The 144,179-nt window shown below is 44.1% G+C and overlaps 1 protein-coding gene across 2 annotated transcripts; it reads right to left on the reverse strand.

Moving 5' to 3' along the window:
• Window positions 1-35,721: 35,721 nt before the first annotated feature.
• Window positions 35,722-94,159, reverse strand: LMCD1 (LIM and cysteine rich domains 1). Of its 2 annotated transcripts, XM_077763715.1 has the most exons (6): window positions 94,023-94,159; window positions 64,388-64,476; window positions 57,925-58,180; window positions 50,578-50,907; window positions 37,097-37,312; window positions 35,722-36,390 (listed from the first exon to the last, which is right to left on the reverse strand). In XM_077763715.1, exons 1-6 carry the CDS (start codon window positions 94,062-94,064, stop codon window positions 36,232-36,234), a joined length of 1,092 nt encoding a protein of 363 aa, XP_077619841.1. In that variant the 5' UTR covers window positions 94,065-94,159; the 3' UTR covers window positions 35,722-36,231. The 2 variants fall into 2 exon arrangements, with proteins under 2 accessions (XP_077619841.1, XP_077619842.1); XM_077763716.1 differs by lacking the exon at window positions 64,388-64,476.
• Window positions 94,160-144,179: the final 50,020 nt, after the last annotated feature.

A 144,179-nucleotide genomic window follows, 5' to 3' on the forward strand; every position in this document is an offset into this window, starting at 1 on the left:
CCTGTGGTGCGCTGTCCATTGAGGATTGCTCTGCCTCAAAGAGGAGAGGTGGTTTGACAGGAAGCCAATTGCTTCTAAGGAACATGCATTGTCTTCTGGTGGCAGAATGCAGCCCCTTAGAATAACAGCATGAATGCAGACCCAGTGGGCTGTGGGAGCCTGTGAGTTCCGTCCCTGGGCAGTGACGGGCAGATTGGGCAGGTGGCTCTGGGTCCTTGGCGGTTGGTAGAAACGAGGGGATCTAGAGACTTGCAAGGGAACAGACCAGATTCCATTGTGCAAACGTGAAATCCTCCTGGCATCTGCTTATTTCTCTCATCCTTGGCTCTGAGAGAGCTTTCTCAAAGGAAGACCTGCTTGGTGGCTGCCCTGTATGGCTGCAGAAAAGCCTTCTTAGCTTTGGCCTGGAACATAGAACTGGAGATGCAGCAAATGAACCGTGAAGGAATGGGATTTGTATTGACAGACTCATGTTTATCCAGATCAATTAGGGAGGATTATTTTTTTTTTTTTTTGCAACACTCTCCAAACAAGGCTTTGCAGCTGATAATGAGTTGGAGCTGTGCAACACGAATGACAAAAACGTGAAGTGAGATGAGAAAATGATTTGCCAAACTGCCTCTGGGGGAGGGGGCTGTATGGCCCAGAAGAAATGCTGTGATGACCCCTTGGAACAGAGAGCAGGATGCCTTCTAAGTGGCTCTACATAATTAAGGAGGGAGCGGTTTGACATTGGAGAGGTTTTAAAAGCTGACCTCTGGGGAATCCTGGGTAGCTCAGTCCATGGACTCTTGATTTCCACTTAGGTCATGATCCTGGGATGATGGGATGGAGCCCTCCGTCAGGCTCCGGGCTGAGCGTGGAGGCTGCTTAAGATTCTCTCTCTCTCTCTCTCTCTCTCTCTCTCTCCCTCCCTCCCTCCTTCTACCCCTCCCCCTTGCATTTTTTCTCTCTTCAAAACAAAACAAAACAAAACAAAAATGAAAAAACCCATCCACTGTGTGGAGGAAGGACAACAGACAGGAAGAATAGCAGAGAAGGGCCCGAGGAATGTTGAAGTGTCAGGTGGGGGATTTTTCAAGAGAAATTCAGGGTGCTGGGTGATGTGGGCCTTCCCTGGCAACATACACAGTGTCAGTAGAAATTATTAAGAAATCCCCAAGTATTTGGTGGCCTGAATCTCTTCTCTTTGCTCCTCTAGCTCTGGGAGGCCATCTGGCAGAGGCTTTCTTGCCCTCTGGCTTCCTTTGGGTTTGGCCAACAGAGGGCTTTGGGATTGGCCAATGAGGAGCTTCTATTTATGTCTGGTCAGAGCATCAGAGGGAATGAGGAGAGTGATGTGTGGGGCTGCTTGTCCCCTACTTCCTGCTTCCATGTTGCCTTGAGTTGGCTGTTGCCAGCCCCAGGGAATGAACTACACCCTGCCCACACCTTTGTAAAGTTTTCCTCTATTAGACACTCCCTAAATTATCCTAATTTGAGTGTGCCTGTTTCCTGCCAAGACACTGACCGACTCACGTAGGATGAGCACATTCTCCTAGAATCCTGAGTGGAATGGATTCTGCATCCTGGGCGAGAGGCCCAAACAGCGGTTCACTCAGGCGAGGGGATCGATGACTTCCGCTTGTAGCCAACAGGTGCTCTTATGGGATCTCCATAGCCTAGCAGCTATGGTCGCTTGGAAGTAAAAACTGTGAGTTTCAAAATAATCAGAGTGGGCCTGGGAACTTTCCCAGGCTGGGGGCCCTTGCAGCATCATGGTGTGGTCCTCTTTTGACTGAGGCTGGGGACAACAAGCATCTGGAGACTCAGAGAGTGGGGAATTGGAGAGCGGCTGGGTGTGATCACTTCACAGATGTGAAAACTGTAAGTGGCTCAAGGTTACGTGTCAGGTAGATGGCAGCGTTGAAAGAGCTGTAGGATTGTGAACACAGGGCTTGGTTTCAGATCAGTTATGGTGTCAACCAGAGGAGACGTCAGACAAGTAAATACAGAGCGGAGTTGGCCAGATTGGAGGGTGCGGAGCTGAGGCCCTTACAAAACAGTTCAGGCAAGTGAGCTAGGAGATTGAAAAGATGCTTCTCCGTTTTTTCTGGTTATAAAAGCCATTCAGGTTCATTACAGGGCATTTGAAAACCATGGAGTAAAATAGAAGTACCCAGGATCTTATCACCTCAAACTCAGTTGCTATTTTAGTATATTTTCTTCTGGACTTTTAATTTTTTCAATATAGCAGTCATTCTGTTCCTACAATTTGTTTTTGTTTTTGTTTTTGTTTTTGTTTTTTTTTAATGTTTTATTTATTTTTAGGAGAGAGAGAGAGAGACAGCGTGAGCAGAGGAGGGGCAGAGAGAGTGGGAGTCACAGACTGAAACACGCTCCAGGCTCTGAGCTGGCAGTCAGCACAGAGCCCGACGCGGGGCTCGAACCCACAAACCGCGAGATCATGACCTAAGCGAAAGTCGGACGCTTAACCGACTAAGCCACCCAGGCGCCCCTGTTCCTACAATTTGTATTCTACTCTCTTCTCTTAGCATTATGAGTAAACGTCATGGATAAACATGATTTTTAAAACTCTTTTTTATATCATGCAGATTGCCATAGTTTGTTTTTGTAACTATTCCTATGATATTTAATTATTTTCTCTTCTAAATTTTTTGCTATTATAGTTAAACACACACATATGTAATGATATATATATATATATATACCTAATGTATAGTGTTCAATATACCATATATATACTTCATATATACATAGATGCATATGTATATATGTTTTTGTCCTTTCAGGCCATGATCCCACTTTAAAAATTCTGAATGAAGGAGATAATCAGAGATGCACATAAAAATGTGAGTACAAAGTGTGTGTGTGACATTATCTATCTACTTTAACAGCTCCTGTTATGTGCAGATAAATTGCATTCCAGAGAAGCTGCGTTCATCCCATTTCTCCTTCAGGTTAGGTGTCACTGTAGCTCTGCCTGTATGGAGTTGGGAAGGGACTCATTTCAAGGCCCCGCCCTGCCCCCAGGTGCCACCTCCACCACCCTGTCTTAAGGGTGAGCCCACGGAGAGGGAGCACATGCAGTAAGTAGGTGAGAGTTTCTCTGGTTCAAAGAGTAATACCTATCGATTTTCTACTTTCCAGATGTTTCTTCCCTCTGGGACCAATTCCATAGCTCCCTGGAAAGTGATACGATGACCTTGGGCTTGAACCCAAAGAGGACAGGAAATTTTTGGCAGGTTGCTGATGGAGTGGTGCCAACCCACTTAGAATAAATACACTGTGTGTTGGGTTTACATGGAGGGATGCGTCTGCATCTGCCTCCCACGGGCTCAGAGCCACCACAGGATCCTCCAGGAGACCGCCTGAGTATCTGGACCCTCTGCGGGGAAGCAGGCAGGATGGCTTTTAGAGAGGATTTATCTATAGGGATTGATGGAGGAGTGGGCATATGCTAGGTGTGGAATCAGGGGACGTGGGCCTCAAGAGACCATTGAGACAAGATCAATGGTGCTACAAGAAGCAGGTGTTTAGCCTCCCTGGGTCTCAGTTGCTTTGCTATGTGGGTTAGTGTTGCAAAGACTTCTAGGGCCTTCCCAATAAGCTCACACACACTCATGTGTGTGCATGCACACACACACATACACGCCCAAAATATACATTTTACTGCATAATCCACTTGCTGGATGGTGAAATTGCAAATCATCCATCTTAAATGTTTGGCTTCCTCCAGCTTACCCTAATGCTGGGAATTCACTTAGTAGATTAATAGTAGCAGCTATGAAAACCTAGAGTGGCCTCGCCCCTGACAAGGCTGTCTTCCTGTCACTATACTTGTGGCTGGGTAGAGTTCATTTTACTCTTAACTCAGAAAAATATGATTAAGAAAGTTGATCCACAGAGCTTGTGTTTGGTCTTATCCAGTGTGTGTGCAATCATGCTGGATCACTTTCTCCCTGGGTTGCTGGATGGAACCATCTTATAGATGTAGAAACTGAGGCTGAGAGAGGGGACACGTTTAGCAAGAATGCCCATGCAGTGAATAGTGGAGCCAGGATTAGAATGTAAATCTCCAGATTCCAGGCCAGTGCTTTACTTATTTAACCTGTGCTTTTGTAAAAGTAGAACCTCTTAAAGATTATCTTGAGTTCTTTCAACTCATAAACAGATGGAAGTAGTGGAGAGGGGGTTCTCTGTGGCCCAGGGCCTCATCCCCCCCGGCACTTTTGAAGCAATTCCATGGATCTTTACAGTTCCACTTAAAAACCAAGCAACCTGCCCCATTTATTACTGTCTCATTCATTTGTCCATTCAACAAGCTCGTGATGAGTACTTGTTATATCTTAGGCTCCGCACTTAAGTGAGCTATCTCCTGTCTTTGCAGTGAATTCTATGCTCTTACCTTTTTTTCTTTATTAAATTACTCAGTTGTTTCTGTTGCTTTTCATCAATGAGCCCTACTAGGTCCAAGGAGTTGATACTATCTAGATGGTAGAGCTCCTTTGGAAAATCTTAGGCAGGAGAGTCTCTGGGACAGGTTTGAATATATAGACCATGCCGGTGACTGGACATTGAATGGCTTAGTTCTTGTGAGGGTAGGAGGTAGATAGGAAAGGAGGCAAGAAGATTAGTTAAGTAGCATGAAGACCAGAAAAGAAATATCAAAGGTGCAAACTAGGTCAGTGCTTGCACCAAAGGCAGGAAAGTGTAATGATTAAGAGATTGGTCTCTGATGATTAGTCTGGGTTTGAATCCTAACTATGCCACTTACTTGTAAGTGTAAACATGGGCTAGTCACTTAACCTCTCCAAGTTTGTTCCATAATCCAGATAGGCTAGATAAGAGTTTTTCTGCTTGTGGCGAATTGGGATGATTCACTGAAATAATGCAAGGGAAGTCTGCACATTGTCTGGCTCATAGAAAGAATTCAGTAAAGGCTGTTAACCGTTCATGATGAGGATGGTGTGAAGAGGAAGATGGTGACGAAGCTGGTGATGGTGATGATAGTGAGGATGAGGGTGAGGATGACAGTAATGAGAGTGATGATGGTGATTGTGATGAGGAGGATGGTGATGATGGTGATGATGACGATAATGATGATGGTGGTGGTGGTGGCGGTGGTGATAACGGTGACAGTGAAGATAATGACGGTGATAATAATTATGGTGACAACTACCAGGGAGGGAGATAACAAGTGGGATTTGAATAAAAAGTTAGGAGTTCTAGGCCAGGTGACTGAGGGACCACCTTTTAAGAAAAGAAAAAAAAAATACCACTCAGAATATATTCATATAGTTATATTCTGTTGTAGAATTTGAAAAGTTGGATATTGGCTATCTTACCCCTAGGCAGCTATGACTGCCTTTTCTGTCGTCTCTGACTTCCCATCCTGCATGCTATGTCCCGTGCCAGGTGTGCTGGGCAGCCTCAGGAGGCCTGTGCAAGCTTCATTAAATCTCTGGGTCATCGCAATTTGCACAACACCCAAATTCCATTTGCCCAACATTTTTTTACATTGCCTTTTGGTTGTATATCAAAGCAGCATCAGTTCCATAAATAGAAAGTGGCTACAAGAATTCAATGTGATGAAAATCTAAGTTAGTTAATCTTGGCTAGAGACTGTTGCTGGCAAGTGCTCCAAACCCAAGGCTCGCTCTCGGTCTGTTAAAAAGGGTCAGCTAGCATTAGAAAGGTGTTAAAGACACTGGCACCAAAAGTGAGCCTTTCTCCTTGTAGCCACCAGAAAGATGTGAAGAGAACTGATGGCAGAACATGGCCAATTTCTCAGTGTGTGAGTCAGTGTTATTAAGCGTGGGCTGTGGACCACCCGAGCCATTCCTCAGCTGCCAGTGGAACTCACCCTCCACCCTGGACAGTCCTGCCCCAAAGACAGGCTGTCATATCCCCATGTCACGTGGTTACATTATCTAGGACCTTTAGAAACTGACACTGACAAGTGGTCACAGGTACAAATTAGCTCAGGATTAATCGGCTTGGCCTTTGAGGTTGCCTTCCTCAAGCAGCAAAAGACAGGCATCCTCACACAAGGCTTCTATTTAGAGAAGGCATCTGAGCAACTGGGTTCGGGATGGGCCAGGCTCTGCAGAGACGTTGGTCACATCTCCAGAGCAAGCTTGCTGGTGGCATCACTGGAGCCAGGACACAACAGTCCAGCTTGGAGACTACCATGAATCAACTGAAGGGACAAGGAATCTAGGGGGTTCCCTGGAGGTACCCCCTTCCCATGAAGGAGGCTGAAGTTAGCAAATTGGTCTCCCAGAAAAGAGAAATAAGGATGAACAACTTTTCTGCCTTGTTTTTGTTTGTTTGTTTAGAGTATGAGTGGGGGAGGGACAGAGATAGAAGGAGAGAGAGGATCTCAAGCAGGCTCTGCACTGTCAGCACAGAGCCCGACGTGGGGCTTAATCTCATGAACTGTGAGATCATGACCTGAGCTGAAATCAGGAGTCAGACACTCAACTGGCTGAGCCACCTAGGCTCCCCACTGTCATGTTTTTAATGAGTGTGCTTTTCACAGTCCCTGTGCTGCTCGATCACATTTTGTTCAAATGACTTTTGGAAAGATTAATAAGCACTAACATAATCACAGACACCAAAATTGACCTTTGCCAACTATTTGCATCCTTTTAAAATTCTCTTTTGAGGCTATAACATTAGCAGTGATGCTCAAAATATTGGCTCCATCTTCTTTTAAAATCTTTAATTGTAGAACATTTCAAACATATACAAGGGTAGAGAGAATAGTATATACAATGAGCCCCCTTGTACCCAGCACCTAGTTAGAGCAGTATTAACTCACACCCAGTCTCATCTATTACCATCTCCCTCTCTTCCATTACCCCACTAGAGTATTTGGACGGAAGTCCTAGAATTATGTAATTTCATCCACAAGTACTTAAGGACTTGTTAGGTTGGGCATGCCTGGGTGGCTCAGTTGAGCATCTGACTTTTGATTTTGGCTCAGGTCATGATCCCAGGGTCATGGGATTGAGCCTTGCATTGTGTTCCATGCTCAGCACATGAGCTTAAGATTCTCTCTCTCTCTCTCTCTTTCAGTCTGTGCCTCTTCTGATCATGCATGTGATCTCTCTCTAATAAAAAAAAGTATGTTAGAAAAAAAGAATGTGTTAGGTTGAACCCTATGCAGTTGCTAATAGACAAACATTTATTTGAAGTTGGGTTTTGGAGAGAAGATTCAAACGTGGCCCACCTGTTTTGGCAGCTTCTCCATGTTGTGGCTTCTCTTACATCCACAAGCCTCCATCCTTGTTCTGTCCCTCAGGTGTATAGCCATCCCTAAAGGGGGAAGGCAAGCAAATTTGTCTGTGGAGCCCCCAAGCTCTTCTGGAGCTTGTCTGCTCTGTAGGGTTCCCACCCACCTCCTTTAGGTACTCAGAGATTGTATATTTTCTACTTCTTTATGAGTTTTGATTCTCAACAACTTCTGATTCCGTGAAAAAAGAGGTTCTAGAGATGAGAAGAACCAGTGAATTGGATGGTAGAAAGGCCTCCTTGGTGCTTCTGGGCCCCATGGGGCTGGCATATCTGTGTAAGAATTGACAGAGTCCTTGCCACTGCTCTGTGACTCTGGCTGGGTCCCTCAACCTCTCTGGGTTTCAGTTTTTTCATACGCCACAAGAGAGAACTTTGGTTCAGTTATTATTACTTTCATTTCCCACCGTTAGACTGAAGCCTGCCTTGTTTGTTGGTATAGCAAAATACCTAGTGTGTTGTGAGCACTCACTCATCTCCTGGGCAAGTGGATGACGTGCTTTCAGAAGCCCTTGCACTCTGAAGGGCTGTTCCATGACACCCAGACTGGCCAGTTGTGCCCACGTCAGGATGTCTCCCGTCCACCTCCCATCTCTGACTTTGCTTGGCTGAGAAGTGGCTGCAGAAAGTACTGGCGGAGAAACGGTCTGGGATCCTGGAGGCCGTTTTCCGAGTGTCCTTGACTGAATGTCTCCCTCCTGGGTGACAGCCTGGGTCCCAGCACTCTGCTCTATTTCCGTCGCCATTTGGCATGTGTCACCTTACAGAGGCCTGGGCCCTTAGGGACAAAAGGCTGCAATCTGCTACAAGAATGGTAATTTGAGGAAACTTGGCCCCGTGCCCCTGGGGCTTCGGTGTTCTTTGGGACCAGTTGAGTGATGATATCACGGACTTAATTACTTTCTGGGCTATGAAGGGCCCTTGTCTCTGGGCTCCAGCCGGTGAGAGGCCCCAGGGAGACTAATTTAGGAAAAGGAATCAGTGGGATGGCAGCTGTTGAAAGTGCTTGGCTCATGCCTTCAGCCAGAGAATTTAAGGAAAAGGCCCTTTGAGACACCCACCTCTAGGCAGGTCTTCCTCCTGAGCTCTCTCAGGATGGTCCTTAGAGATGAACGAGCCTACAGAGGTGGTCTGCACCTGCTAACACCCCTCCTGACAGCCCTGAGAGGGGCTTGTTCTGGCTGGGCTTCACAACTTTCAATGATGGGGAGCCCAGGCTCTTTGGAGACAACCTGTTTTGTTAGTGGACAACTCTATCTGCGGGACAGTGCCAACCTGACTTCTCCTTGGCTCAGTATGCCTTGATGCCACTTCCATTGCCCTGGTGTCACCTGTGGAGCCACATAAAACACATTTAAGTTCCTCCTTCTTGCGGCAACCCTTCAGATATTTGAAAGCAGCTCTCATACCCTCCCTGAATTTCTTCTCCAGGCTAAACATAGCTCTTTCAGCCATTGCTCATATGACATGGCTTCAGCCCACAACACTGTCCTCATCATTTTCCACTGGATGAGTCCCAGCCTTTCACTGTCCTTTAGCAGGCAGGAGTCAGACATCACTTTATTCCGACCCTCACACATCCACCATCACGGCTCGGCTTGGCAGACACCCACACTCTTTCCATGCAACAGAAACCCCTACGTCTTTCCCACACGTGCTGCTGGTAAGCCCCGCCACCCACTCTGGGATCGGGGCAGCTGTGTTTCAGGGCCCAGGCACAGAGCTTCCAACCATCTGTCCCCATTAAAGTTTCACCTTGTTGAGCTCATGCTGTTGTTCCAGGCTGTCTGGGTATTTTTGGGTCCCAATTCTCCCATTCACCCTCCCGGCTGTGTGGTGTCCACACTGCTCACTAGGGTGCTGCCTCTGCTCGCAGGGTCATCGGAAACACGACCTGTGGGAATGGCCATGTGTGTCCCTTTTCAGGCTCCCATGAAGCCACTATTCAGTGTTTTTTCAGAGCGGTCACTCAGCACGTTCCAGGCTGTGCGGTCATATAGTTCCTGTTTCTTCCCCAACTCAGAGATGGTTAGGGAGGCCAGGCTGCAATCCACATGCATCGTGTCCAGGCATAGCCCCTGCTGACTTGTAAGGTTGAAGGCACTGAGGTTGGTCTGCGGTGTCTCGTGCACAGTTAACCCGGGATGCTCCTAGTGACCTCTGCTATCTGGGGGACCCTGGAAGAACCCTCCATGTTGCCCCAGAAGCCAGAGGGAGGCGAGCATGGAGGTGGCAGTCACCTCTGTGGGGTCCTGGGGTGCAGGCTCTGGGCTTCTGGCTGAGGTCCTCAGGGAGGGCTGCGTCCCGGGTGAGGGAGCAGGGAAAGGGGAGTCTTCTACCTCGTACAGGCCCGCTCGCCTCTAGAACCTTTCCCAGCAGCTCGACTCAGTGGCTTCCTAAGTAGAGTGACTGTAGGTCTCAACGTTTCTCTAGTTTATTTTTCTTCCTCCTTCCCTCCCTTTCCTCCTTTCTCACTTTCCCTGCCTTCTTTCCCTTTTCCTCCTCCTTTTCAGCAGTGCCTCCGCATCTCAGCAAAGTCTGTGCTCACCATGGCTGTCAGGTTGCAGGCCATTGGACAAGACACATGTCAATCACCAACATCAATCCCAGGGTAGGAGGCGGGCCGAAGCGCACACGGGGTGCTATGGGAATGTGGGTTTCTCTGCAGTCCCAAGGCTTGAGGATCTACTCAGGGGTCTTCATGAGACCTTGAACTCCCCCTGAAATCATCACACTTCGGCGTCCAAATGACAATGTCCAGATTAACTTTCAGACTTGAAGGAGAGTAAAATTTCTCAGCCTCCGGGCTTACTTTTGGCTTGGAAAATTGTATCCCTGTAAAAGGTGACCTTAAAGTCAGCTCAAGTCATTTTGGGATTCAGGACGCTTCTGAATTTGGAGACAAAGCCTGAAAGGAAGCAACTAACCATAGGTGTTGTGTACTGGAACCAGGGGCACCTGTAGGCTGGGAGCCTAGGAGAACCAGGAGCTCTTTAGGACCTTCTGGAAAGAGTGTAGATGCTCACATCACTCTTGGGTTGGTAAGGTGGCTCTTCCTCTCACTGTGTGTGTGACATTGAGCCTCTTAACCTCTCTGAGCCTCAGTTTTCCATATCTGTAAAATGGGGCTAGTCCTTTGCAGTGTCAGTTGTGAGGATTCATTGAATTCATGCAGCACCTGGTATATAGTAGACATTGCATTTATACTTCCACTGTGATGCCTCTAACAGCACCATGAGCTCTTGAAAAAAATCTGTCACTCTTCTGAAAAGGGGAAAAAAAAAGGAAAAACAGTTTCTAAAAGTAAAATGGTGGAGAATATGAAAAATACAGATTTCCACAGAGGGCTTGAATTATGGTTTCAAACTGATTTCTAATGTACGTCTCTCGTGCATGTAACTTTGTGCGAGTTTGCCGTTCTTCACCGTTTTCACTAGAAAGTCTTTCGAGAGGAAAGAGTGCAGCTGCATTTCAAAAGAAGGACGCAGGCCTTGCCTTCATTTGGGACACCGGGGCCCCACAGAGAAAGGGTCTGGCCTGCTGAACCATGACAGGTGGGCCCTGGCCTGCCCTGATCTGTGGAGTGAGGTGGGTTGTAAATCAGGGAGCTCCCTGGGTGCTGAGTTAGAAGCGCTTTTGCGTGGCTGGGACAACAGGACAGCACAGTGGCATGGAGTGTCATGCAGGAGGAATGTGAGGCTGAGCCACTCATGTCTCCTGGGCTCCAGGCTAGGGCATGGCATACAGGAGCATCAAGGTGGGGAAGATTGCTCCTGCTCTGCTGACCTTCACTTCTCCTCCCTCATCTTCAAGGGCAAGGTCTGAATTCCATGTTCTGCATCCTGCCCACTGTCCTCAGTAAACTACTCACAGGGCTCCGCCCAGTCCGGCTGCTAGTTCACTGCAGCTCAAACTGAACCTTGTCTGACCATCATTTCTCTCTTGGATTTGTCTCCCTTTCCCCTTCCTCCCAAGTCCTAACATTGCACGGCGTCACCAGGATTTCCTAACTCCAAATTCCATGACACGGCCAGCCCATGCCATTCCTTACTCAGTTAAGTCAGCAGATTTCATACTATTTATAGGCTGATGCAGCAATTCAGACCTGGCGCCTCGTAGGCTGGCCTGGCAGTCACAATACACTTTGTTTCCTTTTCTCTTTTTTCTTTATTCTCTACACTTTAAAGATGATTATTCCTTCAAATAATATGCAAATATATTCTCATTGGGAAAGATTTTAAAAATAGAGAAATATAGGAAGAATACTTAGAGTAAAATATTTTAGGTTCCATTTCATTCAATTCTGACTGTTAACAGCTTAGTATATTTCCTTCCAGTCTTTCTTCTATGCATTTATATACATATCTGTATAAATACAAATGCAAATATATGCGTGTCTCTGTGTTAAAGAGTTTAGCCTTGCTCCAAAGGAAGTCTGGCCTTGACCCTCAACTCCTGGGAGGTGACCTTCATTTGCCAGGGGTCCTTGGGCCAGCCAGATAGTAACAGTGCTGGCCATGACAGAAAGACCAACAATGGGATTTAGGGTGTTGGCTTTGGGTCATGCTCAGTTGTTGACCTGCAGACTAGACCAACCAAAGAATCAATCATGCCTGTGTAATGAGCCCTGGTAAACACTCTGAACACTAAGCCTTGGGTGAGCTTCCTTGTTGGTGATGCTCTGTGCATATAGTCACACATTGATGCCAGGAGAGTAGCACATCCATGACTCAATAGGGAGAGGACAATGGAATGTCCACGTCTGTCCCCTCTCCTGGACTCTACCCTATGTGCCTCTTCTCTTGACTGGTTTTAATCTGTATCTTTCCCCTGTAACAGACCACATCTGTGAGTATAAGCGTTTTCATGAGTTCTCTGAGTTTTTCTAGCAAATTATTGACCCTGAGGGGTTTTGGGCAGCCCCCTGAATTCTCAATTGGTGTAAGAAGTGAAGGTCGGTCTTAGGGACAATGCCCTCTAACTTTTAGTTGGCCTGAACTTATTGCTGTGTGAATTTACATGCGTGTGTGTGTGTGTGTGTGTGTGTGTGTATTTAAAATTACATAATTGAGGATTTTATTCATGGTTCTGGAACTAGAGTTATTTCACCTTTATGTACTTGGAGACCATTTTTTAAATTTTTTAATGTTTATTTATTATTGAGACAGAGAAACTGAGCATGAGTGGGGGAGGGGCAGAGAGAGAGGGAGACACAGAATCCAAAGCAGACCCCAGGCTCTGAGCTAGCTGTCAGCACAGAGCCCGACACGAGGCTCAAACCTACAAACTGTGAGATAATGACCTGAGCTGAAGTCGGACACTTAACCAACTGGGCCACCCAGGCACCTCACTGGAGACCAGTTTTTAAGGCTTCTGTGCCTTAGTTTCCTTAGTTGTAACATGGGATAGTGCCACAACCTGTATCCATAGTGTTGTAACGAGGGGTAAATGAATGAACATTTTAACAGAGCTCTTAGACAGTGACTGGCATGGAGTTAGGGTTATCTAGGTGATGATGATGATGATGGTGGTGGTGGTGGTGGTGGTGGTAGTGGTGGTAATGATTTCCACACCAGACCATTGAAGTCTAGCTTATTGCTTTTAATAGCTGATTAATGGTTATCATTTCTGTGAGTTCCCTTTGGGTGTTCCCACAGAGAGAGTAATCAGTGTGCTTTATGGGAAACGACTCTTTTGCTGCACTGCAAGTTCAGATAAATTAGCCAGATGATCTAGAACAAGTATGCATTGAGTGCCAGTTATTTATCAAGCAAATATTAATTTGGCACGCACTATGTGCAGAAGCCCTGTTCTGAAAACTGTGGAATTATAAAAGCAAATTTCTTGGGGGAAAGAAAAAGGGGAAGAGAATAATAACCATCAGAACAGCCACTAAGTGTCACACACTGTGAATCTGTTATTTCATTTTATCCTACCCACACCCCTAGGAGGAAAATATTAGGACCTCCATGTTCCAGAAGGGAAAACTGAGTCTCAGATTAAAAACCTTGCCCATGTTGACCCAGCCAGAATGTGGTGGGGGTAGAACTGAAGCCCAGAGATAATGGTTTTCAAAGCACCTCATTCTGAGCTGTGTTTTGTCCTTATGCAAGACATGGACCTCGTCCTGGAAGAGCTCATGGTTTCTTTGGAGGAGGTGAGGTAGAGGTGGGAAGGACCTTTGGAGGAGGTGAGGTAGAGGTGGGAAAGACCTTTGGAGGAGGTGAGGTAGAGGTGGGAAGGACCTTTGGAGGAGGTGAGGTAGAGGTGGGAAGGAGGAGCTACAACACAATAAAAGAATGCTCCCACTCTGAGAAGCACATCTCCATTTGCAAAGTTGCTTTGTCAACCAACATAGCATCTAAATTTTCAGAACAACTCTGATGTAGGCAAGCGTCCTTATCCCTCTTAATAGATAAAAAACCCGAGGCTCAAAAGGGCTAAGCCTCTTGTCCAGCTTAAACATCTAATAAGGGGCAGAATTGGGAGCTGCATCTGTGCACTGCAATGATTGGGCATAATACTGGTACAGGGAGTGAGCATCTCAGTGACCGGGAGAGCTGGGCGGCTGCAGGCAGGAAGCTCCTGCTCCCCCCTCAGGACCTTGTCGCCTGTCTCTGGAGGGTGTCTGTGGCTCCCCTGATTCCCAGCTCCTTTCTCTCCTGGGTTGGCTGCTCCAGCCATCAGGATACTGGAAGCACATTCCTTTGGGCTCTCAGTAATGGAGCATTTCAAAATTGAACTAAATTAAAAATAAAAGCCTTAATTAGTTTCCTTTGCAGTTTTATCTGCAGACAAATAAATGGCTGCCTCTGGAGAGTTTTCTTCATTTTTCCAGGCATGATTCATCACCAGATACATGCTTCCTCCAAGACACAGTAGAGAACTAATGAGAATCTAATCTCTGCTGAGCAGAGTAGGAAGAACGCAAGTTGAATACAGGGACAGTCACAGGGCAGTCAGCGAGTGACTTAGAACGCTCAGTCTGACCTAACGTGGCCTTCAAAAGGGGCGCTGAGCTCCGAACCACCAAAATAAGGATGTGAATGCAACTGATATTCAGTTTATGAGACACTCCCGGGACTTTTCGCTCCTGCTGAGCAGGCCCAACCACCTCAGCCTTTGCAAAAATACCAACTATTCCTCCCTCTGGCACAGTCAGGCTGGCATTAAGGTGTCCTAATCCCTCCTGGAAACTGGGATCTGGTTTTTTCACTTTGGAATCACAGATATACCCGGGACAAATACTGGGACCATTCTCTCAGGTTCTGAGGACCACAGGATTGCTGGGGTTTGGGGAATTACTCAGGAAACTTCTGCCCTGAGAAACCATGGAAGCAAAAACAATTAATTGGCCCATTCATCTAGCTACTTTTGATTGAGCACCTACCATGACCCATTCAAAGTGTGAGGAACTGGGGGCACAGCCAGGAAGACAACAAATGTGGACCCCCCCAGGAAGCTGGAATACTCTTTGGTCATCACAAAGTCAGCTGGTATCCACAGCAAGTATGCAGAAAAGGCAGAGATTAGTTATTCCTATTTTCCAGATGAGCAAAACTGAGGTTGGAGAAGGGAAAATAACTTGGTGACAATCACAAACCAGTGTTGGAACCAGGTCTTCAGAGCCACAGCTCCTTCTACCCCCCTCCACTTCTAAACCAATACACCCTGTGACTTTGGGTAAGTTACTTAATGTATCAGGCCTCAGTTTCCCCTCCTATATGGTGGAGATAACTCTACTCAGCAGAGTTGCTGAGGTGGCTGAGTTAGATGGTATAGATGGATATTAATAGATAGATGTCAATCTGTAGAAATACATCAAGTAGATAATAATATGCTTAAAGCACTTGGTATTCTACTGAGAGCATGAGACTAATCACCATTGTGATACTAATACCAGCTCATCTTTATTGAGTGCTGACTGTGTTTCAGGCAAGTTCTATTATCACTCCATCTTGCACTTGAGAAAACCTGAGCGTGCAGAAGTGAGGTGATTTGCTTGAAGTCACTCAGTATACTGATGATGGTTGGAAGGCAAGTACTCAAGGGTACAATATAGGCATATATTCCATGTAACTCCATCAGCTATATCCTCTTTTCTTTCACCAGTGGAAATAAAAGGCAGTTATTTTGAACTCCACAGAGGAGAGGCTGAAAAGCTTTTCTCAGATAACTTACATGTAGACTTTCCAGATACTAAGCTATGTGTAGACTCCTGGAAGAGGGCTGGGGCCTTAGTGTTCTCACCTGTTCAATGGGGATGGTTGTAATTCTCTCAAGCTTCTTGTAAATATAATAAAAAATTTTTTTGGCAATGTTTACTTATTTTTGAGAGAGGGAGAGAGAGAGAGCATGAGCAGGGGAGGGAGAAAGGAAGACAGAGGATCAGAAACGGGCTCTGTTAAACCCACAAACTGTGAGATCATGACCTGAGCCAAAGTCGGACGCTTAACTGACTGAGCCACCCAGTCGCCCCAAGCATATTAAATGAAGAGTCTGAAATGCTTCGCCCGTGAAGTGCTGCCCACAATGAGAATGGCTTGTCCTCTTAAGTGAAACTCGTAGGTCCACGGCATTTTGTGCTGGGTGTAATGATGTCATTTGACACAGAGATAAAGCATTTTTCTAGGTCTCCAACCCAGAAGATGGTATTTTACTGGGGCAAAGGGACACCCAGCTGACCACCTTGGAAACTGCTAGTAAACTATTTAAATTAAGTGCCTGGGTTATTGATGACCCACTGTCTCAACCGACGCCCTGACTTTAATCTCATTTTTAACAGACTTGTCCAGAAGCTGTTTCCTTGTTCTCATTTTGCCTTTAAGAACCTGCCTCTTGTCTTAAAATAATGCTTGGTATCACTGTATTGAGGTGCATAATTCAAAGAGGGAAAAGACAACAGAAAATTGAAATCTCTTTTATCAGTAAGCAAAAAACTAGAAATACCCTCTAGTATTCCACCTGTTTTCAGAGGTGGTGAAGAAACCTAAGGTAATAATTTCTTTTTGTAGATTTTTAAAAATAAAATTATACTTTCTTATTGTGGTTATATATATAAAACATAATGTACTCTTTTGACCATTTTTAGGCTAATAACTCAGTGACATTAAGTACATTTACAATGTTGCTGTGAATAAAATTGACCACCATCAATTTCCAGTACTTTTTCCTCATCCCAAACAGAAACTCTATAATCAGTCAGCACTAACTCCCCATTTCCATCTCCTCCCAGCCTGTAAACCTCTATTCTACTTTCTGTCTCCATGAATTTGACTACGTTGACCACCTCATATAAGCGGAATCACATAATATTTGTCTTTTTGGGTTTGGCTTACTTGCTTAGCTTAATATTTTCCAAGTTCATCCATGTTGTAGCATATTATAAGCTGAATGGTGTCCCCTGCTAGAATTCATATGTTAAAGTCCTGACCCACAGCACCTCAGAATATTTGGAGAGAGGGTCTTTACAGAGGTGGTTCAATTAAGAGGAGGCTGTTGGAGTATGACTCATGTCCTTACACGAAGAGAACATTTGGACCCAGACACATACAGAAGGAAGTCCATGTAAAGACACAGGGAGAATGTGACCATCTGGAACCCAAGGAGAGAGGCCTGCAACAGATCTTTCCTTCATGGTCCTCAGAAAGAACCAATCCTACCAACACCTTGACCTTGGACTTTTAGCCTCCAAAACTGAAGAAAATAAATTTCTGTTGTTTAAGCCTCTCAGTCTGTGGTACTTTGTTGTGATAGCCCTAGAAAACAGCATGTACCAGAAATTCCTTCCTTTTTATGGCTGAAAAACATTCCACTGAATGTATAGACTACATTTTTTTAAACACATGCACCTATCAGTGGACACAGGTTTTTTCCATCTCTTGACTATTGTGAATTATGCTGTTTTGAATAGTGGTGTACAAGTGTTTGCTTGAGTGTCTACTTTCAGTTCTCTTGGGTATACGTCCAGCAACACAATTCCTGGATCCTGTGGTAATGCTGTTTAACATTTTGAGGAATTGCCAGACTGCTTTCCAAAATGGTTGTACCATTTTAATTCTTACCAGTAAAGCACAAGAGTTCTAATTTCTCCACATCATTGACAACACTTGTTATTATACTTTTTTGAGGATATGTTTGTTTTTTAATATTTGTTTAGCCAGAGCCATTAAGATCAACAACGAGTTACACTTCCAGGATGGCAGAGTAGGCTCCTGATAGCTGGTCCTCCCTCAGAGAACACCTGTAAACTCTGGATAAAATACAAAAACCAGTATGTGAAGCCTCTGGAAGGTGCATTAAAGTGGACAGATTTTGAAGAGAGTCAAAACTTGAAAGAAGAGACCATCATTGAGTAGTTTTCAGTTTTTGTGGTTTTAGCTTGAAGGTGAGGTACAGTCATGGTGAAATGAACAGTAGCTAAAACTCCAAAGTTTTGGGAACATTGTTTTACGCCTGGGAACCAGAGGTAATTTCTGTGGGGCTACAGTGACCACTGAATAGCAACAGTGGAGTCCTGGATAGAAGAGAACTAGAGAAGGGGAAACCCCCCAATTCTTCTTATTCTCCTTAATGCCTCTGGCTGAACATGGAAAACACATGTGCAGGGCAGATGTAAGTAGCTTCCAGCTAACGTTAAACAAAATCATGTGTTCATATATATTAGCAGAACAAATTGGAAAATGAAATTTTTAGACATTACAGTATCACCAACAATTTAGAAAACATTTAACCAAAGATATCCAAGACTTTTGCAATGAAAGACATTTGCATTAAGAGAAATTAGACTTACATAAATGGAATGATATACTATATTCATGGATTGGATGACTCAATATTGTTGAGATGACAATGTTCCCCAAACTGCTGTACAGATTCAACGCAATCCCAGCCAAAATTCCACCAGACGCTTTGGTGGAAATTCATAAGCTGGCTCTAAAGTTTATGTGGAAAAGCAAGTAATCTAGAGTTAACCAAAACAATTTTGGAGAAGAATAAAATTGGAAGATGTACACTATCTGGTTGCAAGACTTACTATAAAATCATAGCAATTAAGAGAGAGTAGTATTGGTGAAGGATAGACATACAGATCAGTGGGACAGAGAGAGTCCAAAATAGATCTACATACATATGATTAATTAATTTCAACAAAGGTGCCAAAGCAATTTGATAGGGAAATACCCAGGAACCCCCTAAACTCTACCTCTTGATGGAAGGGGCAGCAAAGTCACATTGCAAGGGCTGTGAAGATGATAGGAAGACATGAAGGACTGGATTTGTTTTGGAATCTACCACCCCAAGCAACCTGAATGAGCCTTTGGGACCACACATCAGACAACTCTACTTATCTTCCCAGGTTTCAGCTCAAAGGCCACCTCCTCTGAAAGGCCTTCCCAGATGGCTCTACCTTAAGCTGACCCACCCATGATCATTTATGACACTACCCTGGGCAGCAATTTCATAGCTCTTCTATAATCCTGTTTCTTCATTTGTTGGTTGGTCTGCATTCCCCATTAGGATATGATTATCATTTAAGATGGCTTTGAAGTAGGTGGAAAGAACTGAGGGCTGGATGGGTAGCTGGAGGCCAGGCTGGGGCCCCAGTGTTCCAGTAGAGAATTCAGACATTAAGTTGTACAAAGGGTCAGGAGTTTAGAGCAAGGATGTAACCTGATAAAATGGATATTTTCTAACAAGGCTCCTGTGGCAAGGGCACCAGAATAGAATTCCTTGGGAGGTGGGGTGAGGGGAGAAAGGGAAAGTGTGAGAGCAGTCCATCTCAAAATGGCTGTGTCAGTTCAAGTGACAGTAGACACCCTGGGCAAAGGGTCAGTGGGATGGGAGGCAGGTCCCTGAAGGTAGATATGGCTGGAACTTCTGATTTTTTCAACAGAGTATAAGCATTTAGATGCTCTATGTGGAGACTCAATATTTCTCATTGTTGGCAAGTAATAAAAATGTTTAAACCATGTTGGATGGTGGGATGTGGCCTGAGCCCCACTCACAGCGTCTCTGCCAAGTGTTATAAATTATGATCACATGGGTATAATTTTAACTTAACTTGAATGCCTGGAATTCAGGTTATTGCTCTGAATGGCTTGTGTGTGCAACCCATGATGCAGCATGTAGGAGACAAGATCAGAAGATGGGAGAGCAAGGGGCAAGGGAAAATGATGAGGCCCCTTGGGAGATGGAGAGCCAGCTCCCTGCCATCACTGGCAGAAACCTTGGATTCTAATACATGATGAGTAGTCATGGAACAGCTCTGCCATTTCTCCGTTTCAGTTTCTTCTTCTACAAAGTAGGAATACTAATATGTCCATCTCAGAGTTGGTTGCTGGACAAAACAAGATCATGTATTTACTTATGTGATGCTAGCTATACACCACACTCAGTTCTGTACTCTTTGCCCAAAAATTCACTTAACGTTAACAGCAACTCTGTGAGGTTGTTATTATGGATACATACTTGGTACTTTTAGGCCCACCTGCCGTTCTATAGAGAGGGAGAGGGGCTGGAAATTGGGTTTATATTGGAGCATATTTACATGATAGAGCCTCCATAAAAATTCCCAATATACAGGGTTCAGACAGCTTCCAGGTCAATGGGAAGGTAGCACACCCCTAATCCACAAGGACAGAAACTCCTACACTTGGGACCCTCCCGGACCTTGCCCTATGTATCTCTTCATCATATCCTTCCTAATAAACCTGTAAAAGTAAATGTTTCCATGAGTTCTGTGAACCATTTTAGGAAATAATCAAACCCAAGTTGAAGATTGTGGGAACACTGATTTATATCCAGTTGGTTGGGAATACAGGTGACAACCTGGGATGTGTGATTGATGTCTGGGTTGGGGTTAGTCTTGTGGGACTGATTACCTTGTGAGATCTGCACTAACTCCCGTTAGTGTCAGAATTGAGTTAAATTATAGGACATCTAGCTGGCGTGAGAGAATTGGTCAATATGGGGAAAAAAAGCCACCCTTCTGGTCACAGAAGTGGGTGGTGTGTATACTGACCTGGGAAAATAGTTTTCCTTTAGCTGGTGTAGAGGAATTTTTCCCTTATAGGGATATAACATAGAATGACTGGGGATGAGACTTTCGGATAAATTGGGCTTCTATGAAGAGGTGATACCTGAGTGATGCCGGAGCCAGCCATGTGACAACCTGCGGACGGAAGGAGAGCAAGAGCAGCGTTCCTGAGGCTGTGATAGGCTTTGTGTGTTACATCTCAGGCAAACATGGAAAGGCATGAATGGTTGGTTGGAGCATGGTGAGCAAGGAAGGGAGTGGTAGGAGAAGAAGTCACAGAGGTTGACATATACCAGGTCTTACAGGCTGAGTGTTATTCTATAGGGAGATATCATCAGGCCCTAAGTAGAGAGTGACTTGAGCTAATGCATATGGAGCATCACCTTGAGGGGAGTGTGTCATGGTGGGGGCAGGAATGGACACCATTTGGGATGGAACTGAAGTGGACCAGGTGAGTGATGATCAAGCGCCATTCACCATGCTGGGCCATGAATAGGCCACAGTCCTCAGGACCTCAGAGTAGAGAGAAGACCACCAGGGAATAGACCCTTACATACCTGGGACAAAGACAAGCAGCCCATCACCCATCACCCCCATGCCAGTTTCATGAGCCTCATCTTCCTAACTGGGCCAGAGAGTTCACAAAGTGTCCAAGTTCCTCTCCCAAATTACTTTCCTGCTGAGAGACATAAGCAAAACCTCTTAAGTAGCTGCTCCCTGGAAGACAACATGACAGAATGTTCTAGGCCCTTAACTTGCCTCTACACTTTGGTTTGGGTGAACTATGTTCAGGGTTATGGGACCCTCAGCGTGTGCCTTGAATGTGGCCAGGTCTGCCAGGGTCGCTGGCTGTTTTTTCTGCCTTTGTTACATGTTCTAGTTGAGGTGTATGACTTAGATGTGCTTAGAAGTACTTCCTTGGGCCAGTCAGTTTTTTGGTGTGGATTCTGTGCCCATCGTGATGTTTTCACAGCACTCAAACTCTGGCTAACACAGGGATTCGATCCATCAGCAGGGACCAGGCTCAATGTCGATTAAACTACTTGTGGTGGTGTGATTTTTGTTTAAAAAACAAACTGAGAGTGGAGCACCACACGGCATCACAGGGAGAGTCTAGTGACGAATTACAATAAAACGAGAAAAACAAGTGTTTCATTTTAAGGATTAATTCTTCCTTTGCCAATCTACCTCAATTAAATTCTCCGAACTTTGTTCAAAAAATGATGAAATAACAAAACTAGTGATGACATCATCCTTAGTAATTGCTACTTATTGCAGGAGTCGCTACCACCATTCTTTTTTTTTTTTTTAAATGTTTTATTTATTTCTAGGAGAGAGGGAGACAGCGTGAACAGGGGAGGGTCAGAGAGAGAGGGAGACACAGACTGAAACAGGCTCCAGGCTCCGAGCTGGCAGTCAGCACAGAGCCCGACGCGGGGCTCGAACCAACGAACCGCGAGATCATGACCTAAGCGAAAGTCGGACGCTTAACCGACTAAGCCACCCAGGCGCCCGCTACCACCATTCTTAAAGAGGAAGGTCTTGCGGTGCCTGGGTGGCACAGTCAGTTAAGCATCCAACTTCAGCTCAGGCCATGATCTCATGGCTCTTGAGTTTGAGCCCCATGTCGGGCTCTGTGCTGACAGCTCGGAGCCTGGAGCCTGCTTCGGATTCTGTGTCTCCCTCTCTTTCTCTCCCCTTCCTCCTCTTTCAAAAATAAATAAACATTTTAAAAAATTTTTAAAGAAAGAGGAATGTCTCGTGACCAGAAGCCAGGAAAATATGTTCTAGTCCCATTTCTGCTACCTCCTAGCCGTGGGTTTTGAGCAAATCACATTTCTCTCAGGGCCTCAGTCTCCTCGTGTAAAATCCCTATGGCACATCATCTATGAAATGCAGAGACACATTTGCACAAAGGAGTTAATAACACCTACTCCAGTGTAGGCAAAACCCAAGGCCGTGGTAGGGACCCTGGACACGCTATTTCTAGGCTGTATTGCTGACAATAATGTCTTTCTCCTGAACCACCCTGACATTTTCCCTGTTAAAATTTTCCTTTGCTCCACACTTAGTATCTAATGATCTGCAATGACACAGACAAGGAAAAATGAACACAATTGTTTTGAGCTTGTTTTTCCAGGTGTGGGGGTTGAGGGAGGGAGTCTGTCAGTTTTGGGGATGAGCGGGGACTGAGCAAGTCCCTGCCAGTTACCTGAGGCCAGGACCTGCGATTGTGTGTCATGTGTAGAATCTTGTTGTCTACTGTTCAGGCATGAAGGTTGGTCACCCGCAGGTTTTCTCCAGGCCATTTTCATTGTTGGTTTCCTTCCTGACACTGTCATCTTGAGTGGGATAGAGGCCCTGATCCACTACCTGAAAGACCGCGAAACTGGTCTGGCAGCCGGCAGCTCCAGGGCCAATATACTGTCCCAGCTTGCCACTTGGTTAGGAAGAACAAATGTAGGAAAATTTCCCTTCGTTCTGCTATTCATCACCCCATGGATTGTTTGGTCAGATTGCCTGCTGTGCCTTCCCACTCCTGTCCATGTCCTTCCTCAAGGGGTTTCCAGAGCCAGCCTGGACACAGAGGGCTTCAGCTCCTGCCTGTTTGTGAAGTGGCCACTAGCTGGGGATGAGCCTGATGGTGAGGTCTGGTCTGGAGCTTCCCCCTGGCTGCCTGGGAGCCCTGGGGTCTGTGGGGAGATGTCTGATGTTGCATCAGTTTGAGGCATAAGATGAACAGAAGGGGGGGGTCTCTAGCTCCCCTCCTCCTGCTAATCTTTTATTTCATTTCATGTATACGGAGACTGTATAAATTTCATCAATATTAATGGTTCAAACATGTTTGAACATGCCTGAGCTAGCCCATTGGGTGCTCCTGAAAGAGTGTTCATCTCAAACTGCATTAGGAGAGAGCTGATAGTTCTGGGAATATCAAACAAGCAGACCCTCCATGAATAGGGCTCTTTATCATTTTCACAAGTCTTTCCTATCTGCTATCCCATGTGATCCAAAGCAGTCCTGGGGGGGTGGGGGCAGGGAGAGGATGGGTGGGATCACCACCATTTCACAGGGGGCTGTTGAGGTTTAGACGGATCTCGTGACTTGCCAGGGAGTAGGAAAGCTCAGATCCAAGTGCAGACTCTGCCTCATAGGCCAGTGTTCCCTCTGTTTCATATCTAGAACCCCCAAGGAGAACTGGGAGCCCTAGCTTCTGAAAGGGAGCCCTGGCTCAAAAAAAGCCCTTACCTAATGAAATATACCAGAATAGGTGCCACCCAAAACGAGCTACAGGCCAGTGAGGACAAACAGATGACCGAATAGCTGTTAAAGCAGGGCACAAAAGGAAATCCACACTTATAAAGTAAATTTGTATTTGTAAAGATGTCTTCCTCACCTGTAATAGTAAGAGAAGGACCCATTAACTCTTATCAGTGGAGAAAGTGTGGACTAAATTCTGCATAACAAACCTCACTAAACAATCCTTCTTTACATTTCTGCTCACCTTCCCAACTTGCCTCTCCCTTCCAGGAGCCCCAAACCCCTTTTCCTTTGTTTAGACCAAGATGATCTATAAGCCTCATTCATCTAGCCACCTCCCTGGGCCACATTTTTCTTTGCAAACTGCTGTGCAGTTTCTTCTTCTTCTTTTTTTTTTTTTTTAAATTATGTTTCTTTCTTATTGGGACAGAGAGAAACAGAGCATGAGTGGGGGAGGGGAAGAGAAAGAAGGAGACACACAGAATCCGAAGGAGGCTCCAGGCTCTGAGCCATCAGCACAGAGCCGGACACAGGACTCAAACCTGCGTTTGAGATCATGATCTGAGCCAAAGTCGGATGCTTAACCGACTGAGCCACCCAGGTGCCCCTTTTCTTTACTCTTCGTAATCCATCCTTTTTCAGTTTGATTCATTGGCCCCAGCCAATGAACCTAAGATGTATAGAGGGACAAGGAATTTTTTCCTTCCCTATACTAGTCTGCCAGTGGTGCCAAGATACCAGGGCAGCAGAGGCATGGGTACCGTGAGCAGAGTGTCTGAATGGTGTCCTAGTGTTTAGGATCCTCAGAAAGATCCTCTCTCTAAGTAACAGTAGGACTGACACCTTTGATGCTGAGTTACAATGTTGGCCATTTTTCCTCTTCTCTAACCTTTCCCCGCAGCCCTGCGGTTAGTGTTCACAGAAGGGGAGAACGCAGGTGTCTGGCCTTGAGGTAAGGTAGACATGCTCACCCCTCTTCATCCCCCATAGAAAGGAAGCCTGATACGGTAGGCGTCTCTAATTTATTTGTTAGAATAACCATCTGGACTGCTCCTGCCCAGTTGCCAGCAGATGATTTAACCTTTTAGAAAAAAAAAAAAAAGCTATCTAATTCTAAAGAATTAGAGAAAATAGCTCTCATTATGCATTATAAATGAAACCGACAAGATCCAGATTAGCTCTGTTTCTTATTATCCCATTCCTTGCCAAGAGTTTCCTAGCACGAAGGATGCCACCTTTGACATGAAACCTCTGTTCAAAGCTGGGATTGCCTTAAAACTTTGGGGTGGAAAGAAGTTTCTTAGAGAGAATAATGTCCTGACTCCAGAGTGAAATTGGTCCCCAGGGCACCCTTGATCTGATAGGGATGGATGGCTAATGAATAGAGCCCTGTGCTTTCCGAGGCAGGGGATCCTTTGCAAGACAATAGAAAGCAGTCACAGTTTGGGCAAAATCTGGAGGATCTCACTTTAACTGGCAGGTTGACCGGCTAACAACAACCTGACCGAAGCACATATGTGTCCCCATCAGAAGGCACTTTGGACTCTGAACACAGAAGAAAAAAATCAAAGGAGGTCAGCAGCAGGCTGCCAGGTATTTCCCAACTCGGTGACCGGGCTTCTCATTAGTTCATAGGAAAGGTCTCTGGAGCCTGTAAACTGCTGTTTCGTTGTCCCAAACAAGGTGTTTTCGTTTGAAGTAGTGGGCATTTCATCTAGATTATTTGGCATTTTCTTCCAGGCTTCTATTTTGAAAACCCTTTCACTTAAAAGAAAAATGCTTTCTTAAAAAATGTGAATGTAGTCGAGGTTCAGTCATGGCTCATTCTCTCTCAGACCATGTGCTATTTCAGGATTTGTGATAATTTACTGAATTGATTTTCTTTAATGAAATTACACTGGTCGTGTATGGTGTGAAAACCCCCTGCGGGAGAGTGGGGTGGGGGTGAGAATTTAACTTCTGAAAATAAATGACAACTTTTACTTTTTGAGAGAAAGATAGAGAGGGAGGGAAGGAGGGAGGCAGGCGTGAGTGGGGGAGGGGCAGAGAAGAGAGGGGGACAGAATCTGAAGCAGGGTCCAGGCTCTGAGCTGTCAGCACAGAGCCTGTTGCGGGACTTGAACTCATGAACCGTGAGATCATGACCCGAGCAGAAGTTGGATGCTGAACCGGCTGAGCCACCAAGGCGCCCCGGAAATGATAACTTTTAACTTCTGGTTCCAACAGACTCCATGCCATTCATGGATGCAAGCCATGACAGTGTTCCTAGGTGGAAATGCATGGGTCGCCCTGATTTAGAAATTCACCTTGCATACCCCATCCCATTGTAAACTGAGAAGCCAAGAACACCATGTCTTAGACGAGCTCCTTCTCTGAGGTGGATTTCTTTGTATGAGTTGTTTCCACATGTGGATTTTACCTCCCTGTGCATACCATCCACTTAGGTAACAACTTTGCAGGGGGCTCGGGAGAGAATCTATCAAATTGAAGGTATACTGTAACTCTAAGATGAATCCCTGTTGTAGGAATGTAGTGTTTTCATTTCATGTGTACTTTGGAAGTGAGGATACAAGACACTCGGCTTCTCTTCTCCATTTCTGCAAACTCAGAGGACAGCACTTTCCTGATTTTGAAGACCACGGATTGCATTTTAAACTGTTTTATAAGTCATACTGTCTATAAATAGAGACTCCCCCCCTCCCCCGCCAATGTCTAATCAGCTTAGGCTGGGGCCCACTGGCCAAATTAGGCCCACCTCCTGATTTTGTAAGTAAGGTTTTATTGGAACCAGCCATGCTAATTTGTTTACATACTGTCTGTGGCTCCTTTTCCACTACAACAGCAGAATTGAGTAGTAGCCGAGGCCATATGGCTTGCAAAGTCTAAACTATTTACTATCTGGTTCTTTACAGAAAAAGGTAGCTGACCCCGGTCTAAGGTTATGCAAACTGCCCACCCACAGACCAGACGCAGCTTACAGGTATGTTTTGCTGGTGTTTTTAAAAAGTAAAGCCAGAAGCAGGTGTACATGGCCCCTTCTGTGGATACTGGGCCTGCTTCGTGCATTGCCCTCACTGCCTGGCACTGTAGGCACTAGATCCCCATCCATGGTTGGCGCACTCAGGAGGGGCCTGACTCGGAACCTGGAGACCCGGCTTACAGTCTTGCTGCACTTTGAGCTCACCGTGTGACTCTGATAAAGCTACTTCTACTCCCTGGCCTCAGTTTCCCCACATCTCACCTGGCTTCTAACCAGGTCTTTCAACCTTAACAGCCTCCAGTCTTGCTCTTCCAAGTGTGGTCCTCAGGCCAGCAGCAGTGACATCACCCAGCGCTTGCTAGAAATGCATAGTCTCAGGCCTCAGCCCAGACCTGCTGAACCAGAACCCACCTTTTAACAAGCCTCCAGGTGATTCTCATCAACACTAGGCACGAGAAGCACTTCTCTAGAATATCACCAGATATTGCCAGAAGATTCTCTGGAATGATATGTTATTAGCAGCAAAGTGCAATAGAGGTGGCTAGAGCTTTCAATTTCTGATTTGCTTTTGGTTCTCAGGTGAGTTAGGTGAGACATAAAATCTGTAATCTTATTAATGTAACATTTCCCTAGGCACTTGCTTATGACTTTAGGGGACCCACTGTGAGGCTGAGGGTCAACGGAACCACTCACCATTCTTAAAATATACATGGCGCAAATGAAGGACAGGTACCACCTGGCTGGTTGGCTTTACCAGTAAAGAAAGAGTATCTGTATTCACGTGTGTTTGTGTGTGTGTGTGTGTGTGTGTATGTGTAGCAAAATGCTGAAATGTTCCTCTTAGTGGGGAGGTCATACATGGGCATTTGCCAGAATGTCTCAGAGATTAGAAATAAGAAAACTAACGATGATGTTTCTAATGAACTTTAGGAAACATGCACAGAATTTCTATTTTTAATTTTTTTAAGTTTATTTAATTATCTTGAGAGAGAGAGAGAGCATGAGTGGGGGAAGTACAGAGAGAGAGAGGGAGAGAAAGAGAGAGATTGAATCCCAAACAGACTCTGCACTGTCAGCACAGAGCCCAATGTGGGGCCCGAACTCACAAACCGTGAGATCATGACCTGAGCCAAAGTCAGATGCTTAACTGACTGAGCTACCTGGGTGCCCCTATGCATAGAATTTTTTTAAAATAGCTGTTTTCAAGAGTAGAGTAGGTTGCATTTGACTCATCATCCAGGGTCCACTGGCTGGTAATACAAATAACGGCAATAATTCTAACAGCCAATACTTACTGAGCACTTATTATGTGCTAGGAGCTGTTCTAAATCCTTTAACATGCATGAACCCACGTACTCCTCAGAGCAACCCTATAAAGGTAAATACTGTTACGATCTTCATTTTACAGTGGAGAGACTTGGGAACAAGTGAAACCGTTTATCTAAGGCGACAGAGTCAGGATTAGAATGGACACATCTAGCTCCAGACTGTCAGTGACAATGCAGTGCTGAGTCTATCTGGTGGGTGACTGGGAAAGACCAGGCCTGCCTGTGGCCTATGGACAAGGAGCTCTGGGGTATCTTGGGAAGGGACATAGGCTGGATTTCCCTATGCCCTCATATCTGAGTAGATGATTATCTGTTATTTGTTACTCTCCTCTGATAGAGTTTAAGTCCTTTAAAGCAGAAGCCATGTCTCCTTTGTCTACTGTTGTATTTCTGATGCCTTAGCACACTGCTGGGGGCATAACAAGTGCTTAGTAAATGCCTGGGGAATGAATGAAGACTGAACGAGTGAGGGAGGGAGGGAGGGAGAGAGCTGCCCATTGCTTGGAAGACAAATCACAGAGTCTGACATCAGTGCAGTTTGTCTGGTCAAGGGCTGAATCATTAACACCGTAGGTGGAGACTCTGAACACCTGAAGGAATCACCGAGGGCTTCCTGGAAGAGGGAGCGCTTATGCTGAGTGTGGAAGTAGAGGTGGCAGAGGGGTGACCTATCGGGCAGGAACAAGTATTAAAAACACGGTGTTCGCAAGCCCTGGTACAAGACGTCACAAACACCTCTCCTGCAGAGAGGGACCACACAGGCAGAGTATTGAACAGACACCTTCCTGCTTGGCGTGGGGCTTTGGCTGGAGCACGATCTTCTGTCCAGCTTTGGCACCAGATGGTCCCCTTGCATCGGCCAAGGATACTTGCCTGCCTGCTCCTTCTCCCTCTTCCCTTATCAGCTGAAGATGAACTCTGCAGAGCTCTCCTGTCAACTGAAGCACAAACCATTCCCTTGTAGGGCAAAGGCTTGCGATCCTTTGCAACGATATTTCATAATTTATATATTTGATTAAAAACTGGAACCCCGTGCCAGCAGCCTGCATAATCTAACATATTGGGATCATTAGCTGCTTGTGTCACTCTTCTATTTTAAAACTTTCCATATTTGAACTCCTGGAAGTACATCCTTCACATTTATTAAACTTTTCCCATAAAAACTGTTTAGTAGGACTCCATCATCTTTCATAGAATTAAGGGGAAAAAAAGCCACAATAAAACCCTTCAGACACTTCCTTTAGGGAATACCATTTTATGTCAGCCTTTAAAAACATTTGTCTTTTCTTGCCAGTAATTAAAAAAAAATGTCAAGACAAATGAGATTTTTAGTGGCCTGATAATTAGTTCAAGATGAGCTTTGTGACTTGGCTTCTTTCCTTGCTCTTTGGGTTGCTCTTCCCGGGCCCCTCAGGAACCTGCATTCCCCAATCCTCAGACAGTCTTAGTCCCTTAGGTTCCCTGGGTTGGTTCTTTTCCAGCTTCTCAGACTGTTCCTTTTCTGTGCTCTGCTCCTGTTGTTTTATCCACCCTCCCTTTCTGTAGAGAACCAAGCCAGCTCTACTTTGCCCTGCAGGCTTTTTTTTTCCCCTCCTGGCTCCAGCTCTAACAGCCGCTGCCATCTTTCTTTCTCTCTCTTTTTTAACAAGGGGCCTGTTGCAGGTGATTTGCTAGGGGCTGTCTTTGTGAATCCCTTGCCGTTGGCTGGTTGGCATGTGACTGAGGCACTGCCAATCCCAGTAACCCACTCCTCTGACTCCTCTGGCACAGCAGCTGAGGGGTAGGCACATGACCCACCCTGGGCCAGTCAGAATCATTCCCCAGAAACCCCAGAAAGAGACAGTCCCTTTTCACTGGGCTCACTAGCTCTAAGGCAAAAGTGACCGCGGCTGATACCATCTAGGGGAGCCTACCTGAGGATGAAGCCAATATGGAGAGAAAGGGAGGTGAGAGAAAGGAAGAAGATCCTTAACTGCATAATTAGAACTACTAGATCCAGTTTTTCCTGAAGCTGGATCTTCTTGAACTTTCTGACTAGAAAATAGATTCTGGAATGTGAATTTGCTCTAATTTTTGGGTGTGTTTGTTTAAACTGGTTTGAATTGGAGTTCCCTCACTTGTAACAACAGCATTTCATTTGGCATTTATTCTGTCTCCAAGTCCAAATTCTTTCTGTTTTTTTTTTTTTAAGAACCAATGCTGTCCTGGGGCGCCTGGGTGGCTCAGTCAGTTAAGCCTCTGACTTGAGCTCAGGTCGTTATCTCGCAGTCAGTGAGTTCGAGCCCCTTGTTGGGCTCTATGCTGACAGCTCAGTGCCCGGAACTGGCCTCAGGTTTTGTCTCCCTCTCTCTGCTCCTCTCTTGCTCACACTCTGTCCCTCTCTCTCAAAAATAAATAAACATTAAAAAAAAAGAACCAATTTTGTTCCAAACTCAGACCAAAGAAACACTTCATGCTGATGCCTATAGTTTCTGTTATCAAAGAACAAAGGGAATCAGACCAAGAGATAATTTTGCTTCAAATTAGTAGAATCTGACTGAATGTTAGTAGCAGTTGAGAAAAAGGAACCAACACACTTCTTTCTTCAACAGCATCACCTCCAATGTTGGCCATTGCACAGTTTTGTCTTTTACGTAACTTTCTTGTATTTGAGTGCAAACATGTAGAGCCAAACTGTGATAACCCAGCAAGTCAGCCACTCATGTCACTTTTGCTTGCATCACATGGGACAGACTTGATTAAAACTCCAAATGAACTAAGGGGTGTCATGGCTTCAGAAGTGTAGAAGGCGCCCAAGCATCTTGGGTATCAGTTACAGTTTTGGCTCCAATCAACAAGACCCCATTCATGAAAAACTGTATGATGAGGAAATATGTCACATATGGAGGAAATATCTCACCCTGCATAAAGAACAAGGAAATGTATTGTCTCATAAAACAAGAAACCCAGAGGTGAGTTCACCAGCTTGATGACATAACCAAGTCCCTAGGCTCTGTTTGACTCTCAGGTCTATCATCCTCGGCATACTGGCTTGGTTCATGGTCTCCTCAAGGTTCTAAGATGGCACCAGGAGTTCCAAGCTAGCAGCACCCCTCTTAAGAAGAGAGAACTCCTTGAGAAACTGCTGATTCCGAAGCTGTGGTGAAGAAAATACAAGCCGAGAACTCCTGATTGTACCAGAACATTATAGCTGTGTTTGGAAAATGATGGTGATATGTCAAAAGGGCATAGCCAGTTTGAAGAAAATTCCTTTGGCCAAATTTTGGACAATTTGAACATCCAAATAAATAATGATGGTACTAGATTATAAACGATTGAGCATCAAAATGAATAATGATAGTGTTAGATTACAAGGATTTAATAAAACAGAAATCTATTAACTCCAAACTGATACAAGTAAAGGAATAAATAAATAGAAGAGAGTTTTTCCTTATAGTAGAATGCTAAACATTGACGGGCTGCCTGAATTACAAAAATCAACATTTGCCAGCTATCATAATAATAATAATTAATTGAGTCAAGAAACATCAATAGATACTCATAGCCAGTGGGTGGCATTTTGATGAGGAACAGAATATTAACATAGTAACAAATACAGGCATATCTCATTTCATCACACTTTGCTTTATTGCATTTCACAGATATTATGAATTTTTTTACAGATTGAAGGTTTGTGGCAATCCTCTATTGAGCAAATCCACTGGTGCCATTTCTCAAATTGCATTTGTTCACTTCATGCCTCTGGGTCACCTTTTGGTAATTTCCTTAATATATCAAAAATTTTCATTATTATTATATTTGTTATGGTGATCTGTGATCAATGATTGTCACTCCCTGAAAGCTCAGATGATAGTTACCATTTTTTTTTAGCAATGAAGTGTTTTTAATTAAGTTATGTACATTGGTTTTTAGACATACTGCTATTGCATGCTTACTAGACTACAGTAGAGTATAAACATAATTAAAAAAATTTTTTTTAATGTTTATTTATTTTTGAGAAAGAGACTGAGAGAGTGAGTGCAAGTGAGGAGGGGCAGAGAGAGAGGGAGACACAGAATCCGAAGCAGGCTCCAGGCTCTGAGCTGTCAGCACAGAGCCCAATGCGGGGCTCAAACCCACAAACCATGAGATCATGACCTGAGCCGAAGTTAGACGCTTAACTGACTGAGCCACTCAGGCACCCCTAAACATAATTTTTACATGCACTGGGAAACCAAAAAAATTCCTTTACCTCACTTTATTTGTGATATTCACTTTATTGAGTGGTCTGGAACTGAACCCACGGCATCTCCAAGTTAGGCCCACATCTTCCCACAAGATACTCATGTAACACAAAGGGGAAAAGAGTAATGTTACAAAGGAAAAATCTAGCTTAATCAAGTGTTGAAAATTAACAGCAACACCTAATAGAATAAATAAAAATCTTGTATTGTCCGATAGGGCACAATGAAAACATCGCTTTCATGGCATTCCCACCAAAAATGCATAGCCTGAATCTGATTATGAGAGAATATCAGACAAAACCAGTTTGATGGACCTTCTACTCAGTAAGCAGCCTTCTTAGATGTCAAGGTCATAAATGTCAAAGAAAGAACAAGAAACACTTCCAAATTACGGAGCACTAAAGAGACAAGATAACTAAATTGGAATGCATAATCCGGGACTGGATCTTTTTGTAGTAAAAGATATTATTGGTAAAATCAGTGAAACTTGTATCTGAGGATCAGATGATAGAGTGTTCATTTCTGATTTAGATGGTTGTTTTGTGGTAGGGGTATCTTTCTGTTCATGAGAATTAGACACTAGAATACTCAGGGGTGATGGAGCATTGTGTCAGCCACACCCTCACGTGGTTCAAGGGAAAAAAAAATTCTTTGTTCTCTTCTTGAAACTTTTTTTGTAACTTTGAAATTATATCAAAAGAAAAAAAATACAGGGCCTTTTCTTCCAGAGCGTCCCTTTCCATTAAAGAAGAAAACTTTTCTAAGCAGCTTCCCAGTGGAGAATCCCCACTGGCCAGGAATGAGTCACATGCTTTTTCTTTTTGGAGCCCAGAGCCACTGGCAACAGTGAATCCTCCAAGAGCCTGAGGATGTTTGTCCTTGCATTTAGTTGCTAGGTGCTGTAATAAGGATTGGAGAACCAAAGAGAGTGGAAGAAGTTCATAGAGGAAGCCTTTCAGGAACTAGTAATTATAGCACAATAGCATCAATGATTGCAGAAAGCCTAGATACTCAGGGCACACAGATGAACCTAAAACATCCCAGAGGGGAGGGTGAGGCCAGGGAAGGCTTCTAGAGTCGCAGTGATGGGAACAGTGGCTCCTTTTTGCTGAATGGGGAGTTAACTTTGTAGCCTTTTAAAGCCTACCTCCTTCCAGTTCTGCTACAGAATGCCGACCACCTCTGGTGGTCCCATGGAACAGGCAGCGATTAAGCACAGTGTGGGGAACTCCCAGAAGAGGGAATAGCCTGAGCGATGGCACAGAGGTAGGGAAAGCAAGAAGCAAGGACCTGCAAGCTATTCACCTGGCCTCTGAACGGGGAGCAGGAAGCCAAGGTACTTTGGGGCCGGGAAAATAAGAAGCTTGCTTGTAAGGCTAAGTTTTGATTTTCTTCTAGGTATGCAACAGAGAGCCTCTTGATTGTTTTAAAAGAGGCCTGTGTTTCTGGGAAGTTCATGTGGGCAGTGTGTGGAGAGGGTGAGTTCCGGTAGGGAGACTCACTAGGAGACTATTGTCAGTCTGGGCTGCAGTCATTCAAGGAGAAATATGGCTTTGGGGATGGAGGGAAAGCCATGACAGTGACCCATCTGACAGGAAAGGAGTGTCAGAGAGGATTCAGGTGTTCCAATGCCACGCATGAGGTGTCTTTAGTAGACATGGGGAAGGCAAGAGCATGCTCTGGGTGGTATCTGGTGGGGTCTATTGGGTGACATCACTCCTGCCCACAATGATGTGAACAAAGAAATTAGGACAAAGTCAGTCAGGCATCATGCTGGGGTTTCAACAAAGGAGAGAACATGTATCCAATAATCTCTCTATCCAATCATCACTACCCTTGCTTAAAACTCTTCGAAGGTTCCCCATTGCTCTTAGGATAGAGGCGGGTCTTTACTGTTGCCCACAAAATTGGTGCACCTCTTATGTCTCACATCTCTGTATGCACCACACTAGTCTTCTTTAAGTCCCACTCATGGGCCATGGTCACCACTGTATCTCCAACACTAGTATATAGATATTGAATAAACTGATGCTACTTCAGCCATAGGAACTTTGCACATGCCATCCATGTATTTATCCTTAACCATCTTCCTTTCCCTCTTTGGCTGCTCAGAATTTACTTACCCTTTAGATCTCAGTTCAAGTGTCACTTTTCCAGGAGCACCTCTCCTGACTAGGTCCAAACTCTTTTATATTCTTTATAGAGACATGTTCCTCCCCTTTTTATAATTTTACATTGACTTGTGGGACTATTTGCCTAAGGCCATATCCCCCACAGATTACAAAATCCAGGAGGCGGGGGTATTGTTCTTTCTGTGAACACTCTATCTCCTATACTCAGCTTGAATAATGGTACTCTGTAATGCCCAGTGGATATTTGCAGAATGAATGAATGAGTGAGTGAATGAAAGAGTGAATTTTCCAATGGTGCCTTCCAGTGGGAAGGGATTGAGAAGCACGTTATGCTTGAGTAGCACCTTATAGGACCAATAGAATTTCAACAGATGGCGTTGGTTTTCAAGTAACCAGCACAAAACTGGGAGAAGCACAGAAGCGAACTTGATCAAAGGCAGTAGGTGAATGTCTAAGAGAAACAGGGAAATGAAAATCAAGAGAAATGAAGGGTTCCAAGCCCAAAAAGACAATGAAGCCAAGTTTTGGAAGGATTCAAATGTCAGGGTGAGGACTTGGTTCTTAACTTGGAGACACCAGGGAGCCAGGCAGGGCGGATGAGGAAGAAAACACACCCAAAGCTTCTCTCTGGGGAGACAGACACGACAGGGAAGGTGGCTGGAGAGCAGAGCTGGAAACAGAAAACCACCTCCGGAGGCAATTGCAATAGCTTTGGTCAAACTTGCAAGGTCAGGGTATTGTAGGTAAGAGATAAGCAGAGTAAAATTTGGGTGGAGAAATGAAAGAAACTTGGCAACAGATGGGAAATTTGAGAAAGGAGGAAAGCTATGGGCGACCGGGCTGTGAGCTCTTCAGACTCATGTCGTTTTTTGTCTTGGTTTCCCCAGTAGAAAAAGAGATTCCTTTTCTTAGATATTGTGTAAAGGAAACTAATCTGGGAGCTGCAAATGCTCAGAGAGGCCATAAAAAGAGAGAAAAATCTGGCCCAAAGACCTATTCTATTTGGCTCATTCCCTGTTGAGCTGGCAATGTGTAGAAGCAGACAGATTTCTCATAAACATCCTGTATTTCTTCAAGACTGCCCACACTGGTCACCATGTCCCATGGGGCACCCATTGGCTGAGCTCAGGTGGCCCTGTGGGGCTGCTCCCAACACTCCACCTGGTCTTCCTCTGAGGATTTCACTCATTACCTGTGAGGGCAGCTGATCAGCTCCTGGAGACTGCTTTTTGATGTACCATGAACCACGGCAATTCCATCACTGACCTGGGGGTTCCTGGAACTGGGGTACAGGGGTTCTGCCTTGAGAACCTAGGCTCACAAAGAAATCTGACGAGACACAGTTGATGAGGAAGCACACCAGCACTTCCGCGCCTTCTGCCACAACCAGCACTCAGCATCAAGGGGCTAAATGGATGCCGTGAAATCACCACTGGTGTAAATAAATAGAGGAGGGCAAAGATGGACTTCATAAGACTTTTATTGATAAGATCATCATGCCAAAAATGAGTTTTTTATTTAAAACTCAAATTCCATTTGAAAAGAAGGCCACAAATGGTTGTTGGAATATCAGCCAGCTCCTGGAGGAGCCCCCATGTTCATGAGAAAGCACGCACATCCTACAGCTACATGATCTGATCACTCCGAACTGCATTTTGGGAAGCTCCTAGAGATCCCCTTGCAGGATGCCAGTTGTGCCTGTAGTTGGTAGGTGAGAAACAACAACAACAACAACAAAATAACCCCATCTAAGACCTCTCAGAACATGCTGGCTTTGAAACTACTGACCCTCAAGGATCTACCACCCAACCTAGAATATGTGTGTGTGTATATATATATATATTCCCGCTGAAAAAAATCACTGTTTTCGTTGCTTGCTGGCTGTCACATCAGACCCTTAGGATGATGTGAGCACACATGGCTCTCCTCCTTGGTGGGATCCTGTGGATTCTGGCTGCAGACGGGCAGCCCTTCAGGACCGTTTGGACTTGCTACAAGTCGGGCACAGAAGCTGGCCCTTGGTGATGATGTACGCCCGGCCGCTCAGCTGCTGCTCACAGCCCTCACAGACAAAGTGCTTTCGGTGCCAGGCCAGGTCTTCCACACGCTGGTAGTCCTCCGAGAATATGATCTGGGGAGGGGAGCAGAGGACAGGCACAGGTCAGGTTCTGTCCCTCTTAGAGATGGGTGTTGAGGACAAGGTGTAGAATGTGGGTCCCCCTCCTGCATTCTTGTCTTGACTTCAAATGCATCAGTGGGGGAATCTGACATAAACCTCAGGCAGTGAGTACAATATTTGGGACAGGTCATAATTATATCTTGTCTTCTTAGATGGAAAAAAAAAATTCTCTGCTATCGTCAGGTTATACTTATCTAGCAGCTGCAATACTCTGACGCACATCCAAAGCCCAGCTTTTTTCTACGATGGGATTGCATATCCCAGTGAAGGCAGCCCAACAATAGCTAAGTGGCCTATGGCCAGGCTTCACCAGCAAGGTCACACAGAGTCACTTGGGCTTTGAATAAAATGACACTTTTTTTTAAGTTCATTTATTTATTTTGAGACAGACAAAGAGAGTGTCCATGCATGCAAGTGGGGGAGGGGGAGAGAGAGGGAGATAAAGAATCCCAAGCAGATTCTGCACTGTCAGTGCAGAGCCCAGCATGGGGCTCAAACCCACAAACCGTGAGATCATGATCTGAGCTGAAACCAAGAGTTAGGTGCTTAACTGACTGAGCCACCCAGGCACCCTACACACTTTGGAATAGGTATATATATGTTGAGGAATCCCTGAGGCTCAGAAAAAATTCAGAAAGAGCAGAACAGCTCTTCTCACCTCATCGCAGCCAGAGCACCGGGGCCGCACGCTCTCGCAGTAATGGCGGCCACACCAGGGGGCACCGTCCTTCCAGAAGTAGATGAGGTCCACCAGTGGCTCGGAGCACTTGACACACACAAAGCAGGTGGGGTGCCACTGCTTGCTGTAGCCTGCCCTGTCTGAGTAGACCACAGGGCTGTCCGCAGGGGCCACTCCCTTGCAGAGCTCACAGACCTAGAAGAGGAGACAGCAAGGATACAAGATTGTCAGGAGAGCATAGTGACATGGGTTCGAGCTTCAGCTTGTCTTCTTTTTTTTTTTTTTAATGTTTTTAATGTTTATTTTTGAGAGAGAAAGAGAGAGCGAGCAGACAGGGAAGGGGCAGAGAGAGGGAGACACAGAATCCAAAGCAATCTCTAGGCTCTGAGTGGTCAGCACAGAGCCTGATGCAGGGCTCGAACCCACAAACCACGAGATCACAACCTGAGCTCAAGTCGGACACTTAACCAACTGAGCCACCCAGGTGCCCCTTTGCCTGTCTCTTTACTTCCTGGTGACTCTCCAGCAAGTTACCTCTCTGTTCCTCAGTTTTCTCATCCTCAAACCTACCTCATAGGTTGCTGTGGGGACTAAAGAAGATAGTTGTTTAGCTCAGTGAGTTCCAAACTTTTTATCCTCAGGACCCTCTATATTCTTACAAATTATTAAGAACCTCAAAGAATTTTTGTTCATATGGGTAATAGCTGTTGAGATTTACTAGAAGAAAAATTAAAACTGAATAAAAACTTGAGTAACTATTTGTTGATTGATTTAAAAATAATAAACCAACATGTTAATATAAATATTTGTAATTAAAATAACTCCAGGGGTGCTTGGGAAACAAGTGCTAGTTTCTCAAAAGTCAATGTGGAATCTGAACCATATCACTTAACCTTTCATCCTGGTTCCATTAAAACCCACTGGACCACTTTGCACTTTGAATGGATCTCTTACCCATGTGTATTTATTTATTTTGTATTTTAGTTTTTTAAATGTTTATTTTTTGAGAGACCCAGTGCGGGAGGGCAGAGAGAGAAGGAGAGATAGAATCCCAACCAGGCTCCAAGCTGTCAGTGCAGAGCCCAACAGGGGGCTCAATCCCATGAACCATGAAATCATGACCTGAGCTGAAGTGGGATGGTTAACTGACTGAGCTACCCAGGTGCCCTGTATAATTATCTTTCAATGAACTTTACATTTTTAGAACAGTTCTAGATTTACAGAAAATTTATGAAGATAGTACAGAGAGTTCTCATTTACCCCACACCTAATTTCCTCCGTTCTTAACATCTTAGATTAATGTGATATACTTGCCACAATTAACCAATATTGATATGCTATTATTAACTGAAGTCCCAACTTTATTCAGATGTTCTTAGATTTTCCTAATGTCCTTTTTCTATTCTGATCCTACACCATATTTAGTCCTTATGTCTCCTTAGGCTCCTCTTGGCTGTGACTTCTCAGACTTCCTTTGTTTTTGATGATTTTGACAGTTTGGAGGAGTACTCTCAGGTGTACTTCAACTGGGATTTATCTGATGTTATTGTCATGATTACATTGGGAGGAAAACCACAGAGGTTAATTGTCATTCTCCAGACATACTTCCCAGAGTATGTATGTAATCCATCAAATCTTTTGAGTCATTTTGGGGTTATTTCCAGCTTCTCAAAATTCCAATGGTGATGATGATGATAATGATGATGATGATGATGATGGTGGTGGTGATGATGATGACTATAATTCTAAAGACAGGTCTACATCCAGCATTATGCTCAGGACTTTGCACTCCTTACAGAAGCCCTGAGGAGACACTTCCCCTTCTAGATTTGGCTCCCTTTTAAGGAAATCATTATTTCCCTCCAGACCTGGCAAAAATGAGTTTCAGAGAGATTCAGTGGTTGTTCATTAATGTACAGCTGATAGGAGGCAGAGCTGGGCTGTGAACATGGGCCAAGCCTGATTCCAAAGCCAAGGTTCTTTCTACTATACGGTGTCCAGGTATCTGTAAACTGCAGCCATGCCAAACCCCAATGTTACCTGTACTCGTAAGACCCACCAGCTAAGAATGGATTTTACGTTTAAGCTCCAGTCCAGTGAAATGTTTTTCCTTTTTCTCATTAGTAGACCTGCATTAGGGACTGAGTTGTGTGCCCCCCACCAATTCATGTTAAAGTCCTAACTATCAATGTGACTGTATTTGGCTACAAGGCCCTTAAACAGGTAATTAAGGTTAAATGGGGTCATAAGGATGGGGCCCTTGTCAGATAGGACCGGTGTCCTTATAAGACTAGGGCCCAATCAACCTCTCTTCCACCCTGAGTGTGCATAGAGGAAAGGTCCTGTGAAGACACAGTGAGAAGGCAGCTATGTACAAGCCAGAAAGAGGGGCTTCATCAGAAGCCCACCACAGCAGCACTTTGATCTTGGACTTACAGCCTCCAGAATTATGAGATAATACATTTCCCTTTTTTAAGCCACCCAGTCTGTGGTGTTCTGTGGCGGTCTGAGCTGACCAATATTACCAGTATTACAAAAACCTGTGCTTAATTATATTATTAGATTTTGAATTTCAGAAATGGAAAACTTTGTGGAAATTTCGTTTTCCCTCTTGTTACATAAAGTACCTACATGATACCATCAGTTTTGGCTCTTGCCCTACAACACCTAAAATATTTACCACTTGGCCTCCATGGAAAATGTTTGCAGACCCTGGCTTTAGATGAGAACTCTAAGATTACTAAGCACCAATTATGTGTCAGCCAAACCAGAAATTCTGCCGTACAAACATGAGTAGGCATAAATTAAGAGCCTAGACACTAGGCATTCTTAAGGAATATACTTTAATTACATTCTTAATATATATTCTTGTGTATGAAGAAAAAATAAAAGTTATGATGATGAAAAATAGGGAAAGGAAACCAAACCACAAAGAATGCCCATGTACTGACAGGGGCCCCTAAGCACAGTAGTTGTTGAGTGAATGTCTACATAAAATATATGTTTGGCTAATTGATCCGGACAGCTTGACAGTGTTCCTTAGAATGTGCTGGACTTGTTTCAGGTATGCCCACAAGAATGAACGATGCGAGTCCTTCACCACAATGAAAACCCTGTTCCTCTGAACATGACTGAGTCCCAGCTTCCATGGAACTCATCAGAGGTTCTAAACCAAAAACAAGTGATGAATCATCATTCACTTATTTTCACCATCCCTTCAGCACAGCCGGGACATGTAAACTATTTGGCAAGCACTGTGTGAGTACCAAGTGAGTTTTCTGTCTGCCTGGCTTTCTAAATTTCATGGGGCAAAATTTCCAGCCTCTTTCCTTCCGCGAAGAAGGGGCTTTGTGTCAATCCACCCACCACCTTAGTTGGGTCTCACTGTGGTATATTAGTGCGGCTTCCAACTCCAGATTTCCAGCTGTTGCTTAACATGGAAGCCCGGAAAGGGAAAGAGATATAAATGCGCGTGGAAGAGGATGGGGAGCAGGGGAAGGCACCCACAACCCACAAAAGGAAATGGAGGGATGGGAGGTCAGAGGGGCAGTCTGTGTGGCTGTGAGCCTAGGTTATGGTTGAGATCTCTGGAGATAACAGGGAGCCATTACTGGTTCTTGAGGCTGGGAGCGCTGTGTTTGGTTTGCAATGGAAGGAGAGAATTCTAGCGGCAGCACAGAGAGGGAAGGAAGAGAGAGTCATGTCTGCAGAGCTTGGTCCCTACCTTCCCCCACCACACCTGAAAAGTTCTGTCTCAAGCACCTCCCTCAGTGGGGAGTGCCCTTCTCTCATTGTTCCCCCAGCATCCCTGGCTCGTGGCCTCATTACGACCAGTAGCCAGCCTTTGTAAAGCAAACAGTGTCACTGCCATTTTACGAAAACAAGATGTCTGGATAATGAGCCCTGTCAGCATGTGTCAGGAACAGATTTCCTCCTTTGGCCTCTGAGCTATTTTCTGTGTTCCTTTCTCTGTCTGACAGTGTCCTGGATAGTAGATCTGACAGTGTGCTGGCTCTGTCAGCCTGGTGGCCCCTCAGCCACCAGGGGCAGGCTGGCAACCAAGAGCCAGAACGCCTAGCCTGCTTGGCTCCTGTGATCCTTGGCCTGCCTTTCTCTGCACAGACTTAATCTCCTACCATCCTTGGTACTGACATTGGCAATTTCTAAAGTGCAGTGGGTAGTGGAGAGTGGGGCTGGCTGCGTGACCTTGGGCAAGTTACCTAACCTCTCTGTGCCGTAGTGTTTTCACCCATCAAGGAGGATACCAATAATATTAAAAATGTCATAGAGTTGTTGCATGGATTAAATTCAGTACTAGAGTTAATGGACTTTATAAGGGCTCAATAATAATTAGCTAACATCTCCTGTTATCCATACCCCAGCCCTCTTTATAGATGAGAGACTGATGGCTGGGAGGGGTTAAATCCGTTTCCCAAATGACAAAGACATATTGAAGGCAGGATGTGCTTTAGGTTTGGAGGCCTGGGGTTCCTTTTGGTAACTCCATGATCATGTAGATTGGTAGGAAGTGACTCCTTCCACCAATGACCTTTGTATTTTCCCATCTCCATTTTCTCCATCTGTGCACATCCAGAGAGTAGAGTTATGTGAGTTGCATTGTCCATTACTACCTCAGACTCGGCTACAGTCATTCTCCTCTCCCAAACTGCCCACTGTAAGACTGTGGTTCTCAGACTGGAGTTGCCCCAGCACCCCCCAGAGAGCTTCTTAAAACAGACTGTTGTGCCCTACACCCAGACTGTCTGATCCAGACAGGTCTGGGATGCGGTGCAGGAATCTGCAAGCTCTGGGGTCCCCTAACTAGGGGACCCACTTTGAGAACCACTGCCATATGGTGTGTAAAAATGACCTTAAACATAAGCTCAGCAAAAATGATATCATCAGCTCAGTTCGGTTACAGCAAAAGCCAGTTTGAATTCCTGGGGTGCTTAAATTCTAGACAATTTTTAAGAAAGCCTAGGGTGGTCATTGTCAGGCTACTTCCCCTGTGAAGGAGACAGTGTGGCCAAGTACAAGTCCCTTGGGACTATGTTAAAAAGCATAGAGAAGAGCACTTATTATTAGCATATTGGTTGGTTCTTATTCATACTCTCAACCATCTAAAATCAGAACTTGCTCATGAAAAATCTTTCTAACATGTGCCACAGAACTTAGTTTGCAGTTTCACCCTGGGAGGAGGTGGGGTGCCCCAAGTCTTTCATAGGTAGAAAAGATATGAAGCATGTCTTTATGCCCCTGAAGTTTTGCCCTGTCCCTGTTCAAATAGTGAGAGATTCATAATGAAAAGGGTTTAAATGAAAGGGTTTGAAAATTCTATACTTTGGGCTTTTGTAATCTGTAAAAAAAAAAAAAAGCCTGCTTTGAGAAAGGCTGAAGAAACATTTCACATTTGGCTGCCTCAGAAGCTAAGACTCTGCAGGGTTGGGGGTCCTTCAGTTGAGGTCTATGGAAATGATGGTGGTGAATTCTTGGACACTCCTCCAATCAATGGGGTATCTATGTCCCTTCCTTTGATTGTGGTCCCTCCTCAATAACTTGCTTCTACTGAACAGAATGTAGTGGGAGGGGTATTACAGATTCTCGAGGTAGGTCATAAAAGACAACACAGCTTTCAGTGGGATCTCTCTCTCTCAGTACGCACACCTTGGGAGCCCTGGGTGAATGGGAAAGAAATCCTGAGACCTCTATGCTAGGGCGACCTTGTGGAGAAACCGTACAGAGACCAAGCAAGAAGCCCAATCTGGGAGGGCCCAGATGTTGTGTCTTCCCAGTATTGAAGCCAGACCACTGAGCACCTGCAGGCTGCTCCAATGATGCCACATGGGAAGAGACAAGACACCCCCACTGAACCTTGCCCACACTGCTGATTTCTGAGCTAGATAGATGTTCTTTCTTTATGCCTCTCCACCATCGTGTGGTTTGATATGCAACATTAGGTGACAGGAACATCCAATGTGGGCATGCAGAAGTATTAAGACTTCTGAAATGGGACTAACCTAGACACAGAGTGTTTAAGGCAACAGTAGATTAGCAACAATGGCCAAAGGCTACGTGGCCAAAGAACTGTCTCTAAGGACTGAGCTGCGCTGGCCTTCAGAGCGGGAGCAGCAGACACGGAGAACCCTGTGCACCAGCAATAATCTCTCTGCTGGGGTTGCCAGAGGTTCTGTCCCAATAATTCTGTTCTTTTCTGGAAGGCTCTTATCCAAAGGCCTACTCAGTCTAAACCCAGAGTGCCTTGTGAAAATCTCACTATTACAATACAGTAAATATTAACACAAGGGCCTTGAATTCAGGTGCTGGGTTCTTTCCAACACAAATACTCAACAATTTATTTATAAACAGCATCTCCCCATCTCCTCTTATGGTGATTATTCGCCATCTTTGCTTTGCAGCCTCATGAATCCCAGAAGTTTTTTTTTTTTCTTCCCTTTTTCAGCCCAGTATCATTTCTGGTATCTTTAGACTCTTATGTTCTGTCATCTTCCTGAGACTCCTCACAGTACAGACTGGGCAGGCTGTGGTTAGGGTGAGGGGCTTTGGAATGAGATCTGTACCATTGCTTCCTCACTGATAAGCCCTGAAACAAGTCACCCACTTCTCTGAAGCCTCAGTTTCCTCATCTGTTACATATGACAGGCCCTGGCCCATGGGAGATGCCTTACACATGGCGGTCCCTGTTGTGGGCCCATCATTTCACCTCATGCTTTTTCTTGGGGCAGATGACTGAATGTGGGGCTCTCTGCCAAGCAAAGTAACAGGTTAGACTTTTCTCACTGAATCTCTCTCACTGGTTATCTGATGAAGGGGGATCATGGAGCCAGGAAGACTTCATACATGCTATTCTTGGAAGAGAGGCCATCAGCCTGGGGTGTTCTCAAATCCAGCTTTGACAAGTGTGTGGGCAAGGACTGGCTTCCCACCAAGGACACTGCAGAGTAGGAAAAAGCCTTCTATGTGGTCATCTTGTTGCAGCAGCCATGCATTGTGCCTCCAGCTGCAGAGGGGCTATGGAAAAAGGAGCTTCCGTTTCAGTCTGTGACTCCCTCTCTCTCTGACCCTCCCCTGCTCACGCTGTCTCTCTCTCTCTCTCCTAGAAATAAATAAATAAATCATTAAAAAAAAAAAAAGGAGCTTCTGTCATCTGTGGCCTTTGCAGGGTTTGGGGTAAGGCAGGCCTTCGTTACAGGTCTGCCTTAACCACTCACAAGCTGGATGACTAGCAAAAGAGGAAATTATATTTTGTAGGAGAATTCTTAGGATTCAGTAAAAAAGCCTATTGGAAGCCTTTGGCACAAGTGCCAGGCACAATCTAGGTAGTCAAGGAATGGCAGAGGGCATCATTATCATCATTATTCATTAACTTATATTGGCAAAATGAAATTGAATAAAACCAAAGCAATTCATAACAGGCTGAAAAAAAACATGTTTCACAATTGTTCTAGTTCTGGGGTGAGCAAACTACATCTGTGGGCCAAACCCAGCCCACCACTTATTTTTGCAAATAAAGTTTTATTGGCATACAGCCATGGTCGTCTGTTAGATGCTGTCTATGGCTACATTAGTGCTACAAGAATAGAGCAAGTAGTTGTGACAGAGACTGTGTGGCTTGCAAACCCTAAAATATTTAGTATCTGCCTTTTATAGAAAAAAGTTGCCAGCTTCTGTTTTAGTCAATGGAATATTATGCAGCTCAATCCAGGAAAAAAAAAACCACCAAAAAACTTGTGAAGTCTATGTGGCAACATGGAAATGTATTTATAGCCTAAAAAGTGGGATAAAGGGAATTTTCAGTGGAAAAAAATTCCTTTAATGTCATTAAAATATCTCCACTGTAAAGAAGGAGGGAGGCAGACACTGAGAAGCTTGGTAACCATGGTGATTTTTCCTGCTGCTTCCCTGGGCCTTTTACCCTCTGTCTTCCAGCTCAGACAGGGCTCAGGACGTCAGGACGCGGGGGTGGGGCAGTGGTTTCAAATTCTCAGAGAGGGGCTGGCAGGAAAGCCAGCCTGAGGAGCCCACAAGCCAAACATCTGCTGCACAAAGATTTGGAAGTCCCTTGCCCACAAATATGTCCCTTGTTGGGGCAGGAGTCTGGCTGGGCAGCCAGCTGCTGTAAGTTTCCATCGGAAAGGCAGGCCTTGGTGGGCGGGGTGCTGTGGGGAAGGGGCTGGGCGAGGGGCTCTAGGCAGGGATGATAAATTTCTAAAGGGTGGAGCTCACACTGAATGCTACATTCTGGCTTCCTTTCCCCTTTCTTCAGTTACAAGTTTGGGGTGTAGGGAAGGGAGGAAATTCCATGCCCAGGAAATCCGCATATTTCGTTTCTGAGAAAATACCAAGTAAGCATTCTAACTGCGGGGAAATGGTTTGGTGGGGCTGTTAACAATCAGAGCATTGAGGTCATTGACCTCGCAGCCCAGGCGCTCATAGGTTCCAGCCAGGTGGGAGAGGTGGGGAGCGGAGGGCCTGGAAAGTGGATATGGGGTTCTGCCATTCTATAGTGAATGTTCCAGGTTGCTGGAGTTGGCAGATCCCTGGCCATGGGGCTCTCTGAAGCCCCCCCAAACCCATGAGAACCCATGGCGGGTGGGATTGGGGTGCAATGGGCGAGTCCTTCCGTTGTTCTTGGCATGCATATAAGAGGCCCCCAGATTCTCCACTGAACTGGGTTGTGGGCGACTCCAAACTCTGCAGCTGGTCCAACAAATGTAAATACACATCACACCCTTTGTGGTACTACCCTCACCCATCCAGGGCCCCGCCCCAGGACTGCTCAGACTCCTTAGGACTGGTGACCAACGAGGATCCACGATGGAATCCCAGCCCCACCTCTCATCAGCAAGCCTGCTAACCTCTCTGTGCTTCAGGTTTCACAGCCGTGAGGTGGTAACAACTCTAGTCTCTCCTAGTTGTCAGGAGGATTCAAGGACAGGAATGAGCCTGCAGTTCAGTAACTGTCCCTTCCCACCTGCCTCCCTTCCTTGCCAACACACATGGTGGGGCAATTAAAGGAACTAGAGGGAGACATTAAATAGTTTGGGTTTTTAATTGGCCTCACTGATTTAAAGGGCACGCTTGTGGGGTGACAGCGGCTGAGTTAGCATCTAGGATTTTTCGCTGCGGTCTTTCCTCATGAAGACGCGTGCCTCTGATAGCATTTCCCGTGGTGTCCTGCCTCTCCTAAGCTCAGTGTAGTAATGACTCTTTGGGGCAGCTCTGAGGTAGGCAAGGGCAGTCCCAGCTCCTGGGTTCACTTCTCAGATGAGCCTCAGCTGACGTTAGGTTGCCCGTCCCATCAGTGGGTGGGTGTGCAGGTCTGAAAGGTGGTGCACATCTGCGAATTGTACTCAGATCTGAGGACTGCACAGCCCCAGCCACACGGGTGAGTTGAGCTCAGAGGGTGCTGTTCCCACAGGCTGACTAGGCCTCCCATATATACATGGCCTCACCCCTAACTCAGCTCACGGAGCGGGAGGACTTCCATGCAGGCAATGTGGAAAAGGCTTTGGAAGTTAAGCTCCTCTGGTCTGGAGAACCCTTTCCTCTGAGCACATTTTGGTGGACGGGCTTGGCGAGGACTCAATAGCCTGATCCTGCCATGGCTCGGGTCCCCAGGTCTCTCAGAAAGGACAGTAAAGGCCAGCAGCAGCTTGGCAGAGCCGTGCCAGCTCACAGAAGTGCCCTGCAGTGTCTGCTGTTTACGGCTCAGTGAAAAGGAAGCGTGTAGCCTCAGGCTGCTGAATAGTGTGGTTGGGTGCGGTATAATGCGGCGTGTGATGCGATGCCTATTTTTCCGGAACTCCCGGTGGACCTTCCAAGGAAGATACCTGTGTAGCGTCCTCAAAGCCGGACTCCCTAAGCCAGGAGGCCAACTACATCTACAAAATGCTGTGTTGTCATTGCTTCGATCCTCCATACCAATTTAATATTATTTTTCCTGGGCTCATACGTAAAATTACTATTTTTTTTTATTTTTGAGAGACAGAGTGTGATCAGGGGAGGGTCAGAGAGAGAGGGAGATACAGAATCTGAAGACAGGCTCCAGGCTCTGAGCTAGCTGTCAGCACAGAGCCCAACGCGGGGCTCAAACCCACGAACCGTGAGATCATGACCTGAGCCGAAGTCGGACACTTAACCGACTGAGCCACCCAGGTACCCCCCGTAAAATTATTTTAAAACTTTTTAGCAGTGGTTCTCAAAGTGTGGCCGCCAGAGCAGCATCAGCATCAACCACTGGGCATTCATTAAGACTAGCTGATTCTCTGGCCCCACGTGTTTCTACTAACCAGGGAGCTCTGGGATGGGGTCCAGCGTTCTGGATTTTAGCCAGCCTTCCAGGTGATTTTAGTTTGAGAGCCACAGCCACAGGCTGCCAGAGGCTCTGAGAAGTCCTACCACAAAGAAACCCACTTAGATTTGGTTAGTCTAATGTCTCCCAAACTTATATGGCCATGTAACCCCTTTAAGATCTAATATCCATTACATATCCAAGGATCAAGTTTGGGCAACCTGAAAGATGGACTTGGGATCTGATGGGAGGTTGGTTCAAATCCCACAGCTTTTCGTCAAGTCGGTGGATGGTTGGGCGCTTTATATCAGACACTCTGGTTCTTAGCTGCTGCCCTTGGTTCAGAGAAAGCCTGCCAAGTCATAGCTGCTAACAATAGTAATAATAATCACTCTTAGGGTGAAAAACAATACTATGTCACCAAGAGAGTTCTAGGAAAATATGTTTTATGTGTTCTTTCTTTTGTCCATTTTTCCCCCCATAAATCACCGCTTGGATTTGGGGCATCAGTCTGAGTTCCACAATTTCCTCCCCATATCTGGGTTCTCAGAGTGAATGCCCTGACCATTTCTGGCAAAGTTCACTGTCCTCCTCAGGGGAGCAAAAATCAGGCTTCCTGCCTGACGCTTGGCTCTGGTGACTGTCCTCCACTGCCCTTTTATGAGGAACAGAAGGCACACAGCACATAGGATGGCCAGCACCCACGTCTACTTGACTTGGCCGCTGATGGGAGTGAGGCAGAGCAAGTTTGGGATTGCTGGGGACACGCTGGCTATGGCCTGGCAGGCTATCTAACTACCTTTATAGGATTTTCTTCCTGGCTTCTAGGAGATAAACAGGGAGTTAATAAGAGCACCCAGGCTTCTTTCTTCCTGGAACAGATAATAAGCAGGGTTTTATAACTCAGCACCATGTAGTAGGAAAAGTATCTGATACAGGTTCTACTCCTTAGAAACTGTGGAACGCTGGAAAAGTTACCTACCCTCTCTGAATCTCTGATTCCATACCTGTCAAGTGGGGTTGGTGAAATTCACTCTACCAGGTGAATTAAACAAAGACCCTGAGAGAGTGAGGAAGGTATCTGGCACAGAGCAGGTGCTTAATAAATGTGAACTTGGATCTCATCATCCTCCTGGGAAAAATGGTCATCAAAACTGTCCCCATCGTTTGAGGCTCTATTTAGTTTGAACACTCATTTATTCATCCATTTGTTCATTCATTCATGGTTCACATATTTATTGAGCACCTACTATCTATATCAATGGCACCTGCTGAAGATACAGAGATGAAAAAGACAAACCCGCAGCACCTAGAGGAGACATGAACACATGAAATACAGGCAGGGATCCACTAATTGCATAACTAGTTATCCAATCAAGTTTGGGGGTAGGGTAAGGAAGGAGAAGGCCATTTTCCCCAGCCAGCCTAGCCCAACCAACATGGGCTTCCTTCAAATTCCCTGTTTTTGGTCTGGTCTTATTGTTTAAATGCTTCCAAACTGTCAGAACTACTTCCTAAAGTTGATGTAGGCAGGGGCTCAGGATCGCAGGTCACCTTTGCCCCACTTCCATGCTGTACAAATATGTGGGGCTGAGTCAAGGATAAAATAGCATCTCTCTCCAGGGAATGGCAATTGGGAAATGTCGCAACAACTTAAAGAGATCGCCTTCCAACTTGGAATTATGCAGTATTTATGCTTTAAGAACAGACAACTATTTGGATATAGGGCTGGATAGGGAGGACAACTAGTTTATGAAACATTGTAACTGGTTCTAATTTTCTCTTAAGTCGCTAGGACACGGATTCTTCCTCGGAAATGGGTCTTTTCAACATCGTCGCCAAATCTGTGGTAAGGAAAATAAGTTTTGTTCCTTTGTCTTAGAGTTCTCAGATGAACTGTGTGCGGCCATGGTTCACTGGATGGTAATCCCAAATGAATGTGCCAACAAATGGGGGTTGGACAAGCAGGATGAAGGTTTTGGATGGCAAGTTTGAGTCACTACAGGGAAGAATGAACCTGCCCCTTTCTGAATGTAGTGACAGCATCATTGGGGCTGGCATTTCCCCGGGATGTCTGGCTCACATGGGTGACTGCCAGCCTGTTACCAGCAAGGCAGGTAATTTGCTTGAGGGCTTCATGTATTGGGACACTTATCTCCAAATATTAATTAGAGGCAGCTGAATCCACTTGTTTAATTGGGGCAGAGGGCAAAAGGTAGAAGGAAGCCAGAGGCCGTGAAACAGCAAACATCAGCCCTCTTGGCATCTGTCTCAAACTAGTCCTTTGAGCTCCTGTGTGGCAGATTAAGACAAAGCCATCCATGAGGTTTTCACCACTCTGACACTCTGCCTTCTTCTTTTTCTCTCAAATAGCCTCCAGTACCTTACTCCCTTACAGCACAATCCCGCATGCTGCTAGAGGGTGCCTTCCAAAGCACAGCTCAGATCCTGTGACAGCTCCCACTGAAACCTGCCATAGCTTCCTGTGGCCCCCAGAGTGAGGTCCTACATCCATGGTATTCTCCACTGTGGAGACAGTGTCCTCCCCTTGTTTGATTTCCTGGGGCTTGGCGGACAGCACACACTAGTCAATACTTGGGTGATGAATGGATGGAAGGCTTGCCTCTTCAGGAAGTGTGGCCCTGCTGACCTTGCCAGCTTTGTGTCCCCACATCCCCCAGCACACCACGTTCTCAGGCACATGGGACTTTGTTCAATCCTCTGGCTCCACCGTGCTCTCTGGAACTTAGGGTTGCTTTGCCTGTGCTCACCTCTTTAAGACAGCCAGGGTCTTCCTTGCAAAGCCTGAAGACCTGGGTGCATCCTAATCATTCCTCCCAGGCCAGGTTGGGCCTCAGCTCCTCTTCCAAGCCCACTCTCACCTTGAGTGAGGTTAGATGCCCTTTCTCTAAACTGTGACAGTCTGGTAGCCTTCACTGGATGATTAGCCTCTCAAGCACAGTGACCTGTGTTATTTTCCACACGATAGTGCCTGGCACAGAGTGACTGAGCACCAAACAGCCACTGGTGATATGAATGCGTGAATGAATGTAGGAACGAGGGGGGAAAGCCTGGAGGTGGGGCCTTGACTGCGCAAGCCCTGGGCCTGGTGGTTTCAGCCAGACCTGGAGGCATGGGAGACACTTACGTATTCTTTGGATGGGTCACCGATGCTGCCGTTGGTGGTCGGAGCGGTGGTCTCTGTGCCCCCTGGCTTTTCCTGCTGCTTTCCTTCCTCCTTGGGCAGGCCCCCCTGCCCAGGGAGGGCCACCTCTCCCACGCCGAGGGCCTCGCTCTTGTATTGCTTGACGAATTCTTCCATTACTTTCAACTCATTCTCCAGAAGTCCACGGCAGCGAGAGGGGTCCTGGTCGTAGATGGGGAGCTGGTGCATGAGCTGGCGACGGCGGTAATAGGCGCCCTCGGTGCCTGTCACTGGCTGCTTCTCTTTGGGGATGAGCTCCATGTACTGCAGGCCCTAGTGGGGAGGAGATAAACCGACTATGATTCTCAGGCACCCAAGCAAGATCTGGAATTGGTGACCAGTTTCCAGCTTCTCCAGGTGTTTTTGCAGAACCCAAAGATGGTCACGGCAGAAACATTTGAATTTGGCAACACCCAAGAGAGGCCTAAATAAGCTGTCACTCCCATTGGGTCATCACAGAGTCACATTCTGGATGGGAATGGTGTACTAGACAGGTTGGCTTTGTAATGCAGATTTGCTTTCCTTCAAAACTAAATATTTTTACTTCATTTACCTCATGGCAATGCTCCTTAAAAAGAAAAAAAAAGTCAATCTAGTTTAAAATTGCTTTTCTTGGAAAAGTATAATTAAATCATTATAGGTGTAAAGTATTTCATGGTTTATTAATTTAAAAACAGGCAAAGGCACCTTCTAGTAGAACAAATTGACAAGGTCTCATGGTAATAACATTTCCACATCAATATGACTGAAAACCATCTGAATATTAATATGTCCATAGATGACTGTCCAGTTGGCTTTTTTTTTTTAAATGAACAGTAATCTTATACTTGGGTGGGTTCCAGGGATGCGGAGATTGAGAGAAGAAAAAGGTCAAGGCCACACAGCATGAGGAAGTGTGAAAAGCAAATTGTTTATCCTTCACAACTATTCTCCATTTCTTTGCCTGACCCTGAATGTGAGCCTGAGACCCCCACCAGTTTGCCTGACTCCCACTGCCCAGGTGGCTGTTGCCATATTTACCCTCTTGGAACCTGTCTGCCTCCTATCACATCACTTGGTTGGAACTGAATTGTGTTCATCAACATGGAAAGTCATACTGTAATTCATAATGAACAACCCCAGCTGCTGCCTCATGTTAGGGAGGAGGGATGAGGAACCTGATGGAGTGGTGTACTAGTCCAGAGCCTGGTTTGCTAAATTCCATAATAAATGAATTCTGGATCAGAGCAGTTTTAGAGAAGGGAGAGGTAGGGTTCCTGTAGGACTCATGAAGTGAAAAGTGGCTGTAGATGTCCCCCAGGTGGCTCTGCCCTGGATCCTGGAACACCTGTGAGCTCACAGTACATCCTGTTAACCCCCTTCACCTACACAGTCCCCAGGACTTTCCTGATGCTTTCCAAGACATAGGAGATGGACTGGGTGGTGGATAGAGTCTTAGGGTATCAGGGAATTTGGGTTTCTAGCTCCCTCCCTGCTGCTGTTCTCTGTGTAAGACTGAGACATTACCTAGCCTCCTAGGCCTCAGTTTCATCATCTGCAAAGTTTGGGGTAGACTGCATGATCTTCAGGGTCCTAACCTCTGTGAGGGGTCTGTGGTGACCTCACTCAGTCCTTACCACAACTAGCAGAGGGAAGCAGTAGCATTGACCCGAGTCTACAGCACACAAAAGTGACTCAAGGAGCCCATAGATTCTGGTTGGCCAAAGAGGCCAAAACTCTGAACCTCAACACGTGGAAGAACAAGAGTTCCAGGGAACCACATGGCTGACCACACGTCTGGGAAGGGCTTGGTCCTGACCCTGGGGGTATGTCGGGCCGTGCGTTTTTTCTCTGGGTCAGTATGAAACTGCAGGTGGCTTCCAGCACACACAGGCCAGGCAGGTAGGTCTGAAGAACCTAGTCTCAGACTAGGGTGCTCACCTAATGACCTTGTGAAAAAACTTTCTGGGATCACCCTAGACTCTGATTTGGGAGCCTGGAGGAGCCCAGAAGTGAGCACTTTTGCAGGTCCTCCTGGGTTATCTGAAGCAGGACATCTGAGGACTTGGGCCTCTCTGGGGACAGTGGGGGGTGGGGGGAAGGGGTGTGACCATCAGAGGTCAGGGCAAGCAGCAGGCCAGCAGCCCACAGGCTGGGGCGGAGCACAGGGCCCTGGGGAGATGGGTTACAGACAGGTATGGGGGGGGTGTCAAATATCTATCCCAGGCTTTCTTATTTCATGTCTGAGGCCTGTCCTGCCCCCAGGATCTGTGGAAGGGATGGAGAGGTAGAAACAAGAGCATGGCTCACCGTGCCAGAATGGGCACTCACACCTGGTGAACATCTCATTCACTCCCAGTGTGGAAGCAGATCCAGGTGCATGGCTGACTGAGCTCCTGGGAGCATAGCCTCTTCTCTGAAGGCTGCTGACTCCCCCGGGTTGAGTGGTTAAAGGAATGGCAGGAACTTATGTGGTACTTACTATGTTCCAGGCACCCTTTTAAGGGCCTGACCCACACTAGCCCATTTACTTCTCACAGAACCCCAAGGAAGAGGGTACTAATGTTATCACTGGAAAAACTGAGGCACAGAGAAGTAACCTCCCTAAGGTCACACAACTAGTCTGTGGTAGACACAGCTTTGTACTCAGCAGCTCGAATCTCCGCCCCTTTGACACTACCTCTCTAGAAGGCAAATTACTTGCAAAGACAAAAAAAAAAAATTCCCCCAATCTCTAGGGGAGTTTCCTTTTGTCTTCATCTCAGGGTGAGGAGGCTGTGCGGGCATTGCCTAGTGCGATGATCCCCTAGCCCTGGATATGCCTGTGATTCTGGCCTTCAAGAGCAGGCATCTCTCCCTGCATAGCTTTACAAATAAACACTGTGGTAGAAGTCCCGGGCAGTGGCCTTGCTGGCCACCTGTTAGTTGATCCCTGCATTCAGTGTCCTTTCATGGCTCTGTCCTGGCCACAGGTGTTTGTGGCCTGCAGAGCTAATGGACTCCTGGCCACAGCCCAGTAGACCGGGAGTGTTCCCTCCTGGGAACCTCGTGTTCCTATTACAGGTCAAAGCCCCAGCTGAGTACCTGCTTTCTGCCTATGCAGCGTCAAGGTCACAGCATCTGGCTGCCAGTGGTGTGTGTGTGTGTGTGTGTGTGTGAGATGGCTGGCCTGAGAATCCTATTCACACATGTGTGGCAGACATTACTCATCAACCCTGATGAGGGTATCGGAGTCTATCTTTTTTTTTTAATGTTTTATTTATTTCTAGGAGAGAGAGAGAGAGACAGCGTGAGCAGGGGAGGGTCAGAGAGAGAGGGAGTCACAGACTGAAACAGGCTCCAGTCTCTGAGCTGGCAGTCAGCACAGAGCCCGATGCGGGGCTCGAACCCATGAACCGCGAGATCATGACCTAAGCAAAAGTCGGATGCTCAACCGACTAAGCCACCCAGGCGCCTCTCGGAGTCTATCTTAACATGGCCCTGCAGACAATCACTGTTGACTGGCATGGTCTTGGGAAGGGGATGATGGGGAGAGAGCGCTGGGTCAGTTGGCTGCCTGTGCTGCTCCGAGCTTGTAAGAGAATCTCTCAGGAATCCCTCCAGGAAGCTGATTAAGGTCATGTTCCCAAAACCTTTAGCAAGAGGCCTTTTCTCAGAGCAGTTGGAAAGGTTGGTTCAGGTTTCAAGTTTTTCATGAGGACCTTTCTGAGTCATCTGGTGCTTTGCTGTCTGGCTGGGACATCTTGGGTGAAGAGGTTCTCAGAATTGGGCTTTATCAGGAGAGGAATCAAAAGGCAGAGAGAAAAGAAAGGTGCTTGATTCCCAGAGTTGGGCATAGTTGAATGCACATGGACTCTGGAATCGGAACTCCCCCATCCTGCCTGCTCTTTCTGCTTTTCCGATGATCAGGCAGGGACAGTACAGTGTTACATGTTAATCCCTGTCAATAGTGGCTACTTGGAGTGCTGTGTTGAGAAGGATTCTGAGACCCAAAGAGGCCCAAGTTAGTGATCTTAACTCTCCAGCAATATTCACCATGGGTGTGGGCATAGAGGGTGAGGTAGGACTGCCACATCTGCACAGGCTTCTCAAGAGCCTCTGTTTGCTCCCCTGTAAAAATGGGATTATTATGCACGTAGGGAGGGGTGAAGTGTTGATGATAATATATCATATATATAAATATATCATAATGTTTATCATAAATCATAAATATACTGTAGGGATTCCTGAGAGATTCTCTAACAAGCTCTGAGTGGCACAGGCACCTGATTCTGGCTCAACCCTCTCTCCTCATCAACATAAATAGATAAATTTATCTCACACACACACACACACACACACACACACACAACATGCAGAATGCTCAATGCATGCTGGTTCCCTTCATCTTTTCCTTCTTCCCTCCCCCAAATCCTGGCTAGCTTTCAAAGATTTGCCCAAGTCCCTCCCTATTCTTAGAAGCCTTCCCTTAAAGGTGCTATCCAAGATACATGCTGCTTTCTGCCTCTCCTCCTACCTCTCTGGTTCTCCTGGCCTGGCTTGATAGAGGGGAGCCTAAGCTTTGGAGTCAGAGAGGCCTGAATCCAAGACCTGGCTCTGCCATTTAAGCCAGCTATGGGACATCTGACTAGTGCTGTCACTTCTCTGAGCCTCAGTTTCCCCCTCTGTAGATAAAGGTAGTAATAGTATATCCCTAACAGTGTTGGAAAATTAGATGAGACTGTGCATGCATAGCTCTTAGAAGAGTGATTAGCACATGCAAGCACTCAGTAATTAGCTATTAGGTTTATTGTTACTAGTCCTTAAAGGCTTAAGAATTTCTCCATTTTTCATTCTGGTTGGGAAGGATGACAGCAAGATTCAGTTCCATTTCCAAAATATAATCAGTCCTGATCACTTGGTAATTAAAACAAAACAAAAAAAAAAAGTTGGGAGGGTGAACGGGAAGGGAGAGTTATCCAATCTCAGAGAGGCGACTTGCTCAGGCAGGCCAGATGTAGAGCAGACAGAGGGGCCTTTATACCATGTGGTTTTATGAGCGAGCATTAATCACAGCCTCACGATGCCTTCCTCTGATTAGTCTGGAGCCGAAGCATTTGGGGTTTTCACCAGCCAGTTCCTGACGCCCGCAGCCAGCTCTTTTACGAGCTGCTTGCTTTAGTTTCCACTGACATCTTGAGACCTGCTTGATGGCTTACCCAGACCTGGATGCTAGATGCAGACCCACATTTGGAGCCACCCGGCACCACTATAGTTGGATGCCACTCTCTGTGGCCCAGATCTGCCCCTGCCCAGCCCCTCCGGCGGGTCAAGGCCAATTAACCATTCTGTGTTTCCTCACACGTAAAATAGTTCCTACCTCACAGGGTGGCTGAGCTCACATATGTTGACATATTCTTTTAAAATACATTTTCAAGAACTATAGCTTTTTAAAAAAAGCATCTTTGCCTCTCTCCACTTGGTCTAGAAAGGATTTCCCCCTTCTTTCTTCCACGTAAGCTCAGCTTAGAAGGGTGCTACTCAAACTCTCTATGGTGAAGGATCAGGTTTTTTTGTTTGAGCTTTTTCACTGATTGCAGAATGATTTGTGGGCTCACTGCATGAGATAAGAATGTAGCACATGCCACATGAGATTTCCACGTGAGTCTGACCACAGTGGAATTCTGTTCAGTGACAGGAGTTGTCTGATCACATGCGTGGATGTCAGTTGCTATTAAATTTCCCCAACATTTATTTTCAATTTCTGTACTTCTCGTTGTGGACCAGTCACAGGATTTTGTGGTGCACTGTGAGTCCACAAACCACATGTGGAATGCCACTCCAGGAGGGTGATGTAGCACAAAGACTCATCAGGCCTACTACATGCCCTGCATGGTACAAGGTGCCACATAGGATGGTGCACAGGACAGGTGTGGTGTCTGCCCTCATGGGCCTCACTTCACTCCAACGAGAGATGACAACTAAGCAAAGACATGTAAGACAACTGCAGCTTGCAATAAATCTTCTAAAGGATCAGTGGAGAACTGAGGGAGAGAGAAAAAAATGTAGCTGGAGGCTAGGTGGATTGGAGAGTTAGGGAAGGCCTGTCTGAGACCCAACTGTCAGAAAGACCCAGCCATACAAAAAGCAGGGAAAGGCATTTCAAGTAGAGGGAAGAGCAAGTGTAAAGTCCCTGAGAAGGACAAAAGCTTAGAGTTTTCCAGAGCAGGAAAGAAGAAGGTCAGAGCACTATAAAGTAATGAGTGAGGGGTCAGAGCCAGAGCTATGGGAGTAGCCTATGGGGTTATGACCCTGCAGGACACTGGAAGGTTCTCCTTTTCTCCCAGGAGATTTAATTAAATGCCAGGCCTCCAACTTTAAAATTGTAGGAGCTTTTTCAATCTCATTAACTTATGGAAATCATCTGGTCCCTCGCTATTCCAAACATCATCTGGGGGCCAGCATCCCCTGGGAGCATGTCAGGAGTGCAGAGTCTCAGGACCAGCCCCAAGCTTCCTAGATATATTCCTGCAAGTTGTCTAGGTGATGTACATGCTTGCTGAAATTGGAGGGGCACTGGTCAGGTCTGTGGGGTCATGAAGGTGTCTGCACGTGGCATTATCTGAGGAGTGAAATGTCCGTGTCTGGTGATTCTGATCCTGCAATCTGGAGCTTCTGATCTTGGATGAGGCCTGGGCGTGGGGACTTGGTATGGGTTTGTAGTGGGCAGCCAGGGTGTGACCTGGTGCAAGTCACTTGCTCTCTCTGGATGTTGTCCTCTGGGAGACTCATTCCCAGGGTTGTGTATAGCTAGCCTGGTTCTCCCTTCCAAGGCTAAGAGCCTTCAGCTGTTGGTGAGAAGAGAGGACTATTTCTGTGCTCCGCCCCCTAGGCCTGCAAAGGGTACATCCCAGGCCACTCTGAGGGAAGATGAACACCTCACACATGAAGACAAGTACTGGGAGAGTTTGGAATGATAAACCAGCCTTTGTTTAGAAGTGGGGAGCCCTGGGGCACCTGAGTGGCTCAGTCGGTTAAGCATCTGACTTCGGCTCAGGTCATGATGTCACGGTTCGTGNTGAACAACCCTGCACTGGAGTTGGAAGGGCCCTCAGAGTTCATAGAAACACTTCTATCCATTTCATGGAAGAGGAAAAACAGGCTCAGACAGTTTTCAAGATCACATAGTGATGCAGGAGCAGGTCTGGAACCTTAGTTATTCTTATCATTTCTATAATCTTGCCTTCTTCTTACCTTGTCTTTGAAATTCAGGCATGACTAACGTTTACAAGGATAGGAAAAGAACCACTTGGCTGGAGAAAACTGTCTTACCAGTTTCTGGGTGACTCCAGGGGGGGCCCACTCATAGGTGATGGTGTCAAAGGTGGGATCTTTCCCAGTGGCAATGGGATTGGTCATGATCATCCGATTCCTCTTGTAAATCCGGATGCCGTCCCCGCCTTTCACTCGGGCTGTGAGGGTGGAGTACTTGGAGTCCATCAGCAAGCGGCCAATTTTCCGATCGTCTTCCAGCTCAGAGCTCAGGCAGTGGTCCTCATGACTGCATTTGCATGACTTGCATATTTTCCTGGGGTGGAGGGCGGGGGGAGGTTAATTAGGACAAGGGAGATCAACCTCCAGAGAAGAGGAGCAGAGTCTCCTGCTGGTAGCATCTGCCTTTTTGAAAGCAAGTTCAAGATTCAACTTTAGTAACTCGGGATGGCTGGCCTCAGATAAATGGTAACCTGAGACCAAAAGGCCTTTGGGGTTGAGAACTGCTTTGGGGAGGCTATCTGTCTGTCTATGGGGAATGTGGGATATGACTTTAGCTGGTAAAAAGACCAGCACATTTTTACTCATGGTGGCAGCAAGGGCTGGTTCATTCATTAAAGATGCTCAAAAGCAGGAGTCTTTATGACTTGCAGGCTGAACCTGGCCCAAAACTTGCTTTTATAAATAAAGTTTTATTGGAACACAGCCATGCTCATTCATTTCCATATTGTCTGTGGATGCATTTGGTCTACAACAGCAGACTTGAATAACTGCAGCAGAGACCATGTGGCCCACAGAGCCTAAATTGTCCACTCTGTGGTCCTTTAGAAAAAAAGTTTGCTGACCCCTGCTCTAAGGAATTATTGAAACTGTCTCCCAAGATTCATGAGCTTTGGAGCTTCAATAACTGTGAACTCTTTAGCACTCATACTGAAGTTAGAATGCAACTGGAAATTTTCTTCAAGAAACTTGGGGCAAGGACCCAGGGGAAAGAGAATGAGCTAAGAAAACCCCTTGGGCTGGAGAGATTGATGTTCACTGGCAAGGCTATGTTGTGAAGCTGAAAGAAAGAAAAACATCCTGGGGAAGCTTCAAATTCATTTGAAAGCCTGACACTTCTCTCCGACAATTAAAAACAAAAGCATCTGACTGCTTTGTGCCATGCTGTTAGGTTGTGAAATCCAGAGTGTTCATGGTGTACAGGAAAACTGCTTCCCTCCCTTTCTGGCTTGTCACCTGAGGTGTGCTGTGATGCCTGAAGCGTGCTGTATCTCAGTTGCTCCCATGCAGGAGACGTAAGAGCTTGTTAAGTAAAGCGAGCAATGTCAGAACCTGCAGCAAAGATGGAGGGGTAGGCCCAAGCAAAAGTAGCATGGGTGCCCCGCAGCTAGGCATGCTCTAAGGAACCCTCCTTTTTTTTTTTGCTTTTAAACTCTGGAGATTGATATGTTGACTCATATATCACAAATATTGACAGGGCGGTCAGCAGGAGCACACCTTGATATTCTACATCAGTGATTCCAAGCTAAGGTCAATTCTGACCCCCAAGAGGCATTCAGCAATGTCTGAAGACACTTCTTATTGTCATAATGGGGTGATACTGGCTTTAAGAGGGTAGAGGCCAGATGTTTACTGCTAAACATCCTGTAATATATATAAGANAGAAACCTTATCTAAAGTGAGGAGGAGCCAGTGCACATTCCAGGAGCCTATAGTTGGGGTGGGCGAGGGAAAGCAAATCAGATGGGAACTGTAACACAGAGTAAGGTAGGGCCGTATGAGTGCTGCATATGCTCCGGGGTGGTTCTACCGGTCTGGACCAGTTCCCCCAGCACGTAAGAATGTGGCACATGGAAAAGGGCTCAGTGTGGGAAACAGTGGGTAACAGAAGGTTAAACACATTTCTTCAGTGCAAGGCTGATTCTCGTTTTTAATGCACTGATGTACAGTGTGACTTTAAGTCAGGGAAAATGCAATGTTTCCCGTGTCATTCAAGGAGAAGCTTGCAGCCCACATTCATGTTCAGTAGGCTATAATTTGAGGAATGGTAAAACTGTTGATCTCAAGGACAATTCTAGCATTACAAAAGAGAATAGGATCCTAAAGAAGATGCGGGGTAAAACCAAGAAGTCTTGTCTTTTTTTCTCTGTTGCTCACTTTTTTTTTCAGAATTGGAGCATCTCATTCATGATAAATACCCTCCTGCCTCTCCCTTTGGGGGAGACTGCTTCCCTAAGGTAGGCAATAGCACCACTGGTTTACATGTAGGGAGTGACAGCAGCAGAGAAGGAAATGGATGGAGGAAGAGGAAGGAAGTGACAGAAAGCCCAGTGTCCAATTGGACCCTTGAACCCCCAATGCCTTCCATCCGTGGAGCTGGGTGGGGAGGCTGCCATTGCTTATTTGGTTAATGTAGATTCTCAGGATGCTCTTAGGGATGTGGGGAATGCAAAACACTTTGAAGTGGAAAATGTTGACGGACATGAGATAATCGTTGACATTATGTCAATACTGTTTCTTTTATTCATGCTGTCATGTTGCCAGGCATTGTTGCTGGGATTCTATAAATAGGAAGACACCCCTCTGACTCCACTCTACTCTTTCCAGGCACCCAGACTGAAAAAGACACAGATACACAGAAAGATCCTCAATAGTGTTAACGTGGCCATTTCTGCAATCTGTCCAGGGCTACCTGGAATGATGGAAAAGGCAAAATGTTGGAATATAATCCCAGCCTGAATACTAGCCCAATACAGGTCCATGGTCAAGTTTCTTATTTGACAATGAGAGAGTTGGTCTATGTCAGGGTTGGCAAACTACATTGCATTGGCCGAATCTGAGCCATCACCTAATTTTGCACAGCCTGTAAAGAAGAGATTTTTACGTTGTTACATGGCTGAAAAAAATTCAAAAGAAGATTACTATCTTCTGATACAAGAAAATGATATGAAATTTGAATTTCAGTGTCCTGAAATAGAGATTTACAGGAACATAATCACATTCATTCATTTACATGCTAATGGATGCTTTCATACTACAAGGGCCAAGTTGATTGGTTGTGGCAGAGACCATATGGCTTGCCAAATCTAAAATGTTTACTAACGGGCTATTTACTGAAAGTTAGCTGACCCCTGGTCTGTTTGATGAGCTTTCAAACTTTGCTATGCATCCAAATCACTGGGGCAGGTTGGTAAACTTGGAGATGCCCTGCCCTGGCCCCAGCTAGTCAGATGCACCTCTCAGGAGTGGGATCTGAGCATGGGTACTTGTAATTCTGTTCAGAGGTGATTTGGATGCACATCAAAGTGCCAGAGTCACTAATTGGTCCCTTTTGGGAGTTTAAGCAGCTATGGATGACTTTCTCTAGACTGTCCATTGAAAAGCAAAGGAAGCCCAAATCTTAGGACAGAGTCAATCTGTGAAAATCCACTGCCTTGGAGAGAAGAGGCAGAGGTAACAGTGTAACTCCTAGGCAGCCTCTGGAGCTGGCATGGAGCAGGACCTCATCAGAAGGCGTGTCACAATGGGGAGAGAAGGAGAATCCATCAGAGAGTGACCCCTGAGGAATGTAACATTTTGTAATTTGAAGAGCCATTGGTCTGTCTCCCATTTTTCATACTAGGTCCCTTTCCTCAAGTTTTCCTCTGCAGTTTTCCTCTACTAACTGGAGTCAGTATACATTAAAAAAAAAATAAAGCAGGGGCGCCTGGGTGGCTTAGTCGGTTAAGCGTCCGACTTTCGCTTAGGTCATGATCTCGTGGTTCGTGGGTTCGAGCCCCGCATCGGGCTCTGTGCTGACTGCCAGCTCAGAGCCTGGAGCCTGTTCCAGTCTGTGATTCCCTCTCTCTGACCCTCCCCTACTCACACTGTCTCTCTCTCTCTCTCCTAGAAATAAATAAAACATTAAAAAAAAAGTTGTTTAAAAAAAATAAAAAATAAAAAAAATAAAGCTATTATAATAAAGATAATGTAAAAAAGTCTCTGCATACAAGGAAGAGACTTTCTGTTGGGCTCTCTTTGAAAAGCCTGAAGTCCTGGAGGTGTGTTTCCCTCTGCTCTGAAGGGGAGTTCAGCATCCTGAGGTTGGCTCAGGATGCCAACAAACCCAGCATGTCCATCTGGGAAGTGGGAGTCTGCAGGCTGCTGGGCGAGCCTCTCCTTCCATTTTCATGATATGCTCATTCTGAAAGTCTGCTCTTGCTTTCACTCTATACTGTCCTCTCCAAATAATTCTAATATCTGTGCCTCTAATACTAACACCATTCTAATTCTGTTAACCATACCAATCATGAGTTTGATTACAGACAACTTGCCTGAAACTATAGATTGTAAAGCCAGAAGGGTAACCAAGAGCACATTGGCTATAATACTCTCATTTATCAGACGGAAAAGGTGGGGCTTACAGAAGGGAAGTGTTTGTCCAAGCTGAGTAAGCACATGAATTATTGTTTGAGGGACTTGCTCACTAAACCAGGCTGGCTGCCACTTGGTTCATTTAAATATCTTTCCAGCTACTGACAGTATGAAAACTGGAGCATAAAAATGATTTTATGTGGGTTCTCCGCTAAGGTCCTGGACCCTCACTGCTCCAGTATGGCTTGAATTTAGGTTATTCAAACCAAATACCATGGTTGCTATGTGGGGACCCAAAGCTGCAATCTGCGTTTCTTAAGGTTAAATTTACTGGATGTTCAAGTCCTTTGTAGAATGGTGGGGGGATGTAGGGATTAAAATAATGCTAAAACACCTGCTTACAGTCCTGAAGAACAGGGCCCAGAATTGCTCTCCTGCCATAAACAGCTAGAACAACAGACAGAATATGTTAAATGACCCTTTTCAGATGTCAGACAAGAGGCAGCAAAGGGGCTGAACCTTGAGAGGGGGAAAAATTATTGAACCGAGTCAGGGGTGCATTCAGGGAACATTATCCCTTCCCTCTGCCCTAAGAATTCTAAAAGGAGGCATCCCAGCTGTCTTCGGAGAGCTGATGAGGAGTCAGCATTGTTCTGTGACACCCTGATGGCAGGCAGGTTCAGGACTAAGGGGACGGAATGATAGGGAAGCTGACTCTTCAAGGCCAGAAAGAGCTCTAGAGGCCAAGCTAGATGCGTGGGGTGTTCCCCCAGTGGGAAGTGTGGTAGCTGTAGGAGGAATCTGTGCGGGGGATGAAGTGGGGTTTGGATGACTTTGAAAGTCTCTTGCATCCAGAAAACTACATGAGCTCCTGTGAGGTCGAGGACTGTCAGGGAATGGAGTCAAGGAACAATCCCATGCTTCAAATGCTGACGACCCACAGTACTGCTGTAGAATGTTTAAGAGCATGGAGTGGGGTTTCACGAAGACCCAACTTTGAATCCTGGCATTTAGTAGCTATCCCCTCCTCCTCCCCGTTACCCAGCCTCAGTTTCCTGATCTGAAAAATGGAGACACTAAGATACTAACACCTACTGCTCAGGGTTACTTCAACATTCAAACGTACAAGATTTAGTTCAGCTCAACAGATGTTTTTGTAATGGCCATCCCATCATGGAAATAAACAACTCTGAGACAAATACCTCCCAAATTTCACTCCTGCTCTATGTGTCCCAGGAAGCCCTCTGGCAGGCAGATCAAAAGCTCCTACTTTGCTGTTGTGCCCTACGGAGGTTTGCCTCTCTCTCCCAGGGCTGCCCGGACAGTCTCACAGGCTGTGTGCCCTGCACGACTCCACACAGATGCTGATGGGAATAGCGCCTGGAGGCTGTGCAGTGTGGCAGCTCCACCTCTGCTTTTCAGAGTCCTCAATGAAAAAGGAGAAAGAAACATGCTGCAGATCCAAGTCCAGCTGGATCTGATGACCCTCCCTCACAGATATGAATGTAGTGCCTGGTTTTTAAATACTGTGGACACAGTGATTTTTAATTTTTTTAATTTTTTTTTTAATGATTTCTGAGAGAGAGAGAGAGAGAGCAGGGGAGGGTCAGAGAGAGAGGGAGACACAGAATCTGAAGCAGGCTTCAGGCTCTGAGCTGTCAGCACAGAGCCCGACGCGGGGCTCGAACCCACAAACTGTGAGATCATGACCTGAGCCGAAGTCAGAAGCCCAACCGGCTGAGCCACCCAGGCGCCCCCACAGTGACTTTTATTTCTGGCCCAGGGGCATTCTGAGATCCAAATGGGGTGACAGCACCATATGGGGCGATCCGCCACATGCACCAAACCCCAGGGTAGAGCAGTCGGGAGAGGACTAGGCACCAACTAACATCTGCCCACATCTGCCCAGTGCAGTCCTTCGTGGGGCCAGCTTGGTGGCCTCCACCTCAAAATGGTGCATAAAGCACCAAGCTCCTTCCTCATCTTGGCTCCTCAGGGCTTTTCTGTCATTTCTGAATTAGGCCAAGCAGGAGTGTCTTCACTCTGGAGCCAGTCCTCCCTGAAATGGATGCATCCTAAGCAATCCCAGCAGAGAAGAATAGCCAGGGTTCCCAGAAAGGACAGCCAAGAAATGCAGGCAGGCAGAGCCTCTCCTGACAAAGTCTGTTACCTCCATGGATGTGGCTCAAAGCCTGAACACGTCCCCTTGCATCTCAAACAAGGCACACCTCTTGCTGACTGCTGCTGGCCCAGGGACATCTGGAAAGGGAGACAGAAAAGAGGGTGTTTTACTTCCAAAAGTCTTGGATTGGGGATGCTTGACCTCTAAAAAGCTTGGCATGCCAGCAAAGGGATTGTGTGGAGTTCAAAGGGCTTGAGATGAACAAGCCATCAGTTACTGTTTACCAAGAATGGAGAAGACCAGCCGGGAAAGTGGCCATAGGGCAGGCAAGTGGGGAAGGGTGGGGCCCTTGCCAATAAAAATGGAATGAGACGGGGGCTTCTTGCTGGCCTTTCAGTGCTGTCGCCAGCCACCAGGGCGGCACTGGAAACTCTCCACTCCTCCCTCTATATTCATCAGCTCCCCTGGTCCACTTGTCACTGGAATGGAATCTTCCAGCGAGTGCCTCCTCTCTCTCACTTATTTGTGATTTATTGATAGTGTGATTAAACCAAAGCTACAGGCACAAACAAATGCTCATGATGCCAAATGTCTATAGCTCAAAGCATAACTTAAATATTTCTCTAAAACATGGAAAATTAGGAGCATTTGAAGTCTGGTTGTCCTTTGGAGGGAGAACATCCAGGATAGGTTTTACTCTTTGTCACCAGCTGCCGCAGATGTGCTGAGACCCAGATGACTCTCAAATGGGGTCTTCAAATCAGCGGCATCATGGAGCGCTTGTCAGACCCTCAGGCCCCACCCCAGCCCTCTAAATCAGAATCTGCACACCAACAAAATTCCCAGGAGATTTGTATTACATTAAAACTGGAGAAGCCAGGGGTTAGTGTACGGATCTGCTGGCTGAGACACTTCCCTAATTCTCACTTGGGGGTGGGGGTGACTTGCTACAGGTATGCACACGTATTATGATTTTATCAAGAACAAGGCTTCATCAACTAGGAAGAGAAGCGGATAAGCTCCTCATTCAACAGACATTTGATTCATTTAACCACTAACTTAGTGTCTACACTATATCAGGCATAGGGATACATCATAAGATTCGGGTGTGCCCTAGAGGTGCTCACAATCTAGGGGGAGACAAAGAGAGAAACACATATTTGTCGCCTGCTCCTTGAGGCAAAGGAAGCTGCCTATTGTCTAGCAGAGGCTGGACTTTGGAGCCCAGGAGATCAGGATTCCAAACTCAGCTTCGTGACTTACAAGACATACTGGCCTTGGACGAATTGAGCCTCAGTCTCCTTACTTGTCGAATGGGTATAAAGATAATGTATGTAAAGTGCCCATTCACATTAGGTACTGAAGATGGTAGCTGCTGTTATTTTGCACACAGATTTTAGGTGCCCAGAGGAAAGTGTTAATAAACCTGTAGGGGAAGTCCAGGGAGGCTTCTTAGAGGAGGTGACTCTGGATGGGGGTTATGCAAAATGAGCAGGCAGAAAAGAAGGGGATTCTTAGAAGGAAGAGAATGTGTGAGGGCAAAAAGATACAAAAGGGCGTGATGGGGGGAGCTCTTGCAATCTGAGCGTCACAGTTTCCTCTCCCTGCTTTTAAGTGGGGAAAAAAGAAGCAGTGAACCCTGTGAGTCCATCCTCATTGCTACTGTCAGAATCCAGAGAAGTACATGAAAGGACGCAGTTATTCACAATATTTCTCTTCTGTTGCTCACATCTTCCCACAATGCCACTGAAGCTTCATATCCCCAACTTGACAACTGCTGTTTACACCATGTCTTCACGTACTATGCTGTTGTATAAAGTTTTTTTTTTAATGTTTATTTTTGAGAGAGAGAGAGAGGGAGGGAGGGAGGGAGGGGCCGAGGGAGAAAGGGACAAAGGATCCAAAGTGGGCTCTGTGCTGACAGCAGCGAGACTGATGCAGGGCTCGAACTCACACACTGTGAGATCATGACCTGAGCTGAAGTCAAATGCTCAACCCACTGAGGCACCCCCCTACTGCACTGTCCTTACACACATTCACAACTTGGGAGAGTAAAAGCCACGTTGCACATATCTGAAGGGGAGCATGTTCAGATTTGTGCCTGTTCAGTGCTAGATTCAGGTTAAAAATAGAAAACAAGTGGATGCTCACCATTGAGTCATCGTCTTAAGCTTTCACTCACAGGTGGAACTTTACTCCGTGAACCCCTGGCATGTAAAACCTTGCAAACTTCCACCTCTTGTTCTTCCCTCTGCCTCCTGTTACCTTGGATTCTACTAGTCGAAACACAGCAATCCTTTCGCACTTCGTGTTTGAGTGATTCAATGGTTATTTTGGAAGGTGTACAACTTACATGAATAAGGCTTCGTTGTTGGATTGTTTTAGAAAGACTCAGAGGCAGCAAAGCCTGGGAAGAGAAGAGCTAGGTGGAAGCATTTTGTAAGCGGCAAAGCACCCTGCATGCGAGCTTTGCCATTCTTCTAACAAGTAGCTGATTTAACAGTCTTCCTATAAGGGGATTGGTCCTGATGCTTGGCCAGGAGGGTCAAGCAGCTGGCTCAGGGTTTGGTTAGAAATAGTGATGTGAGGCAGCGCGGCAGAGCATGTAGCTGCGGCAGGGGGCTGGCTCTTTGGTGCCAGCTCTGACATTTATTAGCTGTGCAGCTAGAGGCAACTCATTTCCTCGCCCAGCCCAAGTTGCTGCTCTGTAAAATGAGAAAACTGGCCTGGATCGAGGTTGTTGGGATCCTGTTCCACAGAATTCTCTTCTATGAGATGTTACCAATGGTGGATGGCTGGGAGAGGGAAGGATCAAATAAAAATGGTGGACACTGGATATGAAATGGCTTTCAGAATGTTGGAGGTGCTGGCCTTTGTGAGGAGCGAGAAGAGAGGTGGGGAACAGGCAGCTCTTTCAAGTGAAGTGGTCCAGGCTTTGAGGTAAAGGTCTGGATTTTAGTTTGTTCCTTTCTTCTGGACTTGGGCAAGTAACTGGACTTGCAGAGTTACTGTGAGGGTTAAAAGGGTTGCTGCATGGAAAGGGCTTGGTATGCGAACATTATGCACCAAGTGTTTGTTCTTGTTGTCACTGTACCTCGTGTGAACACGAGGTAGATAGACCCTGATAGACCTGTCTGATAGACCCTGAAGCAGATGTCCTAAAAAAAAATTCCTTTCCCAGCTTCAGAATTCTAGGGAGCTTCAGGGGAACTACTTTCTAACCACATACCTCATGTACTTTCTTACTGTCTACTTTGCTTCATGTGTACAAGTGTTGCCTCTCTGACTCAGAGGAGGAGGCAGACAGTTGGCTTTAGTCTCCATCCTGCTAGTGGGACAGTTTCCATGGTGACAGAAGTCTGTGGGAGAGAAAAATAGATGGCCTTGCAAGGAAGAAGCAGATTTGGGCCATCAGGACACACTTGCAGCCAGTTTCCTGGCCGAGTGCTTAACACAATAAATAACCATTTTGTCCACTGCATATCATTTACCCAGGAGCCAGACAGACCTAGCTATCTGGGACACAGAAAATGATGATCCTGTTTATTGAGGGGAGGAAAACATCAAGCAGAAACACTCTTTCAAACAAGATATTCTGGTTTATAAACAGTAGATTTCTCCGATGTGGACTTGGTCTCAGATGGAAGATGGCCCAGGGACTGCTCACAGTAGCTGAACACAGAAGAGCGTAAGAGGAGCCGTCACTTTAAAAAATGGGTTCCGGGAATGTAGCATCTATTCTATCCCTTTTCCTGAGGGGAGATAAAATGTTTTGACAATTTTCTTTGGCTCTGGAGGAGTAGGATATTGTGGAACTGAATCTTGTCAGGGACTTGAAAGGACTTAGCTCAGGCCAGGAGCCCTGGGGGCGCAAGGGTGGGGGGCGGGGCACGCGACAGGGCCTTCTCCCCACTTTGAGCATTTCCTTCAGGTGAACCGCCAAGAACAAGGGAGGACAGAGATGAAGAAGGGAAAAGAGGAAAAGCAATACAGAGTTTAGGAATGAATGGAGGACTTGGGAATCCAGAATGGGAGTTCTCCTCCCATGGTGTAACTCGCTTTCCTCCTCTGAGAAATGGGTTTTCCCTGCCCTTTGTGCCTCCCCCGGGTTGTAGTAAGCCTCAAGTCAGATTAAAAGGTTGTTTGCAATGTAAAATATTTACCACAGTTAAAAAACAATTATCCAAACCTTGAGCATGAGGCAGAAAAGTGGGTGGCACATCTCAGTGTCATGGGGGCAGTGATATTGGCCCTTGCCCTCCCACCCCCATGAGGATTATCTAGACAAATTTACTTTGCTTTATCCCAAGACTTGGTGCAGTTACATGTAACTTACAGATTTTTTTGTCCAGTAAAGATATAAATGCAAGGAGTTTTTGTCTTTTTGAAACAGATAACCTTAAAGGTATGGTTTATTGTCCTGCTGGACATGAGCTCCTTGTGTACCTAACCCATCAACCTTGTGGTAACATTGAATTACCTATAAATACCCAGCCCTCCAAATGCTTTTTGAACTGGTCTAAATATCTTAGTGATTACTCCATTAACTAATGAGTTGGGTAAAATCTTTACTAAGTTTTATTGTATATTTGCACAAGAGTCGTGATTTTATGTTTTTGAAAATTATATCTTAACACCATCACAGGCGCTTCTGACTCTCCATGGATTTGCCTTCTGAGCTGGGGTGTTCTGAATATTGACACTGAATTCCACTCCAAGTCAATTACTCTGACTAGTCTTTTATAGGTAAACTCTATATGCATATGTATTAATTTTTTAAGTGTTATTTATTTTTATTTTGAGAGAGAGAGAGAGCAGGTGAGGGGCAGACAGAAAGGGAGAGAGAGAATACCAAGCAGGCTCCACATTGTCAGCTGTCAGCCCTGACATGGGACTCAATCTGGCAAACTGTGAGATCGTGATCTGAGCCAAAATCAAGAGTTGAGGCTTAACCAACCAACTGAGCCACCCAGGAGTCCCTGTAAGCATATGTGTTGTTAAAGATTATTAGCCAACATGTTTTGTTACTTAAAAATAAACCTTTTCCTCCCCACCAAGGAGAGAAGGTAGAGTGAGGGTAGTAAAGAGTGGGGTGAAATTATGAAAAGGTCCAGAAAAGAACTACTATCATAAACAGAAAAAAAAAAAAGATTCCAGAAATGATTCTACAGCTATCAACAATTCCCAAATATTAACAGCTTGACAATCCATGGAGTGATCTTACTTACTTAAGCATTTTTCCTGAACAGTTATGATGACACTGTGAGGTATAATCATTATTCCTAATCAACAAAGGATGCACGACAGTCTGAGGGAGGAGAAGCAACTTGTCCATTCAGAATGGTCCAGACTGGAGCTCCTATGGGGAAGGAGGGTCTCCTCACCCTACCCTCATCTGTACTTTAAGCAAAAATGTTATAGTTTTCCTCATGATTCTGACTGTAGCTAACATTTATTGAGTATACCTTATGTGCCGGGCATATGCCAGGCATATTCATAATATTTACGCTTGGTGAGCCTGTGAGAGAGGTGCTCTTAGTGACTTCATTTTCAGATGAGGAAGCAGGCCCAGAAAGGTTAAGCCTTTTCTTCAGGGTCTAATGGCTAGTAAGTCATGGAGCCAAGAAGCGAAACCAGGCAGGTCTTACTTCTGAGTTGTGCTCTCCTCTTATCAGCTATGGTACTTTCCACCAAGGATATAGCACTTGACAGTTTACAAAGTATATTTACATTCCTTATCTCATTTGGTTTTCACAACAACCTTAGGATGTGGACACTTTGCATTTGCCTCGTGGGGAAAAAAAAATACTGAGCTCATAGATCTGATGGGATTTGTTGCTCAGGACATAATTCATACTCATGTTTTTGGAATCCAGACCCTATGATTTCCTACCACACCAGGAGTATCCAGACCTCAGACAGCCTCCTACGGGTCTAGCCTTGACTCTGGGCATTAGGCCAATGGGATCCAAACAGGAGGGACAGTGTGTCTGTAGGAGTGGAGTTAGGGGGAGGGGTCCCAGGAAATCATTGGGGGCAGTAGGACAAGGCCATGATCACCATGGTCTCCAAATTTTTTACCATCCAACCCTGTTCTGCTAAATTAAAGTGTAGATGTTCAAGGCAATGGACAGGCTTCAAAGGCAGCTAGAGAGGCAGTAGCTGGAGGACAAAGTGAATCAGAACCACAGGCAGTGCCTGTAGGAGAGAAGCACCAGGGCATTGGCTTCAGTTGATTTATCTATTTCCTCTCTGGAAGCCCAATGAGGTGTGAGAGGTCACTTATGCTTAGTACCAGATCAGGGAGCTGGAGCTCACCCTCCAACCCAAGGTCTGAAGATGACTGGACAGACAGTGGCCTGGGAGACAACGTGTTGAAAACTGTCTTCTAGACATTGTTACCACTTAAACCACTTTAAAAAAGACCAAAATCATAATAACCAAGGCAAGAGGCAAGTCATTCCTGGGTTTATTCTCAAGTGTTTCCTTTTTTAAAAAAAATTTTTAATGTTTATTTTTGAGAGAGAGCGCACGCAAGTGCACTTGTGTAAGAGGGGGAAAGGCAGAGAGAGAGGGAGACAAAGGATCCGGAGTGGGCTTTGCACTGATAGCACAGAGACCAATGCAGGGCTCGAACTTAGAAACCTCGAAATTATGACCTGAGCTGAAGCTGGACGCTCAACCAAGTGAGCCACCCAAGCACCTCTATTCCTGACTTTTAATAATTTGTTTATATGAAGGAAACTAGCACCCATCTCATTTTGAAGTTGAATTAAGCCACTTTAAGAGGCACTCCTAGAATGTGGCCCACTTCACTGGCCCAAATTTATTTATTTTTACTTCCATATCATCTACTATTTCTACCCGATTTTCTTTCCAATCACCTGAGCCTTGCAGTTCTCTGAAGTATACACTGGGGTTTGTTTTTCGTTTTTTTGCTCAGGCTCATCAAACCTCAGGGACCTTTGGCCCCACACATTCTTTCAGGACCAGCTCAAGTCCCATCTTTTCCTTAAAAAAAAAAAAAGAAATTAATTGCAGCTGTAATGACTACTAGACCTTGCAGCCTTCCAGCCACTGTGCTAAGCCCGAACTCAGGCAAATCTTACACCACCTCGTGATGATTCTCCAGGTGTGAACCCCAAAAGCACCTCGGAACTTGGTAGCAGTGCCAATCCTCAGTTCTCACCCCAGACCCACTCTTTTTTTTTTTTTTTTACAAATAGTTTATTGTCAAATTAGTTTCCACATAACACCCAGTGCTCATCCCCACAAGTGTCCTCCTCCATGCCCATTCCCCCTCCCCCCCACATCCATCAGTCCTCAGTTTTTGTCAGCATTCAAGAGTCTCTCATGGTTTGCCTCTCTCCCTTTCCCCCACCATTTCCGCCCTTCTTCTCCCCCTTGTTCCTCCGTTAAGTTCCTCCTAATCCTCCTATACGTGCAAACATATGATATTTGTCCTTCTCTGCCTGACTTATTTCGCTCAGCATAACACCCTCAAGGTCCATCCATGTTGCTACACATGGCCAGATTTCATTGTTTCTCATTGCCATGTAGTATTCCATGGTATAGATAAACCACATCTTCTTGATCCATTCATCTGTTGATGGACACTTAGGCTCTTTCCATGTTTTAGCTATTGTGGAGAGTGCTGCTATGAACATTGGGGTACATGTGCTCCTATGCCTCAGCATTTCTGTATCCCTTGGGTAAATTCCTAGCAGTGCTATTGCTGGGTCATAGGGGAGTTCTATTGTTAGTTTCCTGAGGAACCTCCACACTGTTTTCCAGAGCCAGACCCACTAACTCTTGATACTCTCTGTAGGGCCTCGTCATTGCTGTTCAAGCCCCCCAGGTGATCTGGATGCACAACTGAAGTCTGACAACCACGGATCAGGCTGTGCATGAAGTAATTGAAGGAAACTGATGATCTTGGTTTGCCCCAGGCTGAATCAGGGCCTGAATGCAAGACTTCTAGTGCTGAACCCAGGAATGCTCTGGACAAACCACAATGAGTTGGTCTCCCTAATTAAGACTATTCACAGAGGTCAAATTAAGTCCTGGTGCTTAGATTTAAACACAGGTCTCTCAGAATCCCCAATCTCCATTTTAATTTAACCACTGCACTACAGGCAATGCCAAGAAACAAAATTTTCTAGATATTTTGGGGCCCTTACTCTTACATCTCAAAGAACCCATATAACTGTAGAACTACAAATGCATTAGGTGCCAGGAATTAGAAAGAGTGTGCTATGGCATTGTACTTTACTATGGGGATTTGGCCTGGTCTGCATATGTTTGAAATTAATCAGACACTCTGATTTAGCATGAAGATCAGCTGGGATCTAGTTAACTTGAAGACTCTGGTCTAGCAGGTCTGAGGTGAGCCTGATATTCCATAGTTCTACTGACCTTCTAGGGAAAGCTGATGCTGCCAATCTGCACACCACACTTTATTTTTCATTTTTATTTAAAAATTTTTTTTAAATATATTTTTTTTAACATTTATTTATTTTTGAAAGAGAGACAGAGCATGAGCAGGGGAGGGGCAGAGAGAGAGGGAGACACAGAATCAGAAGCAGGCTCCAGGCTCTGAGCTGTCAGCACAGAGCCCGACGCTGGGCTCAAACTCACAAACCATGACGAGATCATGACCGGAGCTGAAGTCGGCTGCTTAACCAACTGAGCCACCCAGGTGCCCCCAGGGACGACACTTTAAAGAGCAAAGGGCTACATCAGCGGTTCCCAAACTTGTCTACACATTAGAATCCCCTGAAGATCTTTTAACACTTCCAAAATCCCAGCTGCATGCCACAGCAACTTAGCCAAAATTGCTAGGGATAGGCAACAGACCTCAGTCATTTGGGAAGTTCTCTGGAGGATTCCAAGATACAGAAAAGTTTAGGAACAACTGGCTTCCCCATCATACCCTCAGCCACTACAACTTGGATGCTATGGCTCTCAGCTCATTGGAGGGAGGCCTCTCTTCCCAGATCATTCACTACAAGGTGAGATCTACAGCATGTCTAACTTTTGTTATTTCATTTTGGTCCCTTCTGTCCTGGCATAAGCCCACCTCACAGGCATTCATGCCAAATGCAGCAACTCTCTGAATAGCCAGACAGAAGGGAGACCACAGTCCTTCCTCTGCTTAGAAATTTCCCTGGCTGGCTGACTTCCTGCAGGACTCCCACTGATGCTGAGACCCTTTGCCAGGCCTGCAACACTCGAGGCCCAGATGGTTATATCATGGAAAGTTGTTCCCCCCAATCCCCGCTTAAGAAGTGTGATCCTTTCAGAGAGTGACTTGGCTGGGAAGTGTAATGGGGGCCTTACATTTCAGTTTCCCATTCAAGAACCCCATGGTCTCGACAGGGTTTGAACTTCCTCCATTTTTTTTTTTTTGAAGCTCTCCTGTGACTGAAAGAATGAGTTGCCAACTAGCCTTAGAAAATCATAACAGAGTAATGAAATCAGTACACTTACTAGTATAATAATTGTCCATTCTTAATGTCAGAGTTACATTTGTCACCCTTCCTGAACATAAACCCTCCTTGTGACATGTCCTATATACCACCAGAGGTAGAGACTGGGGCAGAGAAATCCAGGGATGCTGGATGAACAACACAGACTCTTACATCAGGGTGACTTTGGTCATTATTTCATATTATATATTTATTCACTTTTCACATGAAATGGGTGTTCCCCATCCTGTCCCCTCCAATCTTAGGCACAATTATTGCTCTGTGTTGACCTCCTGGCTCTGTCTTGTCCCTCCTGATGCTTGTACTTGGGCTGGGGAAGCCTCAAGCTGGGGCTTCAGTTTGTGGCCAAGAAAACCCTGTTTCCCCAAACAGAAGATGAAAAAGTGGGGTTTATAGCCAAAACCCTAAAGGGTTCTAACTTTTATCTCACCTGGCCTTAAGGTGGCTGGCTTCAAATACGGCACAGAGGAGTGAGTAGAAACTTCCTTACTCAAATTTCCATTCTGCACGGACTGACCTATGCTCTCTATAATGCCATGCAAATTAGCTGTGGAAACAACTTAGGGTAAAGTCCCTTCTAAAACCACAGCAAGTCTCACAAAGGCAGCAACAAAGACATGATCTACATCAGAGGTCATATCTGGGGATACAAATACTCTTCAAGAGGACTGTGTGTGTGCGCACATGAGTGTATGTGGATGTGTGTGCAGATGTACATGGCTATCTGTGTGGGACGTGTCCACATCTACCGTTTCTACTCCATGGTTGTTCCCTAGTCTTCTGTCTGGACAAGCACAGATGTAATGAAATCACTTCAACTTAGATACCCTTTTCCTGAATTGTGTAATAAGGATAAAAATGCATAGACTAAACAAACTGAGATTAGCCCAACTGATCTTGTACTCCGAATTCAATGGATGGAAAACGTGTTCTTTTTCCTTGTTTTTAAAGACCAATCCTATTTAAAGCAACAGAAAAGGAAAACATTTGGTGGGTGATGAGCTGATGGCAGAAATGCTTGAGTGGTCAGTATTTCGGGGTACAGACCCGATTATCTTTCCTGTTAGATGGTGTGTATGTATTAAGTTGATTATGTGGGCCAGCTGTGGTTGAGAGAGTTAGTCTGGTGGATTTAGCTCATGTTAGGAATGTCTGGTGTCCCAAATAAAGTTTTGAACAAATCCCCAACAAAAGAGCACTTTTTATTCTCTATAAGAAATGTTTGTTTTGGTTTTTGATTTTTGTTATTTGTTTGTTTGTTTTGTCTGTCAAGATAGTTTGTCCAGGCTCATCTCTACGAGAATTTGTGTTTGGGGCAAGATACACCATATTCTCCTTACTATTCTGCTTCTCTCAACACGTCATATTTAACAGGTAAAATTCAGTTGAAATCAGGGCAGCCAGCAAGGAGAAACAAATTCACAAAATCCCAACACATACTCTAGAGTTTGTGAAAAGTTAGCAGGATGCCTGGTGGTCCCAGTCCATGTGGGGTAGTTAAAGAAGCTTGTCACTTCTGTGTCTCCCCTGCCAGCTGTCCCTGAAATGGGTCCCAATCCCTCTGTTGAATCTCCTTGATGAACATGCCTCTGGGGAAGTTCTGGAAACCACCAGCCAGTTCCTCCCATGACCTCTTCAGGAAGCTCTCCCCTCTCCTGTCCTCTATAAACTCTTAACCACCATGTATGACCTGTTACACACCCATCCACATGCATGCACACACACATGCACACGTACGTTTCCACACAGGGCATGCATATCCATGAGCGTGCACACACATAGCCCTGCACAGAACATTTGTATACGTGTAATCACTTGTTTGGTTCTGTCCTCCCCTTCAGGGAAGGAAGTTATTGGAGTTTCCCAAGATACACATCACATGTGAACAAAAAGGGTTAATCTAGCTCTGAAAACTGAATAGTAAAGCAAATCCATATGGGGAAAGGGAAACGTGAAATGAAAGGTTTCTCTGTTTAAGACCCTGCTCTTGCCTCCCTTTCTATCCCCCCTCCCTACTCTTTCAGCCAACCTTCACTGATTTGAGGCTGGTTCCAGAAAAGCAGGAATGCCCAGCCCCAGGGCCATGAACAGAGTGGGCACACGGAAGCCTGTTTTTGGGGTGGCTTGTTCTAACACTGCACCCCATCCAACAGCTGACCCCATCCTTAGCTATCTGCGTCCTGAATGTCTCCTGATTATAATGAGTTTTTGCAACCATGCTTCCGTTATCAGGCCTGGTTGGCTGCATCTGTTAGTAATGCTTCCCTCTGACCACATCATCACTCAGCATAATGGAGCAAGCACTGTGAGTGCTCCGCTAGCCAGGATAGGGCATTATCTACCCCTTTTTCTTTTCCTTCCATCTGCCTTTTGGGTAATTCTACTCTTTCATATTTTTAGCACTATCATCAAAAATAGGCAAAGAAGCGATAAGACTCAAATCAGTACGTTTTCCAAGGGTTTGTGGCTCTTGGAAAGGCCTGACGTGAGGGACCTTTGGACGAAGGAGCTGTAGCAATTTCATGAGACAATTCACATGGCTGGGCTCCTCTCCCACTTGGCAATGGCCAGAGCCCTTGAAAGTGGGCAGTCTCGAAATATTCACAGAGTAACTCTTCTTTCAAAGGTGATGGGGATGGGTCACTCTGAAAAAGGGGAGTAAGGAACAAGGTAGAAAGTTCCAAATCCTGAACTGAGAGACCCATGGCTGGGTGATTGTATCTAATAGCAAGGCATGGAAAGTGCTGGAAGATATCAGGCCCTGCTCAGGACTCTGACTCCGTTGTTGGACATTCCTTTGGCAGCACAAAAATGATGGTGACTGAGGGAGAAAGGAAAGCAGCCTCTGTGCTGCCAGCTTCTTGCTGACAGCTGATGGGTACAGGTGGTTGAATCCAAAGCAGGTCCACAAATTTTACGTGTAAGGGAAGTGAAAGGATTTTCAGGACTGAACTAATATTTTCCTTTGACACCAGCTTCCTTTGGACTAGCTGCAGACACTGCGAACAGCGAACTGTACAAACTCAGACTGACAAAACCACTCTCTGTTTTTGAGAACTCCTTGGTTTTAGACAACTCACCCCATTGTTTGAGGGGCGCACTGCTCATTTAAAAGCCAATGGGGGGAGGGTGCTCCTGCCCCCCTCCCCGCCCCTAACATCCAGATTTTTTATGGATCTTTTGAGATGCTAGGTTCCCCAAAGTATGGGCATTGTTTTCATGGACTGCGAAAAGGATTCCCACAGGCCAAGAGTTGACCTGGCATTTCTTGACAAACTGTTTCCAGAGGCTCCAACATATCTTTTTTAAACTTGTATTTTTTCTTTCATGGATAGACCCTGCCAGTTCTTGGGAAGATGTAAGTAAAGCCACTAGTTTCGCTAGGAGCCAGAAGCTATCCAACCCCCTGGGGAATTTTATCAGAGATTTACCAAGTGGCTTGAGGGAAGTTAAGACAAAAGAAAATAAAGTCCTTGTAGGGTTTCTTTACTCTCCCCTCCCCCATTTCCTAAATGAGAACAAGCTGTTGGTGTCCCCAGGCCTAATACCTTCAGGCCATACTTGGAAATTTAAACCTAATTGGCTTTGTGGTTCTTAGGTTTCAGCCCTTAGTAGACTCCGCCTCAAGTATAAAACTCTAAGCAATACCTACTTATTATACCTCCCCACTTTTTATAAGACTCTTGATTTTAGGGCCCTAATGTCTTAAGAATATATTCCTAAAAGGATGTTAATTGGGTATGTGTGGTTGTCCATGTGTCTGAATTCTTGCAGCATTATTGATCTAAGGATAACACACTTTTGATGGAGTTAATTTTGGAAATGGAGAGACTTAGCAAACCAAGAATTTTTAATCTTGCTTATCTGAATCTTAACATTGTAGTAGGGGCTGTGTCATGTAACAGCACTGTTATTAAGAGTCTGAAGGCTCTGCTTATGCAAATGACTCCTGCTGGACTCTCACACATAAATTCTCAGGTTAACTTCTGACACTGGAAACATGGAGACACACACACATTTCCTTCAGCCAACACTGGTGCCTTGATGTTAAGAAACTACTTGTGTTTTACTGGAGTGGCTTTAGCAAGAAGGTTTCTTGGTTTAAAACAAGTACCCTTCTTATAAATGACTTCTTTTTCTTTGCTAGCCTATGTTTTTCAAACTAACATTAAATACATTTTCAAATATTTAATCCTCACCTTGACTTTCCCCCTCCAAAATGCTCTAGTTGTATATACTTTATATAGTGGAATTCTATGTTTAAGAAAATCTGACACATGGAAATTACAGATTCTTAGAAATAAAAACACTTTAAGAACATTTAGATCAAGTTTTTCCAAGCCTAGTTTTATGAAACAGAAATTCACAGATCGTCATTCACTTTGCAAATAATTCATTTTCAAGGTCCCACCTTTGCAGCTCATTTAACAGAATTAAAATGTAGAGTCAGAACTACAAAAACCAAGTCCAGAAAATTATCTCTTGAATAGATTTAGGATTATTCACTGAACCATCTGCCCTAGGAAAGAGGACACATTCCTATATACCTCTGAGCCTGCCCATATGCAGTTCCTTCTGCGTGGAACATTTCTTTCTCCCCTCACCTAACTCCTATTTGTCATTCAGGTACCCCCATCACAGGGTTTGAGAAAACCCTGTATCTTGTATTTCTTTGCAGTACTCATAATGATTTTAATTGTTTAATCCTGAATATAACTCTTTAATAACATTCTTTCCTGCTAGACTGTAAGTAACGTGGGGGCAGGGTCCCTGTGTGTCTAGTTTATTGCTCTAACACCAGTGCCTCAAATTCTGCCTTGCACATAGTAGCTCCTTAATAAACATGTGTATGACTATAACACTTCTTGCCTTCTCTCAGTGCTTCTTCAGTGTTGCATTAAAAGCTAATGCATAAGAGATATCCTTCATCTGAGGCTGATTTTTGCAGAAAGAGTTGGGAAAACAAGAATCAACCTGACTTCCCATAGTTTCCAAGATTCTGGCCTCCTCTGGTTGCCCAAACCTTCTTCACAGCCCTCCCCAACTGCTTCCTCCTCCCTTCTAAGGTTCTAGCACTGGTTCTTATAGCCTTAAAAACATTTTTGTTTAATGTTCATTTATTTTTGAGAGAGAGAAAGAGAGAGTTGGGGAGGGGCAGAGAGAGAGGGAGACACAGAATTTGAAGCAGGCTCCAGGCCTTGAGCTGTCAGCACAGAACCCGGCGCGGAGCTCCAACTCACAAACTGCGAGATTATAACCTGAACTGAAGTAGGACGCTTAACTGAATGAGCCACCCAGGCTCCCCATTATAGCACTTGATTCTCAACATGCTTCTCTCTTATGCATCAGTCTACTCACATGGCTTTACTATTCTATCCAGCTCTCTCAGCGTTCTCTCCATGAGTGTTTTCAGCTCCTGGAATCTCTTCGTGGATAGGCTGTTGGCACTGCTACCTTGCCTTGCTTCCCAAACCCACTGGTTTTCCCATCTTTGTGGTATTCCTGGCCATCTAGTCACCCAGACCTGTGGTGTGAATCCCAGTTAGTTGTTCAAGGCAAGTAGACATGGAAAGAAATGTTCTTCTTCTTGGGCAGAATCCAGCTTTTCCTCTTTGAAGGGCCCATTTCTAGTGTGTGCCTTCACTTTCATGGTGTACCCCAGAAGATAGGAGATGCTCTTGTGATGGGAGAGCCACTTTCTGACCTTGTGAAAGGTGACTCACCCGAGAAAATAAGGCTTCTCTAGAGCAACTCAGGCTTCTCCACAAAGCAGAATATATACAAGCACTGGGAAACCGTGAAAACTTAGGCCAGCCCATGAGAGTCATTCAGTTCTATAGACTTTCATGGCATTTCTGGTCTTGGATCACATCCCTTTACCCACTTCTGTCCTTGGATTTGCTGGTGGAGCAATAGGGGAGCATTGTTCTTACTGGAGCTTGAGGAATTGAACCCAAGCCCTGGCTATTTTATCACTACCCATATGACCCTGGTGAGCAGTTTCTGCTCTCTGAACCTTGATTTTTTTCACCTTTAAAATGGATAATAATTCCTACCATCTTCATGGAGTTGTTCTGAGAATCAAATATGATCATACATATAGGATGTTGAGGAATCTGTAAAGTGCTGTAGAGATCAGGGGTAATCAAATATTAGATGTTTATGAAACCCTATGTTCCTCCTTCATGAATTCTGTCCTCAATATACCATCTAGGTGATTATAATATTTCTTTAACCAAATTACTTTAAAAAAACTTATTTCTTGAAAAAAAAACCCCTTTAAAAATAGAAGGTAAGCTGGGGTGCTTCCGTGGCTCAGTTGATTGAGTGTCCAACTTTGGCTCAGGTCATGATTTCACGGTTCGTGGGTTCGAGCCTTGCATCAGGCTCTTTGCTGACAGCTCAGAACCTGGAGCCTGCTTTGGCTTCTGTGTCTTCCTCTCTCTGCCCCTCCCTGACTTGCTCTCTTTCTCTCAAAAATAAACAAAACATTAAAAATTCTTTTAAATAAAATAGAAGGTATGCATAAAAATATGACAAATATGAAACAACATCATTAGATTCTAGCTAGTACTATTGACTTTTAAAAGATCTGAGCCTGAGTCCTATTCTGTATCATGACTCATCTTTTTGGAACCCTGTAAACGTGTTACATGTAGATAAGAAATGGCATAGAGGGCAGAGGGAGAGCTGTGGATTGAATCTCCTACATTTAATTTATATTCATCATCTAGCTATGTCACCAAGGCAATTTATTTAATCTCTCTGAATCTTAGTTTACTCATCTATAAAATGATATTTCTGTAAATACTAGGAAAAAACTATGTAGCCTAGCACATGGCCCATGTTTGATATGCCTAGTGTAAGAGCAAAGCTTCTAATTTAATCCCTCCTATCAAGGGCAGAACTTAATGAAATTTTTTGGTTTTGGTTCTGAGGAGTATGGAGTGACTAATAAAACTGAGGAGAAATTTTGGGGCCATTTCTCTACTAGCAAAGTAAAGAGGTGAGTTAAAGTATTAACTGGACCATCCAGATTTTAGTAAGATGGGAAAAATATCAACCAGCAAAGCAGTTTCACCCAGCAAAACTTTGAATAGACTTATCCACTCTTTGAAAAGAGTGTTCATAGAGGGGGTGCTGGGTGGCTCGGTTGGTTAAGTGTCCAACTTCTGCCCAGGTCATGATCTTGTGGTTTGTGACTTTGAGTCCTGCACTGGGATCTGTGCTGACAGCTCAGAGGCTGGAACCTGCTTCAGGTTCTGTCTCTGTCTCTCTCTGCCCCTCCCCCGCTCATACTCTGTCTCTTTCTCAAAAATAAATTAAAAAAAAATTTAAAAAGTGTTCATGGTGTCAAGGGCTAGGCTAAAATTATAAAGCACCAAGAGGTGAAGATATTAAGAATTTTTTAAACAAAGGAGTGCCAAATCTAAGTTTTGGGGATAAGAAGAAATATGATGGGTCCAGGGCCTTCTCAGAATTTCTTGTACTTCAAAGAGTATGTACTTGGCAATGATTCCATTGCTTTCCTGAGTTTGGTCAACGTGGCTGAGGGAAGGCAAAATTCTTAAAATCCACACAGATGGAACTTTTCCACTGGCCCTATTTTGGTATAAATATTCATCAAGGACTAGAAACTTAACATCGATATTGGTCTGAGCTATGAGAGGTTTGGACTAAATTTCAGCCAATTTTCAGATGTCCCTCTGCTCTCGTCTCTCAGGAGGGCCAACTCTCCTGAGACATGACTGCTGTTGTCCAGAGCACTGAGCCAACTGCCTCCCCAGACCAGCGAGATCACTGGAGTTTGTTCTTGAGAGACCTCCAGCCAAAAAGAGGGGGCCTCAAGGATCAGATGAAAGTTCAAGTCAGTTGTTTGAAGAAAGGAAACAAATCAAGGCTTGGCTCATCCACCATCCTAAAGCCAATCCTTTTGCAGCTGAGCCTGCAGGAGGATAATAAAACTTGGGACCAGACATTAAAAACTCAGAGTTTGGTTTGGAATGGTGCCTTCCCCAACCCTCTCACTTTCATTTCCTTTTCATCTCCAGATTCTTCCTAAATCCACCAAACAGTCTCCCTCCCATGCCTCTGGCCCCACTCCTACCTTGTCAGTTCTGATCTTGGCCCAGGAGTAAGAAGATTTTAGATTAAGCCACATGGTTGGGGATCCCACTGAGGGACCCTGGTCTCACCTGCTGTATTCCATGTCTGTCTTGTGTCCTCTGCCCTCATGCTCTCTCTCCTTCTTTCTATCCCCTCAAGATTCTTCTACCAGTTTCCCAAAATGGTGGTATCATTTTACATTGGCAACGTATGATTTCTAGCTGCTCCACAACCTCGTCAACACTTGTTATTGTCAGTATTTAATTTTACTACTCTTCTGGGTGTGTAATGCTGTATCATTGCGCTTTGTGTTTTTCTGAGAAGTAATAAGGTTGAATACCTTTCCCTACACTTATTAGCCATTTAGACATTTTTTTCTGTGACATGCCTGTTCAAATCTTCACCTATTTTTTAAAAAAATTGGAATGCTTTTAAAAATTGATTTAAAGGAGTTATTTATATATTCTGGATATAACCCATTGTCAGATATATGTACTGAAATATTTTCTTTGTGAATTGTCTTTCACTTTCTTAGTGGCATCTTTTAATGAAATCGAGTTATTCTTGGTGACTAACCTTCATTTTTTTTTAAGAAGGCTTCAGCCCAGCATGGACCTCAGTGTGGGGCATGAACTCACAACCCTGAGATCAAGACCTGAGATGAGATCATCAGTTGGACACTTAACTGACTGAGCCACCTAGGCATGTGACCCCTTCACATTTATATTTTGAGTATTCTCTCCAGATGGAAAAGTCACCAGGATATAAAATTTAGACTACTTTCTTACTGTTCTAGCATTCCATATAGTAATAAGTTATGACAACTTTGCAAATAATTTTAAAAGCTTTTAAAAAAGATATTACCTGTGTTTATCAAGGTTTTCTTCTTTTCCTACTTAGCCTTTTCTGATTTCTTATTATCTCTTCCCCTCCCCCCGCCTCTCACCCTTTACATATCAGGTACTCTGTGTGTAGACCAGTGCTGATTTTTCATGAGTATTTAGCACATGGGTTTGGAGTTCTTAGTACTTTAGAGTTGCCTATCCCCACCTCTTTTGCCAGGTTTTTCCTCTTTAAAAGCTATCCTCCAAGAAATATGATAGTTTGGTGGCATAGAAGTGACCTTCCCAACTGGGTGAAATTTTAAGGAGAGGTAAACATCCTGCTTAAATGGAGAAGGTGGCACAAGTCACCAAACTTGTCCCAAAACAAAATGTGGGGGCTGTCTGTCAGCCACCTCACTTAGCTTAAGGCTGACACTAGGTCCCCAGAATGCTAGAACCCAGGAAACAGATGCTTTGACCTTAATCTTGAACAACATGTAGGACTTGGTCAGTTACCAGAACAGGAATGTTAGAAAAAAGTGGTCATCACATCCTTACACCAAGGAGCTAGGGAAACAAGCAGTGGGAAGAAGTTGCAGAAAGAAAGATTTTAGCTCACAATAAGGAGGAGCTAGTAGAGGAGTTCAGTAGGTGTCCTCAGAAGTTGGCAGTGCTTGTTAGTGGTATTCTCAGTTCATCTCATGTTTAAGCCAAGGATGAGACAGTTGAACAAAATAAAGTTTTAAAAGTCTTTCTGAACCTGAAATGCTACGATACCTCAAATTCTTACCCTAGCTCTTCTACTCACTAGCTCTATGACCTTGAGCAAATCACCTAACCTGCTAGATCTGTTTCCTTGTCTGTTAAATAAGGAAGGTGACCTAGGGAAATGCTGAAGCCCTTTTGACCTCTTAAAACTTAATTGTAGTTGCTGAAAGATACACCACAAGCATTATTAAAATAAATGTATGATGATTTCCCTTGTGATGGCCCCAGTCCTGGGCTGGGTCCAGGGGAAGATAGAGGCAGGTGACAACAGCCATTCTAGGTACCATGAATCTTAATTATGGGGTATCTCCCCCCATAAGTGTTCAGGTCTCTGGCTGTGTAGGAGGTAAGACTCAAGGAAACATAGCTTTTCCATCAAACTTCGCCTCTTCTCAGTTCCTTCGCAGGTCCAAACACAGCGATGATGCCCATAATTTCATTTTCCAGATACCTGGCAGGGAATCATCTGGGACTTTTCTTTTACATACCATACACAACTGACAAAAATCATGAACAATCATCCCAGTGGCATTTTGACATCCATGCTATGTGTTTTTCATTTCGATGCCTCACCTGGTCTAACACATGGCAACAAGGAACCCACATTTTCAGACCAAGTGAGAAATCTGAAGAAGTGTACAAAAGGAATTGTGATGGAATTGATCTTATTAACCAAATTCCTGTATTTCAAAAGGCTAATTTTCTTTCTCTTAGATCATTAAGGTGTACTACTTGGGATTTCTTTTCCTCTAGGATCATTGATGGCTTCAGAGTTTAAAGATGAATAAAACTTGGGGCACAAAAATGCTCCCTTTGGGGCTCTGGATTGTTTTCATGTTCTGCTCACGTGTGCAGCGTGATGATTTTCATAGTGTGTGTGTGTGTTTGTGTATGTGTGTATGAGTTCCTTTCTTCCCATTTGTATTACATAATCTCAGTTCTCTGAATCTAAATCTTCCTGAAAAACTTCAAACTTGATGGGGGTGAGTTGGCTGAATCCTTTGCTGGGACTGGGAGAGTCTCAAGCCACTGCCATAAAGCTTTCTATGTGCATGTTTGGCAGGGTCTGCTATCCTCATCACCTGAAATATGTTGGTTGAGAGGCAAGAGGAGCAAGTTCTCAGATGAGAAAATAAAAGATGCACATGTAGGGATGGATGCATACATGGGAATGTATTTCTCTGCAATTCAAGATGGATGATATTCCCCAAGTTAGAAGGCAGGTAGGATGGACAATATATGTGCCAGACTTGGAAAGCATAAGACTGGACCACGACCCGGTCCTAACAGCTCATTTATCCTTGTCTTTCAACACTCGGCTCAGATGTCGCCTCCTGGGTAAGCCTTCCCTGACCTCCCAGGTAGGGTTAAGTATTGCCTCTTCTGATCTCCCTCAGTTCCATACTCATACTTCTGATCAAGGTCTGCAGGCACTATTCTTTTTTCTGATGGCCGGACTGGTTGTTTCTTTTCTGAAACTATTAGCTTCTGGGACTCTTTTCCTTCTATTTTTCGATTTATCAGCTAAGTCCCTGGCATAGAATAATTGCATGTATGTTTGCATAAACTTAATTCTTTTTTTTAAAGTTTATTTTGAGAGGGAGCACACAAGATCAGGGAAGGGAAAGAGAGAGAGAGGGAGGGAGAAAGAGAATCCCAAGCAGGCTTCATGCTGTCAGCACGAAGCCCCACAGATTGCTCAAACTCACTAACTGTGAAATCATGACCTGATCTGAAACCAAGGGTCAGACACTTAAATCGACTGAGCCATCCAGGCACCCCTATATATGCACGTTTGTGTATATGTATAGACAATACTGTTAAAGTTTTATTTTGACAGAGGTCTTACTATACTCGAGCTCTTTTGGTTGTCTAACATGAAAGCATTCCTTCTTAGAATGTTTTAAGTGCATAAAATATATAGGATTACAGAGGAAACCATTATCACTGAAACAGTATCAATATATATAAACAGATCTGTGATTTAGAAACATACATGCTTTATTAAGTTATTAACAAGACTCAGCGTGGATTTATTGTTATTCCAGAACAGGGATAAGTGTAAGTGGTACATTAGACATCTATCTCAGCTGTAATAGGATATGAAAGTATCAGATTTCCATTGGTATCAAGGGCATTGGGCCTATATCCAGCTATCTTTTTCTAACGTAAATATCTTGTTCAATAGCTTTATTTGGTTAAAAAGACAAGTCAGGAGCTGCTAAGCTGTCTGGGCTTTTGCCTTCCATCATAACTGAAGGAAAAGCTGACTCAGACAGAGGTTGGGTATATTGGGATGCAGTGTTTCTTCATTTACATTCTTTGATACCCTCAATTCTATCCATAGATTCCTGGTTAAAAACCTCTTGTTAGCAGTAACAAGATTAAAAAAATTCCCTTGACTTCCTCTACAATAAGCCCCAAGATGCTGACCCCTCCCCACACTGGGGCCAGATCCCCTGAACAAGGACACTAGCTGACTTCAGTGCCAGAGTTGGGCAGGGAGCACAGCAATGCCTCAGCAGGTGGGTGGCTCTCCTCCAGGATGAGGGCAAGGCTGGGCTCCACTTTCCCTCCAGTTCTTCGAGCCAGTGGATCAGCCGGGCCAGTCACCTTGGTAGTCAGCCTCATGAATCAGTACCTGGACACGCCACTTAGTCATACAGCCCAAATAGATGCTGTCTTCTTAAGGGCAGGTTACAGGGGTGTTAGTCAGCCAGGGACCTCACTCCGTGCCCCTGTCCTTTGGTGCCCCTGGCGTCCACACCACTAAGGACAGAGCCTGGGGTGTTGGGCTGCATCTGCAGACATAGGCCCAGCACAGACGATCTGTCTTCTACCACATCCGCAAGGCAGCTGAAGGTGCTGCTGGTGACCAATAGTACCTGAGAGCTGCCAGTATCCCCCGGCCTCAAACTTCTCATCACTAAATACCCTGTTTAGAATGCAGTCACTGGTAGAATTATCATACTCATTCCACTGTTGCACTGTAGCAATGGCTGGGGTTGGTTGTGGCTCAGATGTGCGCAGTGCTGGGAAATAATGAGCGTGGGTAGCAAAGGAAGAGAGGTAGGTATGTGTGTGTGCACATGTGTATGTGTGTGAGTGCTACAGATGGTCAAGGCACACACAGAATCCTAGAACACTAATGTTATTTGGCCGTTGTCCTACCTTTATGAGAAATTAATTTCAGCAGACTCAAGTTTACATAGCAGGGACCAAAACTTATTTTTTTTATTCAGCTCTCAGCACAGTGTCTGGCACATGACAGATGCTAAATAAATATTTGCTAAATGAAGAAATGAGTGACTATTACCTTGATTTATAAGCAAGACATCTGAGGCTTGGTGAGAGGAAGTCCCTGTACAAGATCACACGGCTGGGGCCAATGACTGGTCTCAGGCAAAGGGAAGGCTCTTGTTTAGAAGTGTAGCAACCAGATACCCAAAGCAAATTGTTGCCATTGTCACGATTTTGCATATGATGCAGCCTGAGTGTATTTATGGCTAAGTCTAAGTTTAGCTACAAAGAGAAGGTCCTGCAATCTGATATCTTAGAAGCCACATGTGACATGACGTCGGTAAGCTGAACTTGGTTTAACTACCTATGGGATTTCTGTGCTGTACTGATGAGAGGGGATACCAGTAACAGCAAGAGGAAATATTTTTTGAGCACTTACTAGGCATCCAGGCACTTCTCGTGCTTTATCTCATTAACTATTGTTTAGATATAGAAGTATTGTTAACTCTTTCTCAAATAGGAAACCAGAGGTCCAGAGAGGAAAAGCAATTTGGCAGAGGCTGCAGACCTAGCAAATGGCAGAACCATGAGTCACATCTAGATCCCCATACTTGCAAAGGCTGTGTGTTTAACTGCATCTCAGTTGGCTTCTAAATTATTAAGCTAAATTCATAGCCAAAACGTTCACTTGACATTCTGAAGTTTGAGGGTATGAATTTGACATGAATATTAGAGTCCTCTGGGCATGGAAGCGACAGAATAGAGAAGATCCCCTTTTCTCCTGTTTTCACAAAAGATGCTGTGAATCAGTGGATCTTTTGGTTATGTCTCAGGTAAATTTTGGATGTTATTTCTCCCTTGTGTCCCAACTGCAACACAGAGGAACTGATCCCTAGATTCTGTTCAGCTCTTTTAAAAGTGATTCATTTGCATTTTTCTCCAAAGATTAATTTTACAAAGAATCTAATGTTTTAAAACACAAGGAGAAACAAAAAATCCATAAACATATCATGTGGATTTGAAACAGCCGCCATGGGCTGGACCCCAAGACTCCTTTGTTCTTCCAAAGAGTGACTTGCCAAATGGAGCCTTTGCTTTTTGCCCCCTGCAGCAATCTTATTTCCTTTTAAAGCATGTCCTAGTGGGGGCTTGGCTGTGTTTTGCTTGGTCCTGATTCACATGTTATTGGGTACACCATGAGTCAGGCTGACTAGGCATACCAGAGGTCCAGCTTATCCCCAGGCTAGAATTTCCTGGAAGCTCTGGGACTGGGATCTCTAGGATTTTTTTAATTTTTATTTTTATTTTTTGGTCAAGGGTCACTGCTTCTTCAGTCATTTTAGGATATTATTGTATGCTTCCTTAGATTGTCTCTCTACCACCCCACTCCCTTGAGAGTTCTATCAGACTTCTAGAAAACCAGGAACCAGGAGAAATCTAGAAAGCCCTTGTTCTATATCTGGAAATGGCTTTGACTTGGTGTGGATGACAGTATAGTGACCAAGAGAAACTAGAGAGGTACAAATGCCTGGTAACATTTGGTAAATGCTGGGTAATTCCTGTATCAGACTATTAAGGTATAGAGAGACTCTGATCTCTGAGTAGAGCTCTCACTGATAATCACAGCACCAGACTGCAACTTCTGAGGAAAGCCTTCTTATTTTTTCTTAGAGTGGAAAGAGGTTAAGGTTTGGGGCCAGAGAAGACTGAGTTTGAGTTCTTAACCTGCCATTATATAATCACTTAAACTTAATTTACTCATGTGTAGAAAGGACATTCATATTTTTGCATGGTGGTCCTTAAGGTTAAATGGGATGTGAGAAAATTTCAAGCACCAACATGCCTCAAGAGATATCTTTCCTTCCTCTCTTTTGTCTTTCCTCGAATTTGTCTATGCTAGCAGAGAACAGAGGAGTCTTCCTGGAGAGTCATTAGGGAACAGGAGTCCAAATAAATGATGTCCCAAATAAAAGACCAAATATGACCCTTCTAAGAGAAAATGTAAAAGGGTTTTTGCTTCTCATATAAAAGAGCAGACAATGAGTGAAGAGTTGATCTGGAAGTTTGACAAAACCTCATAACTGTATTACCATTTCTGTTTTTGTGAGACGCGCATCAAATATTTAGGCTTAGATACCAAGTATAATTTGGCCACTGAAAGAGTCTCAGTGCACATAATGAGACCCAACTTCTTGTGTAATGCTTTCTATAAAAGCTTTATAGAAATCATTTCTAGAACTTCTGCAGATCCATGCCATTGATATGTACGAAGCTCCAAGAATAGGTTTAGAACACCCTGAACATTCCGTGTGAAGTTAAAGAAATATCATAATCTTGAGCAACTCCTCCAGAAGTGGTTGGAGGCCCTGCACCTGGCAAGATCACGGCAGCTGCCAGCCAAATCCTCTTCCCAAAAGCAAATGAAAGGGAGGGGGTGGGGTGGTACTTCCAAAGGAAGGCACTTAAAGAACAACAGCTGTCTCTTCCTTCTGGATGTCCTGAAAAGCTGTTCCTCAATCCTACTTTCAGTAGGACAAGGTTTTAGGCCTGTTTTTCCATAATCATTTGCTATTTGGGAGACAGTCTGGTGTACAGGAAAGGTCAGTGGACTGGAAGGAAAAGGAAGACTGACTCTCATCTAAGGTCTGTCACTTCCTAGGAAAGGTGGCCTGTCCAATGTCACCTGGTAAAGAAATGCCTGCAGTTATTATAATGACTCAACCTCTGCCAGAAAACTTCTCATAATAAATAGTTAAATGGTGTTGGATGAGCCCTGGGAAGATAAGAACTCCTAAGGTGTATGCTCATTGTGACAGATTTCCACTTTATTATTCACACTCTATTTTGAATGTGCAAGTTGGAAAGCAAAAATGATTCTCCTTTCCAAAGTCAAACTGAAGGCCTCTTCTGGAGACCTGCTGACTCCACTGGGCTGTAGGAGGAATTATTCCTTCACTTCTCTGTCCTTACCTTAGCCTCATCAGAAGTGGCAGGCATGGCGGTGGGAAAGAAAGATGCACACATGAGCCTGTGTCACTGTCCCTCCTTCCTGGTCCCCAGCTTTTGCTGGACTCAGCCTATTCTTTTGCTTCCTTGTCACCTTTGGCTAGTTAATGTGGAGAGACGATACAACCACAGAACTTCAGAGGTAAATACCGAAGTCCTTTCCCCCTGTCCAGCTTATAGAACGGTGGATAAGTCCTGGCTAGGAGGAGGTCTTGGAGCCTAGATGGCTGAGTGCAAAGCCTAGAGATGGTCTGTGATTAAGCCTTTCCCTGCCTCCCGTCACCCCAGGTGGTGGATGCACTGGTAAACGTCAATCATCTGCCCCCAACCCCAGATATTCGCACAGGTCTGCACAAGATGACAAGCATCTGCAATTTACAAAGTAATGGCTTCAGCATCTGTTTTCAGAGATCCTTTAAGGAGGCCTTGGATATTTTCTGTCTTTCTTTTTTAAAAAGGCTCTCTTTTGGGCCAAGTTGTTTATACACCTATGGGCATGTCTCCAGTTCCTTGGCTATTAACATCTTTAAGTGACAGTTTAGTATATTTTTAAGACTGAAGGAGCCAACGACAGTTCTTGAGGAGCCTTGTTTACATTGGATCAGCTCACTCAGGCAATGTGCCAGCGGTTTTGCACGCTGCAGGAACTGGAGGTGAAAGCAGGAAGAGCTGAGGACAGAGGAAGGATGAAGCTGGAGGAGAGGAAAGCCAAGAGGGAGGGGATGTGGGGAAGGATGTGGGGAGATGCCTAGCTGAACCTGGTAATGCACTTAAAACCATCATGTAATGCTCCTCTGACACTGTGTTGAGGGGTGAAAAATAGAACCCTTTGGAGTCACTGGCATATATACCGTCAACAGTGAACATGCCCTTAGATCTCTTTGTTCTAGTCCTTTCTAAATTCCTGCAAGTGGCTCCTTGGCAGCCAGTAGGCCTGTATTCTTGCAGAGCCTTATGGGTTTCAGCACATTTTCTCAGCAATCTCAGATAAGGAGCTGCACCCCTCTGGGGCGAAGTTTCCTCGTCTAACAAGTGAAAAGAGCTCCATGTCCCTTTTCAGGTCTAAAATTCTACAGCTCCAGAGTGGGATGACTGGTAATCTCTGTTCCTTGTAAGCAGATTTTGTATCTGTGGGGGTAAACTGAAGAAAAGAGCAACATTCAACTTATCAAGACTGAGCAACTGGCTTTGGTTCAGCTGAATGAAAATTAGTTGCTCTTCAGATGGGACAGTCATAAAGAAAAGCGTCCACCAAAAGACTCCCTTCAGCATTCACATGCCCATCGAAATACACATTGCCAATAATAATAATAATAATAATAATAAGCAGCTAACTCTGTTTGAGAGCTACTGTGCTGAGACTGTCATATGTATTATCTCATTTAATGACCACAGATACCTTAGGAAGGTAGATGCTGCTATTATCTCTCCAAATTTCCCATAAGGGCACAGGCTCAGAAGCTAATCTGCTTGCCAGAGAGCTAATAGCTAGTAAGTGGTAGAGTTCGGGTAGGAACCCGGATCTAGTTACAAGAACAGCAGTACCAGTATTCTTACATTTGCTTAATAAACAACAGAATAAATCCTCAGTAGCGGTTGATTCCACCAAAAGAAATGGCATTTGGCCTTCAAGGCCCTTTATTACCAAGGAATGTTGACTATACTCAGGGAACTCTCTGTACTAGGAAACCTTCTCTTTCCCAGTAGAAAAAAAACAAATGATGGCTCAAGAGTAGCCACTGGGAGCACTTAACTTGGCTCAGATGAGAGGAGGCAGGTAACTGTTTCTAAGGTCTGCCACTAACTAGGTATGTGACCCTCGGTGAGCCACTCTGTCTGGGACTGGTTAGATAGTCTTTAAAGCTACTCTGGGTTTTGGATTTTATGTTCTCTTGAAGACCTTTTTACGACTTTCCAGCTGCTAAGGATTCCTCGTATCCCTCTTCCCCTTGGGGGTAGGGCAGCAGAGACAGTTTGTATGCCATTTTAAACCATTTCTCATTTTGTAAATAGGTCCCTTGCAGCTCCCAGAGTCTAGGAAATGGTTTCAAAATGTCTACGTGTGATTAGGCCTCCTGAAGCCAAATGTTATAAAACCCCCCACTGCTCCAGACTTAAAGAGTAAATATGCAATAAAAGCTTTTCAGCATGCTGTTGGTATGACAGTGTTTAATCACTATTATAAAGTTCAGCAGAGAGAATTGCTTCCCCCACTCTCTTCTCTTCCCTTGACTTTTTGAGTTGAAGACTTTGGTTAATCTACACAGTGGTGATCATCCTCCCCATTGCCACAGTCTCAAGAGGTTAAAAAAAAAAACCACCCTTTCATCTCTACCCACTGCATTCTTTCTCTAAGCCTGTAATTGGATCTAAATGGAAAATAAACCCTTTGCAGGCCAAGGAAGTTGGCACTAGAGGGGTGACAAGAAGGAGAACGTGTTCCACCTCTAATCCGGATAATCACACTCTCCGATGCAAAGGAAAATAAAAACAAGGTTTCCTCCAAGCGGTGGCTTTGGCTTTCAGTAAGGAGGAGGGTTTCCATCTACTCTGCCTTGCTTCAGACATGATCTGTCAATCAACGGGTAGTAAAACCACTCCCAAATCATCTGACTTTCTAGAGGACATTGGGACTCTGCCCCTTTAGCCCTATACTTTTTTACCTCAGCTGAATCTGGGGAGGTGGTTCAGACACACAAATATCCAGGTGCTACAAGTTAAAAAACATTCATGTACAGAATGTACTGTCCGCGAACTCTATGGTCTTAGCTGGGCGGATATTCAGTGGTTCCCTATTAGTTTATTGAGTCCTGCTGTGTATGGTATGCTGTGTTGGAACAGAGGTGAGCCAGAAAGGTTTGCCTTCAAGGAGTTTAGAAAGATGTGTAAAGAAATAAGAGCAGTGCAGGCAGGACTCGCTACTAGGTAGGAATTAGTAGGTGTCTTACCAAGGTCTAAAGTATTATGAGAATTCCATAGAAGGAGAGAGGACTTGATTCTCCAAATAGTCTGGCAAATGTGATGGGACATGGTACATTCCAGAGAAATGCCCTGATTACGTCTGACTTGGTGTACACATTCAGAAGGGTCCGCTAGACTGTGTGTGGGAGTCTGGGGCAGGTCAGCTATGTAATGGTGCAGCAGTAAATCAGATGTATGAATGCTGTGGCTCTAAGTGCCTTGCATTTTTATTTTGATTTGGACATGGGTTTGGGGTTTTCTGTTTGTTTGGTTTTGGTTTTTGGCCTCTCATTCTACTCCACAGGTAATAGCCAATGTCTAAGGAGGACTTTGCCCTGCAAGACTTTAAAAATGACTGCTTTGAGAGATGAACCCACAGTTTAGCATTGCTGTTACTGCTGCTGGGAGGGAGGCGGGGTTTATTATCCCCAAAACTGGAGACAAGGAAAATGAGGCACAGAAAAGTGACTTGGTCTAAAGCAGTACAGTTCAAAAGGGGCAGGGCCAGGGTTTCAGCGCCTAAGGCTTTCCTGCCTGCTGGTACCAATCAATGCTCTATAACCCTGGGCTTCATTTTCTCCACTGGCTTAGACTGTCTGTCTCTCTGCTCCTTTCCAGCTCACCTGCCCTCTAAGTCTCTGACCTGTGCCCTCTCCCAAAGGCATGCAGGTAAGTAGCAGGTACGTGCTGGCACTACAGGCACAGCTGTGGGCCTCTCCTGCAGTAATTCACCCATGACTTTCTGGGCTCCGGGCCAGCCCTTCCTGAAAGGGAAACGTGCAGACCCTGGGGACAGAAATTAGTTCCCCAGTGGTGGAATTGCTGCCATTGCCAACATCACCAACTAAAGAAACGTGTGTGTGAGCGAAAAATACAAAATATTAGGATGACAGAAAGCAAAAGGGGAGATTCCTTGTGAGTAAATATTACCTTCCCCCCAACCTTCACCTCAACCCAGGGAGGTGGAAGATTGGGGGGATGGGAGGTAGGGTTTTTTTTCTCCCTACAGAGAACAGAATTACTCTTTAAAAAAAAAGTTTTATTTAAATTTTAATTAGCACCACCAAAGAACTAAGATTCTTTGCAAATACTTTACACAATGGCTTTTAAGAGTAAGTCTTAGGGTGTGTGCCTGTTGGCTCAAATATGTATTCCCAACTGTTGTTTTCTGGGAAGTCTTGGAATTTAATGAATTTCCTCCTTACGTCTAGGGAAGTCTCCGTGAAACCTAGGAGGGGGGCACAGGGAAAAGGTAGAATGTGGGTTAAGTACAGACAGATAGCAGCTCACCTTCTGAACTCCTGGGTTGAGGTCCTTAGCCACCTTTGCCATCTTCTGCGGTGCAGGAACAGCGCCTGGCTTCTCGGGCAGAGGCGCTAGGGCGCGCAGCGGGGACAGCGGCTGGCTGAATGGCCAGGTTCGCGGGCCTGAGGGAACTCAGTGCTCAGNNNTCAGTGCGGCCGCGGCCCCTGCCTGCCCGGGCGGCTCTCATCAGTCCCTCGAGCTAGCGGCAGGAATCCGTCCCCACGCCCTTCTCCTTTAAAGGACAACGGGCAGAGGGTGGGGCGGGCTGCTGGGCCCCGCGATCCATTCAGGTCAGAGGGGAGAGTGATCAAACAAGAAGGCTGAAGTATTTTTAGTGAGCCGGGTCCAAAAATAAATGCTGAGCGTGTTCCCCTTCCCACCCTTTCTGCCTTGTTTTGAGGGNCAGTGACCAGACAGGAGGTGAGAGCCCAGGGGAGTTAAGAGGTTTTAAAAAATTAATATTTCTAACAATCTTGATTTTAAATAGGCGCTAAGATGTACATCTTCTTTCTAGGTTCATAAGTATTTCCGGTGTTCTTATTACCACGATGACGATGATGATTTTCACTCGCGTTTGGTAGACGCGGACACAGGATCAGAGAGGGTAACTGGTCCAAAGTTGAACTCTGCAGCAAGGCTTTAAATCTGAGTTAGAGTGAGAGCTTACCTGGAAAGAAGGGGACACAGGATTAAAAGAAGCCATAAACCAGGAAATTCTAGTTAAACGGGGTGAACTGGATTATGAAGATCTGGCCGAGCAACACTCCGTCTGTGGATGTCTCACATCCTTGGGGCAAAGTGTCTGGCAACATGTAGCATAACAAGTCCTATAAGACAGCGTCAGCCAGCTCTTCCCATCAAGGTGCCATGCTGTGTGCCTATAAATCCACCTCTCCATTAAATGGGTTCTAAAGACCTGGGGTCCCGGGGACATTTTCCCTGCCCAGACAGAGGACTAAACCCCAGCCCCTTTTTACCCTGGAGAGAATGAATACTGCTCTGCAATGAGGTTTTTGGGCCTGTAACTCACTGCCAGAAATCAGTACCCTCTTCCACTAGAGCTCTAGTGGTTTAACGTAAACTAAGTTGCAGGCAGACTGCAGTTGGGGATGGTCTCAAAGCACTTTATGTGACTGATTAATTTGGAGGATGGGGGAGCCGCAGGTCACATTCTAGGGCTTCCTCTCCTATTGGAGGTACTTTCCTTCTTAAAGCCTCCTCCAGTTTGGTTCTTAACACATCATCACCCCCAGCAATCCCAAATCTTAACCAGTGATCCCAAATTATGATTCCTTTTTCACAGTCCTGGAAAAGGCTTTGTATTCATGATTCCCCTTTTCTCTTTCTTTGGACCTGCTGGAGTTGATGTTTGTCTTGCTTGCTCCCAGCCGTAGCCCCAACACCTGTCATGTGATGGACACTCGGAACACAGGTGTTGAATGAATGCAGGTTGGGTTCTGGCTTTTAATCAGCAGTGAGCAGGCAGGCAGGACTGGGAAGAGATGGTGGAATGCTGCACCTGGTTTAGTTTGCCCAAACTTCCAAGGTGGGCTGCACAGTAAACCAGTGTGTAAATAAATGTGGCCAACAGAAGCCTGGCCTGGAAGAGGTTTCCATGTGAAAAGCCCATTCAGTAGCAAATCCTAGGAACAAAAGTGCTGAACAGGGATGTCATGCCAGAAGCCTTTATATTTCAGAGTTACAGGAACAGAAGCCAGGAGAATAACAAAGACAGGCTTTATCCCTTGCAAACTGGGCAGAAGCCTTCTCAGTGAAGTCATTTCTCACTCCTTTCCCAGCCACCCTTCTTGCCCCATCTTGAGAAATTATTGTTTCATGGAATAATTCTAATTGTATTAACTTTAACACCATATAGCTCCAAACACATGATCTTCCTCCCATCCATATTTTTACCCTTGGGCCCAGTGGCATTTAAGGAGGCAGATATTGTGGCTCTTGTGAGAATCAGGAGCTACTGCTTGGGGTGGCCCATTTTTTTTTCCTGGAAAATAACCTGTTGTGGGCAGAAAGGCAACCCCCAGTCCCTGCTGGTATTTACTCAGTCCCCGGGTAAAGATGCTGACTCTGACTCCTCGAACCCTTCTCTTGAGCCGAATGTTCCCGGGGACCTATAGTTCAGAGTCTTGGCTGGATAGCTGGACAGATTATTATAATTTTGGACTGTTCTGGAAAAAGGAGGAAATGTGGCCATTACACCTCAGCCTCACTCTAGCTCTGAGATCCTTTTGCTTCTCTTTGGAAGAAAGTGGACTATCATTTCTAGGTTGGAACAGTGAGAGATCTGATTTTTCCAAGGCTCATTGCTTTGTGGTGTCGGAGCTTATCAGAGGGTTCATGCATCCTTCAAGCAATTTGGGACACCTGCCCTAGCCAAGCCCTGTGCTGGGTGCTGGGGACACCCCAGGTAAATAAAAGAATCCTTCCCTTTCAAGAAGGTCTTGGTGTAATAACCATCATTGGAGCTCTCCAACTGACAAGGCTCTTCTCTTACTTGAACTTCAAGGCAATCACAGAATCATTTTAATTATTCCATAATAGTTCTAATTATTTTTCTGGGAGAAAAATGGAGATTTTGGACAATCAAGCTCTATCCAAGGTCACACAGCCAGTAAGTGGCAGAGCTAAAATTCGAACTCAAAACTTCTAACTCCAAACTGTGTCCTTTCAACTGTACTACATTACCTCTCAAACAAATCTTTATTATTATTTTTTAATGTTTTATTTATTTTTTTGAGAGAGAGAGACAGACAGCATGAGCAGGGGAGAGTCAGAGAAAGAGGGAGACACAGAATCAGAAGCAGTTTCCAGGTCTGAGCTAGATGGTGGTGTTGTCGTCATTATCAATGGGTTTGTCCTGACTGGGATTTTTTGCTCTGTGTCTGCTGCCATTTTCATTGTTCACTCATTCATTCATTCATTCAACAGACATTGAACTGAGAACTACAATGGGTTAGGAGGCCCTGAGCTGAGGATATGACAGACCATGAATAAGACAGGAAAGGTTTCTCCCCTCACACATCTTCTATTCTAGTGGAGGGAGACAGGCATTAATCAAGTGAACAGAAAATTAGATAAGGTAATTGAGGATGGCAGTGAGTGCCTTGGAGGAAGTATATGGAAAAGACATTCACTGGATATATGGTCCCTTCGCATCCAGTGGTCCAGGAAGGCCTGACTGAAGGATCATGTGAGCTAAGACCTGAAGAAGGAGAATGAGTCAGCTATGAGTAGAGTTGCCATGGAAAGAACATTTCAGAAGGATGGAATCATGAGTGCAGAGACTCTAAGGCGGGTGGGAGGTACAGGCTTTCTATGTCTGAGGGATCATAATGTTGCTATGGCTGGAGGGCACTGAGGGACAGGGAGAATGCATCAGGGGACCTGAGAAGTATTTGGTGACTGGATCACATTGGACCCCCTGCTATGGAGGCTAAATTCTTTTCCGAGAACAGTGGGGAATTATAGATCAGTGCTTTCCAACTGAGACCTAGTGTGTGCCAGGTAAATCATTTAAACATTTCTAGTAGCCACATTAAAAAAAAAGTAAAAGGAAATCGGTGAACTATTTATAATATACTTTAGTTAACCCAACATATCCCATTTCCACCGGTGATTGATACACAGCATTACTGAGATATTTTACATTCTTATTTTGGTACTGTATCTTTGAGATCTGGTGTGTGTTTTATACTTGTAGTTCACCGGCATTGAGATTAACCACGGTGCAAATGCTTAGTAGCCACTTGTGGCCAGTGGCTACCATATTGAACAGAGCAGTTCTCGAGTTTTAAGCAGGGGCGGGGAGTGACAGGGTCTGATTTGCTATTTAATTCACAGCAAGGATGCCTAAGAGGTACTAACAGAGACCTAGGTTGTTATCAGGTGTAAAGACCAAGGGCCTGTGAACCAATAGCAACATGTCTGGTCTTCTCTGTTTCAAGTTCTGCACTGGGAAGGACAAGTGATTTGCCAAAGCTACAAAGCTAGAAAGAAGACAAGCAAACCTTGAACCCAGATCTTTTAGCTTCATGCCAGATACTTTAGGAACTCGCCATAATTATGGTTCACAATGATGATGTTTTTATTGTTACATGGTAGCAAGTGTGGCTTAGTTGTTTAAGATGCAAACATGAGTGATGGCTTCTATTCGGTTATGATTTTTTAGACATATGTGTTCATTAAAACACACAGCAGTTAAGAGTAGGTATATATAAATAATCCATGAATCACCTGATATACTTTGATGTGCAATAATTGACTTATACAAATTAATCCCTGAACCATGTAGTACATTCTAATATATATTAATTCATATAAATATATCATAAACTGCTTACATGTTTTAATTTGTATCAACTTGGACCATCATTTCTGCCAAGTCTATGTGACTTGTTCACAACTTAAAAGTTTTTGGTTTATTTCCTGCCATGCTTACAGTCACTTTAATTTTAGAATAACTATCTAATTTTCTCCAGATTTTTGGATCATGACCAGACTTCCTAGATCAGGAAAGGCTTTGTCTATAAGGTCAAAACATCTGGATAAAAATAAAACATGGTGGTTGGACCCAAGCATTCTCCTGCCTTGTAGCCTAACTTCCACAGAGATTGTGAAGGACTCAAGGAGGATCTATTCATTGTGAAGGAGCACTGGATCAGGAGTCTAGAGCCCTACATTTTGATCCTAGCTCTCCTAAACGGTGTGGCTGGCCATCATCTCTAATGCCACTTGCAACTCAAATGTATTATTATTTACTAGGAGCAAGTGTTAAATTTGCTTTCAGTATCAGACACATATCCCACTTGATGGTGCAGTGGAGCCATTCCCTTTCTTTGCCAGTTCAACAAGAGAGTGTGAAGAACACAAGATTTAGGCCCAGAAAATCTCTGCATGTGTTTTAGCTCTGTCACAGGGATGAGCTCAGGCATTTGGACAATGTATTTGCATATTTGCTGGTTAGAGAATGAAGCTCTGCTGGGTTATTTAAGCTGCTTAAAACCTCATAGCTAGTTAGGATCCAAATCCAATTGGGATCACTCACAAGATGTCTGGCTTTACAGTAAGGAAGGGCTTAGCCTGGACAAAGATGGGGAGACTAGGCTCCTCACCCTTCAGGATTGTTCTGGGTGTTTTTTTGTGTTTTTCTCCAGATCCATTCTTTGCTCTGTACCTGGGGGCTCACACAAGGACTCCACTCTTGGGCCCCTTTGGTGTCTTCTGGGAAGCAAGAGACTGGTAGGAGATGAAGGGGTGTGTGTGTTTAATCTCTCCTCTTCCTCCCTGTTGGCCAGGGTTTTGGAGATGGTCATGTTCTTCTACCTACAGCCACAGCTCCTGTCAGCCTGGGGACAGCTCTCTCCCATGGTCTCTTCAGGCCTGGTTGTGGTCTCTGCTTCCTGCTGTCACTGGCCTCAGGGTGTTTCTTCTTCTCAAGTGAGTCCATTGAACCTTGTTGTCACCTTCATTGGTAGTGCTTTTATTAAACTGCCTTCGGTCACCCCTTAAAGTGTGTCTAGCCAGGACCCTGACCCATACAGAAGCAAAGTGGATTTTTTTTTTTAATGTTTATTCATTTTTGAGAGACAGAAGTAGAGCAGAGAGAGAGGGAGACACAGAATCGGAAGCAGGCTCCAGGCTATCAGCACAGAGCCTGATGTGGGACTCGAACTCACAAACCGTGAGATCATGACCTGAGCCGAGGTCGGCCGCTCAACTGACTGAGCCACCCAGGTGCCCCGCAAAGTGGATTTTAGAGATAAAACTGTCGCCTTTGCTGGGTTGTTGAGATATAGAACACCCTCTGGGTTTCTCATTGTAGCCTTTTCTGCTATTGGCATGTGAATTAGTTAAATGATTTGGGACTTGGCAATTACTTAGAATAGGAAGACCAGTTGGAAGAAACTTGGGGGCCTTCTCTAGGGCAGGACTGCCAGCTGCTCTCACGTGAAGAGGAGGCTGAGCCATGCCATTGACAGTGGCTTTAGGTATATAACTCCCTTGTGCCTTGGTCTTCTGTGTCAAAGTGGGTCTCATTGTGAGGAGTGAATGTGGGTCATTTGCAAAAGTTTGGTCTAAGCCTAACAGCCCTTCCAAATGTTCTGTTCCCATGCCAGGGTTCCAGCTGACATTAATCCAGTCTTGCGTCTTTGGGGATGAGGCTTGACTATGAGATGCTGGGGGACTTGGAGCAATTTGCTGAGGTAGACCCTCTTGAATCACTGTAGTTTGCTGACGTATGTGTACTTTGCAGCCAAGATGCAACAAAATGTTTGTTTTATTTGACATGGCCCACTGGGAATGAGGTGTTGGTATGACTCACTTTAGAGAAAGTGTTTTGAACAGGATTAAGGGGCAATATTGTAGCTCTAAGTTTCTAATTTTTTAAAAAAAATGTTTATTTATTTTTGAAAAAGAGAGAGAGAGAGCAAGAGAGCAAGCGCAAGTCGGAGAGGGTCAGAGAGAAAGGGAGACACAGAATCCAAAGCAGGCTCCAGGCTCTGAACTGTCACACAAGTCCCAATGCAGGGCTCGAACTCACCGTGAGATCATGACCTGAGCTGAAGTGAGACATTTAACCAACTGAGCCACCCAGGCACCCCTACAACTCTAAGTTCCTAGTTTATGAATGATTTTGGTATTTGAGGGGGGAGCGGGAAGGAGGACAGTGAGAGGGGTGGACTAGGTTAGAGAGGTTGGATGGTGGGTTGGCAGTGGCTTATCAGGGGGGATTGCCCAGCTTCAGGGACATGCTCAGGATAATGTATCAAGTGCCCTTTCTGAGCTACCACCAACATGACTGCCCGGCTCTTCCCATGGACAATTTTATTATATTCTCCCAGCACCTTCCTAAAGCAAGTGGTTTCTTTCTCTTTTTACAGAACAGCAGACTGGGCCCTAGAGATGTTAAGTAGTGGTCCCAAGGTCATGAACCTGGTTACAGAGCAGGAATTTAGACGCATGTGTGTCAGACTCCAAAGAAGGTACTGATGAAAACTATAGAACCACAACTAAAGCCCCAGCACACATTTCCTCAGCACCATGTGCCAGGCTATGCTAATCACATTGCATTCCTACAGGATAGGGTCTGGATCCCCGTGAAAGAAATAAAAAACACCCTCCCCCAACTACACACAGACACACACACAGACACACACACACACAGACACACACACACAGACACTTAATGCCTGTGGTCTAATTGTAGGTAACCCTCAACAACCTAATTATGGGGACCATTTGGAATATAATTCTATATTAGAATAACTTTCTTTACACTAGATAATGGGGGAAAATCATGCTTTTTCAACATGGGTTGAACAGCCAGGGCTTGGGGGGAGCATTATAACACCCCTTATTTTCCAAGAGACAGTAGGGAGATAAAAGTCAATATAGTTAAAGCCATCATTATCTTTTCTCATCACATTTTGCATTCTGTTTGCCATGTTGTCATTTTAGCTTTCCAAAGCCTTATAAACATGCATTACCTGGTAACATCTCGTCATGGGATATTTAAATCATTGTGTACTCTGGGGGAAAAAACTGGGAAGTGACTTCTGTATATTACCTTCAGGGGCAAACCCATATGTGGGTTTTATTCAGATTAAAATCTCTGAGGTCCTATTTATGAACTTGCATCACTCATTATTTGGAACCAGTCCTCTGGCTTGGATTCAAGGCCAAAACTAGAATGCATTTTGAAGGATATGTCTTCCTTTCTGTTATCTGCCTCTGCTCAGTATTTAGAATGCCTGTCTGAGCATCCCATTCTGACCTACTCTCTTATGTCTTACTCCATGCTGCAGCCTTATTATTCTGCTGTCCATAAAAATTTACCTGTCCTCTGTGCCTTCCCTTGGTGTCCCATCCAACTTCCCTTGCTAGGTTTGGCAGCAAACTGTTGAGAAATGAGTGAGGGTTAGGAACCTTAACTTCCCTATCTGTAAAATGGAAACAGTGATACCAATCTCCTGAGTTTGAGCCCTGGTTATACTACTACTAGCTATGTGGCCATGGGCAAACTAACTCTTCTCTTAGACTATTCTAGCTGTAAGATGGAAATGATCAGCCCTACTTCCAGAGGTGGCACCCTGCTTTATGAGGGAGCATGTGCAAAGCACCCAACCCATTGCTTGACACAAAGTAATACTCATGGTTTCCTTTCTCTCCCAAGATTTCTGTCCTTTGGAATGTTCTTCAAATCCATGAATAGAGTAACAGTGGCCCACTATTCCTTCCTTTAGCCTCAGAGATGTAACTTGCATTAGAGTGCTTCTGCAGACATTGCTTTATTTACAGATGGTGATCAGGTGCAGGCAAGGGTAAACTTGTCAGCTGGTGAGTAGCCATCTACCCAAAGCAAACAGAGGGCCAGAACCTCCAAGGTATTCCATCTCTACCTGTGTGGCACCTACCCTCTGCTTGGATGCTTTCCATGTCCAAGAATTCATGCTTTCACAGGGCCAATCTAGTGGTTTTGGACATCTCTCATTGTTAGAAGGTTCTGTGTTACCTTGGCTGACATCTCCCTTCCTAGAGCAGTCACCTACCTGTTCTTTCCAGCCTTTGCAATGTCTTTGAAGGGCTCTCCTTTCCTTGAATGGTGACAGTTGATCTGTTAGGAAACTGTTGTCTTGTGTTCACAGGTCTTCTCCCCTCCAGACTTTAGGAACTATTTTATCCTTCCCCAGTTATATTCCACCACTCCATTCCACTTTGTCAACAGCAATCCTTTCCTCTATCTTGGTAGCTATGTTGCAACCTGTGGAGGGGTCAGAGCATTAGCTTTGAAGTCAGGCACATTTGGTTCAAATCCCTGCATGGACACCCACTGGGAACCTCAACTTACCTATCTATAAAATGAAAACAGTAATACCAACATCCTAGGACTCCCAGGCAGATTAAATGTGCTGATGTATGTAGCAAGTATGCAGTCTCTTGCCAAGCATGGAAAAGGTGTGGTAGCTGTATAATTATTTTTTACTCATTTCCAGGCAAGTGGTCACCATGCTTGGTTCTCTTAGAAAATCTCCCTAGTGACCTTTAAGATTTTCATCAGCCTGGATTTGGGAGTATTTCCCTCCTCCCATACACTAGGAAAAGGGCATTAAATGAGTGTTCCATTTATTTTGTTACAATCCCAGATTCTTAGGAGGAAGATAGGAAAGTATTTTGACTATCAACGGTCATTTTAAGTATGTTCATGCGAGGCAGGTTTTAATTTAAAAACAGTTTGGATCTTCTGTGGCTAAACATGTACATTCTAAGAGGTCCTTTGGGATTGCAGTGGAGTGTTCAGACATCCATGGGCAGAATTCCAGAACTCTTGACAGATGAGTGTGTCCTGTGGCTGATGAACAAGGTATGAAGACACCAAATCCCCCTGACGAAGTCCAGCAATGCCTTGCCACTGATCGGCCTTTCTGGAAAGACTGGATGAGCTCATCGAGAAGAAAAGGGTGGATGGGAGATTTCAGGAAAGATTCTTAGTTATCAGAAATTAGGCATTGGGAGATCTGGGACTTCCTGTTGGTTCTGCAAGTTGTTCTCACAGCCTAAGACACATGGTTGGGCTATGATGTAATCTGACATAGATAGACACACTGAGACCAAAAACTGACAAGCAGATTCTAGATTATGATGGAGAGTGGGAGGGATGTACAATTTAAGGGCCATGTGAGTGTGGAGTGAATAGTGTTTTTCAAAAGGGTATTGCTACCCATCCTATCATTGGTAGGGGTGGGGGAAGAATTGAACTCTGACATTAAAAAACAGGTATTCTGTATCCCCCCCAAAGACCTTACTTTTCCAAGTTAAAATCCTGTATTCAGTAGTCTCATCTTTTGTCATGCTAGGAAAGTATTTTGTTTTTAAAAGCATTTTTTTAAGCTGATTTATTTATTTTGAGAGAGATAGACAGTGTGAGCGGGGGATGGGCAGAGAGAAACAAAGACCGAGAATCCTAAGCATGTACTGTCATATGTTCGCAGGTCTTTTTCCCTACAGACTGCCAGTGCAGAGCCTGATGTGGGGCTTGAACTCACAAAACTGTGAGATCTTAATTTTATTTTTTTAAGTTTATTTATTTTGAGAGAGAGAGAGAGAGAGAGAGATCAAGCAGGGGACAAGCAGAGAGAGAGAATCCCAGGCTGTCAGCACAGAGCCTGATGTGGGGCTTGAGCTCACGAACTGTGAGATCATGACCTGACCCAAAACCAAGAGTCAGACACTTAACCAACTGAGCCACCCAGACGCCACAGGAAAGTATTTTCACATCCAGTTGAATTTAGATGACCAATCTCAGTCATTCATTCATTAGTTCATTCAGTTGGTCATTTGATCACTCAGTTAGTCATTCAATCATTTGGTCTGTAGTTCTATCAGTTACTCAGATTGTCACTTCATTGGTCCATTGGTTGTTCAGTCTTTCATTCAATGAATGACTGCTGCACCTCTCTTTCTGTACCAAGAGCTCTGCTGGGTGTCAGACATGCACAATGAAAACAGATTCATAGAATCTACTCTCCTGAGAAAAACAGATGTTAAACAAACAATTGCATCAAAAGTTGATTAATGGGGAGCATTATGATAAGAAAAACATGGACCCAGAGGCAAAAGAAGTTCAGTTTGGCTGGAGATTACAGTTTTCTATTACCTAAAATGTCAGATCCCAGTGGCTCAACTTCCTGGGTGTCTAAATACATAAATCCAAAGACTCTTCCTTTAGAAAGAATAAGAGCTAACATTTGTGGAGCCCTTGCAATGTAGCCAGCCACTGAGACAAGTCCTTTACAAAGATGGTCACACCTAATTTTCCCTGAGTTAGGGTCTCAAAGTATTCCCATTTCACAGATGAGGCAGTTGAGGCTCACAAGAGGATAAGCAGCTTGTTAGTCACATAGAGTGAAGCAGCAGAGCCAGAATTTGAACCCCAGTCTGTCTGATTCTAGAGCTCATAGTAATAACCATGAATATTCTCTGCCCACCCCCAACTTGTTCCCAGGAAGTAGAAACTCTGTAACAAAAGGCATTGGGAAGCCAGGGCAAAGAAAGCCTTTGGACTTTCCTACCCTACTCCCAAAGAACAAGAGCTCTGCAGTGAGACTCACAGCCCATGGGAAAAAGAGCAAGAACTTGGGGTGATCAGGTCAGAGAGCGACTTGGGGTGAACTATGTTCCTGCATCCCAGAAGGCATGAGAAAGCTTTGAGGGAAGTTATTTGTAACAGTAGAAAGACCTTAGGCAATCCAACCCAGAAATGAATCAATCTTATGCTCACATGTGCATTTTAAATGTAGCTAGAATAATATAAAACCAAATTAGAAAGCCTAATGTCCACATGATGTCTTTATTTAGTGTAAAGCAATCCATTACACACACTCTCTTTCCTTTTCAGTGATTAAAAAATAATGTGAGTCAGTCATTTTTGCAAAAACAGTCCCCTATTTCAAAAGAAAATAGTTTTCTTAGAGAACATAGCCTTCTCTCTATTTTTTCTCTCTCCTTATGTCCCCTCCTCCAACTCAATAATAAATATCTCCCGTCCAGATGTTAGGACATATTGGGATAATTTGGAAATCTCCATGCTTAATTTAGAAATGATTCATCTGCACATTGAGTAGTACCTAAGTTTGGCCACGGACAGGGATAGTTGCTCGTAGTAGTGGTGATTCAGGCTTGCCAGTGGATGATCCGTCTTCTATCACTTGAGGTATTACTGAACTGCTGTGATGACTCAGCTTGAGTCTGTACAACTCTAAATACAACAGCGAGCTCCCTCGGCATCTTTTCTTGTTATCCCCCACGTGGTTTGAGATGATTCTGTGCTCACCGGCACTGCTAAGTGTGTGCCATGTATTCTCAGTGAAGGCATGCGTGAGTCATGTTTCCTTATGTGTCCCTGTCAGTTCTGTGTGATAGTCTACAGTTACCATAGGTGTAGTCCATACATCATCCCCTTATTCAAAGAGGTCTTTTACCTGATATCTTAGTTATCATTGAAGAATCTCCTTTCAAGAACCATGAGCCTCAGAATCCAACTTATCTGCCTTTGTTCCGTATTACTACAATGGTATACTACAATGGTATTGCTTCTTCTTGACATTAACAAGTACTATTCTACTAGTGTAATCCTGCAGTTACCATCAGTATCACCACTACCATCATTTCTCCTAGGAAGCAGTATTTTAGAATACTCAGAATGTTACAGACAATGGTTGGGCTCCTAATACGCTTTATCTGAATTAATCCTCATACCAGTCACATGGAATAGGTGCTACTTAGAGCCTGATTTTGCTTAGGAGTTAAAAACAAGGCTCAAATATGCAAAGTAACTCACCTGCAGTCTCATCAATAGTAAATGGCAGAGATATTCTCTAAACCCAACTTATCTGATACTATGCTTTTAACTAAGACATCATTATTTTCTAACTTCATGATCTTTTTCACCATCTCATATCATCGTATCACCTCTGTGCTGTTAATTATGTAATACTGACTACCTGATACTTGCTACACTCATGATCAAGGCTACAGGAGCAGACAGGTCATTTTCAGCATGGAATACTTACAACCCACTGATATTTGGATCACAATCTGCATCATCTATTAAAGTAAATCCCCTGAAGGAAAATAGAAATCCTGCATTAGTATGGACTCAGAAGGATGACATTCAAGCTCCCAGTCTCGCCTCTCTGGCAGATACTTTCCTCATCAGTCTGCAGGCAAGAGAGCCATTTTTTAAGTAGCTATTCTTCTTTGATACTTGATTATTTTCCCTACTGTCCTATAGTTTTGTTTTCTCTAGTGAAGACCTCAGTTCTTTCTAGGAACACTTTCAGGGCATCTATATTTATTTATTTTTTTTTACAAATAGTTTATTGTCAAATTAGTTTCCACATAACACTCAGTGCTCATCCCCACAAGTGCCCTCCTCCATGCCAATCCCCCCCCCCCCCCCACATCCATCAGTCCTCAGTTTTCAGGGCATCTATAATGTTTTGCTCAAACTTTATTTCTCCTGGTTGAACAACTCTAACCTCTGCCTACAAAGCCCTGATGGTGTATTTAGATATTAGAAATTATCCCCTGGTTTCTAATTTCAAGGGAGCTCTAGTGAGTGATGACTCCCAATACTGCCTTTAGACTCAGGCAAGAGTGGCTCCTGTCCTGGGGACCCCACTCTGATCTTGGTCCTCCCTTTCAGGCCCATCCCTTTCAGTCCAGGCTTAGGGTCCATAGACTCCAGAATTCTTTTCTTAAAAAACCCCAATCCCATATCTAGAACAGAGTGGCCCTCTGCCCTAGGGCAATTCTCCTCCAAGAATGGACCTCGTCACACTTTACTCCTAGGTCCAGGGGCTTATAGGATGTGGGACGAGTTTTAAGCAAGACCCCTTGGGTTGTGGGGTAGAGCTAGGTAGTGACAGACCAGAAGCCAGAGGGGAGTCCAAGAGCTTGGAACTCAAACCCAGCCTTCCAAGTTGTTTTGAAGAGTTGTCATGTAGGAAGATAGAATCTATTTTTATTTAGCAGCATGTTAGCTTGATTTATAACTTGTGTATATTTAGAAACATACCCCATTGGCCTCCACTTTATACCCTTTTTCCTTAGGTCCCACAAGTATTAGGGGTAGGCCTGTTAGCGACCACCAGGGCAGCCAGTAGTGCCAGTGTATCTGACACTAAGGGCTTTCCTGGGATTCAGGATTTCAAGTGCTGGTGGAGACAGACCCGAGAAAAATGAGTTGGAAGAAAATGAGTTGATCAATCTAGACCACCCACTACCTATAATGTAGTGACCTCTATTGATTTATATAACTATTGGAACTCAAACTCCTTTCTGGGGCAGAAAGAACTTCTATTTACATTTTCATCATAATAGCATTCAAGAAATTCCGTTTAATGATAGACCTTCTCTCAGAGTCAGGAGATAATTAAAGGTCATTTAGCCACTGGCAGGCACACTGTCTCCAGGGCAGGATGCAGCCATTAACAGTGGCCTTGGTAAAATTGCCACTAAATCAACAGTGAATGTTCATTGACCACTAGAAGAAGAAACAACATTGGAACTATTGTGGAAGTCAAAATAGCTTTGTATACCATGGACTGTTTTATTTCTTCAAGAATGAGGAGAGTGGGAATGGTTCCATGTGACATTATTCCTATTGATACCCAGTTCCAACTTGGTTTCAACCATCTAAGGCAACTCCTTGCTAGGGAGCTTCCAGGTGCCTAAGAGCTGTGGATATTTTGAAGTGTTTGACAACTGAAAAAAGAGTAGGTGGAAGCATCTTCAGCTGAACAACTTTTTAGGCAAAACTGAGAGGCAGATGAAGTTAATTTCTGCCCATGCTGCTGTTTCTACGTTTCCCACCATCTTGTTAACCTGAGTTTTTAGGAATAAGACATTCATTTATTGATTAATCCATTCATTCATCTAGCAAATGAGGCCCAGCGTGGTAGCACTGCAGGCAAAAGAAACAGCAAGAGCAAAGGCTCTGTGGCAGGGACATACTTACTTGAAGATCTAAAAACAGACCAGAGGGATGATCTGGAAAAGGAGGAAAGTGGAGCAGGATAACTCCTTAGAATTGGATAGGGGCAAGGTCACATGGGACCTTAGGGGCCACAATATAGACTTTGGATTTTTATCAAGTGCAATGGGAAGACAGTGTGGTAGTCTGATTGATGGTCCCCGGAGACAGCCACATCCTAGTCTTGGAACTGACCACATTATCTGATATGACAAAAACAGACTTTACAAATGTGATTAAATTCAGGATCTTTAGATGGGGAGATTACCCTGGACTCTCCACATGGGTCCTGGGCACCATCACATGTATTTCTATAAAGAGGGAGTCCATGGGAGAGTAGACAGACAGAAGAGGACAATGCATTTTGACCATGGAGGCAGATATTGCAGTGATGTGGCCACAAGCCAAAGAAGACAGGCAGCCTCCACAAGCTGCAAGAGGCAAAGAACACATTGTCCTCTAGAGCCTCCAGAGGGAGCATGGCCCTGCCAATGTGCTGATTTCAACCCCAGTGATAGAGGTTTTGGACTTCTGGTCTCCAGAACTATGAGATAATAAATTTTATTGTTTTAAGCCACCATGGTCATGGTAATTTGTTACAGAAGCCAAAGGAAACTGATACAGGCAGTTTTTGGCTTTAGGCTGGGATGTGACGTGATTTCCATCCTTCAGTGACTGCCATGAGAGATGTGTGGAACAGAGATCAGAGGGGACAGAAGCAGAAATCGAGAGACCATCTGGGAAGGTCTTGGCAGGCATGCAGACTAGACACAGTACCACTATGGAGGCAGAGAGAAGTGGAATACTGAAGATTTTCTTTGGAGGTAGAGTGACAGTACTTGCTCACAGATTGCCATTAGGAAAGCAGGCTTTGAGAAATTGTCAGCAACTTAGTCTGAATGTAAATATGCCTTTTTCTTCCTAGGAAAATGTGTAATTTAAAAAAGAATCATAGGGATAAGCCCAGCAGCAGAATTTTAGGCTCTGTCATACCCCACGTGTGGAGAAAGGCATAGTGAGTTGTAGGCTGGTCAAGTTTCCCTGCAATCCATTCTGTGATGCTGCTTCGCTGGCCATCTTCTTTGTTCACGAACTGTCACGAATCCTTTTTTACAAGTAGTTGGACTGCTAATCAACTGATGATAGTTCCCATGATGTCTCAAGGGGAATTTTCTGGGTCAGAGAGGCATCTGAAAGATGTGACTTAAATGCCTTGATATTCTGATGACATTTCAGAGGTTTCCTGTATTGGTTCTTCAAACTGCAGCCTGTATCTGATTCACCTGGGGGCTTATATGTCAGTCAGATTTGAGAAATGTGGCTCCAGAGATTCTGATCCTAGGTCAGGGCATGTCTAGGACAGCACCTCCCAGACTTTTAAAGATTCTGATTCAGCAGGCCTGGGTGGAGCCTGAGAATCTGCATATCTGATGAACTCGGCTGGTCTTTGGACCACAATGGAAATAACGAGATTCACAGAGATCATTTTCAGAGCTTTAAGCCCCCATGTGCCAAGGAGGAGCCTAACTCCAGTTTGGATGTGATACCACATGTTTTAGAAACAAAGGTAGCCCAGACACACTGCCAAGACTTTCTGTGTGATGGCCCAGCTGTCATCTTGGTGCAGCAGATTCTTTTCCTCTCTAAACCAGTGACACTCTGCATTCTCTCCTGCTGAGCTCACAAAGGCCTCCTTGCCAAACCCAACAGGGGCCAGCTTCCCAGACTGGGTTACGAGGCTGAGGTTTGCCAGGCTCGCCCCTTCCGGGAATGCCGTGGGCCAGACAGCTTCCTCAACGCAGCGGTGTCTGTCTTACTCGGGGCCCATTGTGGGTTGGCACACCACAATCAGTATGCTGTTTCCAACACATAGTCCTGGCCACACTTTTCTTCCACATCAAACCGTTCCCTAGCCCTGGTCAAGCTCCCTGGCATACCCACAAAGCTCTACTTCTATCTCTAGCTTTTGCAATCTACAACCCACCCATATAGTTCCCTGTTTTCATAGGCTTGCTTTCTCTTCTCTCCAGGCCTGAGTTACTATTGAAGTCAAACCATCCTCATAGGATGGCAAAGGAAACACGTGGTAAAAAGAAAGAGGAGCAGAACGGGGGCATAAAGAGAGGCAGCGCAAGCCAGTGGTTAAGAGCACAGGCTTGAGTATAAATCCCAGCTTCGTCATACCTCTGCTGTGTGACCTTGGGTAAGTCTCTGGGCCATCTATAATGGGGTAAATAAAACCTTTCCCACAGGACTGTTGAAAGGACTTAATGAATTCATATACTTAAAAGGCTTAATTTTGTGACAGGTCTATAATAAGAGTGGAGATTAGCAATTCAGATTAGCCACTGATGTCTGTCTCTCTTTTCTAACCTTCCCTTCTTCCCCCTTCTCTCCTTGCTCTTCCTCTCAGGATCTTGGGGCCTTCATACAGGTACAGTTTTTGGCATTCTCTCTAGGTGAAATTCCACAGAGGTGAGAAGTATTGATTATATTTCAAAAACTGTTTTTGGTAATTGACCAATAGGAATGGTTTGGGACTGTCCACTTAGCTACATTATCAGCGGTACTTTAAAAGGAAATGAATGGAAATGTTCATTATTCCGGTCATTAGTCCAAACTTGGAGCAAACAGGAATCTCGAGTTCCAAACATTTCCTCTGTAAAGCTTTGTTTACCTTAGAGACTAACATCAACACAATTAGGTTTCAATATCAACGACATGGGAAGGATTGAAGTCAGGACCACAGTTAACACCTTTCTTTCTAGGCTAGAAGTGGGACATTTCAGGGTTGCTCCATTAGACTGAGTAATCAGGAGCTGACATTGGATTCCAGATGAGATTATCACTAGAACTATAGGGGAGACTCTTTGAATCTGTGCAGATAAGGTCCAAAGACGAGCATTTGCTGAGGCTCAGCCATCACCACTGCCAGCCAGATGAGAGGCTGCATTTGTCCAGGGGTCACTAAGGAAAAGAACTAGAGGCTTTGGCTATGGCTCATTCACACACATAAATCAACAGATGTTTCCTAGGTCTGTGCCAACCAGCGTTGTAGATGCTAATGGTGCAACACAGTAAAGGAAACACACAGAAATCCTTACCTTCATGGAGCCCACATGCCACTTAGGAAAAGATTTACATCTTTAAATCTCATAAAATATCTACATGCCTTTGCCTGAATTCAGAGACCTAAAGAATCACAGATCCTGGGATTTGATGGAGTCAGAAGCCTTGAAGATCACCTAGTCTGTTGGTTCATTACCTTTCTTAGGGTGACATGGTCTTTTGAGAATATGGTAGAAGCCATGAACCTACCTTGAGTTATGCCAACTTCTGCCTTCAGTTTCGGAGGGTTTCTGTCCTACCTATCCTTCCTATCTCAAGCCTCAAACTTCTGATCTGGTTCTACCATCTTGAGAATAGTCCTCAGCATCCTTGCTAAGAGAGGCTTACCATAAGGTTTTTGTTTGTTTGTTTTTGTTTTTTTTTTTAAAGAGGTGAGGGACTTGTTACCTCTCCAGGCAGCCCATTCCATCCAAATAGTGGATAGAGGCAGCTCTACAGACTTCAAACTACCAATTTCCTTTTCCATCCTGTTCCTTGCCTCTAAGCCCCGAGACTGGGATCTGGCACAAATATGTCTGGCACCATATTCACTGGTGTTCTGTTTTTTTCTCGAAGGTGCAGAGAGAAGTGCCTACTTCTTCCACCCTCCTAGGTTTGGGGCTATTATGGGTTTGGCTACTATCCTTTACCCTGAAAGGGAAAGACTACAATAACATTTCTTCTCTCAGTCTCTCTATAAAGATACTGGCCTAGGACAGGCCTCCTTAATCTCCTCCACCCTCTGTTTACCTTCTTATCTGAAAATATGACTGGATTTGCAGATTAGCCAAAGGAAACAGAGACATGTTTTTAAGACTGGCGACTTGCTTTTTGAGCCTGCCAGTATTTATAAGGCTTAAATGACTTCTCTGTTCCTTGTGTTGTGTGGGAGGAAAAAGAAAACTCTTACCTACAGTCGGGTGAGAGAGCAATGTCAACAACTACTCATGCGCCCCACCCCCACCCCTACCCCCACCCCGCTGAAAGCCAGTTTTTCTTTTAAAGCCAAGTCCTGGACACATGAAATCTTTCAAGAGGACAGGGTCAGTGATCCACCTATGGGAGTTCCTTCTGAAGTGAAGGTAGTACAAGCCCGTCACACTACCCTGAAGAGGTTACTCTTCAAAGAACGTTGGCTGAAGCGTTTGGAAGTAACTGGGTCTTGTTATCTATCAGACTAGAGCTGTATGATCTTTAAAAGTAAGATGTTCAAGAAGATGGAGAGATTGCATTGATTCACCCAGTCAGTGGAGCCATGAAGCAGAGGGAGCTGGAGTGAAATTTTTTTTTTCTTTAGCTCACTTCAAACTGTTCTTGAGCCACTTGTACACTCAACCACCACCACCAGCCAGGATCTGGATGTTCCTGTGCAGGCGCCCAGGCTATGGGCCACGCATTCTGAATCCTCACAGCAACCCCACCAAGAAGGAATCCATGTTGTCACCCTTGGTCCTCAGCTTCACAGAACTAAATGAATAGTGACTCTGGGTTCATGACACATGCTCAGAATCACATATTTTAATAATGTTACAAACACTCATGACCCTGGGCTTAGAACAAAAGTGCAGACATTGACATGGACTCACATCTACCCATACAGCTCCCTCTCCCATTTCATCCCTTCCACCTTAACAGAGGCAATCTTTGTCCTGAAACCCATTTCCAGTACCCTCTGGGTTTCCTCTTCAAAATTGCATTGTATCTATGTGTGTCCATAAGGATGTATGTATATATTTCATTTTAGTTGTTTTAACTTTATATAACAGGCTACCATACTTTATACAATTTCATTGTAACACCTTGCTGAGATCCTTCCATATTGGGCACTTCTGTGTACTTCATCCATAGTGATGGTTCTAGAAGATTTCACTGTGGGAATATACCGCAGTTTATTCATTCACTCTTCTACTCATGAGTTGTTGGGTGTTTGCCAGACTTTTGCTCTTGTTAACAGTGTGGCCTTTGAACATTCTTATGTGTCTGTCTTCTTCCGAATGGTTGCACCAATTTGCACACTTACTGGCAACGTATAAGAGAGCCTTCGGATTATATTCAATCCAGTATTTGGAATTGTCATGTTTAAAATTTTTTTCCAAGCTAGTAAAAAACTTTGTCTCCCACTGTGGCTTTGGTTTGCATTTCCTTGATCACTAATGATATTGAACATCAATTCATGTATCTTTCTCTGGCTCTATGTTCCCTCTTTTGTGAATTGTTTGTTTCTTTGCCTAATTTTCATTGCATTGGCTGTATTTACTTACTAATTTTTGTTTTTTCTTATGTTCTTGTTACTAATCCAAATGGAAGAATTAATACCTGTATTTTATCAATGGAGAAACTAAGTGTCCTAGAGAGTCCATGACTTGCTCAAGATCACACAGCTGTTCATGGAGGGCCGGTTTGACCTGGTGTATGCTGAGGGTACCAGGACTACACTGTCTTCCTACTGCCAAGTTTGTGGACCTGTGGAATGTGAAGTCTGGTTCTAGCCCCTGCTACACCACCAGTGGGATGGAGGGCATTGAATTAGTTCCTCTGTCTCTGGGCTTCACTTTCTTCATCTGTAAAGTGACAGCTTTTCTTCCAGTAAAGCTCTGTGGACCTGTCTCCCTATTTGTGATTCTCACTGACTTTAAGAACCAATGTGGCTGATGTGCTGGTGAGGGAATGTATCCCCACCACCTCTTACCTCCACCCTGTACAGTCGTTGTATGCTTGGTCTTGGAGAATTGTGTCTGACTGGCAGCTCCAAGGATTTTGCTTCCTTTGGGGATTGGGAGCCCTGGAGTGAACAAGGATAGTACAGATGTCTTTTTTTTTTTCTTTTTTACTTTTTCTTGATTATCATTTGCCATCTCTGTTTCTAGGAAGTCATTGATTAAACATAGAAGGGAATATTGTCATGAGAGCTTTCTATTATCTGGTCCATCCAATAAATATTTATTAAACACCTACAACACATGAGACATACAAGGCAGATAGTGTACTTCGGTGTCAGATAGGCTTGAGTTTAATGTCTTTTACTAGTTGTGGGAACTTTGACCAAGTTTTTCCACGTTTTGGGTTGCTTCCACATTTTGGCCATAGTAAATAATGCTGTTATGAACACTAATGAGTGCTTATTTTAATAGGAATATTGGGAGGGTAAATTGAGATAAGATACGCCCTGACCCATGATAAAAACTCAATAAATAGTTGTTGTGATGAAAGTGGATCCTATTAAGGGGAAGAAATGTCAGTGAGAAAGTGCCAGAAACCTGCCTGAGGGACAGTCAGTTAGATTACTGGAGTCCATCTACTATGTGCATACTGCAGAGAAATGCCTCTTTACTCAGAACTTTTTCGTTTAGGACTAGACACTGGAGATGGAGACTAACAGTAGTAGTGGTGCACATTTACACAGCACCCACCATGTGTCAGTCCCTATTCTAAGTGCTTTATATTACATCATTTAATGTTCTCAACAACCTGGTAAGATAGGTGACAGGTGTTAAATCCCATTTTACAGATGAGGACAGGGAGGTGCAAAGAGTTTAATTAACCTGTCCTAAGTCGCCGACTAGTAAATATTTGAGCCAGGCTTGGAATCCAGGCCAAATGGTCCCACGGTACCACTGCAGAATGAAGGAAGCTGAATCCCCATTTTGGGGGAGTTCATGTGTCTTGGGACAGACATTTCATTTTAATGCGATCAAAAGTGTCTGAATGGATTTATGAGTGTTCATGATGTTTACTTCCAGGGAAAGACACTGGATTCAGGGAGAATTTCTCTCTCCTTTTATCTCATTCCTTATTGTTAGGATTTTTTTTTGTTTGTTTAACATTGAACATCTCTTAATTTGGAATTAAAAAAAAAAAATCACCATGCAGGCAGATACCAAACAAGGAGTTGGTAGAAGTAACTGCAGAGATGTAGGCTGGCATCCTGGGAACCCAGAGGAGGTGACTGCCAACTCTAGTGGAGGAAATGATGTAGAGTTTTGCCAGAAGAGTAGGAGTGTACTCCATGGAAATGAGCAGAGTGATTATTCCAGATAGAAGGATCACTTGGGTAGAAGCAGATAGGCTTGCCCTCAAAATAAGAAAAGTGTTGGCCCAGGGTATGGACTTAGGAAGTACATGGTAATATTAGACTTCCTGTCCAGTGCCCTAGGATATAGGGAGTGCCCATTTGTACCTCTCTCCTGGATTCTACTCATTAATATTATATCAGTTAGGATTTCTTGGTAGCCATGTTTGAAGAACCAAATGGTGGTTTCTTAAGGCACCAATCTGGCCACACAAGGAAAGCTGAGGTTAAGTCTGTTCTTTTTTGGCAAAAGAGGCCCAAATAGTCAGGAGTCAGTGTCCCCGCCCATCTCACAGCTTTTTTCTGAGGCAGGGTCCCTGTCGCGGTCTCCCCCTGCAACTACCCCCTCCTGCAGCTGCAGGCACACATAGGAGAGGGCTGACCTTCTCAGTAGCTCTCCCAGAAGCCTCAGGTTCCTTCTGAGTGGCCCAGGCTGAGCTGCGAGCAGGTCCTGAACCAGTCCCTGTAGCCAGGGCCACAGAGCATGCCCACCAGTGAGACCAGAGTTATGTATATCAGGCGTCTTTGGGGCTGGGAGTAGAGTTTTCCCCTCCCAAATCCCGGAACACAAGTGAGAGATGATAGTTCCCCTGCAGGAACTTTGGGATGCTGCTCCTAGAAGAAAAAATGGATGCTAAGTAGGCAAAACCAAACAGAAAAATCAGGTATTTTGAAATAAAAAATGGTTTATTAGGATATGAGCTCAGATAGGGGGCCCCTGATATGTTCACGTGGTAACGCCTCCTGTGTGTCTCCAAACTCATGAAGAATTAGGATTAACGAAGGGAAACTATCACAGAACGTGGTTCTTTCTGTTTCTTCCAATTTATCTCTCTTATCTCCATTTTTGGATGTTTTCAGGCTGGGGAAATTTGACCCTTTGGAATACATTTTCAATATTGTTTTTCATCCAAGAAATTACTTACTTTTATAGACATTCATTCAGATCATTGTTTTCATTCTTGGTGTTTCCAAAGGTGAGCTCCAAAGGCTGAGTCAGGGCAGTTGTGTGAGGGGGTAGTGTTCATTACCAAAGTGTTTTTAAAGTTTCAAGATTGCCATGGATACAGATGTTAGCAAGGTCATATGTCTCAAAAAGGTCTTGGATGTGTACTGTTGACTCTGAGAAATCTATGTTCTTTAGAGAGAGCTTTTTCTGCCTGGTGATGACTTCTCAGCTGGCATGATTGGGCCATAATGCATACACATCCATGACCTAAGGAATGGGTACCTGATCAGAGATTTAGACTCTGGAATCAGACTTATGTTCAAGTCCTGGCTCTACCACTTATTAGCCTTGTGGTCTTAGGCAAGTTCCCTAACCCCTCTGTGCTTTACTTTTTCATCTGTAAAATGAGGATAACATTAGCACCAAGAAGACTAGATGACACAATGTGAATAAACTTAGCCCAGGGAGAGAACAGATCTAGTCTTTATTGTCTGGAAGAATAATAAAGTGACAATTAATAAAATGAACAAGCCCCTATAGTGTGTTAAAGCAAGAATGCAAAGTTACTTTCTAAGTCTGGATTCCAACCCTGGCTGTGCACTTAACAACCATGTGGACTTGACTCCCTGAGTTTTACTATTCTTATATGCAAAATGGGGATAAAGGAGACCACCTTGCAGAGTTAGTAGGTGAATCAAGGTGATTTATGTAAACCACTTGGCCCAACGTCTGGCATAAAGCAAGTACTCAGTCGGCGGCACTAGCTTCCACCCCCCTTTCTGTCTGGGAAGCTGTGGCCAGCCCACATCCCTGCCTGGGTGAGGGGTGCCCCATATTTGTACAGTGCAAGCCTGCTGAATTCACTGGGGTTGAGAGGAGAGGCTGTTTCACAACATATCTCAGACACTGTCATTCAGTGCTGAAAACTACCAGCTCCCCACCGCTGGCTACCCAGAAAGCACTCTTTAAATGATTGCCCCATTTGACAGGATTTGACATGTAGAACAAATGCTTCTGCCATACCCGTGGTGAGTGTCACCTACCACATAGAGAAGCCGCGTGCCAATCACTAGGGTAACTTCAGGTTTCCCGGAATGGCCAGGGCTGCACCATGGCTGCTGGCACCTTACAAAAGCTGCCTCTTTCAGTGTCTAAGTTCCCAGGCAGGCCCGGTTGGCATCTCACTGCTGTGACCCCACCTAGGAGAGCACTCCAGGGATAATAAATTGCAGTATGAGAGTCTGGGTGGGAGTACTTGGCTTCCAGAGTGAATAATTCACTCAATGCAAACAGTCCCCAGCTGCCTCCCACCAAGGGGATGCTGCATCTCAAACTGGAGCTGCCTCCTCTCAGGCTTGCTAAGTGAGAGGCAGAGGACAAGGAGGCGGGATCAGAAGCAGGAAGGAGTGAAGATAGGTTTGCCTGAAGTTGAGACTTGCAGATTTCCTGTTGGGGCCTCCAGGGTGGGAGATGGTGAGGATACCACATGACACTGATTTATTTTTTTAAAATTTTTAATGTTTTTTTTTTTTAATGTTTACTTTACTTTTGAGACAGAGAGAGACAGAGCTTGAGTGGGGGAGAGGCAGAGAGAGAGGGAATCACAGAATCTGAAGCAGGCTCCAGGCTCTCAGTGGACAGCACAGAGCCCGACATGGGGCTCGAACCCACGGACTGTGAGATCATGACCTGGGCCGAAGTTGGCCGCCCAACCGACTGAGCCACCCAGGTGCCCCTTAATGTTTATTTTTGTAAGACACACACACACACACACACACACAGAGAGAGAGAGAGAGAGAGAGAGAGAGAGAGAGAATCTAAAGCAGGCTCCAGTCTCTGAGCTGTCAGCAGAGTCTGATGTGGGGCTCCAACCCATAAACCATGAGATCATGACCTGAGCTGAAGTCGGGCATTTAACCAACTGAACCAATGTAGCACTTATTGCCGGTTACTTTCTTCTCTTCTAATCTGATGTGTCTTGTTCATTCAAACTTGTTCTTGTCTTTCCTTTCTGTCTTGTTTCTGAACACCCTGTCCCTGTGTCTCTCTCATCAGCTGACCCAGTAGTGTTATAGGGCAGCCCTGCTCACAGTTGGCTTGAGAGGAGTGGAGAGCTCCCCATCCCCCAAACTGATTCCTCTTTAAAAAACACAGTAGTTCTCCCTCATCTGCTGGGCATACATTCCAAGGCCCCCAATGGATGCTTGAAACCACAGAGAGTAGATGTAGGGTTCAACCCTATGTTTTTTCCTATACATACACACCTACTTGTGATATTTAGGCATAGTAGGAGATTCACAATAACTCATAATACAGTAGAATGATGATAGCAATATATTATAATAAAAGTTATGTGACTGTGATCTCTTTTTCTCTCAAATTATTTTGTACTGTACTTGCTCTTCTTGTGACGATGTGAGATGATAAAGTACATACATGATGGGATGAAGTGAATGATGTAGGCATTGTAATATAGCGTTAGGCTACTATTAACTATCTGATGATACGTCAGAAGGAGGATCATCTGCTTCTGTACCACAGTTTACCATGAGTAACTGTAAATGTGGATGGGGGGGGGGTGACTGCATTCCTTGCTGTCTCCTTGCAAGGCCTACTGTGTCATAAGACACCAGAATTTCAGGAGGCTCATGTTGTAGAGAGCATTGATCACCCAGGAGACTAGCACCCAAATCCACTGATACCCACTGTAATGGATAGTTATCTGGGTAATAATAAACCCAGAATCTTGTGGTGTATGCTGCAATGAGTATTTTACTCAGATATGTGCATCGGCTTAGATGACTGGTTTGGCTCTGCTCCACATAGGTTCTTTCTGGGAGCAGGCTGAAGAGGTGGTGTGTTTCTGGGGGAGCCCATTTCATGGGGATGGCAGAGGGTAAGCTCAACCACACAAGCACATTTCAAGCCTCTACTTGTATCGTGTCTGCTAACATACTTTTGGCCAAAGCAGATCCATGACCAAACCCAAAGAAAAGGGATAAGGTTATACATCTTTTTTTGTATGTGGAGGTACTTCATGATTTCATGGCAGAGGGTACCAGATACAGGAAAAGGTGAAGAATTGGGGCCAATATTAGCACTTGAATATGAATTAGGTGGCTTAGTACATAGAGTGTAGTAATGGGGGGGCCCAGGCAAATAGGGCTCATTCAGTTCCCTGAGGGGAGGTGAGAAGAATAGAGACAAAGCCCGGTTATTCTTTAGATAGGCAGTTCTTTGAAACCTGGAGACAACGGAATGGNTAGCAGCTGTTCTCAAAATTTAGCTTGTAATTCCCTGGGAAGTTTGCTTCTGAATACAGATTGCTAAGCTCTACTCCTAGAATTTCTGATGTAGTAGGTCTAGGTTAGAGACAGAATTTGTACTTTTGATAAATTCTAGGTAATGCTGGTTATTCCTATAGGAACTATATTTTGCAAACTACCTCCCAAAGGAAATTGTTTTTACTGAAGACAAGCCAATATTCATTAGTGACAGTCTTCCCTAAGCTTGGCTTAGCCTGCTCTTGATTCCATGCCAATCCTAGTCTTTGTAACCTTTGTTCCTTTATTCCCATTCATTTCCCTCTTGATTCTGCACCCCAGTTTTCTTCCCAGACAGCTCCTTCATCCTTCTCCTGCTCTGTAGCACCTTGATCTGTGTTTTCCTTTCTCCTTGCTCCTAGAAAGTAAAAGAACCCAGGGTATGTGTGGCTTGAGTGTGAATAACAGACACAGGCATAACAGCCAGGCACCTGAATCATAATATCCAGGTTATGATTCAAAGCACTCCACGTTTAGGGTAACCAATGATATGAAGATAATATTCTGTGAAGTAGATGGGTCCCTTGGCAATATTCTCTGATGGTTTGTTTGTTTATCTGCATCTGTGCAACATCTTGTAATTTCACTTCCCAAATGTGTTTGGAGCCTGGTGGCAGCCCTCACAAGGCACTGACTTTAACAACTTGTGAGGGATGAGATGTTGGGGTCTGGTACAACTGATGTGTCACAAAGCTTATCCAGGAGTTTGGAAAGTGGTTGGACCTAAAGCCCAACTCACTCTCAGAATTCAGCCCTGTGCTAGACCTGTGCTAGCATCATCCTGGACCTGGCCCATCTAGTGGACTCAAATGCCAGGAGTTCAAGATTATGAATGTTCCAGCATGCCCTGCAGCTCCTGCCTGAGGGAATGAATGGTTTGAAGATGTTTATAGCTGGGTCACGAGAGAGACAGAGAGAGATGAAAGAGAAGAGAACTGTTGTACCAGGGCCACCAGTGGCTCCTTTATTGCTCTGCCCCCTTTACACTTGGGGGCCCATGCTGTACAGGCCCCCGGGTCTCAGCCTGTTATGTTCTGTTCTCAGTTCTATGCAGCCCATTCCTTAGGGCTTTCTCTCCCCAAGCCTGGCTGGGGAGTGATGCAAGTGTTCCCAACCCTTTTTTCTCCTGCCTCTCCAGAAGACAAGTCCAAAGAGACATTTTGCTTAACTTAATGCTAATACCAGGGTATATCACAACCATACTGACCACTGGTTAACAAGCCTTGACTGTCTCTGAAACCACAAATAAAAGCATCAGGTTCTTTTTTTTCTTGATTGCCACGTTCTATAAATTCTAATTGCTTCTGACCTGGCCTTACAGTAGATATCTTTAGTGAAGGAGTCTTTCTGAAAATGAATGAATGACTTTAATCTCCTCTGTATTAGTTTTCTCTTTCTGTATAATAATTTATCATGACTTCACTGGCTTAAAACAACATAAATGTTAATTGCTTCATGGTTTCTGTGGGTTTGTGGACACGGCTTTGCTGGATCCCATGCTGGCTATTACCAGCAAGTAATCCAGGTATTAGCTAGGCCTGTGGCCTCATCAGAGGCTCAAGCGTGGAAATAAACACTTCTGACTTCCCCTAGGTTGTTGGCAGAACTCAGCTGCTGTGGTTGTAGGACTGGAGTCTCGTTTTTCTCACTTGTTGTCAGCCTCAGAGGCTACCTGAAGTTGCTTTCCATACGGTCCTTTCTGTGGGCCTACTCACAACATGGTAGCCAGCAGTAGAGAGAAATCCTTTCCCACTCACATTTGCTGAGATGGAGTCTTATATAATGCAGTGCAATTATAGGCATGAGACACCATTGCTTTTGCCCTATTCAGTAATTAGAAGCAAGGTCAGTGTCCCACCACAATTACACAAAGGCATAACCAGCAGGAATGTCTGTCTTTCACACCCTCTTGTCAATCTGAAGATGTAGTACAGGCAGAATGATCTCTCTTGGTTTTCGAAATCACTTTGCTTTTCTGAGGACCTTCAGTGGGATGTTATTCAGTTTGGGAAACCTCTTCCTCCATTCACTTCTGTCACCACAGGACATTTTTTCAATAACCCTCCCATTTGGGAAAGGAACTCCCAGACTGTCTGACACTGAGTGGCTGTCATGACCATTGCATAATTCATTTTCATCACTTATTATCAGTTCATTCAACAAACATTGACCAAACACCTGTCAGGTACTTACCACTGTTTCAGGCACTAGAGAGACAGTTGTGAACTTGACAGAGTCCCTGCTCTCATGCAATTTACATTCTAGCTAGGAGAGAGACACAATAACAACTAAATAAAGAAATGCATAGACTAGCAACAGCTGTTATTAAGGAAACAAAATGTGGATAGAACAAGCCAGGACAGTGCTGTAAACAGGGAAATCAAGGAATGCTTTCTGAGGAAATGGTATTAAGTTGAGCCTGGAATGATGGCAAGAAGCCAGCCATATTACCATTTGGGAAGAAAATAAGTATTTAATGTAGGGGAGCAGCAAGTGCAAGGGGAAAGAATTTGGCCTATTTGAGCAACTGCAGGAAAGCCCATTGTCTGGAGCTGTTAGGAGATGAGATTGAAGAAATAGGCTGAGAGCTGATCTTCTGGGTCATGAAAAGGAATTTGAGTTTGATTTTTGTGTAATGGGGAGCCACTGAGGGGGCTTTAGTAGGGATATTACATAATGTAATTTATACTTTATGAGACTCATTGGGGCTGCTTTATGGAGAACAGAATTTAGTGCAGCATGGGTGGAAGTGAAGAGACCCATAAGGAGTCTGTCACAGTTTTCCAGAGAGTGATACCATCAGTTTGGGCTAAGGTCACAGCAGTGGACTCGGGGAGAAGTGACTGAAATTGAAACATATACGGAATTGCCTCATTTACCCCCTAACCATGGGAGTTGAACATTAGGGAAAGAAATCAGTCCTTGAATCAAAAATGATCAATTTCTTTTGTTTTGCAAATATTTGAAAATTTCTATAATAGAGAGTTAAAAAGGTGATACAGATCTTTCTGATGTACCACATCAGGCTGCCCTTTCAGAGCCTTTAACCACCAACTCTCAGCAGCATGAGGGATTACTCCAAGTGGAGCCTCATGAAATAATTGGAATTTCGTTGACTGAAAAATTCCACATGCTAGACCCTTGTGCAAAATGACTTCTGCCCCCATGGTGTGATTGTGGGGCATCCATAAATATTTTCTTTGTGATTCAAGGAATAAAAATAAAAAATAAAAATAAATGCTGCTCTATTCCCAGGGCTAAGGAGTGGGGCAGATTTTGTGCTGAAGCATGAAGCAAATGCTTCTTGTTAACATAGACTTGCAGCCTAGCATCATAGCTAAGAACACAGATTGCAATTAGAGTATTTGCATTTGAATCTGTTTTGCTGCATGGCTCTGAACAATCTACTTAGCCTCCCTCTGCCTCAATTAGCTCATCTGTAAAGCAGAATGACAATATAAGCAACGTAATGGGTTGTTACTCGGATTTAATGAATTAACACTTATGAAGTGCTGTTAGAGAATAAAAGCAAATGATAAAAAGGTATTTGATAAATTAAAAACAATAGCCCAGGTATTTTTAAGATCCTCATGATATATAAAGAACCCATTAAAAATCAACACTGCTTCCTCTTCCTTTACTTTATATGTCAGCACAATTACTGTGGAAAAACACCATGGGGTTTGGTGTCAAATGGACATGATTTAACCCACAACTCTGCTATTTAATGGCTGTGTGACCTTGGATAAGTCACTTAACCTGTGTAACCTTGGATAAGTCGCTTCATGTTCTCATGTGTAAAATATAAAGAATAATTAGATTGGAATGCTGGTAAACAATAACTAATTCTGAATATAAAAAGCCATTGTTTGCAGTGATTTCTGGTGCAAACACAGTTTTACATATGTCTACCATAACTGATTTCAGGCTATCTAGGTGATGTCACTAAGCACAGAGTTGGGAAGAAATGCAGACAGTCTTTTCTTGGGAGCAGCAGGATTGTCTCTGGCAGGCTCATGAATGAAAGCAATATCTACCATTTATTGAATATTTAGTATGCATACAGTCTCAAGTTATTCAAAGTGAAATAGAATATTTTACTTAATCCTCAAATCAACCCTATGATGGAGGTGTTAACATTATCCTTATTCTTTGGTAGACACAGCTGAGGCATAGCTAGATAATTTGCCCAAGCTCACACTGCTAGCAGGGATGCAAATCACTCAGTTCAGTGCCTGGCCCCTGGACAGGCACCCAAGAAGAGGGAGACATTGATGTTATTGCTTTGGACACAGAAGGAGAGAGATTTCTTAGTATTTAGTCATTTCTATCATGTTCCATTGGTTTTCATGAAGTTTACCCTCAATTTCCATACTTCTAAAGGAACTAAAAGATTTTGTCCTTTCCATTAAAACAAGGGTGAGAGTATGAAGTTCAAAGAATCATTCTTAGTTTATTAAGATAAAGGCTGAGGATTTGACTCTGCACTTACTTGATAGAAAGATTAGCAATCAAGAGAAGATGTGGATGTGTATTAAATACTTACTATATACTAGGTGCTTCGTATATTGTATATCATTTAATTCTCCAGAGGTAGAAAGAATTATCCCTCCTCTGCTCCCCATTCAACAGATGAAGATGCTAAGACTCAAAGCAATGCAGGCACTTGCCCAATTTTACATCACTAGTATGTGGCTATGCTGGAATTTAAACCCAATAGAATGAGCCAGACTTGGTTTCCTTTCATTGTACCATGGGCTCATACTTGAACTCCACTGTCCTGTGAATGTCAATGAGGCTCTTTTCTAGAACTCAGATTGGAACTCTGTGAAATAACAAACAGGCCTTGCTGGTCACAGAGCATCTCTTGTCAGCTAGCTCAGCCCTACTCCCTCTGACCACCATCAGTAAGAGCCATGCCACAGCCAGTGTCATGATCAGTGGCCTAGAAAAACACAGGGGCCCCACTGTGGGCCTCTGGTACTGTTTATATGAAACTGCTCAGACCATGCCCCTGGGATGCCCAAAGCCCTGGCTGGTTGTTAAGGGAAAATATCAGCCAGTGCTCCATTCAGGTCACCATCTATACACATTCCAAAAGACGAATAGTACATTTTAGCTGATGACCAAGTTAACTTTGAGACTGCAGAGACCCAGCCCTACTTGCTAGTATTCACTTTCATCTTATTTGCTTCAGGTCCAGGGCCTGAGTCTAGAGCAATCCTGAATTTAACTTTTTTTTTAAGTTTATTTATTTTGAGAGAGAGAGAGAACACACAAGCTAGGGACGGGGAGATAGAGGGAGAGAGAGAATCCCAAGCAGGTTCTGCACTGGTAGCATAGAGCCAGACATGGGGCTCAGGCCCATGAACTGTGAGATCATGATCTGAGCTGAAATAAAGAGTTGAATGCTTAATGGGCTGAGCCACCAATGGACCCCTGAATTTAACTTTTCATCTGCATGGCTGGGGTGCCCAAGTGGATTATATGTGAGATTACCTTTGTAAACACTGACAAAAATACTACTATTCTGTTATCTTGAGTATTCTGACCCAACAAGTTGAATGGGAAGGGTTGTCTTTAATTCCTGCTGAAGGGGATAGCAAGCCAATGTATTTCTCAAGCATTACAAGGAGCCCTAGAATATCCACATGAAAAAAGATATCTATTCACTTATTCATTCATTACTTCATTCATCAAATAGTTTTTGGTCACCTGCTGTGAAATTCAGAAGTTGTTGGGCATCCTGGTTAAAAGATAAATTTTTCATGATTCTCATTAACACAAAGCTTATGGTCTAGTTGGGGAGGCAGTTTCATAAAACAATCCTATCTAAAATTACAACTGTGAAAAATATTATGAAACAGAAGTACATGAACCAATGAAACCATTTAGTTAAGGGACTCAAACTGACTCAAATTATGGGGGTCATGGCAGGCTTCCCCAGGGAAGTAGCATTTGGGTAGTGAGATGGAGAATGGTAGTGGGTACTGGAAAAAGAACTCCAGGTAGAAGGAACAGCATATGCCAGGTCTGAAGGTTGAAGTTAACATGGCTTGTTTAAGAGTGGAAAGAAGATCAGAGTAACTTGAGCATTGAGTTTAAGTGAGGGTAGGGCAAGATGAGACTGGGGAGCCAAGTATGGACCAGATCATGGAGGGACTTGACACCAAATTAAGGACATTGCTTAGTCTCCTGAGAACAACGGGAAGACACTGAAGATTTCCAAGTACCATGATAACATGGTTGATGCTGTCATTGTAATAGCATATGTGGAGGATACAATGGAGGAAGAAAAAGGCAGGTTGAGTGTGGGGCTGGGAGTTCAGATATATCATTTAAGCTGTCAAGGGAGAGATGTTGGTGGCTTGACCTAAGATGTTGGTATTGCAGATGAAGAGAGAACTGGAGGCACTCCATTCCAGGGAGATTTAGGAAAGTTCATTGGCAGGGCTTGCAAGTATTAAAATTTTAATTTTATTCTTTTGGGGGAAGGGAGAGGAGGTTCCAGAGATGAATTCCAGAAACATGACTTGTGTGAACAGATGAATGCTAATGTCATTCACTACCATGAGAACATTGAAAAAAGATGAGGTCTGTGGAATTCGTTTACAGCTTAGGTTAGGTTATTCTAAGGTAATCAAATGACCCTCAAATCTCAGTGGCTTACAGGAACAAAGGTTTATTTATTGCTTGTGCTCTATGGCCATACAGGCCAGCTGCATTTCTGTTCCATGTAATCTTTAGGACCCAGGGTAATAGAGCAGAAGCTGCTCATAGGGCAGAGGTAGAAGACTTGAGGCAAACTATATGCTGATTCCTAAAACTTTATAGATGACACACATCACTGCTTACTTTTAATAAGACAAAGAAAGTCACATAGCTTTGCCTAAGTACACAATTCACCTATAGGGAGGGGCACTTCAGGGTGGGAAACAACTATATTTTAACAATAAAATCTAATGAAGGGAAATTTAAACTTCAATATCTGTAAAACTCAGATGATGATAGTAAATTTACTTCATTGGGTTCTTAGGATGATTGAATGAGTTAAGGCACAGGAAATCTTTAGAACACGTATACAACATACCCTGTGGTTTGGAAAGGAAAAGGAGTTTTTCCAGGAATACCTATTAATAAATACACCCACTACACCTAACTCTCAGGTGTGTGGTAAAAATAAAATTCCATCTCACAAACATTTACTGATATTTTTATACTATATACCAGGCACTGTGCTGAAATGATATTCAGATAGGAAGACTTACCCTTTAAGGAATTTATGGTATAATAGGGCAAAAGGATGTGTCAACAAGTATAAAACTCAGAGACTGTGTGACATTGCTAAGTCAGAGTGGTCAGTTAAGGATTTTCATTTTTCCTTTTGGATGAGGAAACATGTCCAAGGTCACCAAGATTTCTCAGAAGTGGGGATTCTTGACTTGGGTCATAAAGCCTATCATCAGATAGACAATGTGGGAAGGCCATTCCAGGAAAGGAGAACAGTATGTGTACTCAGGGATTCAGAGCTGCCTCGTTCATTTGTAAATTCTACATAGTGAGTGAATTAGGCCTCAGCAAGTACCCAACTCTTCCCAATCTTGGACTTACCAAGCCTGTTGGATTATAAGGGTTTGTCTAATGATCTGGTTTCACTGAAACCTCTCAGCTAGTTTCCTGGCTCTTATTTTGTTCAGTGGATATTTGAGCTGAGTATGGAGTGAGGCAAAAGAGTTAACATCAGTTGGAGAACAGTTTTTGCATAAAGAAAGTAGGGATACCATTGACAGTTATAATTGGAATGATAGAAAGGAATTTTGAGGAGATATTTCAAAAGGAATTTTTAAGGGCCAAATGAGGTAGTATAATCCTTTTTTCAATATCTCTGTATAAACCTTCAGTATAATTCACCTTTGCTGTTCGAATGCTGTAAAGAATAGACTTGAGTGTCTATGTATTTATGTATATGTGCGTGTAAGTATGTATGTGTTGGGAGGAGATGATACATTAAACTTGACTATGGTATAATGGCAAGCTGGTTAAGAAAGTCCAGGTGCATTTGGGTCCCAGATTAGCAACTCAGTAGTTATTGTGCAAAATAAAATGTAGACAGTGTTAGGATATGTAAATGTACAAGCAGGCTGGGCCAATTGTGAAAATGGCCTTGAACATCAAACTAAGAACTTGGACCCTAGTACTCAAAGTTGAAAACTATTTACAGGACACAGAATTAATGTCCTATGGGGGACTAGAGAGAGTACTATAATTCCTTGGTAAAGATGGTTAAGGTGTCCTCACATGCCCTCAAGAGAGCCTGCCAACACTAGTGTGATTGTGGAGTGAGAGAAAAAGGAGAATTCTGTTCAGTTTCAAGATAAACAGTATTGCTTTAAAAAACCCTGCCATATCTCTATGTGGTGTTTCCATGGAAAGAACTATTTTCATCAGATGTGAGAGCAGGAAGCCACATAAAACAGAGAAGTGGCCAGAATGCAGGCTTGAAATATCCCTGGGCTGCCCTAACTTAGCAGCATTTTTAGAGAGGGCAGTTTCTTCATGTTTATATGACAAGAATGAGAAAAATTAAACATCTCAATGACCTATTCCTTCCATTTTCCCATTGAATAAGAAAGCATGCCTGAAATCTATGGAATGGAGGAAATATTCCAAGTAAATGACAACTTGCTGAATGAAGAATGGTCCCAGATGGCACATCAGTGACCTCACACCAATCACCTCCTTTCCCTCCCAACACCACTCCCATCTTTGAACTAAGTAGCATATCTCCCATCTTTGAACAGCATAGCTTCCTGTTAAATGTATGCATTAAAACCATTTAATCAGTTGTGATTGACTTTTCAAGGGACATATTATGCTCTGGCTAAGTAGGAAAGACAGTAATAAGGACATGCAGATCCTTCCAAGAAAAATATGTTTTAAAAAAGAAGCACATTCACAATTTCAGAAAAAAGAAAGCAGAGTCAGAACTTGGAATGAGGTGCTGGAGCCACCTTACGTGTCTGAGAAAATGATTGGTGCCAGGGTAAGTAGTGAAGCAATGGGTTGGGACAGGCATTTGCAGACTTGGGACTCTGGGAGCTGAAGTTTCCTGTCAAATGCACCAGAAACCAGGGAAGCAAATAATATTTTGTTGGCATGTCTGGCTTTGCTGTGGCCCTGTGGGCAGAATCTTAAAGTTGGCACAGTCCCTAAGGTTGAACAAGGGAAGGGTTGGCAATTTTAGGCAGCAAAAGTTTAGGATATTAAGTTCTCTGTTTTCTGAACAACTTTTGGGGGAAACAGAGCTCCACTTGAGAAGTGAATGTGAAATGGCATCCATTTCATAGATGAGACACTCAGATACCAACCAAATGTTGTTTCCTGCTTGTTCTGCTCAATTTCTCTTAGTAATCTCTTGATTGCTCATACTAATTAACATGGGCTGGAAGGGCAGAGTGTGGACTAGCCAGTTGATAGAAAACAATTTTGTTTGGTGTAGGAATGTGGGGTACAACTATTTTCTCGTGTCTGGCAACATGTCTTTTTAAAGTTTTGCCTAACACATGAGCCGTATGGATTTTCTTTCTCTGGATAGCTGCGAGTCAAGGAGAAATGGGTACAGAAGTCACTCAAGTGCCCGAGTCATGTTGGAATGGCATCCAATTTAATTGGACAAACATTAATTGAGCACCTACTATGTTTGAGGGAACATGCAGGACTCAGGAATACAAAGAAAAGCAGAATCTCATCCCTCCCCTGAAAAGTCACAACCTATGGCATACACATATCCACAAATAGCTGTGATTACTGCTAGAATTCTAAAACAAGGATGTGAGGCACTAGGACTAGACATTGTCTATTATATGATTTCATTTAGTTTTCCCAGAAATGATGATCTCTGATGCCATCATGATCTGTTTTTCAGATGAGGAAACTGAGATCCAGAAAAGCTAAGCATTTTCCTGTGCACTCATAGCCAGTAAGTGTTGGAGCCAGAATTCAAACTGTCTGTCTCTGAGTCTGTGCTATTTCTGTAACCTCACCTTCTGCAGTGAGATCAGAGAGAAGCAGGAGCATTGACTGGGGGTGGGGCTGGGAATGGGGGAGTGGAGTAGAATCAACTCTGTCATGGGCTGAGGTGGGGGTTGAGGTGAGGTACAGAAAGAAGGGGACACTTGGCTGAGGCCATGAAGAATGACTGGGGCTCATTGGGTTGTCCAAGGGTATGATAATGGGAAAGGTCATGACTCCCCTAGAAGGAAACTCTGCAAGGGTCTGGAGGCACACAGGATAGGGTAGCAGGGAGTCTGCTGTGGTCCTTATCTGGGCTGAGTGTTGGGCAAAGGGGCCAAAGATACTCATTACATTCTTTTAACAAATATCTGAGTGCCAGTGCTGTGCTAGTCTTTGATGGAGGCAATGGCTATATATTGACAACCAAAACAGGACAGGGGCTTGACCTTTATGCGGGGGGCTATCCTAGAGCCAGAGTATAAATGACTCTATGAATATGCCAACAGACCACATACGTATCAGCTAGTGAGATGCTGAGAACGTCTATTTATTTATTTATTTATTCATTCATTCATTCATTTATTCATTCATTTATTCATTTATCCTTCCTTCCTTCCTTCCTTCCTTCCTTTCTTTCTTTTTCTTTCTTCTTTTATTGGGAGTCAAGGCAGTTTATTGGTCCCTGAGCAACATCCCCAACTCTCCTCCTATGATAGCCAGCCCAGAAGATGATGGAGAAAGTGACATAGATAGACCTACAAAGAGAAAGGTCCTTTCTGTTGAGCAGCGGGGAGAGATGCTGAGCATTTAAATAGTGGCTGGAGAAAACAGATCCTAGTCAGGCCCTGCTGATGAGGTGATATTTAAGTTGATATCTGAAAACCAAGCATGAGACAACCACATAGAAATTATGGGGAAAGGCAGGCCAGGTAGGGAGATAAGCAAGGGCAAAGGCTCTGGTGGGAAAATTGTGCCGAAGAACACATCACAACGAAACCTTCACTGCAGGGTGTCCTTATGTTTGTCGTGTGATCGATCACTCCAGGGGACTGTGATGTTTGATGCCTCCTACAGGCTCATGCGGGAGGGTCCCATTTGGGAAATTTCCTAAGATTAGTACGTGCGTTGTGGGTTCCAAATTAAATAGAAAGCACTCACGTGTTCAACCCAATTCCTTTTCCAAAAGGGCAGGCAGCTTGGAATGCTACTTAGGCTGGGCATTGTGAAGATGTGCCTGCCATGTTTGTTCTGCCCTGGCCCTGCCCCCACCCATTCCCATCTGAACAAATCTGTCAGGGAGTAAGTTGCCAAATTTTAATCAAATAGCACCAATTACACTTCCCCCTTTATTTTCACTGTAGCCACAAAAAACAAAACTTCATTAATAATCTCCAGAGTGTTTCCTTTTAAACCTGGGTGAAATGAGGTTTTACCACTGAGATCATTTGAAGACTGTCAGTTTCCATTAATTAAACATGAACTTCATTTCCCATCTACCCACCCTGCTCTTGGTTTAGAATGTTTCTTGGAAGTGATTTTTGTTGTTTAGTGGGAAGAGGAGAGTATTGAAATGTACAGACTGTTCAAATGCTTCCTATTTACCCAAGGAAAGCAAGGCAGAAGCTGTGAGGCAACAATGGAAAGGGAACGAAGCCATATTCTTTTCCTAGCCTTCATCCCACCCCGTGTCCTATGCCTGCTCTGCCTCCATGTCCCTTTTTGCTCCTTACTTCTGAGTACCCACCCTCCTCCTTTCCCTACCCATGGGGTGGTCATGTGACTCATACCTCGTGGCCATGTGACTCACAGGCCCCTCGTGGCCACAGGGGTTGGGTCAGGGATGGACATGTGATCTGAGCCAGGTGACTGAGTGTCCGATCAGGGACTGGTGTTGAAAGACGGGGAAAAAAGAGCCCGCTCTTTCATGAGGCTATTGAGCTGGGAGCATTTGGTGCTGCAGCTCCTGTCACCTATCTTTCAAAAAGCCTAGTTGAGAGAGAAATTGAGACAGATTTCTGAAAATATTACTTGAACATCTAGATCCATGCATGTGCTGAAACCAGTATAATCTCCAACTTCTCAATTATGTGAATCAATAAAGAAAATATATTCTTCTCTGAAACTAGCTTGAATGGGGTGTCTATTCCTTGCAACTCAAAGAGTTGTGTTGAATATTTATCCATAGTCACTACATTGCTCCACCTCTTACAACCATCCCAACTTGTTTTTTCCTCTTTGTCATTCAGACGACATTTACAGAGCTCTTACTATATGCCAGACACATAGCCATGGTAGCAATGACCCATATCCATTTCTCACCCACCCCTACTTTTCTTGGTGGGCAGAACCCCTAATAGTTTACATTTGCCCTTCCCCAAAGAGCTATGGGTCAGGCTTGGTGACACTTTTTCTGTTCCCCATGGATCACTAAGCAATTCTCTTTTCTTTTTATTTTATTTTTCTTTAATGTTTTATTTATTTCTGAGAGAGAGAACAGCATGAGCAGGGGAGGGTCAGAGAGAGAAGGAGACACAGAATCTGAAGCAGGCTTCAGGCTCTGAGCTGTCAGCACATATCCTGTTGCGGGGCTCGAATCCAGGAACCGTGAGATCGTGACCTGAGCCGAAGTCGGACGCTTAACCGACTGAGCCACCCAGGTGCCCTAGCAATTCTTTTCTCTTTTCTTTTCTCTTCTTTTCTCTTCTCTTCTTTTCTCTTCTTTTCTTTTCTTTTCTTTTCTTTTCTTTTCTTTTCTTTTCTTTTCTTTTCTTTTCTTTTCTTTTCTTTTCTTTTCTTTTCTTTTCCTTTCTTTTCTTTTTTTCTTTTCAACCAAAATTTGGCCTAAGTATAAGGGACATGCTACTAAGTTCTGTTCAATGATATGTGAAAGGAAATATTCTGGGAGAGGGGCACTTTTGGGAATAAAAACAGGGCTGAAAAATCCTCTTTCCTTCTGATGGATATTATTTCTGTATGTGACACTAGGAACTATGTTAAGATAATGGCAGAGCAAGAACATGGGGGGAAAAGTCTGGTGCTTGGTGACATCATTGATCTACTGAATTAATTCACGCTGCATCCTCTGAACCTCTTCATTCACACTGCATCCTCTGAACCTCTTCATATGTAAAATAATAAATGCCCTTATTAGTTATTGGATTGGGTTTTCTGTTTTTCACAATCAAAAGGATTCTAACAGATGCAGATGCTGGGTAAATACGGATGCATTCTTTCTGCCCATTCTCTCTACTGTTTCCATGGCCAATCTTATTGGCCTGGCTGACTTCTTTCTGTTTGTCCTTCTAATAGCACCTTAGTGTCATCTCCTCCAGGAAACCTTCCTTGACCATACTCTCCTTCCCCAGGGGTGTATCAGGGTATCCTGGTGGATTACTACAATTCCTTTGTGTTAACTTAAGCATTTTATTTCTCCTATTGTAATTGCCTGTTCACTTCCTGCTGGCCAGAAAGGCAGGGACTGTGTCCATCTTGATTCCCATTGTATCCTCAGTCCCTAGGGCTTTGCTCTGTGTTCAGATGATCGGTGTATGTTTGTTGAATAAACAATGAATGAATGACTGTGAAGATATTCACAGGACCTTCCTCCCTCATCTTACTTAGGTGAGTACTGCCAGTGGTCTTTCATGACTGTTTTTTTATGGGTGAGTCACTTGCCAAATAAGTGTTCAGTCATTCTATAGTAACTTAAATCTCTTTAGCTGGTTATTTCCACTTACTTCTAGTGAGTCTGAGTGCTGGTTTGGATTCAAACAGATTGGTGTTTAAGAGCTCTCCTCTGTCAGGGGTGCCTGGGTGGCTTAGTCGGTGAAGTGGCTGACTTCAGCTCAGGTCATGACCTCACGGTTCGTGAGTTTGAGCCCCATGTTGGGCTCTGTGTTGACAGCTCAGAGCCTGGAGCCTGCTTTGGATTCTATGTCTCCATCTTTCTGTGTCCCTTCCCCTCTCACACTCTGTCTCTCTCTCCCAAAAATAAATAAAAATGAAAAAAAAATCTTTCCTCTGTCATTTACTTGTGACTTTCTCAGGAAGTTATGGTGAGAATTAATAAGAACAAATGTAGGTAAAATTTTTTACTCATCATCCTTAATACACTAGGTGCTCAATAAATGTTCTCAGTTGTTACTATTATTATGAAGCTTTGTGCCAGTCCTGAGAGCTGGGAATGGAGACACAAATAATTCTAGAACTGTAAAGGGCTGACATTTTATGCCTTCATTATAGAGGAAGAAAGAACTTGGGGCTTCCACCTAGCATTTTCAATGATTATGTTTTTCCATAAATAGTTTTTAAAAATGTAAGAATGTTTGAGTCCAGCCCAAGAATGTATGTTATGTTCTTTAAAAAGGAAATGTCAACAGAATGTTGGGTGACAACCAGTCTCACGCTAATCTTTCAAACAAAGCAAAGGGGGCATTCCATAGAAAGTATTTATAAAGGACCTTATCTGAAGGAAGTTAGCCCTAAGTTTCCTTCTAATTCAGAGGGCAGGGGGTTCAGATCATTAGACGTAATAAGAATTTGGGAATGAGCACTATAAAAGCTGAGAAGCTCTGGAGCACTGCCCAGGAGGCTCTGGGGAGGCAGTCTAAACTCTACCTCTGCCTTGCATGGATTGACAGCTCCAAATCTCGGTTTTCCCATCTATAAAATGGGCATAATGACATCTAACAAGAGAGATACTGAGGAGTGAGTGCACAAGACACACTTAGCACAGTGCCTTGCACATGGAAGCTCATCAGGGAAGGTTTATCACTCCTCCACCTCCCCTCATTTTCCTCAGTGACAACTTATTCTATTACTACTGCCTACTATTTCTAGAACTATCATTCTTTCATTACTACTGCTACTTCTGTTACTATGACTTCTTCTGTTACCCCTATATTTCTTTTACTACTAATTCTATTACTACTGCTTCTACTACTACTTCTGCTCCACACTGCTATTAGTACTATGGTCTCTTACATTAGTATTATTTCTTTTATCACTACTGCTACCATTTCTTTTTCCCCCTTCCTCCTCCTCCTATTTTTCTTCTCTTTCTATTATTGCTATGACTTCTACTATTTCTATTACTGCTACTACTATTACTACTTGTATTACTACCATTACTTCTGTTACATCACTACTTTTATTAGCATTGCATCTATTATTACTTTTTCTGTTACTATAACTACTATTGCTACTGCTAATACTTCTACTACTACGACTACATGAGCTCATCATTTATATCAATCATTTCATTTTGTAAATGGGAAACGTATTCTAAGAGATAGGAACAACCTGCCCAAGATCAGAATTTTCTAGGGGCACAGGTGGGACCATAAGCCGGGTCTGCTAACTCATAGTACAATGTTCCTTTAATTCCTCATGAGCCAGCATTACTGGACCGTGTGCTACGATGGCAACTCCCAATCATGGAAACTTAAGGCACTTAATGGTTCAAGATGAAGCTCTGGGGAACTCTGACTGGCTGTGTGACTGTGGGTAAATCGTTTAACCCTCCTGCACCTTACTTTTCTCACTTGCAAAGTGGGTCCGAAAAGTGCCTATCTCATGGGACTCTTGTGGGCATTAAATGAGTCAAATCGGGTCAAAAGTGCTTTGAGCAGGGACCGGCATGCTCCTAATCAACAGGAAACTCACTCACACTTGTCCTCTAGCCCTCCGTGTCTCTCTTCCATTCTCTGTCGTCCCTGACAAAGGAAGGAGTGACTTAGTGTTTCCTGAGCAGATGTCAAACTGCGAAACCAGAGGCTGCAGCTCCCTCACTGGTAGGTGCCGCTGCCAGGTAACTCCAGCCATCTTTGTCTATCTGTCTGTCTGCCTATCTGTCTTTCCCCCTCTGTCTCTTTCCTTTTCCCTTTCTCTCTCTCCTTCCTTCCCTCCCTTTCTTTTCTCCAACACTCCTCTTAATCTCCTGCTTCCTTGCAGAATGGCCTAGAGTGAGGGTGCTGGCTTACTTTGAATAAGCACCAATGGGGATCCTTGATGGCCCTGAATCATCAGAGGCCAAGAGCACAGATGGGGGAGCTTACTTGGGCATATATGTGCTGCTGAAGCGAGCACGGAGCTTACCTGGGTGAAATCCTCACTGACACTTATTTACCTAAAGAGATTCTGAGGCCAGAGAGGGACATGACTCACATAAGAAAGTGACTGAGCTAGAATTGGAAGCCAATGAATTGGGGGGAGGATGGGGGGCACCTGACTGGCTCAGTCTATAGAGCAAACAACTCTTGATCTTGGGGTTGTGAGTTCAAGCCCCACAGTGGGTGTAGAAATTACTTTAAAAAAAAAGAGAGAGAGGGGCGCCTGGGTGGCTTAGTCGGTTAAGCGTCCGACTTTCACTTAGGTCATGATCTCGCGGTTCGTGGGTTCGAGCCCCGCATTGGGCTCTTTGCTGACTGCCAGCTCAGAGCCTGGAGGCTGTTTCAGTCTGTGACTCCCTCTCTCTCTGACCCTCCCCTGCTCACGCTGTCTCTCTCTCTCTCTCCTAGAAATAAATAAAAATATTAAAAAAAAAAAGAGAGAGAGAGAGAGAGAGAGAAGCCAATGGAACAGAACTGCTTTTTAAATCTTATTTAATTTTGGATCATTTAAATTTAAATAGCCACATGTGTCTAGTGGCTACTGTACCAGGCAGTTCCATGGCCTTAGAAGAATGCATCTCCTTAACCTCTCTGAGAGCCCTTACTGTCACTTTCAGACAGGCAACAGAGAAGTCAGAGAAATGAGTTGTTTGAGCTCTGAGACCAGTTTTCTGCCCCCATTCCAGGTTGCTGCTAATATCCTTTGTTTGGTTTCAGTCCACTGGTAAGACTTTGCTTGCAGCTCTGTAAAGATTGCTTACTCTCCCTTGTTCTCTGCCACTGTTGCAAACATCTAATTTTGTTATCTGGAGACTAGTAATCTCTTACATTTCATTCATAAGGCATTCATCTAAACCTTGTACTTCAGCTGCTGTAATTTACACGAGGAGCTAGCAATTCAGCTTCCCAGGGTTTCTTGTTTTGGTTTCTGCTGTGCCTTCTCCCATCTCATTTTTGTGGTTTAGGATCATAATTCTCACTCTCCATAATCTTCTCTTCTTACCTGGGTGGGTTGGCTGCCTCTCCAGCCATCCATGTGGATGATGTCTGATGCTCTGCCACAGTGGTGACTTTGCTGTGCATACTAGTAATGATTACAGAGCATCAGGCTATTAATGATTAGAAAATAGAGCCTTAAATCTCTGCTTCTCCTTGTAAAGATGCAATTCTAATAACAGATGGCCTGCAAGCCAACCGTCAGAATTCCATTTAGGTTGGGGCACTTTCTCTCTCTCTCTCTCATTATTATTGATTTTCACAAGGTTACCATGTACTTTTAAACTAAAAACAGTGAGTGGAAAGTACTCATACATTACAAATTGTGTCTTATTCACTTTCCTACAAACCCCCATTTTCTGGATTCACTTTGAAAGGGGAATTTATTCTGCTCTAATTAATTGATAGAAATAGTTTTCATTGCTCTCTGCATAAAAGACCCTTTATTTTTTATTTTTTTTTAAATGTTTTATTTATTTCTGAGAGAGAGAGAGAGAGAGACAGCGTGAGCACAGGAGGGTCAGAGAGAGAGCGAGACACAGAATCTGAAGCAGTCTCCAGGCTCTGAGCTGTCAGCACAGAGCCCGACATGGGACTCGAACCCACGAACCGTGAGATCATGACCTGAGCTGAAGTCAGATGCTTAACCGACTGAGCCACACAGGTGCCCCAAAAGACCCTTTAATTATTAGTGGTCATAGCATCTGCATTTGGTGAGTGTTCATATGGGACTCCATGCTGGAATAAGCACTTCTTATTCTTTCTTGTTACTCTTCAAGACCACCACTGTGAGGTAGGTCTGAACATTATGCCCTTTTCACAGATGAAAAGAGAAAAAATTGAGGAAATGATTTGCCCAAGTTGCACAGTAGCAAAACCATGGTTCAAACCCAGATATGACTGCAAAGCCCATGCACTTAACCCCTGGGCCATCCAGAAACCTGTAATGGGGGGAAAGGTGGAAATCCAGGAAAAGTTTGCATCATTATGGTGGATCTCTGCTATTTTTGACTGTCTAGCAATCTTCCCCACCTCCATTTCTTTGGGTAATAGCACCTTATCTTAGGACAGGGTCCCCTTTTGGCAGACCCTGAGAGGGGATTTGGGTCCAAATCAGTTATTAAGAAAGTGTTTTCAGGAGAACCCATTAAGGCAGTGTGAAGCAGGTGCAAACTCAGTGAAGCCCCCACCTCAGCCTGGTTCTGGGGGAGCTCTGGACTGTAAAGGGCACCTGCTTGAGGCAACAGAGCAGGGGTTTCCTACCTACCAGCCCCAGTTAAAAGTTGCCCATGAGAGATGAAGTCTCAGGCACTATCGGCTCTCCCTCTAGCTTGCAGGTGGCTCCAGCCACCTGAAGACCTTTCTTTGAAGGTACAGAGAGGAACTGAAGAAACAAAGCTTGGGAGGAGAAAAGGGAGGTGGTAAAAGGGATTCAAGGAAATGAGGTTGGAATAGTCAGCAGTCATGTCCTCTATGCACCTCAACTTAACTGTTTAAAAAATACTCCTTTGGCATTCCTATTGAGCCCACAGTCAATATCAGGACTTTCCAACTTTGACACTATTGACATTTGAGCAGAAGAATTCTTTGTCATGAGGGGCTGTCTGTGCACTGTAGGATGTTTAGCAGTGTTCCTAGTTGTGACCACTCACTGATGCCCCAAAGTCTCTTCAGACGGTACCAAATGTCTACTGAGGGGAAAATCCCCCCTACCTCCACCCATTGAGAACCACTGGTCAAGGTGATCTACCTTCCCTAGTCAGAGGAAGGACATTTGACCCAGATTCTCCCACCCAAGAATTTCACTCCAGCTGAGTAATGATGCAAGGGCATAGATCATCAGGTTGATTCAAGAATGCTATGTCCTGGAGCACCTGGCTAGCTCAGTCGGTTTAATTGTTGGACTCTTGGCTTCAACTCAGGTCATGATGTCACAGCTTTGCGTATTCGAGCCCCATGTTGGTCTGCACTGGCAGTGGAGAGCCTGCTTGGGATTCTCTCTCTCTCTCCCTCTCTCTCTGCTTCTCCCCCACTTGCACTGCCTCTCCCAAAATAAATGAATAAACTTAAAAGAAAAGATACTGGAACTGGGGAAGTCAAGTTCTGAGGCTACAGGCAACATTAAAAAAAAAAAAAAAAAGAATGCTGTGCCCTAAGGAGACTGGACCTGACTTCTTGCACCTAGATGCTCATAGACACCTTGGTTTCTGGCTTCCTGGGGACCTTTTGGCTTCTTCCAGTTCCCCTGATTCTGAGTCTCTTCCTATCCATCAGGAAATTGCTTGTCTGTGTAAGCTAACTTGAATTTGTTGCTTCTGATAAAGGTCTCGTGGTGAGTGCAATGGTTAATCCCTTAAATTTAATGACTTGATAACTCTAAACCAAGAATTAGAAAGTGGACACAGGATGGAAAACTCTGCTTAACCATGGTCACTTCTTGTTGCTAAACCTTCACTTTCTCCCTCTTTACCACTTTCACATTCATTTGGGTGACAATCTTCCAGGGTTTGTTGGATTTATTAACTAACATTCCCCTGAAGAGGGCCTCTTCTTTGCTAGTTCACCAAGTGTTGGCTACAGAACAACCTATTGCTTCAGGGGACATCATCTTACCAGGAAACACATAACTGGATTTTTTCCAGGGATTTACCTTTTGTTTGTCTCAGCTATAGTTCTTCCTTTCCAAAAAATGAGCCCTTCCTTTCTTCCTTCCTCTCCTCTCCCCCCTCCGTTTTTCTTTCTTTATTCTTTCCCTTCCCCTCCCTCCCTCTTTTTTCTTTCCTTCCTTCCTTCCTTCCCTCCCTCCCTCCCTCCCTTCTTCCTTCCTTCCTTTCTTTCTTTTCCTCTCTCCCTCTCTTTCTTTCTTTCTTTCTTTCTTTCTTTCTTTCTTTCTTTCTTTCTTTCTTTCTTTCTTCCTTTCTTTCTCTCTCTCTCTCTTTCTTCTTCTTTCTTTCTTGCTTTTTTGCTTTCTTGCTTTCAACTTAGAGACTATCCATTTTGTTTTCCTGGAAAGCTATCTAAGAGTGTGGAATTACTTCACTTACGAGATGTGTAGTGTAGAATGTTCCTGATGTTTGAGGTTGGCCCTACTGGGGATGGGCATGTGTGGCTGAACATGTGAGCCCTCCAGGTCCTCCCACAAGATTTATAGTATGCCATCTTCTCTTAACTGTAGCACACAGCTTTCTGTTTTGCTACAGAAAACAGAAAGGGGTCTTGTGTTTCTCTCTCTGTTTTGCGTGAGACTTCACTGCAGAAGAATATTAGGAGAAAACATTAATGGTAGAGTGGCAGTTTTTAGATGCACTTATCAAATCCTTATGTTTAAATCAGTAGGAAACATTTAAGAATGCTAATTGGAAACTTTTCATTAAGAAAAACATTTTCTTTCTTAAGGATTCATGAAGACTGACTTGTCCTGGTGCTAAAAATTATGTAGTGTTTCCTTTCCCCAGGAAGGAAGTTCACAGCCAAATTTGATGCTACTCATAGATTCTATGTTATCTGTATTGCCATGTTTCATATTTCCTTTTCCCCCTTTTCCTTTGTCTAGATTTACTATTCTTGCACTTATTTTACCTACTTTCTTATGCACTTTGTTGGAGGCTTCCCCAGAATCCTTTCAAGAAAGAAGTAAGGAGTGAACAAACACCCAACGCTCAATTTTGGCTCAGGTCATGATCTCATGGTTGTGAGATTGAGCCCAGCATGGGGCTCGGTGCTGAGTATGGAGCCTTTTTGGGATTCTCTCTCTGCCTCTCTCTCTCCCCCTCCCCTGCTCACATGCACATTCTCTCTCTCAAAATAAATAAATGAACATTAAAAAAAAAACAAGAGGCAACACAACAAGGCAGAAATTGTACAATAAGCAGCTCAGCTGTATTGTCTTTCCCTCCTTTGGATTCAACATTTTATGTTATGTGTTTGGCCCTTGGTTGTTTGCATTTGAGACACCTGCTTTATAGTTATTAACCCATTTTCCCAGTAGGTAACAAATTTATAAAAACAAAAATAGTGCCTAAATTATAAAAGTGTTCAATATAAAGTCATTCCAGGCTCCCATTAAATGAACACTTATTTTACTTTCTCTTTGCAAACCCTGACCCCAGAATTTTAATGGAAAATTGCCTAATGCTGAACGTTTAACGCTGAATGCATTGAACACTGTAGATGTGTTACATCTTGATATTTTTAGAATATTTAATGTTTTATGGGTGTACTTTAGTACCTCTAATATGCCAATCATAAAGTGACATCATATGTATAGTTATAATCTTTCAAGTGCATGTTGGATGTTAATATCCCAGATGTAAAATGGGATCACAAGCATGCGTATGTGTTTGCATGTGTATGTTGGGTTTGGGAGAGTAGACTAAACATTCCCTAATTGCCTTCAGACTGGTCCTAAGTTGGAAGCAGAAACTGTTAAATTTCCACAAGACCTTGGAACAACCACTGTAGCTCTCTGGGTCTCACTTTCTTTGGAGACATTTTGACTGACACATTCCAAATCCTTGTCTGTTATTAACTTTTGTAGTACTGCCATCGCCTTGAAATTTAATTAATCTTCAAAATGGTATGGCCTACCAACACGGTAGAAGGTCAAGCCACACAATGGGATTAAAAAATATTTGATAATCATTCATCTGATTAAGGTCTAATATCAAGAATGTAAAAATGACTCTTACAACTCAACAGCAAAAAGACAACCCAATTAAAACATGGGCAAAGGACTTGAAAAGACATTTTTCCAAAGAAGATACATAAATGGTTGTAATCTCATGAGAAGATGCTCAATGTCTTTAGTTGTTTGGGAAATACCAAATCAAAACCACAGTGAGATAACAGTTTGTGTCCAATAGGTTGGCCATCGCAACAGCAACAAAAACAAGAGGAAACTAAGTGTTGGTGAGGATGTGGAGAAATCAGAGCTCTTATACTTGGGGGCTGGAATGGAAAATGGTGCATCCTATGGAAGACAATTTTGTAGTTCCTCAATAAATTAAACATAGAATTATCGTATGATCTAGCAACTTCCCCTATACATATATACTCCAATGTTCAAACAAGAGCTTGTACATACACATTTATAGGAGCACTATTCATGATAGCCAAAAGGTAGAAATAATCTAAATATCCACCAATTGATGAATGGATACATAAAATGTAGTATATCCATACAATGCAATATTACTCAGCCAAAATAAGGAATAAAGTACGGATACATGTTATAACATGGATGACCCTTAAAAATATTCTGTTAAGTGAAAGAAGCCAGACACAAATGTCACATATTGTGTGATTCCATTTATAGGAAATGTCCACAATTGATGAATCCATAGAGATAAAAAGGAGATTAATGGTCATCAGGGAAACAAGGGATGTGGGAATGGAAGTGATTGCTCAAGGAGTACAGAGTTTCCTTTTGTGGAGATAAGACAGTTCAGGAACTACATAGTGGTGACTAGTGCACAACATTGTGAATGTGCTAAATACCCATCAAAATGTGTACTTTAAAATGATTAAAATGGTCAAGTTATGTGTGCTTAATACACAATCCCAAAACATCCATGGTGGCCATTTTTCTAGATTAGAAAAGATTTAGAAGACATTAATAACTGAAAACAAAAGATATGGCCATTTTTGTTTCAATAGAATTTGTATAGATTCTTTATAGATAGGTATACTTTTAAATATATAGGACAGTATTTGTTTTACACAATGTTAAACACGTAACTGGATTTTTTCCAGGAATTTATCTTTTGTTTGTCTCAGCTACAGTTTTTCCTTTCCAAAAAATGAGCTCTTTCTTTCTTTCTTTCTTTCTTTCTTTCTTTCTTTCTTTCTTTCTTTCTTTCTTTCACACGTCCTTCCTTCCTTCTTTCCCCTCCTGATCTGTATATTGGCAGCTTCTATATCACCTGGGAGATTGTTAGAAATATGAATTCATGAATTCCTCCCCAGACCTACAATGAATTGGGATTCTCTAGACATGGGCTCAGGAATATGGGCTTTAACAAGCTTTCTAGACAGTTCTTAGGCTTGCTGCTTTGTAATTCATCAGGTCAGTGGTTCTCAACCATTGGTATGGGTAAGAATCACCTGGAGATCTTTTTACACCTGCTGGTTCCTGGGTCCAGAGATTAAGATTTCTTACATGTGCATGATGCTCATGGACTACATTTTCCACAGGCTCCAGGAGGTTCCAATATAGGTGGTCCAGGAAACCTTTTAAGAAATGCAGAAATAATGGAAGGAGAATTGATTTCCAAACCTTATTGGTCATGAATATCACCTGAGAAGTTTGCTAAAATTCAGGTTTCTGGACCCCACCTCCAGATGTTGACATTGAGTAAATCTAGGATTGTGTCTAAGAACCTACATTTTATTATTTTTAAAGATACTATCCCATTTTATTTGTATGGATAGAATTCATTTACCACTTAGAGCCTGAGTTTTAAACAATCACCTCAGCTAATTCATGGGGTTAAGAGACCACATTTTGAAAAAACACTGCTCCAGACAGTAAGATCATCTTTCAAATCATCTTGCTAGACTAGAGCTATGGCCTCATTCTAATAAAATGGAATTAATCGGGATGGTTGACAAGTCCAGAACTTGAATCCAGGTCATCAATTACATTGGTAAAATATGTAGGAGATGTGGTTTAGCTGAAGTTAATGTAAAAAATAAAAAGGAAGGGTGCCTGGGTGGCTCAGTCAGTTAAGCTTCTGATTTTGGCTCCAAGTCATAATCTCACAGTTCATGAGTTTGAGCCCCACATCAGGCTCTTTGCTGTTAGTGCAGAGCCTGCTTTGGATCCTGTTCCTCTCTTTCTCTGCCCTTCCTGCTGGTGCTCTCTCAAAAGTAAATAAATGTTTTTAAAAATTAGAAGGAAAAAAAGTCACTGTGGTTTTATTCAGTGATAGGTACTGAGAAAGAGAAAGTTAAGACAGTTTTAGGCTTACTTAACAGAAATATTGTGCCTAAAAAGAGGGAGGTGATCATCCTACAGTTATGTC

Source organism: Crocuta crocuta, unplaced genomic scaffold (assembly GCF_008692635.1).
Source record: "Crocuta crocuta isolate KB4526 unplaced genomic scaffold, BGI_CrCroc_1.0 scaffold184, whole genome shotgun sequence".
NCBI lineage: Eukaryota > Metazoa > Chordata > Mammalia > Carnivora > Hyaenidae > Crocuta > Crocuta crocuta.

Coding starts and splice junctions, on each gene's coding strand:
- LMCD1 (XM_077763715.1), bottom strand. CDS start 94,064: ATGGCAAAGGTGGCTAAGGACCTCAACCCAGGAGTTCAGAAG. Junction 64,477..94,022: donor TCAACCCAGGAGTTCAGAAG/GTGAGCTGCTAT, acceptor CTCCCTTTCCAG/ATGTCCCTGGGCCAGCAGCA. Junction 37,313..50,577: donor GTGACCCATCCAAAGAATAC/GTAAGTGTCTCC, acceptor CTCCTCTTCTAG/GTCTGTGAGCTCTGCAAGGG.